Below are 130,401 nucleotides of genomic sequence, written 5' to 3'. Positions count from 1 at the left end.
AAGCCAGCTGCCTCAGTGGATAACGGGAAGTTAATCCCATTGGAAAACCCTGGGAGACAGTGCCCAGTACATGCCTTAGAATCAGTCCACTTGAAGGGCAAGGGATTAGGACACTCATACTCCCACTCCTATGAGTTACAGACTGTTCCCAGGGACATGTTAATTTCCCGGCACATTAAGGCAACCACACTCTTGGGCATGCGGATGCAGGCACAGGACATGGAGAGTCCACCTGGAATGGTTGAAGACACAGGGGGGTTCTGACAGCATCTGCTCTGCTGGGGCTAGGAATTGGGTGTTGTGTGAAAAGAGCTACTGGACCCATTCTTCTGTCTCCAGGGAGAGTCCACAGTCCCCAGCCCATACTCCAGCCTCCCTGAAAGTGATCACTTCTGGCTTCTTTTATGAGAGACAGTGGAGTGGGGAGGGGCCGTCATTGTAGGGCAGAAAGTTCCCTAGGTGGGGCTAAGCACAGAGGATCAAAGATCAGGGGGGAAAAGTCAGTTTCAGGAAAGCAATTTTATTGTTGGGATCTGGAAGCAGAGGCAGCAGGCAGGGAGGGGAGGCAGCTATGGGGGCGGTGCTTTGGACTCCTGGCTGGGTCCAGCTCAGTAGGAACAGATGAAGGAGAGGCACCCGCAGCAATGAGATCGACACCAGTGGCCTCCTGTGAAGGCAGAACAGAAAGAGACCTTCAGCCTCTAGTGCCCCCTGACTCAGCCCCAGACAGGCCTTTCCTCCCCTCTGCTCCACGTCTCCATGGCCACGGAGTCTCAAGACCCAGAAGGCCCTGCCCAGCATCTCCTCCGGGAGGCCCTCCTACTCCCCTAGGCCCTCCCATCTGTCATCCCCACTCCCCCGGCACCTCAGGTACACATGAACACACATCCGCCACCACAGGCCCACAGCCCGGTATGTAAAGTTCCAGCAACTGCCCGTCAACCCTGTGAAAGCGTTTGCGGCAATCCTAGAGGAGGCAGGAGGAGAAGATGTGGGCGGGGGGGGGGGGGGGGGGCTTGCCCTTGATCGCTGGACCATGACGGACACTGTCCTGGTCAACTGAAATGCTGATCTGCAGTGATCACCATCATCACATTCTATGCATCGCAGTGATACGCTCATCCTCTGGCCCCAGCGAGAGGTAAGCAGGAGTTGCAAACCCATCACAGAGAGGAGGAACCAGGCTCACAGTCTCGCCCACATCCTACATGCAGACCGTGGCCCCAAACCTCCTTGCTCTGAATTCTTGGCCTTTCCCAGGACCTAGGCAGCCTCCTCGGTGTCCCACCCAAGTCGTCTATCTGTCCCCAGTTCTTTAGAGGATTGGAGGGGAAGCACAGACAGATCTGCAGCATTGTGAGGCACTGGCTGGGGTCAGGAGTGCACCCCACTTAGAGCTGGGACCCCGCTTACCCTGTCTACGACCTTGCCTCCGATCCAGACCTGGCGCTGGTTGAGCCCGCTGACTGAGCACTGGATCTCATCATTGAAGCTGAAGCTGAGGACAGAGGTGAGGTTGTCCTGGCAGCACCTCTGGCAAACTGACTGTAGCACAGGATAAAAGAGGAAGAGTGGAGTGCCCCCCACCCCGCCAAGGAATTCATGTCACCTTAGTCTTGGGTCTCTAAATCTCCAAAATTCATCTTCCTCACCTCCATGCTCGCCTCCACAGCCATCTGAAGGTTGGAGATCAAACTGCAGTTTCTGTTTCCACACGACCCTCACCTCTCACCCTGGCACCTCAGCAGGCCCCAGCCCCTGCTGACACCCCCAGGGTCTTCAATGAGGAAAATAATTAACGATGCAGAGGCTGCAGACATCTATCCCCATCCCCCACTCCAGGTCTCAGTCTCAGCTCCAGGCCACTCACCCGAGCTTGGTTCAATTTCCTGGTCTTCCTTACCGGCCAGAGGCGGGGGCAGGTCTTGCATCCAGGAATGCCCTCCAGTTTCACTGTGTCCTCTTCCTTAGGGCACTGAAAGCCCTTGTCCACCTCATCCAGGGCAGAGGCCAACTCTACAGCACCCTCCTCCTCAGGGGCATCTTCACCTCCAGACCACCCCTCCTCTTCCTCCAGCAGTGTCAGCTGCCCCATAGGGGCCTCCACGGCCTCATTTTCTGGTATCTCCCCAAGCCTAGGCAGGGTCTCACCTCCATAAAGCTCTCGGAGTCAGACATTACAGTCCCTGGCAGGGAGAAAGGCCAAGGGCCCCCTTCTTCACATCTACGCCTGCTCCTTCCCAGCACCATGGACAGCGCCCACCACGCCCCAGGCATCCGAGAGGGTTCAGTCCTGGAAAGAAAGGTACCTGGAACCAAATCAACACAAGGAGAACCCAACCTCCTATAAGAGGTCGTAGTGTTAAGAGTGAGGACTTAGATTCAGGCAGTTGTGGGTTTGGGTACTGGTGCCATCACCAGCTTGGGTACTGGTGCCACTACCAGCTTTATTTTCTTGTTTGTGATATGGGTACGCAATACTATGTACCTTGTGGGGATGCTCTGATGTTTAAAAGAGATAGTGCAGGGGCACCTGGGTGGCTCAGTCGGTTAAGCATCTGACTCTTGATTTCAGCTCAGGTCATGGTCTCACGGTTGGTGAGTTACAGCCCCACGTTGGGCTCTGTGCTGACAGCACAGAGCCTGCTTGGGGTCCTCTCTCTCCTTCTCTCTCTGCCCCTCCCCTGCTCGTGCTCTCTCTCTCTCTCTCTCTCTCTCTCTCACACACACACACACACACACACACACACCCCTTGGGAGTGGGGTGGAGAAAGAGAAGGCATGACAGTAAGTCCCTGAGGCTCCAAGAAGCTGGGGCCTTTTCTGAATAGAAGTGAAAACCATGACAGGCAGCCGAGGCTGGCTCTCCTGTGGGGCTGCAAGTGAAAAAGGGAACATTACCAGTATTGGTTTATACTTAATGGGCCCCTCAGAGTCTGTGGAATGAGAGAGAACTGAGAATCAATGATTGCTGGCCTTCCCAGGAATGCACAGCACTTAGGTAGTGGGGTCTCTCCTCAAAGCTCTGGAAACCACACACACACACCCAGGTCCTCCAGGCTCTGCCTCCCCCAGCCAAGGAGAGCCTTCACATGCCTCAGGAGCATGAAAGGCAGGAATGAGAAGTCTCGCCCCTACTGACCCCTGAAAGACACCCACGGTCCCAGCCAGCCCTCAGAACCTCCCAGCCTGGGTCAGACACCTCCCCAGAGATTGAACATTTACCTGAAATCCACTCCACCATGACAGGCAAAGCGCTTACCTGCCCAGAAGTCTTCCTGGGTCCTGAGGAATTCACAAAGCTCAGGTTCTCCTTCGCTCCATCCCGCAACAACGCTTTACAGTGGGGTCTTGGAGGAAGTGCCCCAGAGAAAGGAGGATCTGCCCCAACCTGAGGGACATGGGAGGGCTGATAAAAACCATTTTCTCAGGGTGCATAGGTGGCTCAGTGGGTTGAGTATCTGACTTCAGTTGGTGAGTTTGAGCTCCACGTCGGGCTCTCTGCTGTCAGCACAGAGCCTGCTTCGGATCCTCTGTCCCCCTTTCTCTGTCCCTCCCCTGCTTGCTCTCTCTCTCTCTCTCTCTCTCTCTCTCAAAAGTAAACATTAAAAAAAAAGTTTCCTCACTTCCCTGGGGAGCCCAGTCATTGCTTCCAGATTTGTCTCCTGACACCCCTTTCAGGAACCTAGGGGCCATTCTGGGACTGCCCTGAACCAGTGGTTCCTCTCCCGGGCTGCACTTTAGAATCTCCCAGGGAGTCTTTCCAAAATACACAGCTCTCTGCTTCTCTAGTGGGAATGTAAACCGCCACACATATTTTGGAAACAAATCTGTCAATATCTATTAAGGTTAAAGGTGCACATAGCGCTTGATCAATTTCACTCTTTGGAGACTATCCTTTGGAAATAAAAGCACCTATAAGCAAGAACACTTTTACAAAGTTGTGTATCGCTTTACGGTGTGTAAAACGAAATTCTCCATGAAAACAAGGAGCTGACTGTCCTGTGGATGGATAGGTGGTGAACAGAAGGAAAAGGAACAGGGCGTTCCAGGCATGAGCAAACGTGTGGTGGTGACGTGACCTTGGCATAAGCACAGGACATACAGTGTCTTTTCTTGCAAAACTAAAGTTAAGAGTGTACACATCGGAGGGGCGCCTGGGTGGGTGAGTTGGTTGAGCGTCTGACTCTTGATTTCGGCTCAGGTCATGATCTCACGGTTGGTGAGTTCGAGCCCCACATCGGAGTCTGCACTGACAGCGCGGAGCCCGCTTGGGAGTCTCTGTCTCCCTCTCTCTCCCCCCCACCCCCACTCTCAAAATAAGTAAATAAACTTTAAAATAAAACAGCACACACATTGGAAAGGGGTGGAGAAAACAAGGAAGAGTACATCCCATCCTGAGTCAAGGAATGGAGACAGCCTTCCCTGGCATCCACTGATTTAAGGAGACAGAACGCAGGAATCAAAGAAATGACTCCAAACCAGCCTGCACAAGAAGCAGAATGCAGCTCGTCTCCACCCCCAGCCCCCCTGCAGGGCCACTTTGCATGTTCCACGAAACTGTCACAGCCAGACAGTGACACGATAGAGCCATTTCTTGAAGGTCTGTTGCTGCTCAGGGACCCCAACCCCCAAGGGAAGGCTCTCCTTTAGGCCACACAATCCAGGGTCTGAAATCCACAGCTTAAAGACCCTAGAAATTCCATCCAGGGTCACCTCACAGCTGTGTGACCCTGGACCACGTTCTTTAACCTCTCTGTACTTCATTATCATTGTTTAAAAAGTGGGGATAATTATACAGACCTCCCTGGGTGATCAAAAGGAACAAATGAGATGACGTGTGTGAGCTGCCCAGCCCCCTGGCTGCCTTCGGGTTTTCAGAATTCCACTTCCCGTGGACCTTGGGAGAGGTCAGGCCTCTCATTCTTGACAAGAGAGTGCCAAATAGATTCTCAGCCTCTCTTGCAGCTAAAGCATGTGACTAGGCTCTCTCAAATGGGAGCATCCAGGCAAGACTTTGAATCTGGAGCTAGGGACCAAGAAGTGGGGGCCACGAAGTCCTCTCCCTGGCAGTGCAATGGTGACATCCAGTTCCTGGGGCAGAAGTGTCCACAGCGCTAGAGAAGGGATCCAGGGCCCAGGTCCCACACTGCTGGCCACAGGGTCTGAATCACAGCAGCAGCAGCAACTGGGCCCCCCCACACACACGCGCGCCCCTTCTGTGGCCTGGTTTTGGCTCCCTGGTTCTCTAGTCCTTCCTGCAATTTTACAAGCTACCTCATTTCCTTTTAATAAATTCGTTTTCCTACTCAGATCCGCCAGGGAGAGGTTCATCTGCCTGGTGCTAAGAGCCCTGACTGATGCAGCATTTAGCACAGGAACTGGCATTTAGTTACTGCTCAATAAATGACAGCTTCTCGTGTTAATAGGCCTAGAAGTGATCAAGGTCTTGGGGACTGACCCACATTAATCAAACTCTCAAGAGACTGATGTCTACATCTGGTGCCAATGACATACTTTAGGTTGACCTGTACCCACATAGGGCCCACTTAGGGCCTTCAGACCAGCACATTCCCTCCCTGCATCACAAGCTACAAATGTTGCTAAATTTGTGTCAATTTGTCACACAGCACAGAAGACTAATAAGATGTTACAGAGCTCCGAGGCCCATTCCTTCCCAGGACGAAGTTTATCGCAGGGGATTGGCACAGGGGAGTATCCGAAAGGAATGGTCTTGAGGACCTCCTGGAGAAGAATCCCGGGTCAGCAATCAGGAAATATGGACAGAGAAAGAGAGGAGCCAGAGGTCCCCCCACCCCACCCCTCAGACCATAGCAGGCTGGGGAAGTCCCTTCTGGTCTCAAGCTCTGCCCTCAGAGGAGTGATGTCCCCCCCGCCCCAGAAGCTAGACCTCTGGGACTGACCAACTGCCTGATAACTGGGCTTGGCCAACACTCCTGTGGGGCAGATAAAAGGTGGTGAAAGGGCTAACATCATCCCAGGGCTGAGCAACCGGGAGATGGGGCCCCAGGCCATTGCTCTGTGAAATCGGCCTCAACAGCAACTGCTGTGACACTTCCCTGTTTGGATGCCCTAGTGACTGACCTTGACCAAGAATGCAAGAGCTGAAAGTGACCTTGGAGATGACCCAGTCCAGTCTCCATGTCTCAGCCACGGAAAGCACCCCAGACGGGACTCAGAAGTCCCCATTCCCAGATCCATTGTTCTTTCTGCTCTCACTGTGAGATTACCCTTGGTCCCCTCCAGGCACCTCCCCTCCCGGACACTGTGGACTCACAGCAGAGTGAACAACATTAAGCCTCCACAGTCCGTGCCTCCCCTGCCCACATGCCGCCTTCACAATCTCCCTGGTCCATCTATTTCTGTCCATGTCTGCTGCCACCTCTCCAGCCCAGGCCACCATGTTTGATGATGTACATCAGAACCTGCCGTCCCCATGCTCCTCGTTCAGTGTCTTCCTTCTGCACTCACAACCAATCCAAACTCATTCCCACTGCCTACCACTGGTAGTCTGGCTCTTGTCTGCTTGTCCAACCTCATTGGTATGAGTGACCCTTGTCATACTGGTTTTAGCTCCGTTGGCCAAGCTGAAGCCTTCATGCTGGCTCCTTCAATCAGATCTTGGCTCAAAGGTCACCTCCCCAGAGAAGCCTTCTCAAGAGCTCTTTCTAAAGAAATCTCCTCCTGGGATGCCTGGGTGGCTCAGTCAGTTGAGCATCTGACTTCAGGTCAGGTCATGATCTCACAGTTTATGGGTTCGAGCCCCACATCAGGCTCTGGGCCGACAGCTCGAAGCCTGGAGCCTGCTTTGGATTCTGTGTATCCTTCTCTCTCTGCCCCTCCCCTGCTTGCACTCTCTCTCAAAATAAATAAATAAACATTTAAAAATTAAAAATAGGGAAAACTTCTCCCTTCCCATTCTGATATCAAGTTACTTTGTTTCACATTGTTCCATTTATTTCCATTTGAGCATTTACCAAAATCATACATCTTACTTATTTATTGGTTTCTTGTTTATGGTCTGTCTCCCCCAGTAGGAAGTAAGAACAAGGACTTTGCCTTTCTCATTTACTAGAACTCTACCCAGATCATAGAAGGAGTTTTCCAATTATATGATGAGTTAATTAATCAACTTGAACTCTGCACCTGGAGAAAGTCCAGCTGAGTTTAGATCAAGGTATAAATCCATCAATGTTCTGAGCTCTACCTACCACAGACACAATCCTGAGCCAGGCTCTGTGTTCTGCAACATTCATTCGTTCATTCATTCACTCATTCATTCATTCGCCTAAAATACTCATAGATAGTCTCTGGCTTGATATAGCTAAAACAGCAAGACAAAGAGAATGAACTTAGTAAAACAAGGAGGTTTTGCTTTAAATGGGCTTTCAAGGATTGAGGAGAGGAGAGGAGAGGAGAGGAGAGGCAGGGAAGAAGTGGGAGGCGCTTCCAGAGACCAAGCCACGGCGTGATGCTGCTGGAATTTGAGTCAGGATATGAACAATTTGGTGTTTCCTAGAGGTTAAGTCAAATCACCAGGGGCTTCTCTGCTCTGCCCTGAAGCCCAGGTCCTCCCACAAGCAGTGTAGATGGGGGGGGGGGGGCTGGTTCCTCAACCCCCTCTTACTCCTCACACCACAGTGTGAGGCTTCTGCCCGCCCACTGCTCCACAGAAACTATTCTTGCCAAACTCCCCACCCAACTGCCAACGTTGTAAACCTCAGCCCTTCTTCAGTTCTTAGCAGACTTGACCTCTGCATTGCATGACACCCCCTCACGTCCTCCTTCTTAAAAACTGTCTTAGCAACCTTTGTAATCATCCTTGCTGGTGGGCTCCTTTTCCTCCTCCAGAAAGTTAAACATTGGCAATCACCTGGCTTTCTGGTGCCTTCTTTCCTAACACTGCACACTTACCATGGATTATCTCATCTACGATCCCTGTCTCAAGCTACCAAATACGTGCCGAGCACTCCAGCCCCAGCCCTGCTCATCAGGTCTGGCTGCCACTGCAGACTCACATATACGGCCACCTAATAAGTTCCCGACTTGAATGTCCCACAAGCATTGAGAATTCAACACACGCCAGGCTGAATTCACCCTTACACACACACCTGCTCCTCTCCTCGTGGCCACTTTCTCAGGAGGAAGCATCCCCTTTCACCCTAACCCCTACGCCAGGACCCTGGGGCCATCTCTTTCTTGAGCATCTCGTCAACCCCCGGAGCCACTCCTTTGCTGCTCTCCCAATCAACTGCTGGCCATCTTCCACTTGGATCATTTCAATGGCTCCCAAATTTCTTTCCCTGCCCCCAGCCTTACCACCTCTCCCCGCCTCTGATACATTGTCCAGAGGCCGCCAAAATAAGCTGTCTAAAACCCTGCTGTTTCCCGGTCACACACGATCTCTCTAGCCTCATGCTTTTGCATCCAAGAACGCCCTTTTCCTCCCTAACCACTGTGCTACCCCTCCTCTTTGTCTACCTTTCAACCAAGGATTGCCTCCTCCAGGAAGCCTGCCCTGATTCTCCAAGGGAGCAGTAGAAAGGAGCCTAATCGGGGCTCATCTCTCTCTATCCCAGCCCCACCCCATCTCCTTGCCATGGGCTACCCGCATGTGCTACATGCTCCCTGTCACGTAATGTTCCAAACAACCCGGTGAGGCAGGCACCACTGTCGTCCATAAATTACAGACCAAAAGCCTGAGGCTCAGAATGGGTACTTGTCGGGTAAGCGTCAAAACTGGGACTTGAATCCAGAGCCTGCACTCTGCCCTCCATACCTCAGCCTCCCATGGAGGTCAACTGCTAACACAAAGCGCTCCCCACTTGTTTCCCAATATGCAAGGCATGCACAGCAACCCTGTAAATTCGTGCACGGGGCAGGTGACGCAGCGAGAAGCAGGAAATGTGCTCCCTGGAACTGAAGAGACCCTGGCCCACCTCAGCAGGTTCCTTATCCCCCAGTCTCCGTTTGCTCATCCCTGAGTTAGAGATGCCACCCTCACGGGGTTTGGGGACGCCTAACAGGAAGGTGGTTATGGAAGAATCCAGGAAGTGCCCGGCCCCTGCTAGGTCCCCGACAAACACCAAGCCCCATCTTAGGAATAGAGAGAGCGCGTCTCGGAAAGGTGACGTGACGGTCCGAATTTCACGTAGCAGCAACCGATGGCACTTGAAAAAGAACTGACTCTTCCGCCTTCCGCGAGGAGAGGTGCCCCAGCATCTTTCACGTACTCATCACTGCGTGGGACAAAGTCACAGCCCACCAGGAGGGGCCAAGTCCGGAGCACCTGGAGCCCTGAGCAGTCGCTGCGCTGTCCCCACCTGGGGGCTCAGAAGCGAGACAGAGATCACGATGGGAAGTTCAGTCGGTGGGAGATGCTGGGGGTGGGAGGCGGGTGCCTTCCCAGACACAGCAAGGGAGGGAGGTTTGTGTCCAGAGCGCCCACCCGGCAGGTGGACACTGAATGGCAAAGGCAGGCTGGCCGTGGTCACTGATGTGTCTTGTGGACTTTCAGGTTTGCTGGTCCCAGCCCCAGGCCGGCCACACACACACCTCCTCAGCAGCCAGCTCCTGTCCATCAACTCTCCTTCCCTCCCCCGACATGACAGCCCCAGAAACACCCCACCCTTCTCCAAGGCCTTCTGGCTCAAGTCACCCTGTGGCTTCTGCAAGCAAGTCCCTGCGAGCGGGGACAGAATCTCAGAGTGGTGGAAGATTGAAACTGCCCTTTCCATCCTTCCTCCCTCCCCTCCTTCCTTTCTTCTTGCTCTCCCTGTGTGTGAGTGTGTGCGTATGTGCGTGTGTGCCTTTCTATCTCTGTCTTGTGTGTATGTCTCTGTCTGTCTGACTTTCCCTGTCTGTCTCTCTCTGTCTCTCCATATCTGTCTCTCTTTGTCTCTCTCTCCATCTGCCTGTCTCTCTCGCTCGCTCTCTCATATATATCCAGTGTTTCTTGAGCCTCTGTCCTATGCCAGGCAGGGCGCAAAGCCCTGGAGATACCGTGAGTCGTACAAGATACAGTTACTGCCCACATGGAGCTCTCAGCCAGTGGAAGGCACACATTAATTTTTTTGTGACCGTATGTTACACTGCAGCTGTGACAGGCTCTGTGCAGCCGGGCGCCTGGTCCTCTGAAGCCCTGTCCCAGGTCACAGGCTGGAGAGGAAGGAAGGCAGAGCTGGACTGAGAGCTGACAGAGCTACCGTTAACTATGAAGATAACGATGGCTGGGTGGGACTTGTTCCAAACAAAGAAAACTAAACCGTTTCACTTTTAAATAGTGTACTTGGCTTTTAACATGACTTTGCATTTATACTAAAAATTAGTAGCTGCTGCCTGGGTGGCTCAGTCAGTTGAGCGTCCGACTTCGGCTCAGGTCATGGTCTCATGGGTCGTGAGTTCGAGCCCCCACATCGGGCTCTCTGCAGAACCTGTTTTGGATCTCCTGTCCCCCCTCTTTCTGACTCTGCCCTGCTTGCGCTCTCCCCAAAATATATAAACATTAAAACAAATTAATAGCTGCTGTTGAGAAAGACCTACTGTGTGCTGAGGCCAAGGACTTTTAATCTGCAGCCTCACTGGTCCTCACTGCTCTCTGGGGTAGGCACCAGACCCCTGTTTCCGGTGAGGACACAGGCACCGTGAGGCTGTGGCTGATTCAGGGGAGCCCAGCCTGAGAGCAGGTGGGAAGGAGCTGTCTGTCTGGGCTCCCCCCTGGCCCCGAGCACCGCCCCTGGTGGTTCACATTCTTGGGCTCCCCGGTCCCCCTCACGGACTGCTGGAGAAACAAAGAGGAGCACAAAAGGTGAACATGAAGACTAATATTTTTCATTGACTTTGGCTTAAGATTTAAGGTGATTAGAAAGTCACTGTTTTGTCTTTGAAGTTTTCCCATTCTACACAATACAAGGGAATCTGTGTTGCTTTGTTAGGCAGAAACAAGCCGGGGCAGACACTTGCAGGGTGTTTTCATCCCAAACCAAGGCAGTGACATGCAGACCCCACCGGGAATAAATTGTGGACACTCGTCATTCTGCCCTCCCCGCTCCCCACCCCCACCAGCAACCACAGGTGTTACTGATGACCCCCGAAGCCATCACCCCTGCAGCCAGCATGGCAACCTGCTGCATGCCAGGGGAGGGTTGCATTCATGAACTCACATAATCCTTACAACCCCAGGATGTATTCCTACTGTTACCCCATTTTTCAGAGGAAGAAACAAAGGCTTCATGAGTCTAAGTCCCAGAGCTTGTGTGGGGAGAAGCTGGAAGATGGTTGTGGACAGTCCAAACAGCAGAGCTCAAGCTGCCTTTGCTGTTTATTCCTTGTGCCCCCCCCAGATCCCCCCACAAGCCCCCCAGTACTTATCATCTCCACCACAGGTGAGGAACTGAGGGTACCCGTGATTTAGGGCCTCTTCAAGGTCACAGGGCTGGCCAGTGCCTGGAAGGCCCAGAGCCTTTCCCATATGCCTCCTACATGAGTCCACCTGGGACCCGGGAGGGCCCCTGGACCCAGGAAACAGATCGCTGAGGGGCCCAGGAGCACATGTTTGGAGTTAGGGAAAAAAATCTAAGCCAGGGAGATGGGCTGGTGTCACTAAAAGCTTCCATCCTGGGTTTAATCACCCTGCGCAGCCAGCCCTGCAGTGACTCCTGGTGGCCAGTGCGACTCAGGCAGCAGCGTGTCCAGGAGCAACCAGACGTGTCCCTCCCCTATGGAACTCCTCATCGCCCAACGAGGCCTGAAGCCTGTGCCTCGAAACCCAGATACAAGTGTCCTCCCACAGGTGTTTGAGGAAGGACTCTGTCTGTCCCCCGGTGTCACGCCCAGTGCATTTGGGAATCATCTCTCCCTTGGGGGCTGGCAGGAAAAGGCGCTCTGGGAATAACCGCTGGGCTCACCGCTCCAAGCTTCGAACTCAGAAGAGAGGGTCCCCCGGCGGCCAACGCCTTTAGCTGGGGAAGAGTTGGCACCGGGTCAAGGGACAATGATTAATGGACGCGATCTCACTCCTTAGAAAGTCCCAAGGTGGCTCTTTTGGTTCTATTATCACCTACTTCTCCATCTGCTGACCTAGGCTGCTATCATGGTTCACCATCATCTGGGATGCCCTTGCTCAGGCTGCAGAGGGGGACAGAAAGAGAGTGGGGTACAACATACCAAGATGTCCCCGAGGGGACACCCCAGAACAGGGTGGGGGGGGTAACTAAGGTGGGGCTGACATTTTTGACAATTTTGATGGCAAAGAAGAGCTTATTTTAGTGATGGCACATACACAGTCTCATGCCGGGGAGAAAACATGCCGGCAGGTTAACCGTGGCCATTTCCGAGGGGTGCGATTAACAAGGATACCCCTTTCTCACGCCCTTTGTACTCTGACCGGTTTCACAACCACCGTACGTTTCCTACGTAAGAGCGAATGCAAAGAAAAGGCAACGTCTAAAATGCACGTGACCTTAGGAGTCAGGTCTGGATTGAAATACCCACGCCACAACGTGCCGCGTGCCCGTCTGAATGAGCTGGGACATGACTCGCCACGCGGAGCCTGACGTACCTGGTTCTTCATTTGTCAGATGGGGCCGATGGAAGGGGACTGACATGGTCACACTCTTCCTGAGGCCATGGGCCGTTCCTTACACAGCGGGAGTTCTCTGCCCCAGGCACACGCGACCTGACCTAAGGGTGGTGAGGACAGATCTGCCCCCGCCCCTCTCCCCCGAGGCTGGAGGCCAGACAGGTTGCACTGGGAGCCTGTCGCTGAGCAAAATCAAAACTTGTGAAACCCCTGAGTTGCTCACTTTGTTTGAAAGAGCCGTTGGGTCCGTGTGAGGAGGAAGTTGCAGGAAGAGGGCCCTCGTGACAGAAATAGGAGTCTGCGCCCATGGGCTGCTTCTCTTAGCTTACTCATCGTCCCCAGAAATCATCTCTACTCTCTCCGGAAAGAAGTGTTCTCTCCACTTCCTGGCCATCCAGATACTTTTTTTTTTTTTTTTTTTTTAAATAACAGCTCTATTGAGATATAATGCACATACCATGTAATTCGCCCGTTTAAAGTGTATAATTCAGGGGCACCCGGGTGGCTCAGTCAGCTGAGCGTCCGACTTCGGCCCAGGTCACGGTCTCACGGTTCATGAGTTCGAGCCCAGCGTCGGGCTCTGTGCTGATAGCTTGGAGCCTGGAGCCTGCTTCGGATTCTGTGTCTCCCTCTCTCTCTGTCCCTTCCCAGCTCATGCTCGCACTCTGTCTCTGTCAAAAATAAGTAAACTTAAAAACAATTAAAAAAATGAAGTGTACAATTCAGTGGCATTTCGTATATTCTGAGGTGTATAATCATCACCGCTATCAATTTTAGAAAGCTGTCATCTCCCTAGAAAGAAAGCCTTCAGCCATTAGCAGTCACTACCTCTTGCCCCAGCCCTAGGCAATCACCAGTCCACTTCCTGCCTGTATAAATTTGCCTATTCTTGGACATGTCACATATGAATGGAGTCATGCTCTATTCAGTCTCCTGTGACTGACGTTTTCATTGCCACAATGTTTTCAAGGTTGCAGCATGCATTGGCTTCATTCTCTTTTATTGACAAGCAATATTCCATTGTATGCATATACCACATTAAAAAAAATTTTTTAATGTTTATTTATTTTTGAGAGAGAGAGAGAGAGAGAGCAGGGGAGGGGCAGAGAGAGAGGGAGACACAGAATCCAAAGCAGGGTCCAGGCTCTGAGCGGTCAGCACAGAGCCCGACACGGGGCTTAAACTCTTGAACCGTGAACTCATGACCTGAGCCAAAGGCAGATGCTTAACTGACTGAGCCACCCAGGTGCCCCACATATGCCACATCGTATTTGTCCATTCACCAGTGACGGACACCAGGCATCCTTTCTGAATTTAATATATTACCATTAATGATAGCCGTGATCATGGAGCACCTGCCATACGCAAGGCATTTGACCTAATTTCTAATCCTTGCAACTGCTCAGGGAGATGGGCTATTTCGCCCATCCTACAGATAAAGAAACGGAGATGTAGGGGTGAAGTGGCCCATCTGAGGTCCCACTAGTGACACAGCAAGAATCAAAGATGGGCTGACCCAGGCCCCCAGTCCATGCTCTTCCCATTGTCCCATGCTGTCCCCACCCCCATGTGCTCTGCTCTCGCCTTCCAGTTGGCTGTGAGGCCACAAAAAGAAAGAATCCTCTCATTCACCCTAACTGGGTGGCCAGCACGCATGAATCAGCGAGCCAGGTGACATCCAGAGGCCACCCCATGGGGGTCACTGCCCGGGTGATGAGACGTTGTCATGCAAGGAGACAGGTGCTGATCACCAGGAAGGGTACCGAGTGCTGGGAACTCATTGCTGCTAGATACCCCGAGCAAAGACTTTTAGAGGAGATGATGTTTTTAATATATTTTTTAATGTTTATTTATTTTTGAGAGAGAGACAGAGAGACAGAGAGCGTGCAAGCAGGGGAGGGGCAGAGAGAGAGGGAGACACAGAATCCAAAGCAGGCTCCAGACTCTGAGCTGTCAGCACAGAGCCCGACACGGGGCTCGAACTCACGAGCTGTGAGATCATAACCTGAGCCGAAGTCAGACGCCCAACTCACTGAGCCACCCAGGCACCCCCAGCGGAGAGGATATTTTGAGTAGAACCCGAGGGGACCAGGCAGATTGTCCAGGCAGCAGAGACAAGGCAAGCCTGTGCAGAGGAGCTGATGTGCTCCCAGGCCCAGAGACCAGGAAGCTTGGTCCACGGGGATGTGTTCTGTCCTCCTAAAGGTGGGAGGTGAAGAGTACGGGGAGAAGTCGGAATCACACTGGGGGAGCCTGCATGCCAGGCTGGAGTCTGAGCTGTGTCCTGTGGGCAGCAGGAAGCCACTGAAAGTTCTGAGCAAGATAACAAAGTAAAAGCCTTCCATTAGCTGTTTTCTCTGCTGTCTGTTTTCAGACCCAGGTTCCCAGGCCCCTGGAAATTCTCCTGCAGTTTCACAGAAGAGCTGGCTTCAGACTCTTGGGCATCTTCGTGCCTCCAGAACCTAGGACAGTGCCTGATGCACTGTAGCAGCTCAAAAAACAGTAGTTGAATGAATGAATGAATGAATGAACAAATCAGTCTGCCTGACAGCCTCTCCCCCTCACCATCCTCTCCTAGTGCCTCTGCTTGCGTGTTCCAAATTCTCCATCTCACCCACCTACCCTCTCTCCCTCCCAGCCCCTCACCTTCTCCCCCCTGGCTACCCCTCTCCTTTCTGGTCATGAGTAAATAAAGGAACAAAATGCTCATGTCCTCCTGCCGTGTGCTAGGCAGCAGCAATTACTTTACTTTTTATTCTTCTTCTTTTTTTTTTTTTTTAGCAGCAATTACTTTAAATTCTCACAACAGCTCTCGGGGATAGAAATGATTAACTACACTTTGCAGGTGAGGAAATTGTGATTCACGGTGGTTACGGGACCTTCCCGGCGGCTGAGTGCCGGAACTGAGACTCACAGGGACCTTCTGATTCCATCTAGGGCTCTCGGCTGGGGGTGTGGAGTGTTGGGGGAGGGTGGGGAGGAAGAGGAGGCAAAGGAAGGAAGCATCAGGCCCATGTCCCAGGACCAGGAGAGTGGGTCCCGGTCTGAGGTTCCACCTCTGGGTCCAGCTGCTACACTGGGGATGCTGCACCCAGGTTCCTCTGCCCCACTCCCGCGGCCACTCCCCAGGCTGGAGCACCCCCCCGGGGGAAGCACAAGCAAGCACACACATGCACACACACGTGCACACACCAGCCCAAAGCCGTGAGACCCACACCAGTAGTTGCCTCAGGCAGAGAGATTTTATTTTTCTATAAGATTACTCCCCAGAGAAATGTTTTCTGTTATGCCCAACGTAAATAATAGAGGGAGCCCCCTCCAAGGGCCGGGCCCTGTCGCCAAGGTCACGACAACCGTACTCTTCACCTGGAAGCTTACCTGGCACAAAGGGCTCGACACACAGAGGCCTCACAGCCAAAGAGGTCCGAACAAGTAGGTGACAAACCTCCTCCCCATCACATCACCTCCCCTTAGACCGGGTGTCTACCAAGGTCATGTGCTTCCTGCTCCGAAACTAAGAACTTCCATGGGCCTTTGCTCTGGGTCCGTCTGACAGCAATCAGCGTGGCAACGGGGCCTCTTCTCTTGTTAATCTGGGTGTCAGCTGGCCGTGAAACGTCTTTTATTTTTTTAAAGAAACAGCAATGGCCAATTAATACCAATAGCCTGGGCAGGCAGAGCGTGCCTGGACACGGGGTCCTCCAAGGTGGGGAAAGATTAGCAAAGCGTCCTCAGCGTGAAAAGCAAGAGCTTCAGAGCTAGGCAGTCGCAGGGGACTTCCGTTCCCGCCGGCACTCCCAGTACACCATAAAGGGGTGGACAAATGTCAAGACAGTGGCCAGCACCAGCATCACGTTCACCTGGCGGGGAGAGAGGGGAGGGGTGAGGTCAGAACTCTGAGCAGCACCAACAAAGGAACAGCCTCGACTTTCTCCTGAGACACTACGGTGCCCGGGGTTGGGGGGGGTGGGGGTGGGGGTGGGGAAGACTTCTTTTTCCTCTCTGCCCGGAAGAGCAGAGTTGGGGAGGGATATCGTGCCCATTTCACAGATGAAGAAACAGAGGTCTTGAGAGCCCTCAACGACCTGCTCAAGGTCACATGGGAAGTTGGGGACAGTGGCTGGAACACACGTCTTCTGAATACGGTCAGGCTCGTCGGACGTCACAATCGAGGCATTCTCCTCAGTTCTGAAGTTCAGTCCCTTTTTTTTTCTCCCAATGACTGACTTACGCTTCTGCTCTACACTTTGCTACCTTTTTTTTTTTTTTTAATTTTTATTTATTTCTGAGACAGAGAGAGACAGAGCATGAGTGAGAGAGGGGCAGAGAGAGAGGGAGACACAGAAGCAGAAGCAGGCTCCAGGCTCTGAGCTGTCAGCACAGAGCCCGATGCGGGGCTCGAACTCACGGACCGTGAGATCATGACGTGAGCTGAAGTCAGACGCTTAACGGACTGAGCCACCCAGGAGCCCCTTGCTACCCTTTTTTAAACGAGGCTAACAGAGCTGTGCGGTCGTCGGAATATGAAATTCAAAGTCAAACGATTTCTGCTCCTTGGCTTTGTGCTTCTGAATGTCTAAGTCACGGAACCCAAATCCCTGAACTGATGTCTTCAATCTGCAGAGAGGTGAACCACCACACCAGCAGGGCTGGGCCTATGAGTACCCCTCCAGTGTGGGGACGCAGGGGTGAGGGTACAGAGCTCCCAGCCCTCGGAATAACCGTGGAAGCTGATGCGTGTTGTAGTCCCAGGGCCGAGGCCAGGGCCCCGCAAGCAAGAGATGTCTTTCAAGTCGTCGGTTTTCATTTGAAATGTTGTGAGCATTTTACATTCTCTGCCAGAGTACGTCTGCTTGTTTCCACACACATGAAGACTACATTCTCCCCAAATCTCTTGGCAACCCCGCAGGTGAGTCTTGTAGTTTCAGGTACCCCTGCCTTGTGGCAGGGGTCCCCTGCTACCCCAGTTTGAGAAATAAGACCAAGGATGCCCCCATGTACAGAAACATTCCTAAAGGAACCATCTCAGCCAGATGTGGGGCGCCCCCTGCGGGGGCCCCGCTGAGGCACCCCAATCTAGATGTCCTTGCTGGCCTAAGGCCAGGGCCACGCCCCTCCCCACAGTACTCACGTAGAGAGGGTCGTTCTGAAGGGGGCCTTTGATGAAGGTGAAAATGGGGAACTGGAGCAGAGACACAATGGCTGACAAGGCCATCACCAGCCCAAAGAGCTTCCCGAAGTGCTCCGCAGGGAAACTGGGGAGAGAGACAAACAGGGTTCCGGTGAGCTCCAGAAGCCCTCTTTCCAAGGAGGGGCCTGGCCGTGGTGGGCCCGTGGCAGCCACTTCTCCCAAGTCCCCCAGTCCTAGGCCTGGCTTCACTCACCTACACCCAACACCCACACATCTCTTCCCCCCTCACCTTTGCTCAAACACAGAACATGGAGGAGGTATTGTGCGGGGCCCCGGGGAAACAGCAGGGACCCAGACACAGGCTGTGCCCACAGAGGTCTCAAGGAAAAGACAGACACATGAACAGGTCAGTATTTGCTAGGTGATGGGTGCACTCTCAGAGGAAGCAGGACCAGAGTGCCAAGGGCACAAAGAAGGAAGACACTCTCTTTCTGACTCTGGGACAGTTGAACCGGAAGCGGGCCTTGGAGGGTGTACAGGTAGATAAGAGAGGCAGAGAGGAGAGCTGATATGAAGGCTCCAGTTTGTGAATGTTCTATCCCTCCCACCAGCTTCTCCCGCTACCCCAACCTCTACACCTGCTCCCAGACCCTGCCTCCCTCACTGGACCAGCCCCAGGTCCATCCAGCACACTTCCCTTTGCGCCCGCAATCCCCGGTGGTGTTACGCACCCCAAGCCCACTTACGCGAGGGTGAGGAAGGCTGCGTTGCCCCCGTAGAGGAAGGAGCGGCTGATCACTTGCAGGATGAAAGTGACATACTGGAGGGGCAGGATGGGGACCGAGGCACAGAGGGCGAAGCCCAGGCACAGCAGAGACGTCAGAGCCAGAGAAGGCACCGCCGAGCGGAGGGCCACCGTCATGGCCGAGGACCCTGGTCCAAAGGAAAAAGAGGCTGCGCATGGAGGCGAGCACGTGGAGGATGGGGAAGGGACACAAAGATGCGAGAGGAAGTCGAGCCACCGTCCCCGCCCCGCCAGCCGTCCGGGCAGAAACCTCTTCCTCCCACATGCTCATCTCCAATCCATCCCCCAGTTGCCCTTCAAGTGCACCCACTGCTCTCTACCCCCACTGACTCCACCTGGTCCGTGGGTCACGTGCTCTGGCCCCTCCAAGCCACAGCCATCTATTCCGTGTAGCTCTCGGGCGATGGCAACATCAGTGCCGCAGCCACAGGACGGATGGGCAGCAGCTGACGGGGCCAGAGGAGGCCGTGTCCCGGAGCCCCCTCGGGAGGGAGAGAGCTACGGGCCACAGCGTGCAGTGGGCGCCTTCACCCAAGAGAGGGCGAAACAAAATATAATGTGGGTGTGCGTTACAATATCCTGTAATCATCTGCAACGGCACAATAATACTTCAGAGAATGCGGACTAGACATATATCTTCTGCATTTCTTTAAAAAGCCATAAAAATAATTACCTAAAGAAAGAGGGAATGAATGGGGGTCCAGGGAACAGGAAGGGAAACGAAACTTCTTCAAATATATTGTTTCACAGCTTGGAAAAATAGAATTGTTTGCTAGTAAATGACTAAAAATACAATTAGGCGTGCCTGGGTGGCTCAGTGGGTTAAGCCTGATTTCGGCTCAGGTCATGATCTCACAGTTTGTGAGTTCAGGCCCCGTGTCAGGCTCTGGGCTGACAGCCCGGAGCCTGCTTGAGATTCTCTCTCCCCCTCTCTCTCTGCCCTTTCCCTGCTTGCACTCTCTCCCAAAATAAATCAACTTAAAAATAAATTAAATTAAATTAAATTAAAAGAATAGGACGAGGGGTGCCTGGGTGGCTTGGTCGGTTAAGCATCTGACTTCGGCTCGGGTCATGATCTCGCAGTCCGTGAGTTCGAGCCCCGCATCGGGCTCTGTGCTGAGAGCTCAGAGCCTGGAGCCTGTTTCAGATTCTGTGTCTCCCTCTCTCTGTGACCCTCCCCCGTTCATGCTCTGTCTCTCTCTGTCTCAAAAATAAATAAACGCTAAAAAAAAAAAAAAAAAAAGAATAGGACGAAAACAAAGCAATCGCAAAAACTCAGAAACCAATGGACATGTATATATGTCAAGATGGTGACTCTTAAAACACAGTAATTTGACTGTACATCTCTTTGGGATATATCTTAAGGAGAAGGAAGGAAGGAAGGAAGGGAAGAAGGAAGGGCAACAGTACTCAGCAATCATTATTAATAGTACTGATACTGTGAAGCCAGGCATTATGTATAAGATATATTTCTAAAATACTATACATGTGTATATGTATACAGTGCACAGCATATAGAGAAAGTGTATGCAGTATACATAAATAGCATTATTTAGGAACTACGATTTTCAGAGGAAGAGAAAAGAGACACATATAAAATCAAGAAAGTAAACTTTGTTTTTTGGGTTTTTTTTTTTTAATGTTTACTCATTTATTTTGAGACAGAGACAGAGAGAGAGCACAAGAGGGCAAGTGGAGGAGAATCCCAAGGATTCTCCCAAGAATTTAGAAATTCTAATTTCTCCCAAGAAATTAGAAATCAGAACAGAGCCGGATGCAGGGTTCGATCTAACAAATGGTGAGATTGTGGCCTGAGCCGAAATCAAGAGTCAGACACTTAGCCGACTGAGCCACCCAGGTGCCCCAAGAAAGTAAACTTGGAATTAAAATGTTACCTCTCTCCAAGGCCTCAAAGCACAGACAACCCAGGAGAACTGGAAGTTCTAGCATCCAGACTGCAGTCTTTAAATACCATTTCCCACTTAAAGGGACCCAGGACTACTTGGGGAAATGACAGCTTCAGGTCCGGGGCAGGAAACTTACCCCGGGACACGGATCTGAACATGTCACTGTGTTAGGGAGTAACACAGTCTCTAAACCTACTGGCACTGTGTGAAAGGACACAGACTCTGACCTGGTGGTTCCCAGTGGCCAAAGAAGATGGACCGATTCGAGCATAAAGAAGAATCGTGACAGACATGGATGGAAACATGTCAAATATATTTAAATTGGTCTTTTTTTTTTAATGTTTATTTGTTTTTGAGAGAGGGAGAGAGGCGGAGTAGGAGCAGGGGAGGGGCAGGGAGAGAGGCAGACAGAGAATCCCAAGCAGGCTCCACAGTGTCAGCACAGAACCCGATGCGGGGCTCGAACTCAGGAGCTGTGAGATCATGACCTGAGCCAGAGTCGGACGCTTACCCGACTGAGCCACCCCGGCGCCCCTGTCAAATATATTTAAAATGAGACTTTAAAAGAGAAATGACGTTAAGAAATAAGGTAATGAATGAAACAACGGAGAAGTGACAGCTCATCACCTCTGGAGGTTGCTAGGGCACCAAGTCAGTACTCTGAAACTGGTAAACAGAGGAAAAGCCAAGCACTTATTTCAGGGTACAAAGCCACCAATGAGGGAAAGCTTTTCTTTCGGGAGGAACTCTAGCAAGTAAAAGCAGAAGGAAAGACAGAAATAGAAAATCTCCATTTTGCAACCCTAATAAGATAATGGATCCCGGCAGTGATGGCCAGGAGCGACTAAAATCATTAGCCAAAAGGCTGATGGGAAACTCGGTAATGGGTGCATCAGACTGGCAATGTCTGGACCCACTGATCAATCCTAACATCGTAAGAACAGACACAGCGAGTACCAGGGGCTGATAGGAACCAGAGGAAGCCCGAGGCTCCACCTCCGAAGCATGCTCCCAAAAAAACATTAAACTGCGTCTCCTCAAGCCTCCAATCTGCCTGTTTACAGGAAATACCCAATCAAAGAAACATTTTTAAATGATACCAAAGGATGCCAAATCCAATCTGGGGGAAATCTGACAGAGCAAATGACCCAGTTTCTTCAACAAATAAACAACAAGAAGAAACAAAAGGTGGGGGGAGGGGACGGGACATACAAATGCAAAAAGATACGGAAGGCTCATCAACCAAATACACAGCGCAGACCCCGTGTGCATCCTAATTTGAAGGAACCAACTGTAAAAAAAAAAAGGCATATCTGAGACAATTTGGGAAATCTGAACGGGACTGCATGTTAGATGGTATTAAGAAATTATTGGGTTTTGTACGTGACCATGACATGACGGTACCGTTTACATAAAAAGGGCCTTGTTTTTAGAGACCCAAACTGAAGTATTTACAGAGGAAAGGATCTGATGCCTGAGATCTATCTCAAAACACACCAGCAGGGGTAGGAGGCACAGTGCGGGGGAAGAGGGTACCTCAGCGGCCCCCTGTTCCTCTGGTCTCGGAATCCAAGGTCTTATCCACACTCCTTGGCTCAGCACCGCCTGCCCCTTGTTACCTCCCCCCCTTCAGCACCTTCTCTGTGCCCTGGGTCAGCCGGACATCCCCTCTGGGATTCCCCAGATTCCCCCACTATTTTGCTAGCTCCTACACCATCCTGACCTCAGCGTATTCCTGGGCTGCTCTCCCAGGGCCCTCCTCTTCCTCTCCTCACTTCTTGCTCATCCTTCAGGCCTCAGCTCAGAAGCCACTTCCTCCAGGAAGCCTTCCCTGACGTCATCCGCATCCTCACCCAGCACAGGCTTTGTGCCTGTGTGTCCCCATCACCCCCACCCCGGGAGCTGACTGCATGGATGGCAACGCCTGATCACCTGCCCTTCTCCATTCTCTACGCAGAGAACAGCTTGAGAACAAGGGCATCCCTGTCCCGTCCGCTGTGGAATCTAGAAGTATGGCTTGCACATAATTCACACTCCGTGACTAGTGGATGGATGAATACGGATGGATGCAAGCAGAGGATTAAGAACAAAAGAGAAGGGGACTCTGGCGGCACATGAAGATTCCTCCTCTTCCGGGTTCTCCAGGCCTCACCTGTGCTTTTCGCTTCCTTCTGGTACTTCTGCTTAAGCCGGTCCATGAGCAGGCCGTTCCAGGGGGCACACAGCACTCCGAAGAACTGAGTGATGGCGAAGGCGTTTGTGTAGGCGCTGACTGCAGAGGGCAGACAGGAGGTGGCTGGTAAGAAACTTCCAGCACTGCCTTACGGGAGAGGACTCTCCCCACCTGCCTTTGCCCTGCCTGTCCCTCCTCCCCACACCCCTGCTCAGACCTTCCTCCAGACCACATAGCCCCACTGAGCTCAGTACGCCCCCCCCCCCACCCCGCCTCAAGGTTCCAAGTCCCCGGCAGGGACACAGAGGCGGGCTGCACCACCACCCCACCCCCAGCCCTGCCACGTACCTAGCGCCCTGTCACCCTTGGCCAGGCTGGTGAGCAGAGAGTTGAGGGTGCCGATGAAGAGGTAATGCCACAGCTGTATCACAGACAGCCACACCAGGTGCCAGGCGAAGCGCTGAGAGAGAGCATAGCTCCAGAAAGAGCGGGGCTCCTGCTGCTTCCCTGGTCCCAGCGCCTCTGATGGAGAGGAAGGATCTGGGCATAAATTACAAGGTACGGGAGTGGGATGGGCAGGAGTGTAGGGGCCTCACAGGGCAGCCTAAGGAGTGAGCTCACCTTCTCTTGGCTTCCAGGCCTCATCTGGCATGTTCTCCGAGCTGCCAGTAAACAGCACGTCCCCACCCCTATACCTTTGTTATCCCGGCCCCACCACGTGAATGACCCACCCACGTCCCCCCTCCGTCTGCTGAAACCCCATCTGTCTTTCGCAGCTCGGATCCAATGACACTTCTTGCACCAACACTCTCCCAGCCAGGACGGGGAAGAGAAAGACAAGGAGAACAGAACGTTCGTTGGAGACGAGGTGAGGGTTAGTAGGCGGACAGCCACTGTCTCAGCAGCCCCTCGCGCCCCTTCCCGTGCTTTCAGTACCAGGATCCCAAGTCTGTTCTAGAAATCGTCCCCTGCCTGAGTCCTCGTGGTCCGGGCGGGGCTGTGAATGACGTGTCCTGTTCCTCACCCAGGGTTGACCAATTCGATCGCTCTCCCTGGCGAGGCCGACTGGCTGTGATTTTAGCCCGGGATCCCCAGGGGCATCCTGGTTCTCCTCTTCCCGGGGCCTGGCAAGTTCACGTTCCCCTTAATTTTGTGAGCTTTCCCAGAATCCTGTTCTTGCTTCTACCTTGTTGGCAGTGCTTTGGGATGTTTGTAACCGAAGCCCCAAAACAGAGGAAGGAAGGGAGGCGGCAAGGGGATGAGAGAGGTCGAAGGGGGAAGGGGGGGGTTGGGCGGGACATCTACAGGCAACGGGACAAAAACAAGGCAGACTCAGGGACTGAGGGGTGGGAGGAGGGGAAGGCAAATGACCTGGGGGTTGGGAGGACGTCTAATGAGACTAGGAGAGAGAAGAGGGGCAGAAAGAGAAAGCACAGAGGTCTACGCCCTTCCATGGACCCTCTTGTAAAAGGGAGGTGAGGTGGGGTGGAGAAGACCCCCCACATCCTCTTCTGGATGGACCGTTCCTTTTTTTTTTTTTTTAATTTTTTTAATGTTTATTTATTTTTTTTTTTTTTTGAATTTTTTTTTTTTTTTCAACGTTTTTTTTTATTTATTTTTGGGACAGAGAGAGACAGAGCATGAATGGGGGAGGGGCAGAGAGAGAGGGAGACACAGAATCGGAAACAGGCTCCAGGCTCCGAGCCATCAGCCCAGAGCCTGACGCGGGGCTCGAACTCACGGACCGCGAGATCGTGACCTGGCTGAAGTCGGACGCTTAACCGACTGCGCCACCCAGGCGCCCCAATGTTTATTTATTTTTGAGAGAGAGAGAGACTGAGCATGAACGGGGAGGGGCAAAAAGAGAGGGAGACACAGAATCTGAAGCAAGATCCAGGCTCTGAGCCGTCAGCACAGAGGCTGACTCAGGAGTCGAACTCCCGAATCGTGAGATCATGACCTGAGCCGAAGTCAGACGCATAACTGACTGAGCCACCCAGGTGCTCCTGGACGGACCTTCTGTGACTCTGAGTCCCCGGGGCAGCTCTGGAGGCAGAGCACCAGGTCAGCCGCGGGGCTGAACCCGCAGGACTCACCCTCCTTTGCTGGAAGGGACTCCTTGGACTGCAGCTCCAGCTTTTCGGACTCTGCCGTTTTCTTCTCTTCCTCCCTGGCGTCGTTCCCAGAGCACAGGCTATGGACACAGAAGCCCCCAGCCCAACCCCAGGACTGAGAGCTGAGCCTGAGATTCAGGCTGCAGGGACTCCCAAATTTCACTGCACAGGCCACAGCCCAGACCAGTCGCAGCAGAATGTCTGGGCACAGGAGCCAGACTTCCGTAACTTTTTTACATGTTTATTTTTTATTCATTTTTGAGAGAGAGCGCGAGTGGGGCAGGGGCAGACAGGGAGGGAGACAAAGTATCCTCAGCAGGCTCCCAGATGACAGCAGAGCCCAACACGGGGCTCGAACTCACGAACCGTGAGGTCATGACCTGAGCTGAAATCAAAAGTCGGACGCTTAACCGACAGAGCCACCCAGGCGCCCCAGGCTTCCTTTATCAAACCATATCATTGTCATTATCATTATCATTATCAAACCTTTATCATTATCAAACCATAATATGATTCTATTATGCAGCAAAGTTTGGGAACCACTGGAAGTGTGGGTAAAGCGGGCGAGGCCTGGGTTCAAATCCCAGTTCTGCCTCCTCCCAGCTATGGAAACTTGGCTCAGACTTAGCCCTCCTGAGCCTCATTTTCTCACTTGGAAAGCGGAGATAAGGATATCTATCTGAGAGGATTATCATTCAGTGAAATCAGAGGGCACAAGGGGTGTGGCAAATAGTAAATGAGCACCAATGAATGCCCCTCCCCCCACTACCTGTGGTGCTAACTAGAAAAATGGTCACATTTCTGCACCTGCTCTGTTCTCTAACCTTTGCAATGGGACTTTGCAGCTCTGTTTCCGCAGCCCCTGTATCGGGGCTGGCCTTGTGACCTGCTTCCGCCAAGGGAATGCAACAAAAGTGATATTGGGCCAATTCCAAGAAACCCTGTGCACGTCTACACTGTTTCTTGGAACCTCGGAACTAGCCTAATGGAGGATGAGAGCCACGTGACCCAGACATCTTTGTCACCTTGAATGACTGCCAGACAAACCCCATATGAGGGAGGCCATCTTCACTAGCCAGCCCCCAGCTAGCCCACCAGATGACCGGAGGCATAAGTGAGCCTGTCAACACCATCCAGGTCTGTCTCTGATTAGTAGAACTAGCCAGCGACCCACAGACTCATGAAAAATAAGAAATGCTTAATGTTACTGAGTTTTGGAATAGTTTGTTACACAGCAATAGCTAGCTGATACACCCCCAGTCTAGTCCTCCTGTCCTGTGACAGGAGGTCACATCTGTCCCACCCCTGGCTTCCTGCCGCAGGTCAGGTGAAAGGTTCTGGCCCACGATCACCAGATCACAGTCCTTACCCGTAGCTGTAGTTCGAGGGCACCGGATAGGGGATGTGCCCTCGGGGCATCAGGAGGAAAGTACGCCCGACATGCCAGGCACTGAAGACGGAAAGGAAGATGAAGGAGGCCTTGAGGCTGATGCCTTGTTCATAAAGGAGCTGCAGAAGGAGAAGGGGAAAAGTCAGCATAACACCCATATTCGTGGCAATCTTAGTTATAACATCCAAAAGGTCGAAGCAAACCATTTGCAGAGAAGTAGGTAAACGAGCTGTGGCACATACATACAACGGGACCTTATTCACCCTTAAAGAGGAGGGAGGTTCTGGCACGCACTACAACATGGGTGAACTTGAGAACGCTCTCCTACGTGAAATAAGCCAGGCACAAAGGATAAATACTGCATGATTCCACGTGCATGAGGTCCCTAGAGCAGTTCAATGCACAGAAACACAAACCAGAAGGGCGGTGGCCTGGGGCTGGGGCAGGAGGGGGGGACAGGAAGTCAGTGTTTAATGGGTACAGAGTTTCTGTTTTACAAAGTTGAAAGGAGCCCTGGAGAGGGACGGTGGTCACGGTTGCACAACAGTGTGAACGACCTGAATGCCACTAAACTGCACACTTAAAAATGGTAAAGGTGGTAAATTTTATGTGATGTGTATTTTAGCCCCACAAAAAAAGTCAGTGTAAGAAGCACGGGCTGTTGGGGCGCCTGGGTGGCTCAGTCGCTTGGGCGTCCGACTTCAGCTCAGGTCACGATCTCGCGGTCTGTGAGTTCGAGCCCCGCGTCAGGCTCTGGGCCGATGGCTCGGAGCCTGGAGCCTGCTTCCAATTCTGTGTCTCCCTCTCTCTCTGCCCCTCCCCCGTTCATGCTCTGTCTCTCTCTCTCTGTCTCAAAAATAAATAAACGTTAAAAAAAAAAAAAAATTAAAAAAAAAAAAAAAGAAGTACGGGCTGGAGCCCCAGCCTGTCACAGGCTCTTGCCTTCCACCCTGAACGCTGATCAAAGACGCCTGACCCACACACAGGCTCACCCTCACCCCATGGCTCAACCAGCAGGGGAGCCATCACGTCACCCGTCACCACGGCCTTGCAGAGTCTCCTAAAATGGCTTCTCAGAGACCTGCCAGCCTACTGCTTTTTTATCTTATTTAACAGCAGCCAAGTCCTTTCTCTCAAACAAAACTTTACACAAAAATTCAACTTATGAAACACACCGGCAGGAAGAACCCAGTCATCCTCCCCCTCGTTCTCCTTGGTGACCGACATAATATCAAAGAGAACCCCTCAGTGTTCCTCAACACCCAGTTTGAAAACCGTTGATGTAGCCCAACGTCCTCCTTTCACAGGGGGTGGAAGTGAGGTCCAGAGAGGTGCAGTGAACTGCTCTAGGTCAGAGGAAGCGGCAGCAAGGTCAGATCAAATGGAGAACTCAGCTCCTGCTCTGTCATTCTCTCTCCTTCCACCTCTAAGGAGGGAAGAGAGAAAGGAAGGCACACCCAGGGGAAGGAGGGAGAACCAGGAAAGTGACTCTTATACCAGGGGTAGAGAGGCCTGGGTAAGTGCCCCTGGGGCTCAGTCTCTGGGTGCCCCTGCAAGCCAAGGCGCTCATGGGACTAAGCTAGTCTCATGTCTAGTAGTGACTCCCAGAGCTCCTCTTCTCTTTCCCGATGGCCCATGGGCTGTGCCAGCTGCCTCTGGCCTAACACAAAGCCTGGAGGGAAGTCCCAGGTTAGGCAGCTTCGAGCGTCAAAGACCCACACTCTTTCATTCCTTCCACTCAGTCATCCTTAGTGTCCTCCAGCTGGTTGCCTCATAATCACAGCATAGCTGCCACAGCTCCAGCTATCACATCCTGCCATCACAACATTCAAAGAGAAAAAGTGGGAAGGGGGGCCAAGGAGAAAGGCTTTCTGTCTGCTCCGCTCTCACCTTCCATCAGGGAGGGGAAATGTCCCCTAAACTCTTCCAGGACATACACCCTTCATCTCATTAACAAGGACTGGATAATATGACCACCTCTACCCATCACTAGCAAGGGGGACAGGGATTGCCACAATTGGCTTAGATCAATGAGGGTTCATCCTCTGGGTTGGCACCTCACTGCCCAGATAGAATTGTTAGTAAGGAAGAAGGTGGAGTGGCTGCTGGGTGAGCCACTGATAACACTGGGAACGGCCTCTCCCCTACCCCCTGAGCCCCCAAATCAGCCTGTAGGAGAGCTGGAGAGGCCTCTGTGTCTGCCCCCGCTGCTCCCACCAGCTACCTCTCACCTTTTTTGTCCAAATCAGAAGCTCACAGGTTCAAACACCCCACTCTAAAGGGCTCCCAGCCTCAGCCTAGCACCAGCCGGGGCACATCATAGCCTCTCCCCAAAACTCCTAGGTAGGCATAAAGAGCCTAATCACTACCAGGTGAAGCTCTAGCAGCAGACAGGTCCAGGCTCAAGTTCAAGAGTCACGTTTACTGGCTGCAGGAGGGTCGAAGGAAAGAAATCATGCCAAGTTCACAAGACAAGTGCCTGGCACGTGTAAGTGTTCCGTAAATGTTGCTAACGGATATTTTTTACCTTAATGATGAGGAAGACAGCCGAGGAGGAGTCAAATGCTCCATTGTAGAGGGTGATGATGGTCGAGCGGTGTTTACCAAATAGGTTCCCAACCTAGAGAACACATGAATCACGTATTTGTCCGTGAAACAGTATTTCCTGTGCACCCAGCATGCACCAGGCCCTTACTCTACCCAGACCCATCTCCATCCCAGGAGCCGCTGCCCTGGCTTGAGCCAACCCCACAGGAGGTAGCCAATGCGGAACAGCGCTTGTCCCTCCCTCCACCCTCCCCAACCTCCCTCCAGGTGCCTGGCATTAGGGCAGGCTCACACCTGCAGGTTGGTGATCAAGAACAAGATTCCTCCGACAGTGAGCATGGGCATGGCCAGGAAGAGCAGGAAGGCCGAGTCTGGAACAGTCAAAGACAGAGGTGGGGGTCATGTCACAGTGCGACCCAAACATGGGGCCCCAGACTCTGGCTCCCACCTGCTCCAAATCCCCAACAATCCTGGGGTCAGGGCCCCAATGCCAGCCAGCCTTCTAGCATCCTCTGAGAATCTTAAGATGGTGGTCAGGGCTCCCCCAAATGTCCCTGCAGAGGGACCCTCTGGAGGTCTCCTGAGCCACTTCGTCCCCACAGAAGGTGGTCCTCGGTCTGTAGCAGAACTGCACGCCTACAGGCGGAGGCAAGACTCCAAGCGAAGCCACTGTTCCCTTCCCTCATTAAGCCACAACAGCCCCTCTCTTTATGGTTGATATTGCCGGGGAGAGAAGCCTGGATTCGGCCCCCAAGGCCAGCCTCTAATTTACTGCATGACTTTGAGCTGGATTCCGAATCTGTGACTCAGTCACCTTATCTGTTAAATGGGAATAACTGTCTTTGCTCTTCCTATCGCACGGGGTGCTGTGAAATCCGAGCATGAAATGGCCATGGACTGTGTTTCCCTGGTTCATTAAACTTGGAGCACTTCCCGTGTGCTTGGCCAGCACAACCAAGACACCAGGAAAGAGCACTTCCCCCTACAAGTCTTCGCAAGGCATCTCTCTCCAGCCTCAGTTTTCTCCTCTACACAATGGGAGAAGAGGAGAATGAACCCGACTGAAATTCCCAGACCGTGGAAATTTTCTATGTCCGTAAACTGGTAAAATTTGAAACAAAAACTTTTAACTACGATAGGGTTGTTGACTTTTGCCCTACTAAGTAAGGGTATTTTCAAAAAGAACTATCTTCCATAATATCCTTTTGTTTTAAAAAGAGTCTGGGTGGCTCAGTCGGTTAAGTGTCCGACTTCAGCTCAGGTCGTGATCTCAAGGTCTGTGAGTTCGAGCCCCTCATCAGGCTCTCGGCTGACAGCTCAGAGCCTGGAGCCTGCTTCGGATTCTGTGTCTCCCTCTGCCCCTCCCCCACCTGCACTCTGTCTCTCTCTCTATCTCAAAAGTAAACAAACATTTAAAAAAATAATAAAATAAAAAGAGAACACATTAACACGGATAAGATGAAGGACGGAATCTTTCAAATAAATTCTTCTGTCTGAAGCAATCCCTCCATTGTCCTTATTTTTTTGCATTCTCAGTAGACTAGACTGGTTTCATAGACTGGCAATCACTCCCTCAAAGATTCTTTCAAGCTCCAAGTCTGTGGATCTCTGATAATTGTGGGGGTCAGTGTTTCCTACCCATCAGCTTCCCATCTACCAAGTGCCCCTGACCTTGTGTCCCTCCCACCCATCTGATAGCACTCACCTGCAGAGATGAAGGCTATGGTGAGGGTGGCACTGGTATAGAGAAATCTGAAACATACAATGGGAGATGGAAAATGATGTCAAGAAAAGACAGAGAAGATAGAGCCAAGGTCCTCCCACTTGGGGTCCCAACAGCCAATCCCTTGGAGAAAGGGATTAGGGCCTGGTCTACAAAGCAAAACTTAGAGTTCTAATTCCTCCTTGCTGTGTGATCTTGGGTAAGGCACTGCCCTTCTCTGGGCCTCTGGAGCCTTTTCTATATAAGGAAATGAGTGGACTCTTCTAGAAATTCTAGGGCACTGTGATTTCAGGACCCACAATCCCAAGGTTATGGGGATCTCTTAGCAGTTTGGGGGTCTTGCAAGGCATGGGGTAAGAGAAGCCATGCCTAAGTGTGATGTTTTGATTTACAATAGGAAATGCACATTTGGTCCTTGTCCCCAGTGCCTGACACAGGGCTCCTAAAACACCTGTAAATTCTTCAGTGATAAGAGCATGAAAAGCATCTCTGTTCTAATCAGGTGACTCCAGGTCGGCTCCTGGATGGCTCCGGGTGGGGGGCTGGTCACCAGAAAGACCAAACCAGAATTAGAAACTTGGTATTTTTAGCCCTGCCCCCCACTTCTGCAAAAGGGGGAAAGGGTCTGGAAATGATGAATAGGGCTGGAAATGATTAATAATTGATCAAGCCTACGTGAGGAGACCTTCTGGGCTGGTATAGACAACCACAGGCTGAGGGGATGTCACAGCCCAGACTTCACCAGAACAAAAGTTCCCGTGCTCAGGACTGTCCCAGACCTCACCCTACATACCTATTCATCTGGCTGTTTATCTGTATCCTTTATCAAGTCCTTTAATAAACTGGTAAACATAAGTAAATGTTTCCTTGGGTTCTACGAGCTATTCTAGAAAATAATCCAGTCCCAGGGAAAGGCAGTCATGGGAACGTCTGATTTGTAGCCAAGTGAGACCAAAGTTGCGGGTGAGTTGGGGACCTACCACCTGTGATCGGCATCTGAAGTTGGGGGGCAGACTCATGGGACCCAGCCCTTAAACTGGGGGATCTGAGGCTCCAGGTAGATGGTGTCAGAGCTGAGTTACATTGTAGGGCACCCAGCTGGTGTCACAGAATTGCATGGTTTGGGAAACCCCACACACGTGTGGTGACCGGACGTGTCAGGAGGACAGTGTTCTGTTGAAAGTCAAGGAGAAATGCAGGAGGTGATATGTAGGATTTTCCAATACAGTTGGTGTCAGTGAAGCGGGAGTTGCTAGAACGGCCCAGGCTCAAAGAAACATGAGAAAGGACGAAAGCATGGGGGATGAAGAGCCCCTGGCTCCTGGGTGGCTCCCAGGTGGCCCCGTGGTGACCGGGGTGTGGAGCAGTGGCTGCAGTATAATCAGTCACTAAAGGGAAAAGTTACCAACCGAATTCAGAAATGGAGCCACCTCCTGGGGAGTGGGTTCACCAAAGTGCAAAGTAATAAGCAAAAGCTGAAACGTACAAGTTCTTGGTTACCGGGATCCGTGATAGCAAAGACGGAATTAAAAGAGTGCCGGCTCAGATCCTCATGCTAGACCGAGGTCAGATTTGGGGCACTCTGAGCTTCGGCCATTAGCCTCCAAGTCACCCCCAAGGGAAAAATTATGCAGGAGCAACAGAAAGTTCCTCTAAGACCTCTGGTCCCCAAGAAGGTAGTCCGTGTGGGAGGAGGCAAAGCCACGGACCTGGATGGTGGCTGGGAGGAGTGGCATGGTGCAAAGGAGTTGCTACATTTTGTGGGTGGGTACCCTCAGCTTCCTGGGGATCCTTTACCGAAATGGGCTGGGTCAGTGACTGACCTGGGGGCTGTGTCCTGGGTTTTGAGTGCAGCAGACTGGAAGTGCACGGGTCTGGGTTGATGCAGGACCCAGTAGCTTGTTACGGAACAATCCACACACACAGGAGGTTATTCCGGAGGGCACAGCCAGCCCGGTGGACTGGATAGAAACCACTGTAAGGTGGTGTCCCTCTACAAATGGAACAGTCCAGATGGGGCAGCTAATCCCCTTTGTGTGCAAGCTGTGTGGGAGTCGCTTGATGGTGACCTGTGCCCAGATCTCAGAGGTAAATGCTGTGGTGAAGGGGGCCCCTTTCACGTGGGCACCCCATGAAAACCTATTGCTGCAAAAGGACAAAAAACAGTTTGGAAAGGCTTACTGAATCGCTGGCTCAGCTTCCCCTCCTGGGTCTTATAGATGCTAATAAATATATCAGGCCAATTAACAGAAGAATGGGGAAAGGGGGAGGGGAGGATCAAGAGACTGGTCTTAGAAGAGTAGAAAATTTTTAACAGTTATTAAGGAATAAGGTGAAGAAAGCAAATCCCGATGGGGGTGGAACAGAGAGGAAACAGAGGAGAGTCATGAGGTCATCCCCGGAGGGTGGAAATCTTCAGAGGGTTATAGACATGTGCAATAAAGGAAATGGACATTTGATAAGGTTAAAAGGTGTTAATACAACACTGCCTAAGGCGGGGGGCAGGGAGCCAAAGGGACCCCTGATGGCTCCCAGCATTAAAGTGCCTGCACACACGTCCATTCTATTCATCCCCATTTACAAAAATGTTAAAAGCCAGAAGACAGGGGCACCTGGGTGGCTCAGTCGGTTAAGCGTCCAACTTTGGCTCAGGTCACGATCTCACGGTTCGTGGGTTCCAGCCCCGTGTCAGGGTCTGTGCTGATAGCTCAGAGCCTGGAGCCTGCTTCAGATTCTGTGTCTCCCTCTCTCTCTCTGCCCCTCCTCTGCTCTCCTCTCTCTCTCTCTCTCTCTCTCAAAAATAAACATTAAGGGGCATAAAAACGCTATGAAAGTTGGGCTGTTTAAACAAGCGTTCTGTAAAGAAGTTGTGTCTACCTCACCTGATGTCTTATGAGAATGCATACTCTGCCTGGCCGGGAACCCTTCCCCTATCTGATGTGGGAAAGCAGCTGCTGACAAAGTCCTAAGGAGGCTCCGGGTAGGAAGAGAAGGGTTGATGGAAGAAAGGGTAAACGTTCATAGGAGACCCAGCACGTTGGGACAGGCTTTGTGAGAATGCTGGTCTCTCCTTTACCTGAACTGTATTATGGGGGTGGCCGCTGTGTGTGTCCAGGCAGGGACACGTCTAGCCCTGTAGACGGGAAGGCATGTGAATCTGCCCTTCATGTTAACGGAGCATGTTAAATGGGAGCCAGTGAGACTGCCTGAGCCCAGACGGTGTGGAATAGAAGGTGGAGTACTGGTAGAAGACAAATGCTCTGTGCCATGACCTTATGGGGAGCGTAAACTGGGACTCATGGCAAAAGTCTGTGGTTACCTCCCAGCGACAATGACTGGCATCTCAGACGAGGGAATTTCCGTTTGAGGGGCATCTATTGTCTTGCTCTCAGACATTAACTGAATCCACACAGATAACCGAAGTACATCAAATGATCTTAAAACAGGAAATACCCACAATGTCTAGCATGATGTCGGAGAAATGCTCTAATGGGGACAGCAATGCCCAGAAGAATTCCATACTAAAAATAGCAATGGTTAAACAGGATCGTGTTGCCTGGGGACGGCACGGAGGAGACACCACGGACAGGGAGCCTCTTTTCCCCTAAGGCGGACTCTGGAACCATGTGGGGAACAAATGGAGTCTACCGTCCCCTTGGACGGTGCCCTCTAAAGAACTCTCGATTAACCAACAAAGTGCAACTTGGCTGTGTTCCAAGATGAATGGACAGCATCCTATTTGGAAGGCCCCACTCTGATCCAAAAAGGTACAGACAGATCAGCTCAGGGGGCTCAATGAACTGCATGCTGCTGTCCTAGCAGAGAGGAAAGACATCTACAATGGAAAAGGCCCCGACCTTCGGGTTCTTACTGACCCACTGGCCTGGCCATAGGGTCACGTAGGAGGACACTGGAAACCTGGCCATACAGGGCACAGCCCTATGGAAATCCCTACGGCATCTGAGGGGTGCACTAAGATAAGAGAACAGGCTTTATGTGAAGGGGTTGTCTCTCTTTCACCCGACTGTCTTTTTTTTTTTAATTTTTTTTAATGTTTTTATTTATTTTTGAGACAGAGAGAGACAGAGCATGAATGGGGGAGGGGCAGAGAGAGAGGGAGACACAGAATCGGAAACAGGCTCCAGGCTCTGAGCCATCAGCCCAGAGCCCGACGCGGGGCTCGAACTCACGGACCGCGAGATTGTGACCTGAGCTGAAGTCGGACGCTTAACCGACTGAGCCACCCAGGCGCCCCTCACCCGACTGTCTTAAGGGGGGTGGACTCTACGTCTGAACGGGGACCGTTTCCCCTAGCTAGCACAGTGGCTAGAGGAATTCTCCCTCCCTCACACAGTGGCCACAGGGCCAGGACTGCCACGACAGGGGCTGGACGCAGGGATGATTCCTAAGCAAGAAACTATGTTTTTCACCGTCATGTTAGAATTCCTAAGGGCCTGGTGGGGCAGACCTGCTGTCCCTCTATCTGCCAAATTTGGGACTGACGGTGAATGCCACCACACTGCCTGGTGGGAAAGACAGCCCGCTGGTTCTGTCCCTGTGTAACCTTGCCCTGTCTGAAAGGGGGTGGGGTGAGAGGGAGGCACTTGCTGGACGGGTGCTTCTGCCTGTGATCCAGATCTGCACGGTGGCGAAACCGAACACCCCTTCCAAAGGTGGAAGTGTTACAGTATGGACGGAGAAAGGGAAAGGTAGCCGGTAAGGGGATGAATAAGCGGGCTCTGTGGTGAGGGAAATCCAGTGTTACACGAACGCTTCGAAAGCGGCTCAGGGCAAGAGGGCATGTTGCCTTAGCTCAATGATACCAGACGCCTGAAGGGTAAAGGTATGTAATGCCGAGACCACGCCTGCTTTTGGAACCTGACAAGATCAAATGGAAGCCTGTGCATAAGTGGCCCTGGGAGACACTTTCAGATGCTGCAACAAGGGCCTGGGTAGTTATTCATGACTGAATGTGTTTCGGATAATGTGCCGGTATCTTTTGACCTTTATGATCGTTTCTGCCACAAGGGACCCACGTTCAAAGACCAGGAGTACACTGTGGCATTGTGGTTTATCATAAGAAATACATTATTTGGTCTTTGTCCCGGATCCCTGACACAGGGCTCCTAAAACCCTTGTAAACTCGATGACAAGGGCACTAGGAACATTTTTTCTTCCAATGGGGTGACTCCAGGAGGCTCCCGCACAGCTCCTAAATGGGCACTGGTCACTGGAAAGACTAAGCCATGATTGGAAGTTTGGGAGTCTTCAGCTGCCCTCACTCTACTTCTCTAGAGAGGGGAGGGGGCCTGGAAACGGTTAATACTCGATCAAGCCTACATGAAGAAACCTCCATAAAATCCCGTTAGGATGGGGCTCAGAGTGCTTCCGAACCTGTATCTTTCATCTGTATCCTTTATCTGATCCTTTAATAAACTGCTAGGACATAAGTGTTTCCCTGAGTCCTGTGCGCTGTTCTAGCAAATAATCCAGCCCAGGAGGGAGAAGGTCATGGGAACCTCCGATTTGGGGCCAAGTCGGACCAAAGCTGGGGGTAACCTGAGGGGCCTGCTCCTTGCAATCGGCATGTGAAATGGGGGGCAGTCTTGTGGGACCCGGCCCTGAACCTGCAGGATCTGACGCTTTCGCCAGGTGGATAGCGTCAGAGCCGGCCTAAATGGTAGGACACCAGCTGACGTCACAGAATTGCTTCGTGTGGGGGAAAAACCCCACATACTTGGTGACCTGATGTGTCCGAAGTAAGTGTTCTATGTGAAAGCAAAAGGGAAACGCAGGAAGGACAGAGTTTTTCCGAACATCCGAAGGCCAGAGGGGAGGGAGGGGACAAAGGAAAGGGTGGGAAGGAGACAGGGAGCCAAGGACCAAGACAGACTGAGATAAAGTCTTTCTATAGACAAAGTCTTAAAGAGCAGGAACTGGCTTTATCAGGCAGCCCTGCAGTCCCTCCATCTGATGGCTCATTTCCCATGCATGTGCCAGGAGGCACCTGCTCTGGGTCCTATCAAGGCCTCACCAGGCCACTGCTTATCGCTGAAGTTGGCCAGCTGCAGTGCCACCCTGTACGGGCGAGGCGAGGTCCCTTACCCTCCATGAAACCCCCACCGTCTCCCCTCCAATCAGGGGGCCGGGCACTCCCACCACTGGGGATACCCCAACCCTAACCCTAACCTTACTAAGTGTCTGGGGAGTGACAGGGGTAGATGGTGAGGAGGATGACAATGAAGCCTGGGGGGCCTGGATGTGAAGTCTTGTAGGACATATAGACAAGGATCCCTGGGGTGAAGGCAGAGTGACCATTTTAGGTTCCGTGATGTTAACCCAGGCACCAGGCCAGCCCTCACCGGAAGTGGGCCCGGGCTCCTGCTCAACTTGAATTTACATTCACATGGAACGGAGGAAGAACAGGGCAGAGGAAAGGGTAGTAGGGGTGCAGGGAAGAGGGTGGATCCACACAGAGTCCACATCCTGGGCTATTTCTGACAGCTGCCAGGACAGGGCCGGGCAGCGCAGCCCAATTGCCTGACCGGGTCTCCCTCCAAGCGAGGCCACTCCTGGAAGAATTCCTCTTGCCTATGTCTGCCCAGGCCGGGCCTTTGGCACTTACATGGCTATGAGGCGAGCCACGGTGGTCTTGAACCTGTCAAAGATGTAGCCGGCAGGGAATGTCATGAAGTTGTTCATGAAGGACCCCAGGGTGAAGATAAGTGAGAACCTCTCATCCTGGGCTTTGCAGTCTGGAGGAGAGAAAGGGGAGATCTCAGGGAGTTGACATGTGACAGCCCCTAATTACCCCTTGGGGGCTGGTACTTCCCTCCCCAGGTACCTCTTAGACCAAGGTCAGGGAGTTGGTGGGGAGGCGCACACTCCTTTCTGCTCGGCACAGAGAGGGTGGCGGTGTAGGCAGGGGGTGGGGTCCCTCCTGCCCCTTCCTACTGCCTGGAAACCAGACTCTACCTCCCTAGGGACGTCCCTTACCAGGCTGCGCCGTGAAGTTGCCCGTGGCCCCGGCATCTGGTTCACACAGCTCGTCAAAGTAATGCTCTGCTTTGAAGACGTACACCAGTGATGCCCAGCCGAAGAGGACGCCTGCAAAGCCGAGGCATTCCAGCAGCCCTGTCAGCAGGGTGGCCACTCGGAGACACAGACCCTGGCCTTGCATGGCCTGAGCTGAAGCCGGTCCCCAAATCTCACGGGGGGCCTCCCGCGCTGACCACAGGAGCTTCGAGGGCTGGCCTTCTGAGCACTTGGAAAATTCCTCTGGCAAGCCCTTCTGTTCAAGGAGGCTGTGGTTCTGGCTGTTTCGGGCCTGGGCAAAAAACCGGCAGTGGGAGACTGTCCGGATCCTGTAAAATAAGGCAGAGGCTGCTTGGCTCCGGGGGGGGGGGGGACTTGGGAGAAAGGTAGAGGTGGAAGGAGGGTTCCCCGGAGGGGTGGGGAGAGAGGCCAGCTGTTAGAAACAGCTGCAAAAAAGCCTCTCTGCCCCACATTGGCAGCACGTGGGGAAGGAGGAACTGAGCCCAGGTCTGGGGACCGTCCACAGAAATAGTAACAGCGGCAATTCCGGAGGGGGGTGGGGTGACACTTCGTATATGTCCTCACAAAGTCTCGAACAACCTGGCAAAGTTAGCGTTTTGTTTTCTTCAGTTTACTGACAAGGGAATAACAGGTCCAGGGGATGTTGTCAACTTGCCCAAGGTCATGTGGGCTAGTTAGTCACAGCACAAGCCAGTGGAAAGCCTAAAATATCGCACTCCAGCGGGACCTTCCCTGACCCGGGCTAGGACTCCTCCTGCCTCGCCGCGTGTCACCCTCTGCCGCGTGTCACCCTCTGCCCAAAGGGAGCCCCGGGGGACCCGCGACCCTTGCGCACCCGCACCCCCACCGGCACCCCCTCCGGCACCTGCACCTCCCTCCCAAGCTCCCCGAGAAGGTGCCGCAGGGGTCCGCGGCCTCCGCTTCCCCCCCCACCCCTTCCCCCCACCCCCCCCACCCCCCCCCCCCCGCCGCGTGGCCCCAGCGCCCTACCGGGCAGGCCGCCTCGCTGGGACTCCCCTGCCACCCCGCGCCCTTCGGCTTTTGGATTCGCGCCTCTCGCCGCCCCTCCCAGCCCCGCCCTCACCCCCACCCCCCACCCACGCCTTGCTCCAGTCCGGAAGGGCCCTGACCAGCGGGGGGCGGTGTCTGGGGAGGTCCACCCCCCCCCACCCCCCCCCCCCACCCCCGTCACTTCCTTTCTCCCTTGCTCACAGTTTTGGCCCTTGGATCTCCAGTCCGTTATCTCCCGCCAGCCCCAGCAGTGTGTGTTTTCCTCTCTCTATCCTCTTCAGCCGTCTGGCCCCTTTGCCCATCCGCCCTCCCCTAACCAAATTAGTTTCAAACTGTTGCTCGCGCAGGCAGACCCACGGAAAGGAGCACAAACACCCCGCGCACATGGAGGAGACAGCTACTGGCAGACACACGGACGCACACAGACCCCCTCTTCCAGGCCCTTTAGCTTGACCACTAGGGTGGGCACAGAACACATTTCCGCCCTTTTGCCCACCCGCTCAAACCTCTGTCCTGATCTCAGGCTCCCAGGGCTGCCGACAAATCCCCAGCACAGAGGCAGAGAGCCAAGGACCGGGGCTGAACTGTTTTCCAGAACCCATCTCACCCCACCCCCCACTCCCGTGGGGTGCCCTTGACTTTTCACCCCCAAGGACCCCTTTGATTACTTCCTGCCTCACCCCCAGCCCAGGTTCTGAAAGATTGTACTCGCCAGACTGCATTATTAAGTATTCATTCATTGCTCCATTTTTTATTAATCAAAGACATATATAATTGCCCATTGGAGCTTGTGATCAGCATGAGAAAGGCAGCTGAGCCAGCTGTGGGGCTATCATTCCGGCCCAGAGCAAGAGGGCTGACAGCTTCCTTGACCTGTGTGGTCAAGTAAAGTACAGTAAAAGCTGTATTTGCCGGGAGAGCATCTTGCGTATTCCATGCAGTCTGCAGACCCCCACGCCCAGCCTTCTGGATTCCCCCTGAGGCCAGGGACTCGAGCTATTCCAAGCCCACACTTCTTTTTGATGAGACAGAAATAAGAGATTAGAAGAGTGGACGGCCCGGACCAGAGAGTATTTTCCAGATCTCCACCAAAGCACAAAGAATAAAGAAAGTGTGCCCACCAAAGTGACTGCCTGCATGGGTCAGGGGCACTCACCCCAGGTCCTATACCCAGGTACTCACCACAGCGCCGGGGAAGCTCTTGGCTGCCCTACCTGGAAGGTAAGGACCACACTACCTTAATTACAATATTTGTCACCAAAGAAATATGAGATAAGTTTATGAAATCCTTGCAGGTATGGTAGGCCATCACCAGACTGCAGATGATCCTGGGTTCTCCAGTTTCCAGATCCATAAACGGCCAGAGAAGCAGCTTTGAGGGGGACTTCGAAGGAATTTGACCAAGGTCGGGTCACCCTACAAAGTCTCAGTGTCTGCCCGACCCCCAAACCTGTGCTCTTAACCCTCCCAGTCTTAACACCGGATATTCGGACATTAGAGAAAACAAATCTTGTCTTAAAAAATTCATTGATGGAAACAACCATAAGGAAATCTAGCCACCTGGGGACAAACAGGCCTTAAGATGTCAGATTTTTCTATCTTACTGCAAGACACAAAGACACTGAAATTAATTCAAGCCCTCTCTCCTGCTCTGGCTTACATTTTGGTCTCCTGAGGACCTGGGGGGATCAGTGAGTGTGGGAATAGCAAGGGAGGAACAGAAAAAAGTCAAAGCAAAGAGAGAGATTTTAAAATGTAAATCTGCAGGAGCAGGTCCGAAAGGCCCAGCTCATGGGCTGTCTATGCATCCAGGACTGGAGCTCGGGACTTGGCACAGGTCACTGGGGCTTCGTCCTCCTTATCGTGTTATCTCGGGGCGGGGGGAGGGGCTCCCCGTGTCCCCACCCTGCACTGCCTCAATGTCTGCAGGAGGCACTGCCTCTAGTCATGCGACAGACTTGCTGAAATTGTTGGGACAGAATATTAGAATGTTCTCTGAAGCGTTCCCATTTTATCTGGTTCGAGTTCCAGCAGCTAGCTGAGGCAGACGCCATTCCCATCACTTGCTGCCTCGCTCCGATGAGGATTGATGTGTAACATCAGAGAGAGGACTGATTATAACAAGGTCTGACGGGGCGCCCGACGTCTTCATTCCTTTGCTCTTTACTTCCTTCCTTCCCCTTCACCCTGCGTCTCTTTTTATTGATTGATTCCCTCAACCAATAGACAGGGTGCGCTAGGCTTCGTGGCCGGGCTGGGATTCAGAGAGAAGAGATTCAGCGCCTTCCCTCAAGGAACTCATTCTTTAGTTAGGGAGTCAGACCATGAAACCCAGGCAGAAGCCAGCCCAGCACATCCAAAGGCGTGGAGCCTTGACAGAGGGAGAACATTCAGGAACGAGCTAGAGCAGAGACTGGCCATGGTAGTGGCTCAAAGCCGGAGCGGCCAGCTAAGTGAAGGCATTTGGACTTGGGCCCATGTCAGTCACGTCCTATTGATCCTACCCCTTAATACGCCTCCTATCCATCCTTGACCGCTGTCCTGCTCAGACGCTCATCATCTCTCACCCGGACGTTACCTCCTTCCAGACCCACACCGTTCCGCTGCAGCAGTTGATTTCCACGGTCCCCAGTTGGTGACACTACTTAACTGCTCAAAACCGCTCAGAGGCTAGAGTTCCAGTCAGCCGACTGGTGAGGGCCAGTCCAGGCCCTGGGACACCAGCCATGGGACATTACTGCATCGGAGGGAAGAGGAAAGCACCGAACTGGATCTCTTGCCTCCCGTACAAGTACCGGTGCTGGGGGGCTTTTCCCTCCCATGATCATGTCTGGATATCCAGGGTCCACCCTGCGGATGTTTTTGTCGCAAGGGGGTGTGTGTATTTAGATCGGGGAAGAATGGTTTGGCAAACAAGGCAGTTCGGATGAGCTGCACCAAGCCATCCTTGGGCACGAGCAAGTGGCCGGTCTTCAGCAGGGCCACCTTCCAGTGCAGGCCCCCCACCCCTCGCCCCCCAAACTCCCCCCCCCCCCCACCCCTTACCCTACCTCCACCCCAGCACTGAGCTCTCTCCTCAAACCTTCTCCAGATAACCTCAGCCAGGACCCGCCATCCACACCCTGTCATCACTTTCCGGGCAAGGTGAACCCACTCTTTCCTGCCCCTCGTCCCCTCCTAAGTTTTGATATGTGGAGACACCGTGAGCCATTCGTGAGCCATTCGTATAAAGGGCTTTGCTTTCTGATCGGCCAAACGATCAAACAAACAAAACAAAACGCGAACTTCTTTGTCCTTTCAGGATCCGGTCTCCCGTAAATCAAAATGTTTGGTTTTCCCCGGCTGGGGTCTTGAATGAGCTTGTTTTGGAAGTCAAAAGATAAGCAAACATTTTCTCTTTCATTGCAACTGAGGAGAAGATGCGAATCATCTTGAGGCAATACCAAAACAAAACCAAATTCCCACGCTGATAATTGGGCCACTTAGTGATCTTACTGATTCCTCTGAGTTCAGTTTCCTCGTGTATGAAATTGGAAGCAGGCTGTTGGATGGATTCAAGATAACGTAAGGACATCACCCAACTCGTACACTAGCTAGCAAATAGCAGCTAGGGGCACCTGGCTGGCTCGGTTGGACGAGCACACGACGCTTGATTTCAAGGTCATGAGTTCGAGCCCCACGTTGGGTGTAGAGACCACTTAAAATAAACAAATAAAACATGATGAATAGCCGCTATTGTTGTGACCAAAAATGATTTAATTACTGAAGAGCAAAGAGGAAATCATGAAATCATTTTGAGGAGGATTGCAAAGTGTTCCTAACCTAAAAGAGAAATAAATAAGGAAGAAAAAAAAAAAACCCAAAATACTGTATAATGGGTGAGTTTGGCCATTTGTCCCAGAAGCCCTACCCCAGAGAACCGATCTCTAGGCAGCGTCCAGATAAATGCACATCAGTGTCAGCCGGGTGTCCTGCCCTGCTTGGCCGGGCTTGTCCAAGCAGGGGCTTGGTTGATTACACTCTGAGCTGCAGGAAGGAAGTCTATTCAGTGAATCAAAGTAAACAGGGAGGGGAAGGAGTCTTACTGGTGACCCTTCAGGGTAGCTCCCACTGCCTTCAGAACAGCTCCGACAAGGGTGGGGAGCCTCTTCGATGAAGCCCTGAATGAAGACGAGTCCTCCTTGCTCTGGGAAGACCTTTCTGTAACCGAGGGTGAATCCTAAAGCCACCCAAGAGGCACCCGGGAGAGGGGGCTGCCCCAGCCTGTCAGGTCAGCCCCTCATCCCTGGTGGATGCTGGAGTCAGAAGCCATTGCCACCAGATCAGCCTCCCTTCCACCATGCAGAGAACAGGGAGCTTCTGAGCCAGTCCCTGTGATAGAAACGGGAGCCCCGGGCCCCACTGCACTCAGCCCTGAAAGCCTCCGGATGCTCCACTCAGCTCTAATTCCACGCTCATGAAGCAATCGTATATTGGTAACTCGACTCTGGTATAGACTTTGGTAGAAACAGAGTGCCGTGGGTGCACTGACAACCTCTGCATCTCCGAGGCTGAGGACTGGGCTGGGGGATGCTGTTGATACCAAGGGCTGCCCCCCTCCCCCGAGAAGAGTAAATATCAATAGTACCCAATGTTCACTGAGCACTGACTACATATGAGGCACTATTCTAAGTGTCTCGTACTTATTCTCTCATTGAATCTCCTAACAACCCTATGAGAGCAGGCGTTGTGATTAGCATCCATTATCTGGGCCAACTGAGGCCCTGAGGGATTAAGCCATTCCCCCAACTTCACATCCGGAGTAAGTGGCAGGGCTGGGATAGAAATCAGAGCCCCGTGCTCTTAACCAGTATCCCACCCAGCCTCCCTGAGGGGGCTCCCCCAAGCTCTAGACAGAGCATGAGCTCTGGAATTGGGCTGCATTGAGTATCAACTATTAGTCATAGGAATGGGGGTGGGAACCTCGTTCAGAAGGCATCGTTGATTGAAACAAGAGAGAAGCATCGCTTTCCACTCTGCCACGGGCCTGTGTCTCCCAGCCCTACTCACCCAAACACCCCCACAGGCACGCTCACGAAAGCAACAGGATTTTCCGGATGTCCAGCTCCCCCATGAAAGAAGGAACAAGAAAGAGCTGGGGCCAATGGAACGCTCTATACTTTTGTTGTGGGGAAAGGCAAAGAGAAGCAGAGAGAATCTGGAACCGTTTCCTTGGTGCTACGGGGGTAGGGTGCAGGGATATCAGAAATTCACTGGGAGAAGCGAGGGGAAGGGAATTGGAGATAAGTGGGATCTCCACTTGGCAGGAGAGCACATGTATGATGGACTCACCCTTCCTCCCTGCACTGGCTAGAATCAAACCCGAGGGGAGACTAGAAAAGGCCCCTCAGGATCTGTAGACAGAACAGGCTGCCTCCTGACGCCGCCCTCCCCCTCCCCACACAGAGGAGGGCAGCAAAGGCCTAGAGGGTGCGCATGCCCTGGGAGTCTCTGCTTGGAAGCTGAAATGGCCTGACAGTGACTCAGAAACCACGGATGTTCTTGAGGCTGATGGGTTCTTATAGATTGTACAGGCAGCTCCCTTCGTGGGCTGCGAAACCACAGGATGGGCCGTGACCACTCTCAAGGAAGGAGCCTTACACGGCAAAGAGCCCTCTGAATCTTAAAGCAAACACAGACTCCGCTCCCTCCGAGACCAAAGCACCTCTGGGGATACAACAGGCCCCAACGGGGACCCTTGTCCTAGAATTCTCCTCAATGAAAACATCATTTGGGGTAGTAATACAGGCAACAACAATGACAGCCTTTTACCAAGTGTTGCTTGAGGGCCAGGCATTGTGTTCAGAGCTATATGTGTTATATATATAATTATTTCATCCTTAAAGCCACCCCAGAAGGTAGCTGCTCTCATTTTGCCCCCTTTCGAAATAAGGAATCTGAGGCCTAAGGGAGATAAAGTAACTTGGCCACATCGCACGGACAATAAGTGGGAGAGATAGACATTCAACTCCGGTCGGCGGTCTCCAGGGCCTGTGTTTTTAACTACATTTTTATGCTATAGTGTCCTTTGTCCTGTGCCAATGTCCTCCTCCTCCAGGAAGCCCTCCTTGATGCCCCCTTCCTCTACACAAAAGTCCTCTCTCCATCCTCTTGGGTCTCGCAGCATATCTTTTTATACCATTATTTGGACATCTCCCTTATACTACTTTGTAGTATTTGCCTCCCAGACTCTTCCTGGGAGTTTGGCCATTGTGATGAGGTGTGGGGGAAACGACCTACACTAAACAAACTCATACGAGACTGATTGATAAACCTGGAAGGCGGTTTATTAATTTACACTGAGAAATGAAACCAGCCGGCAGACAGGAATCCTGAGGTTGACTGGTCAGCACAATCTCTTTCAGGAAGGATAGACTTTTGGGAAAGGAAATCAATACCAGAAGGTTCTTTGTTCAGTACAAAGTCAGAGTGAAGGGAGTTGACAGACTGACACTTAGGTAAAGCTTGACACACCCCTATAAAGCCTCCTACCTGCCAAGGAGTCCGAATCCAAGGCAGGGATCCCTATGGGTGTCCTCTTCTCTGGATAGTGCTGGATTGTTCTGGATCCCAGGAAGATCCTGCCTTTCTGGCTGCCTGTATCATGACTGTGCCTAGCCTTTTTGTTAGCTTGTTTGTTTAGATTATTTCTGCATACCTGATAGAACTGAGAGGGAATTTACCATTGAGACCCAGTGAAGAAGAAGAATCAATACTGTGCTGCCCTTTGCAGAGCCTTGACTTCCACGTGGCCATTTCATCTCTGCGCTGCTTTGCAACAGAGGGATGGCAGATGGCAAAAAAAAAAACATGGAAGCCAGACTGCCTAGGTCTGAATCCCGGAGAGTCGGTTTCCCCATCTCTCTGTTGCAGATAATAATAGCACCCTCCTCATCATTTGTCGGGAGAGTGCAACGAGTTAGTACACATAAAGTGCTTAGAACAGTGTCTGGCATCTGGTAAGCACTCAATACTTGTTAGTGATGATTAATAATTCATTTTATAGATGGAAAAACTGAAGCCCAGAGAGATAAAAAGTCAACTAAGATCATGCAGCCAGTAAGTGGCGAAGCGATCATTCAAAAGCAAACTGGCTTCCTTCAGGTGCCAAGGGTTTCTCCCAAACCCAGTTTCTTAGCCTTCACCCTTCATGGCAATCCCAAGAGGAGCTTGTTTAAAAATGCAGATTCAGGGGCGCCTGGGTGGCTCAGTCGGTTAGGCGTCCAACTTCAGCTCAGGTGAACTCCGTGAGTTCAAGCCCCGCGTTGGGCTCTGTGCTGACAGCTCGGAGCCTGGAGCCTGCTTTGGATTCTGTTGACTCCTTCTCTCTCTGCCCCTCCACCTCTCACTCTGTCTCTCTTTCAAAAATAAATAAACATCAAAAAAATTTTTTTAATAAATAAATAAATAAAAATAAAAATGCACATTCACCACCCACCAGAAAGGGTAACCTTTAAAAGGATGAAACCATCGAGGTCTGGCGAGGACTCGGAACAACCAGAGGGAGTTAGGTAGGCACCGTCACTTGAGAAAGGTATTTGGCAGTTTCAAATGGAGCGAGAAAACACCTGGCTGGTGTCAGCCAGGGTCAACCAGGGGAGAGAACCACTCTTGGTGAGGTGCTCGGGAATTCAGCCCTACTCACTGTGGGAGCTGGTTAAGCACTCTTGGGAAACTCTGGTCTTTGCTTCTCAAGTTGGAGCTTCGATGCCACAGGTCAGACAGCCAGGAACAGAAGGCGGATCTGGGGGAGATCAAGGAACAGGCTGGACCCCATAAGCTCTAACCGGAACCACCCCCTCCCCCCCCACCAAAGGATGAATTTCTGAATCCCAGAAACCCCGTGTCAGTTTTGGCTGTGTCTGTCACCGACGATGTGGGTATTTTGCAGAAGCCAGTGTTTCGCCACCAGCTAAACACAGACACACGTGGCTCAGGAGGAGGAACCAGCTGCTTGTTCCTGTCAGCAAGGGGTGTCAGCGGAGCAGCCACAACATGTGTGAGCTACAGAAGGGCTGCTGATTCCCTTCCACTTTCCAAATCCCCTCAAGAATCCCCCCCTCGTGGCCCCACCCCAACCAGAAACATAAGGAAGAGAATCCTGTGTTAGCCACCACACCTACCCTACGATCAGGCAATTCCACTCTAGATATTTACCCAAGAGAAACAAGTGCATATGTTCACCAAAAGACATGTGCAAGAATGTTCATAGCAGCTTTATTCATAATAGCCAGAAGCTGGAAACGGCTCAAATGCCCATCGATAGGAATACGGCTAAACAAATTGTCCTATACTCACACAATGGAATACCGCTTTGCAATAAAAGGAACAAAAGTATTGGCACACACAACATAGATTAATTTTGCTGCCATGATGTTGAGCAGAAGAAGCCAGACACAAAAGCATGTATGATGTACAATTCTTTTTGCGTTAAGTTCAAGGACAGGCAAAACCAACTAGCAGTGACAAAAATCACAGTGGCTGATCACTGCCGGGGACAGGTGGGTTAATCACTTCGCCACTTGATGGAATCTTGGGGGCCCCTGGGAGTGTTCTCTGTCTTGATCTCGGTAGCAGCTGTACAGTTCTAGCCACATGTCAAAATCCACTGGGTTATACACTTAAGGCGTGTGCCCTTTACTGAATGTATGCTGTGCCTTCGTTTCAATTGGAATGCAGATTCCTGGCCCCGCCCCCAGAGATACCTACCAGCTCTGATGCCCTTGAGGGACCACCGTAGGGGAAAACGGCCCTGTGTGTGCCTCATTTCTTCAGTTTGCTCCCCACTCTGTATAGACAGTCATCTTTGAATTCATCTGAAAACCAGCCTTTTCGAGGAGAGAGAACATCCAATTTTAATCCTACTTCTCTGGGATTTGGAAAAGCAATTCCAGTTCAAAAAGCATCCCCCCCCACACCCCCCCCCCCCCCGCCCAAGGTGTGGGACTTAATCAAACAAAGCTCCTTCCTAGAAAGGACATCAGGAAGGTGTGCTAACAGTCTCTGAGAGTCGAATTGCTCTTGGTTTTAAGATGCCAGGTAGGTTTCACGGACCATTCCTTTGGGGACTTCTAGGAATGGAAGCTACTGTGTTTTCACAACACTTTCCCATATCCTGAACACCGCTCAGCCGCCCTCTCCTGGCAGGATTGGGCCCAGGACAGCTGCCTCTATCTTCAGAGGCTGAATCATTTAGGGACCGGAGGTCCCCGCTCCATGACAGGGAGGCACCCTCCCTGGGGAAGCTGTTGAAGGTCATGAGAGTCCCGGACACGATGGCCTGAGCTTCCGCACAGCTCAAAATGACGCTAATTCCCTTTCCTCCTGTTTGAAACCCAGCCGTACCTGTGGAGCAGGTGACGCCGATGTGCGTTCAAGTGCCTGTGTCCCCTCCGAGCCTCCGTTTCCATCCTTCACTGGTGCACGTGGGCTGTGTGATGCTGCATCCTGATGGAGGAAAGGCAAGAGACAGAACAGTCCCAAGTATTCACACAGTTCCCTGCAATTGGCCAAACAAAGCCAAATTCCTCAAGCCCTCCCTGAACACCTGCGTACCACCACGGCCTCTCCCCTGGCCCCCGCCCTCCAGCTGGAAAGGATGCAGAGTCTTCTGGGAAGGGTTTGGTTTCAGGGTCCCCAGTGAGAAGCCGATACCTCCCAGAGGCTGCTCATCAGTGCCAAGCGGATAGGTATCTGGGCTCGGGGGAAGTGACACCAAAGAGGTGCCATTGACAAATCAAGTGAATAGGCTCCAGCCCAGCACCCGAGCAAGTGAGAGAGGCAGCAGTAGCACAGAGACGCCCAGATTCCACTAGGCAGTCAGAGGCCTGAGGCTTCTGGAAGAGCAGATACAGGCTGAGTGTCCCTTCTGTGCGCTGTCACCCTGCCACCAGGTGACAAGTCAGCTGCTGAACCTCCCTTCCATCTACCAAAGCCAGGCAGCCAGGGCAGCCAGAGAGCAGCCTGCTACACTGTGACTTGAGCTACTTGAAGCTGGCCTGCCTCACCCTGCCACTTGCTGATGGGCCCAGTCCCCCCACCTCCTAACCCACCCCCCCACGTTCCCCCCCTCCCCCCACCACCTCCCCAGCCATATTAACAATGCAAAGGAGAGGCCCCAAGTGGACTCTGGAAACAAAGAGGTCCAAAGCAAGTCTTGGGATTGGAGGAACACTGACCAATCAGGCTCCAAGAAGCAGGGCTGGCAGATTGATCCAGAAAGGGCAGCAGGAACGAACTGATACCTGCTGAGCTCTGTGCATGGCTCGGTTTATACCTGGTCATGCTGATGGATTCCGTGTGTGGAGGGTCTGGATATCTCAGGGCTCAGGGGTGATGCATATAATCACCTATGCACCTATAGTTCCCTGGCTTGGGGACCAGAAGGGCCCAGAGCTGGAGTTACGCCAATCAAAAATGAGCCCTGGGACTGAGGGTGCCTCACGCCTGCAGAAAGTGCCCAGGGAAGCTGGAACCTGACCCTGAGGCAAGACTGGGGGTGCCTGAGACCAGTCCTGGGAGCACTGGCTTAACTGGCTTGGAGAAAGACGCATAGTCTGGACTATTTGGGGACCTAGTCCTGAGTCATTTGTCCGGATTCCTCAAGAGAGGAGATTCCAGGAAAATGGCAAGAACAAAACTGCCTGAGGACTTCCACTAAAGAGCTTCAGTATCACTGCGAAGAGAGCTGTTCCCCTCTCAGCTCTGACAGGAGATCTGCCCCCCTGGGAAGGGGCCATGAGCATCAGCAGGAGGCCGGAGAGCAAGCAACAACGGGCATGAGACAGGACAACCACTCAGCGGGACATCTGGGAGGCGTTGGCCCCCAACAAGTCTACAGGATTGAGGCCTGGGTGTCAAAGGTCACTGTGATCTCTGCCCAAGCCTATGTTGGCCATCCCTGGTCCACAAGCCTCCCTCCAGCTGTGACACACTCTCCCTGCGTGACTATGAATGAGCGCCTTCTCCTCTGAGCCCCCTCCTCAACCAGAAAAGAGGACGGAAATTGCACGGAGCTTTCTCCCAGAACAGCAGATCTGGAAGCCCTTGCTCTGAATCTGCATGGCACCGTCCCCCACCCCCGTGCCCTCCATCATCAACATGGTGGGCAGCAGGCCCAAGAACGCTGGCACTGAGTGAGGGCCTCTGGCTGGGGATGGCTTTGGTGCTGAGATGCTGGGGTGTGTGGAGGGCCAAAAGGTGGCCCAGTCAGGGAGAGAACTGCATGTCACCCCTCAGGCAGGCTGCCTGGGCTCCGACACCTCATGGCTGTCTGTCCCTCACAGGGAGGACCCGCCACTCTCCATTTACTAAAGTGATCTGAAACTTTGAACAGGCCACACAGTTCCCGGGCCTGGCTCCGCCTCACGGAGCCCTCTGTGCCACCTGGCTCCCGCAGGAAGCCCCCTGCTTTATCCTTTACTGCCTCATCCCCATCCAACTCCTACTCATCCTTCAGAGCTTTGCTCAAATACAACTTCCTGAAGAGCATGGTCACGGAGCCCCAGGGCGGACGCACTGTGGCCAGTACTCTTTCGTAGAATCGATCTTTGCTGGTAATTACACATTTGGGTTTGGGGTGACCTGGTTCCTGAGTCCTCCCCCTGCCCTTCAGGTGCATAAACACTCACCAGCACACAACGGGGGTGGCCAGTTTCTGTCATTCAACAACTATTCATTGAGCGATTGCTGGGGGCCAGGGGCTACAGAGGTATCGTGGGTACAAAGTCAAGTGGGTACAAAGTCAACCACCCTGCTCTGGTGGAGCTTACGTTCTAGTAAAAAGAGACACCCAATAAGCTGTCTATTTATTATAATAAATATAAAAATATAATAAATATCTATTTATTATAGAAACCTAATAAATAGATAACTTACATAGCACGTTGGCAGGTTATGAGTGCTTTGGGAAAGAGGAAAAGTAGAGCAGATGTGGGGGTGTGGGTGGAAGCATGAGGTGCCAGACTAGGTGGGGAGAGCTCATTGGAAAGGGGGGCACAGGCGAAACCTTGAAGGAAGCAAGGACTTGGCAGAAGGCCGCTGGTCACCGTCACATCTCCAGGCTGAGGCCCCGTACTTGGCACCCAGTAGTCATTTGAGAAGTTACTGAACAGAAGAATAGACGTGTGACTGGATGGACGGTCTCTGTGTAGCTATGTTTAATGTCCAGCCAAGTCACTGTTACCTGGACCTAGGGGACCAGCATGGTCATTATGGTTGGCCCCTCCCCCAAACATCTCTTTCCTCCGCCCACTGCTCAGCAGTCACGTGACTCAGCTCACCTGCTGGGCTGCCCTGATGAGTCCAAAGTCGTTAAGGTGGTATCACGTTCCTCACCCAGGAGACTGATTGGGGATCCTGATTTCAGTCAATCAGTGTATATTACCCTCCGGATGATGATTAGAGGGGATTGACCTAAGACACCCCAGGGAGAAGGGAAAGACTTTTAGCCCATGACTGGCGGAGGCCTGCTTTCTCCTGGATATGGATAAGGAGTTATGTGCTAGCAAATTTGGGTTGAGTTTTCCAAAAACTGAACAAATATGGGCCCTTCCTTCCACTTCCACATGTGCTGCCTTGATCCCTCACCAGGAAGCTTTTCCCAATTTGCCAAGGTCGTGGAGGGGTCTCCACACTGTCCTGTCCTCTCTCTGTGTACCACCCAGCATTGGCTCCTTGATTCTCACCACTACCCTGTGAAACACGTATTATCCCCATCTTAGAAGCAAGGAGATACAGTCCTACAGAAGTGAAGAAACTTGAGTTCGGTGAAGCTACTGAAATATACCTTGACCAAAAAGCTGCCTCTGAAGCCATGACCAGCTGCCGGTCACAGAAGGTAGAGGACAGAGGCTCCCGAGGTCCTGCACGTGCTGTGGAAGAGGCCAGGGGTCCAGCCGTCTCGGGGTCTCCCGCCTGGACCCACCAATGCTGGTCCCCTCCACTTGCAGCCTGGCTATCTCTCATTCCTTAGGTGGGTCTTGCCTCAGGCAAGAAATTCCTCTTTTTTTAATTTAAATTTTAAATTATTAAAGAGATAATATATGCCCCGGGTTTTAAGAAACAAACAGCACAAAAGGTTACGTAGTAAAAAGTAAGTCTGCCATGATCCAGGGCAGGGTGGCTGTGGTGGGCACGTAGCAGGGGGACACGTCTATTACTCACATCCACAGACCCCTCCAATGACCCTGAGAGGCGAGCACGGGCTCCTGGCTGGACAGACACCGCTGCAAACCCAGCACTTCCCTCTCAAGGACTCTCAAGCAGACTCCTTCCAAGACAAAATTCTGGGCAGCTTCTGTTACTTGTTTTGTTTATGTCCTTCCAGAGATAGCTGGTGCATGCATCAGTATGTGTGTGTGTAATTACATATATTTCATCCCGCAGGGTTTGAAACAGGTGATGATATACCACCGCATTGTTCTGCACCTTGCTGTAACTTCAAATCTCTGCTTTTGTTCCTTATAAGAACATAGAAACTTCCTTCATTTGTTTCTTCTTTTCTTTTTCTTCTTCTTTTTTTTTTTAAAGTAGGCTCCATGCCCAAAGTAGGGCTTGAACTCTCAACCCTGAGATCAAGAGTCCCATGCTCTACCGACTGAGCTGGCCAGGTGGCCCTTCATGCTTTTTGATGACTGTATATGGATGTACTAAAATGTATGTAGCCAATCCCTTTTGATGAATTTAGGTTATGTGTGTTACATCAGATGCTACCACAAACAAGGCAGCATTGACTATCAATCTACAGATGCCTTTGTGTTCATTTTAAGAATTACCGAAGGATAATGTCCTAAAGAGTCAATTTTGGGGTCAAAAAGGATATTCGTTTTCAACATAATAGCTGCTGTCAAACTGTCTTGCAAAGTGGTCAAATAATACTCCCTCCCATAACGAATGAATACCTCTTGCCCCTACCGTGGAAAGACAAGAAATTCATGGGCCCACTATGCAGGGCATGGAGGAGGGAGCGTCGGCCTGTCACATTACCCTCGTCATTAATAAGATCAAGGACCAGAATGGTAAAAGGAAGGACTTTGGGGTCAAACAGTACAAGACTTGAGTCTGGGCCCTGTTACTTACCTGCTATGTGCCTCAAGTAAATGTCTTAACCTGTGGACCACAGCTTCCCAACATGTAAAGTAGAAATTCAAAATCATATGCATTTCACAGGGTCATTATAAAGAGCCAGTAATAAAGTGGTAGTTATGCAAGGTAAATTAGTTCCGGAGATCTGTACAACACTGTGTTGTACAGATGTACAACATCTGTGCCTAGAGATAATAATACTTCGCTGCACCCTTAAAAATCCGTTAAGAAGGTAAATCTCATGTGAAACGCCCTTACCACAATAAAAGAAAAAGAACTGTTTGGGGCGCCTCCCGCTCAGTCAGTTGAGCATTTCAGCTCAGGTCATGATCTCATGATTCGTGAGTTCGAGCCCCACATTGGGCTCTCTACTGTCAGCGCAGAGCCTGCTTTGGATCCTCTGTTCCCCTCTCTGTCCCTCCCCCATTTGTGGTTTTTTTTTTTCTCTCTCTCTCTCTCCCTCAAAAATATATTAAAAAAAAAAAAAGAATTCGCTAATGGATATACTTTGACCCCAAGATGGGGAAAAAAAGAGCCAACAGAGATTATGTATACATAAAGCTTCTAGTATAGTGCCTGGCACACAGTGGGAGCTTAATATCTGAGAATTAATTTTTGTAGTCGGCAGCCTTCTGAATCTGAGTGTCCTCTTTGTCCGTTAATGGCTTTGATCTGGATTTGGCTCAAGCAAGCCCTGGGGAAGCACTGAGCACAGGAGCAGGGAGGGGGCACAGGGTGGCTCTCAGGGCCCCAGGCTGGGAGGGGCTGGTGGACTCCAGAGAGGTGATCTGGCTGGGACCGGTTCAGGCCATGGGAATGATGGTAGCCGATAGGGCAGATGGTGTGGAGGAAGTAAAATGGAACGGGAAGTCGAGTTAGACTGTGGCATAAGATAGTTCAGTTTTTCCTAAAGGGGGTTGTGTGTACAAGATGATCTTTAGTGATTTTTATATACTATTAATTTCTTTAAAATTTTTTATTGTACACTGAAAAATATAACCAACACATTTAACAGATGATTCCAAGGGGCTCTTACTTAGGATAATGCTAGAGTAGGCGTTTGAATGTTTAAAAAGTGAGTTGATTTAAATTTAAAGATTCAGTAAATCATAGTACATGATGTGTGAGCCACAGTTATCCCCCAAAGCATGATGGCAATACATTAATGACTGAAGTTCTTTAAACACTGATGCACAAAGCCAGCGATGGAATTTAGTGCAAGTTCTGGAAGCAGACAGCATGAAGATCAAGCCCAGCTCTGCAATTTACCCTGTGGGCACGTGGATCTCAGATTCCTGATCTGTAGAATGGGCATAATATTAGTTTTTGTTCACAGGGTTGTCATGCAGATTGAATGAAATCACATACGTGACTCACCTCCCTGTCTGGAATGGAGTAAGCCCCTAACAAACACGATCGCTATAATTATTAGAGTGAGTCTAGGCTAAAGAGTTTTGATTTTATTACCAATAATTGTGGTTTTGTTCGTATAGCATTCTGTCGTGAAAATAATATTTCTATTTTTCACATTTATTTTTGAGAAAGAGAGAGCATGAGTGGGGGTGGGGCAGAGAGAGAGAGGGAGACAGAGGCTCTGAAGCTCCAGGCTCGGCTGTCAGTGAAAAGCTAGACGTGGGGCTCAAACTCACAAACTGTGAGATCATGACCGGAGCCCAAGTCAGACCCTCAACCGACTGAGCCACTCAGGCCCCCCTGAAAATAATACTGCAACATTAACATAGAAGATTCTTTTTTTAGTGTTTATTTATTCACTTTTGAGAGAGAGTGTGTTGAGGCAGGGGAGAGGGGGAGGGGCAGAGAGAGAGAATCCCAAGCAGGCTCCACACCATCAGCTCAGAGCCCGACTCAGAGCTTGAACCCAGGAACCGCTGAGATCACGACCTGAATCTAAACCAAGAATCAGATACTTAACCCACTAGTCCACCCAGGCGCCCCGACAAAGAAGATTCTTAAACAAAAAGGAAAAGCACTCATTCTCCCAACCTTAAATAATTTTCAATTTTGCATATTCTCTTCCAGACTTTGTCAACATGAATACTTACTGTTCATAACTGCAATCACAGTGTTCATGCAAATTTCATATCCTGCCTTTTCTCAACAAACATGATGTTATAAACATTTTCCATGCTTCTGCATATTCTTTATAATTATCTGTTTGTGGCTGCCTAATATTGCATTGACTGGGTGAGCCTTGGTTTTCTTAACCATCTCGCTGCCTGGAAAAATGTAGAAGGATAATGCCAGTGGCATTCCATGACCTTTTTTCATCTACTGAATTATGTTCTTAAGATCAATTCCCCGAAGTGAGATTAATGGGTCAAAAGGTAATAATGTTTTTGAGGCTCCTGTTACATTTTACTAGATTGTTTTGCAGAGTTTTGCATGCTGCTTCCAGAGATGTAGGAACACAGACTTCATCCAACGTTGCCAGCGCTGGGTGATGGTGTTTATGAATTCTGCTAATTTAATAAGTAGGAAACGCTATCCTGAGACTGCCTTCATTTCCATCTCTTTGATCACAAACAGGTTGAACTATTTTCCAAGTATTTGTTTACTCTCTGCTTATCCTCTTGGGTGAAATCGTTGCCCATCTCCTTCACCTGTTTGTCTGTTGAAGTCTTAAGGTTTTCCTTATTAATTTGAGCGCTTTAGAGTTCATAGATATTAATCATTTGCCGGCCAGATTTGGCCATGGGAGGCTTCTGAGCAGGAGGTCATCAGATTACAACTACATTTTGGGGGATTAACCTTGAGATTAACTGAGGTAAGTGGGTTGAGAGACAGAGAAATCTGCCAGTGGCTACTGTGCTTGACGCCATAGCAGGAGCGTGAACTGCGCACGGGTGGTGGGAATGGGTAGGCGGGTCCGTGTCCCCCATACGAGAGCTTGTGGCTCTCTGCCCTGTCTGCCACAATGCCCTTCACACACATGCACTCTCTCGCAAATTCAGTGGCTTCAGCCCACAGAATTTAAGGGGAAAGGAATTATCCTGTCCTGTCCATTCACTACAGAAATGAGAAAAAGCCCACAGGGAATCACACAGGAAAGGGGTTCCATAAGCACCTTCCTTCTCCGGGGTCTCCTGGAGGTAGCGGAGGGGTTGGAGAATTGGTGCAATAGGAAGGGGGCATCATCAGAGTCTTTCAACACATAATGTGGGTTCCCGGTCTAACAGAATCTAAAGCAGCTCATCTAATAGCCCCCCGGCCCCCCAGGCAGGCCTTCCCAATACTTCCCAAAGCCCACTTTCCATCCCAGACTTGCCCCCTCTGCTGGACGTCAATGCAACCAGCAGCACCTTGCACCATGATTATTTACTAGACCATGGCGTCCAGGAGGTCAGCGCTGTTTGCCGAGTGCCTACTCTGTGCCAAGGCTGTGCCCAGCGCATGAAATAAAGTCAAAGAAAACATGGACCCTGTGCTTGGCAAGTTCACACTCTAGTAAGAAAGGGAGGCTCTCTTCAGCAGGAAGGGAACTCCAGCAGACACAATGGGACCCAAATTTCTAACCAACAGACCTTCAGGGAGCCAAAATTCTGACTTTTGGTCAAGACTGGCATGGAGCTTCATGAAACAAGGAAAGATTCACACAGACCTGGATTCAGAGCTTGGTTCCACAAATTCCTAGTCATGTCAGCTCTGATTAAGTCACATGACATCTCAGCATGGCTGCCCCTAACATTTGCAGGCTTAACACTGCAGATGGAAGGTAGGTACCATAGGCTGGGAGGTTTCTCCTCACCCCACCAGTCCATGCCAGGCAACCCCTGCCCACAAGTACCCCTGGCCTCTTACCCACACCAGCCTTGTTCCTTTGCATTCTTCAAGGGAATCTGACATTGGAAAACTAGGTTCAAACATAGAATGATCTAACTTCATGGCGTTCTACACACAAACTCAGCCACCTCCTCTTGTCTTCCCAAACATAGCTCCATCCCAAACAAGGACCTTACATACATCCTATGTAGGAATATCCTATCCACATGTCCAAGCTCCAGCTACTCCCCACAAACAGCTGCCCGATGGGAAAAGACACTCCCATAAGCCCTGGAAGTAGATTTGGGCCATTTGAGCAAAAGATTCCAGGATTCTGGATACCCACAGTATGGTCTAGAAGCGGAATACAGGCTCCCAGAGGGCATATCCCCTTGGTTGCAGGGACTTCACGCCCCATGAAGGGATGCTGGCTAGAGGAGGACCCAAACAAAACCCTTTAAAGCATGGGACCCAAGGCAAGAAGGATCTTTTGTTTTTTTAAGTTTATTTATTTACTTTGAGAGCAAGCACAAGCATGCGCAGGGGAGGGGCAGAAAAGAAGGAGAGACAGAATCTCAAGCAGGCTCCAGCTGTCAGTGCAGAGCCCCACATGGGGCTTGAACTGATGAACTGTGACATCATGACCTGAGCCGAGATCAAGAGTCAGACACTTAACCGACTGAGCCACCCAGGCGCCCCCTGGACAAGAGGGATCTAAGAGTAATACTACCTCTCTGAGGAATCTCTATCGGTAAACAGGGGATGTTAATAGACCCTGCCCCACAGAGCTGCTCTGAATGTTAAATGAGCCAGTGCACATAGTTCATGACATGAAGTGGTTAATAAATGCCAGTAACTGTTATAAATAATATAAACGGACAGAGACCCTAGAAACCAAACAGGGAAGGAGAAAACATGTTGTAACACCCTTGCCCTTTAAACTACTTCGGTTTATGTTTTTTTCCTGATTTTGGAAAGCAGCCCTGTCCCCATTAGGCAGGCAGAGTAGGACTTTGGGTGGGAGGGGAGAGGGTTCTGGGTGAAAAGTGCAGGCCCTGCCCCCGCCCCAGTATGCAGTCACTGAAAGGCTCAGGGGCCTTAGAGAGTCCCTAGAAGTTCTGACCTGCCCTTGGGTCCCTCATCACACCCCCAGAGCTGGGAAGGGAGGGTAGGGCAGCATGGAAAAGGATCTAGCTGGGAGGCTGCCTTCCAGTAGCTTCTGATTCCGGAGGGAGAAATGAGGATGTCACAAAGGCATGGCTCTGGGGACCCTTCCAGTGTCCACACTGCTCCTTTCAATGATGGGGAGCCTGACGCCCAGAGAGGAGAGAGGTCTGTCCCAGGATACACAGCCATTTGGAGGCTGGCTCCAGGCTAGAACCGGACTTGGAGCTCGGGCCTTGATTGTGTTCATCACACCAGGCAGTGCTGGTCCGTGCCAGAGGGAGGGAGAGATGTGGAGGCCAGACACACACACGGGGTAGGAGGTTCTAACTCAGTGGCGCCTGGGTGGCTCAGTTGGTTAAGTGTCCGACTCTTGATTTCGGCTCAGGTCATGATCTCACAGTTTGTGGGTTTGAGCCCCGTGTTAGGCTCTGTGCTGACGGCAGCTGGCATGGAGCCTGCCTGGGTTTCTCTGTCTCCCTCTTTCTGCCCCTTCCCCCTTCTCAAAAATAAATAAACTTAAAAAAAAAAACAAAACAGGTAACTCAACACCGACTCCCAGAATCAGCTGTGACCTCGGGTCCCCACCCTACCCTCTGCCACTAGACGGCAATATCTATTTCTGCCGGTTGTTGTGAGGCTGAAAAAGAAAATTAATAGTAATTTTATTAGAGTTTGTTGAGCACAGGGTCAGGTACTCTGTTAGGTTCTTTCATGTTTTATCTCATTTAATCCTCAGACAACCCCGTGCCCTGGGAACTAGTACTGCCCCCCTTCCATTTTCTGGCTGAGAAAACTGGGGCTAAGAACAGGTAAACACCCTGCCCAGAGTCCTGGAGCTAAGTCAGCAGCGGAGCTGCAGTAGGAACCTGCCCTGGACCCCAGAGCCACCCCCACTTTGGCCGCCGCCCGCCAAGTGTCCTACACAATGAAGTTGCCAAATCAGGTGTCAGAAAGAGCCAGGGACGTTCTGTGGACTCACGAGATGGGTTCCCCCAGGGGAAACAGGAGCCCTGGGGGTCACAGTGAGAGTAGGAGTGCTGTTAGTAAGTGGGCACTCGTAGAGGAAGTCGAGACTCACCTAATGTGTGCCAGTGTCTTGTTTCCTGTACCTGACCTCCTTTCCAAAGGAGGTTTCCACACGAGGGACCCTCCCCCTTCTCTGGGAAAATCCATCCATCCCATCAGTCCATTCCTGAAGATCCTTGGGTTTCCCTTGGGGCTGCAGATCCACATACAGCCACCAGAGGGCAGGCCAGCTCTGTGGCGAGTCCAGAGGACCCAGTACCCCCAGAGACTGGCCAAGTAAGTGTCCAGCCAGGCAGGGATGGACCCAGATGCCCTATGACACAACCATCCTTTGTATCTTGCCATCAGCTTACTCCCTCGGATGTCAAAACATCTAACTGTAGAAGCCAAACTCATGTTCACACGTGGTGCCTGATTCCACTGGGACAAAGATCTTAAGAACGACCACCAAAACAGTAAGGACAATTGGTTATCACCACGGACACGGGTCAGAACTTCATTTTACTAAGCACTTTCTCATATCTTGAGTGGTTGGAGATGTACTGAAGCCTTATGAGTATGTTCCCACTGTACAGATGAGGAAACTGAAGGACCAGAAAAAGAATTAACTTACTTAGGGTCATCTAGAGAACGCTGGTCTTCAGACTGGAGGGAGAGTGGTTTCCAATTCCCTGACCGTCTGGAGGTGGGATTGGGGGGGTGGGAGCGGGGGGGGGGGGGGGCATGGGGGATGCAGGTGTGGACAGGGAGAGAAACAAGGGGTCAGAACGCTCTACAGGGAAGGCCAAATGCACTGTGGTACTTCCTGTAAAGCAACCATCCACCCACCCAGCCACCCACCATCCATCCATCCATCAATCCATCCATCCAAAAGGGTTCATTGAGCATTTGCTGGGGACACAAAGACGGAGGAGAGGAGTTTCCTGCCCTCAAAAAGCTGGCAGTCTAATGCGGGAAAGTGGTGAGTCAGCAGATTATAAGAAACTGCACGGCTGTACAATGGGATGTGAGCAGAGGGTCTGCGACCCTCTGAGGGGCGGCCAAGTGGAAGGTGTCTCTGGGTCTCCCAAGCCCCGAAAGAGAGGCACGGAGCCAAGGATTATGGGCAGGAGCACCCCTTTCCAACTGCATCTCACCCCGGGATGGAGGCTCCCCTCCCAGCTTCGCGTGCTGGCCTGTGTTGGGGGCCAGGGGTCCTCCCACCCCTCTCAGAAGAGCGCGGGCCCAGGGAGCCGATGACAGCACACCTGAGTCAGCCCGCCGCCCACCCGCCCCTCAGCGTCTGTCTCCGCATCTTGTGATATTTCGCTCCCCGGGAGCCAGCCCCACTGCGCTCCGGAGGCAGCTCGGCAAACAAACCCAGCGACAGATTGTGCCGCGGCTCATTCCGGGGAAGGACGCCAAATCCCACCCTGCTACCCCCAACACTCCCTCCCCGCCGCCCCCTCCAGGCCCTCCTCCCAGGCGCGGGGCCTCGGCAGGGTGGGTCCCAGGAAACGCTGGGGCCTATTCCTGCCTTCTAGAGATGGGAGGGGGGTTGGAGCCCCAGAGACGCCCCTTTCCGCTCCTGCCTCTCCTGAACCAGAGAGGCGCGGCAGAGGACATTAGGTGAGCAGAGAGCCCAGGAAGGGCAGGCGACAAACCGGCAGGGGGCGCCCGAGCGTCCAGGTGCAAGACTGCCGAGAGCCTGCCAATGAAATGGGGGTGGGGAGACGGAGGCAGACACCGAGAAACAGACAAGAGACACAGAGATGTAGAGGCAGAGAGGCAGAGGGCCATGGGACAGAAGGGAGGCTACAGAGACACGGAGAGACGGTGAGAGAGATAGAGAAGTTAGTGATAGAGACAGATGCATAAAGATAGGAAATGACAGGGAGAGAGGCAGGAGGGAGAGAGGAAGGAATGGGGGGGGGGGGTGGAACAGAGAGACAGAGACTACAAAATATGAATAAGGGTGGGGGAAGAAAGTGAGAGAAGTCGAATGAGAGCCAGGGAAGAATGAGAGACTATGGGTGGAGCGGGGAATGAATGGGGAAAAGAAACCGGCATTTATAAAGCGCCGACTGTATGCCAGGGGCTGCGTTGGACTCTGGCACCGACAGGAGAGGAGGAGCCAGAGAGGAGGCAGCGGGGGCGAGGGGTTCTTTTTCTGTGCTCCCGGGAGCGGCTGCCCGGGGCTCTCGCGCTTCCTCGGGTGGGGCTGCGCGCAGATGGCCCTGGCCCGCGCGGCACGCGCCGCTCCCGCAGCGCCTACCCCGCGGGTGCCGCAAGGCCACCGTCCCCGAAGCGCCTTCCCCCATGGCCGCGCGCCTGTCCGGAGCCGGGGCGGCTCCGAGGGCCGGGTGCTGGGCGCCCGGGGCGGGGTCGCGGCCGGGGTCATTGTCCTCGCTGTCTTTGTAAGGAGACGCTTAGGTCACGGATCGGATGGTATAGCCTCGAACGCGGCCACACGAGGCGCGAGGGGCTCCGTCGGGATCAGAACGCAACCCTCTTTTAGAGGAAGAAGCAGCTCGTGTAAAATCAGTGGTCTCTTCCCCACGCAGGAGATGAGATATTCCCTTTAGGTCACATCACACTCACACTTAAAAATGCACACACTCGCACGCGCACCCAAACTTGCACCCCCTCGCAAACGCATTAAGGGCACACACACCCAGGCCCTATCCCCCTGCCAGCCATCCCAAGTTCACTGGCGCCAAACTCTAGCACTCCTCATGTTTCCCACCAGTGCAGCCCCGCACGCTGGTGGGCACTCTGCGGCTCACCCATCCGCACACTCACGTGCCCCCCTCTTCCCCGGGCCCGTTCAGAAGGTCGCGCGCAAACACTCCAGAGTCACACCTTCACAAGTGTCCTTGTGCGCGCGTGCACGCTCATATACACTCCATCTTGCACACGCAAACTCTTGCATATGCTATTCTTCTAATCGCACACACTCCGGGCCTGGGGTCTGCGAACGGAAGGGAAAGTGGAATCTAGGAGCTCTCCCAGGAAAGAGAAATGTGGAGGCCTGGACTTTGGCGCTGGGGACGCGGCAAGAAGGAGAGGTGACCCAGGAGCCCATCTCCTCCGGGAAAGTTGGGAGGGGGGACTGGACAAGTCCACAGGGTTCCCTCACACTACTGCACCGCCGCCGCCGCCCCCCTCCCCCAGGAAAGGATTTCTCTCGAAGCAAGGCTTCGCGAAGGCGATCGAACACCGTCCTCCGGGTTCCCCCAGCGGGGGAGGGGGTCGGGATGGAAGGGGCTGGAGAGCCGCGCCCGCCTCCTAGTGGCCAGGAGAGGGTTAAGTCGGCTGGCTAGGAAGCGAGGGAGGAGCCAGCGAGTGCGGGAAGGAGTGGGGGTGGTTGGGAAGTGCATCCTCGCTGTCCCCACTCTCCCTCGGCGAGCAGCCGGGGCGCACGGACCGACGGACTGACGGACTCGCGCGCCGCTCGCGCTGCTGGGGGGCGCTGGCACCGGGCGTCGACGGCCAGCTCCAGCCCTCCCAGCCCCGTCGCGCCCCGCCCCGTCCCGTCGGGGCCGATGGCTCCTCCCGAGGCCCGCAACCCGGGGGGCGCAGGGTAGAGCCTCGCGGCCCGGCCACACAGCCCGGGGACTCCCGGGCCCTCCCGGAGCCCCGCGGAGTCCCCGCCGTCCGTCCGGCGGGCTCAGGGAGCGAGTGGGAGCGCCCTCCCCCCGCCGCCCCCTCCCCCGAGCGTCGAGACAAGATGCTGCCCGGGCTCGGGCGCCTGCTGCAAGGTAGGGACCTCAGCCCGCCGGCCGGCGGAGGGCAACCCGGGGAGGGGAGCCGGGTGCCCCCTCCCCCCCGGGCGTGAGGGTGGGGCAGTCGTGGGGGTGGGAAGGAGCCTGGGGATGGGGGGTAGAGCTTAGCTGGGGGCCCCGCCCCCGCGCCCAGGGTGGCCGGCTGGAGGAGCTCACCCGGCTCGAGCCTGCTGGGAGGTGCGGGTAGCTCGTGACCGAGGGGGGACGCAGGGGCAGGCGGACCCGGCCCGGGCTCCACCTGCTCCGGGGGACGCTGAGGACTCTGGCCGGCTGGGGAAGCGCCGACTCAGCAACTCCTCGTGCCCCGTGCCTCAGCACTTTCCAGTCACCTGGGAAGACTGGGGGTGTGGGTAGGGGGCTGTCTGGGAGGATGGGAGGCTCGGAGGGAAACCCAAAAGGCCCTGCCTGGTAAGACAGATGGAGGGCGCTAGAAGGGGGGGGTAGCTTCACGGACTGAGTGACAAACTAGGGTGTGGACCGGAGATTGGGGGTGGGGTGGGGAAGGGGTCAGAGAGAGGGGGAGAGCAAGAGGCAGTCGGTGATGGAGAAAGTGGTTTAGGGGAGAGACGGAGAGAGAGGAGGAGGAATAAAGGTTAGACGGGAAAAACCTGGAGGGAAGTGGGACCCAGGTGAGGCCCGAGGAAGAGAGAAGGAAAGGGGAGACCAGGTTGGGAGAGAGATGGAGAGAAAGCGAGGGAATGGGACCCAGAATCGGGAAAGGAGGATGCGTAATGGGAAAGAGGGAGGTAGGCTGGGACCCTAGGGACCAGGAAGGAAAGGGGAGTGGGAAGACGGGGAACCTAGAAACCAGAAAGAGGTGGTGGATGGAGATGGGGTGTCAGGAGCCGGGAAGAGGATCCAGGATGAACACCAGGATCACGGATAGCGAATCATAAATGGGAGAGGGGCTGGGCCTGGGGCTGGGGCTGGGAAGGAAGGAGGGAAGGAAGAGGAGGAAGGGGACTAGAAGGGAGAGAGGTACCAGAGGGGGCTGCCTAGGGATGAGACAAAGAGGCTTCTGGTAACCACTTCCACGTGGGAAGCCCTCCATTCCCAAAGCGCCCGCCTGGCACGTCCCTTCTCCCAGGCAGTGGTCGGTGGGCCAGCCTGGGGAGCTCTGAGCTCAGGGCCTTGGGGGCGGCTGTGAGGGGGCAAGGGTGAGGACACTCGAGTGGGGTGGCAGCCTCCAAAGGTGGGCACCTTGGCTGGCTGCGTGCTGCCATTTATATCTCTGGGCCCTGCCGTCGGATCCTGCCACCGCCACCCTGGCGGCTGCTTATTTTGGGGTGTCACATTCTGGCAGAGTGAGAAGCTGTTTGCAGCAGCTCTAACCCTCTGTCACCCGCATCAGTGCTTCCCCAGGCCCCTGCGTCACAGGCATCACTGCCACCTCCATCCTTCTCTGCGCCCCCACCTCCTCAGCCCCTACCCCCCTCAGCATCTGCCTGCCAGGCCGCAGCCCTTTCCCAGCCTTCTGGGTCTGGAACCGTTTGTTGTTCATCTGGGACCCTGTGCCCTTCCCGCAGAGCCAGAGCCCTGGATGCCCCTTCCAGGGGGCATCTTTTTCCGGGGCCACTCTGCCCGCTGGGTTAGCACCCTGGCATCTGCCCCCCAACCCAGAGTCCATCCACCTCCTCCTCCTCAAGCTCCTTCTCTCACCAGAGCCTCGGGACTAAAAGGTGGCTCTTGGGGTGAGAACCTTGTTTCTGAGCCTTGGTACTCCAGGGTGATAGCCCAGAGTCCTTGACAATGGTCTCTCGGTGAATGGATACGTTTTGGCTCCAGGCCCCTCAGCCTTCCGGGATCGATACCATGTACTGGCCTCTCTCCGCTCCCCGGGCAGGTCAATCCTCACCCTATCTCCTGGACACTAGTCATTCCTTTTTGACTCCAAAATGGGCCGTCCCTTAAAGTAGCCACAAGCTGGAGCCCAGAAGAGGAAATCTGCAGAGAGCCTGGGTCCCTTCTTTGCTCTCACCCGGAAGGGCATCATGGCTGGCCCAGCCCCGTGCACCTGGGTGCAGTTTCTGTCTCCCTTTACCTTAAGGGCAGTGACTGTCACACTCAGGTGTGGGTTCTGTGGATGATATGGGGTCTCCAGCTGCAGAACCTGGGGCAACTCATTTTCTGTGCCTGAGCCTCCCTCCCCTCGCCTGAAAATTGGGGGCAAAAATATTGACCTCACGGGGTTATGTTACATTATACTCTATGCGTAAAGACACTATTTCTCTACGTAGAAATACCGTGCCTGGAGCACAGTAGGTGCTTAATGACAGATGGCTTCTGCCCACCCCTGCTCTGCGCTCCCCTGCGGCTCTAGCCATCACCTGCTGACTTTAGAAAAAAGGAAGAGGAGGAAAGAGAGAGGACGGGGTGAGCCAAGAGGGTGGGGGAGGCTGTCACCACCAGCTTTCCTCCGTCCCTTATAAGTAGTGAGGGCTTCAGTGAACTGAAGGCTTCAAGAAAGATATTGAAGGCAGACTGTCAGACATTCATGTCAGGAGGCCTGAGCTGCTCACTCAGAAACTGACCCTTCCCCTTTCTGGCCCTCAGTGGCACTGCCTGTGAAATAAGCGATTTGGCCACTGACGTACCCACTCCCCCTTCCAGCTCCGACGCTCTGTATCTTGCCCTGGCCTTTGCTAGGGAGTCACAAAATGGGAGCTGGGAGCAGACATGTGGTCCTCAGGGAGGGAAAGGAGACAAGGCCTGGAGGGAAGGAGTAATGGTGAGGAGCCGTGGGAAGCAGGGGGTGGGGAAGGGACCGTGTGGCGAGAAGAAAAAGGGCTCACACCACGGGGCACAGACCGAGGGCGGAGGAGGGAGAGAGGTGCGGCCCGCCAGCCCCCACTGCCTCTGCCCAGGAGCGCTCCAGCAAGGGCCGGGGGTGGGGGGCAGAGAAACCCAGCGCCCCCCACCTTCCCCTCCTCCTTGCCTCCAGTGAGAGCCGCAGCCTGAATTATGGATGAGGCTCCTTGGGTTACAGCTGCTTTGCACGGCAGAGAGGGCCAGAAATGGTAACAGAGTCACTGTTACGCAGCAGCTGTCACAGAGGGGCCCCCTGCTCAGGGCCCCTCCTCAAAGACGCTGCAGGGAACACCAGCTCCAACTTGGGGCAGTGGGCCGTGATGGAGGGGCGGATACAGGGGCAGGTGGAGGGGGCGTGGGGAAAGAAGAGAGGAGCCCCCTGATGTGGGCAAGCAGGGGGCCAGGGAGTTGTGAGTCAGCCCCGGCACCCTTGGCCTCTAGGCTGGAGGAGACCCTGGGGCCAGTGAGTGGCCCCTGACTCTGGAGAGCGGTAGGATTGCACATCCTTCCCCTGCCTCTCCTGGGGCACCGGGCAGCCCTGGAGGCTGAGGGAAGAGCTCCCTAATCCTCTGGAGGGCTGTGGCCTTCAGAGCTCACACTCTCTTGTGAGCTTGTGGATAAGGGGTGGGATTAAGGATCAGAAAAAGGATTTGACTTCCCCTGGTGTCAAGTCCTTGGGGAAGCAAGCTCAGAGGGGGACTGCTAAGAAGAGAAGTGTCCTGGCCAGGCATCAGGAGATTCCTTTTTGGTCCCTGCCCCATCAACCACTTTGCTGTGTGACCTTGGGCAAGTTCCTTGCCCTCTCTGAGCCCCAATGTGCCCTCCATAGAATAAGAACTTGAACCCGATGAGCCTGGAGGACCTTTCCAGCTCTGAGATCTCCTGTTCTTAGCCCCAAACCTCAGTCCTCGTGAAACCCACCCAGGGTTCCCTGCTGCGCTCCCTGCCCCCCCCCTTCCCGCCCCCTCCCCCCCCCCCCCCCCCCCCCCCCCCGCCTGGTTCAGATGAGGGGTGAGAGACACGCCCCTCCACCCCACGTGGCTCTGAAAAACTCAGGAGGAGAAAGTAATCGTGAAACGCCGCACGGGGGAGGGGTGAGAAGGGCCGAGAAACGCGGAGGTGGTGTGAAGGAACGGAACAGCAGCCGCTGTGTCACTGAGTATTACATCACACCCAGCCTACACACGCACGGGGCCGCACTCACACACACGCGGAGTGCAGCCGGCACACGCTCGCACGCTCGCACCGCACAGCGCCAGGAGGGGCCCGGTCAGAGTTGGGGTGGCGCCCGAGGTGGGGGAACAGGAACACCGCACACATCAGGCATGGGGTCTCCCGCCCCCGCACCCGTGTGTCCCCCCAGGCGAGGAGGCGTGGCAGAGGGTCCACGATACCCACGCCACACCCCTTGCCTACCATCACACACACACACACACACACACACACACACACACACACACACGCCACACGGCAACCTCCAGAGCACAAGGCACCACTTAAAGTCACAGACCCTCGGTCTCTCCCCTGGAGTCTCTGAAGCCCAGAAAGCCCAGAAAACCTCGGGTCCTGGGTCCAAGCACCCATCTTCCTCCCCTCGGCCTTCATGGGCCTAATACATTGCTTGAAGCAGAAGGCTCTCAGTCTATGTGTGCCCAGGGAATCAGTGTCCGGGTTGTGGGGTGGAGGCTCCCCTTCACCCCAGGCCAACGTGCCAGCAGAAAATCCCAGGAGTCATCTAGAAGTCATGGTAAAGGGCAGAGGTCAAGCTAGGTCCAGTCCACAAGCTTACGAGCTGCAGGGAAGGCAAGAAGACCAGGGGACAGGGATGGACGAGGGGGTCCTGCACAGGGATACAGGGGCCTAGACTCGGCTCTTTAGCCCCAGGCCCTTAGGCCTGCTTCTCCATCCGTATCATAAGAAGGCTGAGCTATTTCCAGTATTCAAGTTGCTTGAAAATATATATACGTATATACATCTTTAAGTGACTTCGAATGAGAACAGCGTGTGGTATAAAAATGCAGATTCCCAGGCTGCCCCCCAGGAATTCCGATTCTGTAATCTTTCCAGGACCACCCGGCTGATTCTGTTGCAGGCGGCCGCTGGCCCCAGATAGAAACGCACTTGCCCCTGGTCCCTAAGGGCCCTTCCAGCTTGGAGAGGCCCTGGTTCTTCCAAGGTGAAAGGTGAAAGCTGCCGGCAGGTGAGGGAGGGGGCTGCAGGCAGCAGTGGATTCTGCAGGGCCAGACCCCAGGTCAGCCAGAGAGGGCCACCATGCACGGGCCTTAGATTCACCAAGGCTCTCAATTTAGTTCCAGCCGATCTCAAATGGGGGCGACTCACTCCCCAAGGGACATCTGGCAATGTCTGGAGACATTTTGGTTATCATAACCAGGGGGCAGGTGTGACTGGCATCTAGCGGGTAGAGGAATACCCGAAATAGGACATCATATAGGACTGCCCCTGGCAGCAAAGAACCATCAGGCGCACCACACCGAGGCGGGGCGGGGGGAGGGAGCCCTGGCAGTCCACATGGCCAAACCTACCACAGTGGAACCAGTTGAGAAAAGACCACCACTCGTCAAACAACGTTAAACCTCGCTGTCTACAGTGCCCTCTTGGCATCTCTTTATTTTTTAACACACCAGGAGCCTCAAAAATCAGAGGTGGCTGGGGCTTCTCGCGACTCTAGGGATGCACCCAGAAACCCTCCCCGAGAAGCCCTGCGGTGAGGTGTCCCCCGCACCCCACCCTGGCCCGCAGCCCACCCAGACCCGCCTCCCTCTCCCCACAGGTCCCGCCTCGGCCGGCCTCCTGCTGATGCTCCTGGCCCTGCCCCCAGCGGCCCCCAGCTGCCCCATGCTCTGCACCTGCTACTCGTCCCCGCCCACCGTGAGCTGCCAGGCCAACAACTTCTCCTCGGTGCCGCTGTCCCTGCCGCCCAGCACGCAGCGACTCTTCCTGCAGAACAACCTCATCCGCACGCTGCGGCCCGGCACCTTCGGGCCCAGCCTGCTCACCCTGTGGCTCTTCTCCAACAACCTCTCCACCATCTACCCGGGCACCTTCCGCCACCTGCAGGCCCTGGAGGAGCTGGACCTCGGCGACAACCGGCACCTGCGTTCTCTGGAGCCCGACACCTTCCAGGGCCTGGAGCGGCTGCAGTCGCTGCATCTGTACCGCTGCCAGCTCAGCAGCCTGCCCGGCAACATCTTCCGCGGCCTGGTCAGCCTGCAGTACCTCTACCTCCAGGAGAACAGCCTGCTCCACCTACAGGTGAGCCGGCCCCGCCCGGGGCGCGCGCGCATGCGCAGAGCTCTCCCAGGACCCCGGGCTGCTCCGTCCAGGTGCCCATGGGGACACCCGTCCTGCCAAAGCATCTCTATTTCCCTGCCCCTTCTCTAAGTTTCTGTGTCCCTCTCACTCTCTCCAGGCGGGGTTCTCTTTTGTTTTCTCTCCTCTGTCTTCCTGTCTGTGCCTGTTTGGGTCCCTTGCTGCCTCTCTCACTAACTCTCCAACCCCCCATCTGTCTCCCTCTGCCCGGCTGTCTGTCTGTCTATCCTTTTCTGTCCCTCTCTGCCTCTCTCACCAACTTGCCTCCCCCATCTGTCTTCTTCTGCCTCTTCTGTCTGTCTCCCTTCACACGCCCACCCCACACACTCCCCCATGTCTGTCTGGGTGTATGTGTGTGTCTCTTTCTGTGATCCCTCCTTTCCCCCTTGGCTGCCTTCGAGGGGCTCTGCCTTTCACCGGGCACCCAGCCCGAAGGCCTTTGTGGCTGATTTTCTCACCTGCCCCCACACCCTCCCACATCCCGGGGAGGAACAGCAAGAGGGCAGAGCCCCTACCATTATGCCCCATGGGAGGCTCTGCCTCTCTCCAGCTCACTGGGTAATGGGACGAGGGCAAGTCCTCCCCTTTCTGGATTCCTGTCCCCCAGACCTGGCATCCCAGTGCAAGGGAAGAAGGAGAACAAAAGGGTAAAGGGCTGTTAAGTAGCTGGAAAATGGATGCTCTGGAAACGGAAGGAATAACAGTAATTGCTATTTATTGTTATTGTCATTGATCTAAATATTGTTTATTGTTGTTGTTATGCTGACTGTTTGACAGCCAGATCCTCCCGTTCTATTTCCCCAGGAAGCAATCACACACCCTCCAAACCACTCTGGAAGAAATTCCTCCCTTGGCTACATAGCCTCTGGCTGGAAAGGGGGCAAGGACATCCAAATTCTCCCCTCTCCCCACATAAGCCTGGAAGGCTCTTGCTCCTCCCCAGGTCGGTGCCTGCCTGGTCTCACCAGTGTGCCAATTTGAACATCAGGTCAGTGTTGACATGGACAGTGTTAATGACAATACCCTAACAAACCTGCGTCCAGCACCCATTATGGGCTGGGTGCCAAGGACTCAGCAGGGAACAAAACAGACCAAGCTCCCTGCCTTCAGAGATAGCATTCTAGTGGGGGGAGACAGACAAGAAGAAAAATGCAGAGGATGCTGGAAATCTTGTCATGGCTATCATCACTGCAAAAATAATGATAACAGTAGCATCCACTACTGCTCAGTGGGCACACTGTGCGTCTGGCACAGGCATCGACAGGCATCGACTCTGGTGTCGTTTACAGGCGTGTGACAAATTTTGACCATCCTGAACCCCAGTTTGCCCATCTGTAAAACGGGGGCAGCAACAGCCCCCATCTCCCAGGGATTTTATAAGCGTTCAGTGCATGAATAATTTGTAAGGCACTTAGAATAGTGCTTGGCATACGGTAAGCACTATATAAATGCTTGTTAAAACACTATTTTAAAAAGAGAAACAAACCTCATTTAACATTGGTCTTGGTGAAATGGCCCATCTTGGACCCAATCCTGGAGATTTGGGTCAACCTCTTGGATTATCCTGAGGCCATGAGTGGGTCCCAGAATACTCCCTCCCTTTTCCTGCCTGCCTAAATTCGCCCCGGATCTCAGGGTGTATGAAGTCTATTCGGCCACCTCACCTCATTTCCGTAGCCCCGTTGGAGGCTGTTTCCTCCACAGATGAGGAAGTGGAGGCCGAGAGTCCCAAAGACTTTGTAGATAGAAGGCCTCTTCCCGCGAAGTCTCTTAAACCACTGCACAGAGGCCACGTGACAGGGGGCTAGCGTGTCCCACCATCTCGCTGAGCCTCACGGGAACCTGGCAATAGGGACACGGGATAGAAGCTCCCGAGGCCACTCAACCAGGAAGGGCGGGTGGCATCTGAGCCTGCGTCCACTCAGACTTCTCCACCGGGCTCTGTCCGGGCACAGGAAGTACAGCAGTGTGGGCTCCCCTTTGAGAGCACACGCCTTGGAGTCTGCTAAACCGAGGTTCAAATCCTGGCTCCCGTAGGACTTAGGACAAATTACTCAACCTCCCGGCCTTCCATTTCCTCGTCTCTAAAATGGCAATCGTGATGGCACTTAACATTTATCTGGGACATTTTGTAAGGTGGAACACTTAGCCCCTAGCCACACTCAATGCGGGTGCTATCATCATTATCCTATTACAGCCAGTAGTTCAACAACTACTCCTACGGAGCCCCTGACCTCCTTAGCAATATAGATCAGTTGGTTCAGAATGACGACTTTGGGGCCCGAGGACCCGAGTTTGAATCCCCCTGCTCTATTTTCCGACTTACTGAACTTTAGGCAAGGTTCCCCCCCCACTCTGAACCTCAGTTTCCTCATCTTTAAAAGGGGGGGGGGCGGATAAAAGTAGTACCTGCCACAAAGAACGGCTGTAAAAAGCAAATGCATTTGTGTATATAAAGCACATAGTTCAGTGCAGAATAAATCATGTCATGATGCCATGACCCTCCATCGACCCTCAGGCCAGGAATGGCAGCCAGAGCCTGGGGTCAGGAAAGGCCTAGGCAAAGGGGGCCTTGAGTGGACACGGTGAGGGCAGGGGGTCCCCTGAAACGGGCCATGTGTGTCAGGCACCCCTTGGTGTGAACGGTGCTGGGGATCATGGGAAGGAAGTGTCTTCGCACCTGGCCCTTCATAGAGGAGAAAGAGCCAGCCTCTGCCTGGGAGATGCCATAGGCAGGTGAGGAGACACGTGGGCTGGGGTGAGACCCACAGAGTGCAGGTGTGACCCAAGATGGCGCCTGCCCAGAGAGGGGAGCTTCGGAGGCGGTGAGAGGGCCACAGCTTTTCAGGAAGAGGAAGGTGGAGGTGGGATGGGGTGGAGTTTCTCATGGACCGTCTGTTGTAGGCCAGGCACTGCACCAGGGGGGGTTCGCTCATCACTGGATATTTACAGAGCACCTGCCATATGCGAGGGATTCTGGCGGTGAACAGAAACAGTGTCCCTGCTCTCCTGGAGCTGACGTCCTACTTGAGGAGAACCAGATGATAGAGACACCAGGTCTCTCCTCTAATCGTTACAGCCTGCACGGTACGCAAGGGCAGTCTCTGCACTCTGGCAGATCCGAATTGGAATCCCAGGTCCGCTTCTGATTTGCTGTGTGGCTCTGGGCAAGTTACTTAACCACTCTGAGCCTCACCGGGCCCATCTGTAAGGTGGAGAACATGACCTGCGCCTCAGAGGTTTGTTGTGGGGGCGGAAGCACATGCTGCTTGCAAAAGGCTCCACACGAGGGGCGGCTCAGGGTAAGCGTCATTCCCCCCATTTAGCAGCTGAGGACGCTGACCCTCAGCAAATCTCAGGCACCAGTCCAAGGTCACCCAACTGCTGAGGAGCGTAGCCTAGCATTGGCCCCCGTCCGCCTGACCCCAGAGTCCACATCCACATTCTACCATACACAGCTGGCGGACCCTAGCCAAGTGGCTTGCCTTCGGGGAGCCCCACTCTCCTGTTCTCTGGAAGGGACATAATAATGTTATCGGCCTCGTGGGGTCGCGATGATGGAGTTGCTACATGGGACTGGGCAGCACAGAGCTTGGCACACGGTGAGAGCTCAGCAAGTCAGCTGCTTGACGATGCTGACGCAGACGATGACGGTGACACCTGGCACAGACTGGTGAGCATTGTGAGTGGGGGTGCCTGGCACAGAGTAGACACTCAATACAGTTTTGTTGAATGAATGAGGTACATTCCAGGACTCACTTACTCATAAATATCAGATGAGGTTGGATCTTAATGATCAACCATCTCCAGTCCCTTGTTTCACAGATGAAAACACCTGAGGCCCAGAGAGGTTCGTGGAGCTGCCCAAGGTCACACAGCCCAGCTAGCAAGCCAGAGACTGGAGCTGGGAGGGTGGAAGGCAAAGTGAAGAGCAGGATGCTGTGGGGGAGGGGTGGGGGGACAGGGCAGGGATGCTGCCTTGCGATTCCAAATGGATGCAGGGAGCTGTGAACTGACCTGGGGGGAGGTGAGGGAAATGTGGTTTTCCGAGATGGATGTGGATGACTTTAGCAACCGCTGTCAGCCCTGAGGGAGGGGGTGATGTGGGGGGGTGGGGGGGTGGTGAGGGTGAGGGCTGTGAAAGTCAAGAGCTCATTAATGCACAGAGAACGTCTGAACAGGGAGAGAGGAAGGCCGGGACTTGAGAGCTGCAGCCCAGGAAGTGGCTGTGGGATTGCTGTGGGATTTGGCAACAGCTTGGATGAGGGGAGGGGTGTGGACCCCCAGACGGAGGCTCAGCAAGGGGAAGGCCAGGACTTTTACAAGAGGGAAAAGGGGGCAAGGAGAAGAGGTGGGAATTAAGGCATTCTGTAGCCCCCAAGTTGGGACTGTGGGTCAAAGGCGCCTGAATTTCTGGGTTGTCTGAATCTCTGGTGCTCCCTTCCTGACCTCTGGAAGTCCCCAAAGTGCCGATTACCTCTGCTTCTACTCCCGCCCCATACTGATCCTGACCAGGGATCTCTGGGTGGGGCCCACTATTGCTAACACTCCATAAAAAAACCAGAAACCCTAACTAGGTGTCTCAGTGGAAGGGTTTCAGAGCCCACTCCCTGGCGGGGGGGGGCCAGGAAGACAAGGACAAGGAAGGCCAGACTGGGACAGGCTGAGGCCACGGCTGTGCAGAGAGCCCACTGGAGACCTGAGCTGGACACACGGGGTGGTGGCAGCAGGGGGCAGAGAACGCTGGTGTCAGAGACAGCCAAGAAGGTTGAGGGGACGGATCTCAATGTGGCCAAGAGGAGGGTTCTTGGCAGGCTCAGTTCCTGTAGCAGAGAGGGCGGAAGGCAGATGGGAGGGGGCGAGCAAATGCGGGAGCTCAGGAAGGTGGAGGCTGTGGGTGTGGGCTAGGAGTCAATGCCCTCCCCCCACCTGAGAGCCAGCGACCAGGCTCCTGAGTGGGATGGGCGGGATCATCCCCCCTGGCAGGAACCGGTGGGAACCACAGCCTGGAAACAGGACCCAGGGGTGAGCTGCCTTGAGCACAGCGTATGCTCTTATCGCTGGGAACTAGACTTCCTGGGCCTGCTGACCACAGCGATGTCCCGCACAGAGGGGTGGATCTCAGTGCTGGGGTCCTGGGCCCTTCATCTCTCTGGGTCTTTGTGCTTTCCTCCATAAAGAGTGGCTGGGCCGGTGGACCCCAAAGCACTGACTCCCAAGTCTGGCTGGCCATCACCAAGCTGGTAAGCTGGATAAAATGCAGAATCCACCCCCCTGCCTCCTACCCACCCTCCCCTGTGCAGCATACCTAGACCTATTCCCTCACCCCCATTAATTCTAAACCAGAGCTCAAGATCCTTCCAGCACTAACTTGGCCTGATTCTGGGACCCCCCCACCCCCAGCCCCAGGCAGGCAGGCGGGGCAGCCCCTCTAAGGGGACCAGTGATGCAGGGCATCAGACAGCAGGTTTCCTTCCCCTTCCCTGCTGCCTCCGGGGGTGGGGGGAGGGGGGCTGATGCTTGGTGCCATTAATTTCCCAGCCAAGTAGAATAGCAGAATTTTTGAGCCCCAGGAAGCTCCTCTCTGTTAGAGGAAAAGGGATGGACCTAATTGTAACTGAGACCCTACTGTCGTAATAACCACCGTTTATTGGTGGTGGTCTGTGTGCCCAGCGGGTACTGTATCCTTCCAGCATGATCTCACCTAACCCTCAGGTTGTTCTCTGGGTTATACATGCTGAGGAAACTGAGGCTAGATGAGGCTAAAGAACGTGCCCGATGTAACGCAGCTGGAAAGAGGGCAAGCTGGATCTGAAGCCCTGGGCTGTCACTCCAGAGCCTGTGGGCTTCGCTGGACCGAATCCCAATGTGCCAGGCACTGTGCCCAGCACTTCACCCATCTGCTCTTTGTGTGGATCGTCTTCTTTAATCCTCAGAACAAACCCGGGAGGAGGTACACTCATCCCCATTTTATAGATGCGGAAACAGGCTTAGAGAGATTACTGGCACGGCCAAATCAGCAATCTTGGCCAACCCACAGAATGCCTCCCCTGTGGAAATCCTGTTCTAAGGAACTGAGTGTATGTTGCTTATCTAATCTCCACATCTCACAGGTGAAGAAACTGAGTCAGAGATCCTGAGACTCGCCCCAAGTGGCACAGTCAGGACTGCTGGATCCAGGGCTTGAAGTCAGGCAGTCTGGCTGCCCCGTCTGCATACTTAAGCAAACCCGGGGTTCTCCTCCTCCAAGTGTGGTCCTCGGACCAGCAGCATCAGCCCCACCCGGGAACAGAGCCTCAGGCCGCACCCCAGACCTGCTGAATCAGGAACCCAGGGGGCAGCACGCAGGCCCCTGCAGGAGATTCAAAGCACTAGCGGTCTAAGAACCACTGCCCTCAACCATATCGCGTTCCCCCACCTTACCCTCTCCGCGGGTGAGGGGAGGCAGGATTCAAACCCAGGACTCCGAATCAAAAGGTCAAACCCTTTCCGGTCTACCGCAGCGCTCCCCCTCACCTCCCTCCTCTCCACCCGCCTCTAAGGACCGCTCTCTTCTCTCCCTCCTCCCCGTCCCCCCCCCCCCCCCCCCCCAGGATGACCTGTTCGCGGACCTGGCCAACCTGAGCCACCTCTTCCTGCACGGGAACCGCCTGCGGCTGCTCACGGAGCACGTGTTCCGCGGCCTGGGCAGCCTGGACCGGCTGCTGCTGCACGGGAACCGGCTGCAGGGCGTGCACCGCGCGGCCTTCCGCGGCCTCAGCCGCCTCACCATCCTCTACCTGTTCAACAACAGCCTGGCCTCGCTGCCCGGCGAGGCGCTCGCCGACCTGCCCGCGCTCGAGTTCCTGCGGCTCAACGCCAACCCCTGGGCGTGCGACTGCCGCGCGCGGCCGCTCTGGGCCTGGTTCCAGCGCGCGCGCGTGTCCAGCTCCGACGTGACCTGCGCCACCCCCCCGGAGCGCCAGGGCCGCGACCTGCGCGCCCTCCGCGACGCCGACTTCCAGGCCTGCCCGCCCGCCGCGCCCACGCGGCCCGGCAGCCGCGCCCGCGGCAACAGCTCGTCCAACCACCTGTACGGGGTGGCCGAGGCCGGGGCGCCCCCCGCCGACCCCTCCACCCTCTACCGAGACCTGCCCGCCGAAGACCCGCGGGGGCGCCAGGGCGGGGACGCGCCCACGGAGGACGACTACTGGGGGGGCTACGGGGGCGAGGACCAGCGGGGGGAGCAGACGTGCCCGGGCGCTGCCTGCCAGGCGCCCCCGGACTCCCGCGGCCCCGCGCTCTCGGCCGGGCTGCCCACCCCTCTGCTTTGCCTCCTGCTCCTGGCGCCCCACCACCTCTGACTGCGGTGCTGAGACTGAAGAGGCCATCGTCACCCCCCGCCCAGCCCCGCCCGGCTGAGGCCGGCCGGGCCCTGTCCCCGCCCCCCGGCCTTGCTGCCTTCCTGTCCCCTCCCCTCTCCTCTCTTCCCAGGGGACCCGGCCTGGCCAGGCCTCTCCCTGCCTCCTGGGCTGTTGGCTCAGGGCAGCCCCCGGAAGTCTGGACGCGTCTGGTGGCTCAGCCCTGTTCTCCCCAACTCCGGCCATTAACTCTTTCCCACCCCAAGGCTGGGGTGGGACACCCCAGGCAGCCGCTGTCCCCTTCTCCCAGTGCCCACCGTGGACGAGAGGGGCTTTCGTCCGCAGAGCATCTTCCACCAGCAGAGCCTTCGGAAGCTCCCGGGAAGGGAGCCCCACCCAGGAGCCCTTTGGAGGGATGCCTCACTTGGGGCCAGGCTAACCTGAGGCCCCTGCTTATCCTAGCCCCCCTCAACCTCCCGACACCGGAGGAATACTTTTCTCCTAAGTCTACCCGGGACATTTTTTAGGGTGCCCGGAGAGAACTTTCCTCTCCACCGTGGCCCCCGTGTGGTGAAGATCAACATAAGTTGTTTGGGGAAAAAAAAAATTTATTAAAAAATTCTATTATTTTACCTTCTTCTGTAAGATTTGTTGGCTCAGGACCTCAAAAGAGGGAAGAGGGCTTAGAACCATAGGGAGTTCAGGGCCAGGAGGGTTAGAGAGAGGAGATCCATCCCATGCCATCAAAGCGCTTCTTGCTGGCTGGAGCCCGTGTGTATGCTGCTCCCCGACGATGAGAAGCTCAAGACTGAGGAAGAGGGGTGTTTGCGGAGCCCCAGGCAGGCCAGGTGAAATCTGACAGTCAAGAGTAGGGGCTGACATCACCTCACCTCCCCATCTGTCCCAGAGAGGCAGCTGCAGCCCACCCTGGGTTGTCTGGCCCCTGAGGAGCTAACCCTGGGGAAGGCCTGCAGCCTGGTTAACAGCTCCCTCGCAGGCCCTGTTCCTTCAGGAGGGAAGAGCATTTCTCACCTCACCCTGCAAGGAGAAATAACAGACATCCACGGTCACAGCCAGCCCAAACATGGCTTTGGGCAAATCTGAAAAAGGCACCTCTTCCTCAGGGGAACCCAGCCCCACAGCACAGCAAACACCTTAGCAAGCGGAGCCTAAGGCTGAATTTCAGCTCACACTGGCCCCGTTGGCTGAGTGCCTTTGTGCAGTGTACAGCCTAACCCTACAGATCAATGTTCTCTTTCCCTTGGCTCCTGCAAGGTGGGATGGACCAGGTCAGAGAAGCAGTCCTGCAAGCAGGTTAGAAGAGAGACTGAGGTCCTAGGGTGACCAGAGGGACAAGAGTCCCAAGTTGGGGTGTCCTGCTGGCTTGAGGTATGACCAGAAGCTTCATCTTTCCAGTGTGTGAAGGGGAGACTGAGGGAAAGGAAAAAGCTTGACTAAGAAGGACTTGGGATGGAGCCTAGGAGTGAGTCTCACCAGAGCAACCTGGGGAGAAGGTGGATGGTTTACATTTAGGATTAAGAAGCTACCTTGGGGGGGTGGGAGTGGCAAGAGAGGGGACCCGGATGCCAGCGCTCAGACGGGAGGGGTGCTGAGGTTCTGTGACTCTGGCCGGGCAAGTCAGAAGGCTGGCCAGGAGAGGAGGCAGAAACAGGATGGAGTGGACACTGAAGGCCTGAGGCAGGCCGACTTTGGATAGGCGTGTGGGGTGGGTGGGGAGATAGTGAAAACGGCTAGCTAGTCAGGAACCTGGGGAGCTCTGGATCGGGGGTCTCCCAGGTGCCTGTGTCAGGCTGACTTTGAGGAGGCTAGCTACTGGGACCAGGGGGCCAAGAGCTCTGATGGAGGACGAGCTGCTGGGGGCTGGGCAGGGCAAGGGAGGGTGCTGGGAAATCAGATGCAGGCCGTCCAGGTCACAGAATTATCGTTGTGAAATATTCATAGGCCTTCGGTCCAGATTCTATTTCAGAACAGTGAAAGCAAGAGGAGTGTGTGAGCCTCAGGAAGAAGCCTACAGCAAAGCCTCTTTCCGCCACCCCACCCCCACCAGCCCAGACAGACCCACGGACGCCCATCACGTGCACACCCACGCTCACACGCTCTCTCACACACACTCACACAACACAGAGCTACGGAGCACGTGCAGGCAGGCTGACACCCACGGGTCCCACAGACGGGCAGATGTACCCCAAATACCGGCGTGCACGCATAGCCGCACGGCCACCGAAACAGGACTCCGTGCACCGACCACCTCCAGAGATCTCACTTGGCACAGACCCCCAGCGTCTCCAACTCAGAGTCACAGCCTTGAACCCCACACCCTGAAACAGGAGGGGCTGTTAAGACCGTCCAGTCCAACCGCCGGTGCTCTGATGGGGAAACTGAGGCCCAGAGAGGGGAAGGGATTTGTCCAAGACTCCCCACCCTGGAAGGAAACAAAGCATCATTCACCTCTACCCACATTCTGCATTGTCTGCCAGGCCCCCCCGGCTGGCTGTGCTTAACTCCTCTCTCTAATGTCCTGTGTCTGCTCACTTACCCAGTTCTGTCTCAACCCACCCCTTCCTTTCCATCCCCCCACCACCTCCCTGCTTCATCTCCTCATTACCTCATGCCTAGAATACAGAAGAAAATAGCAATAACCTCCTCTCTGGTTTTCCTACATCCAGTCTCTCCCTCCCACCCAGCCAGCCCATGGTGGCCAGATTCATCTGACCAAAATTTGCATTATGTCCTTATGTCACTCAGAAACCTACAATGCGTCGTTACTGCCTACAGGTTACAGATAAAATGCCTTAGCAGAGCATCAAAGACCCTTCAGAGTCTGGTGCCAACTGCCTTTCTAGCCTTTTCTCTCATGGCCTCACCCCCAAATCCTCACTCTAAAAAAGCTAGAATGATTGGATCATGCACTTGAAACCCACAAAGCTCAAAGTTCCTCAATCTCCCCCAAAGTAGGACGCTTCTCCCCCGCTCCTCAGATTCCAGACTCCAGACCCCTTCTCCAAGGCCCAGTCTGCACCTCTCTGACCTTCTCAGTGGGAGTTCTTTGACTGTCCTTCAAAGCTGCAGCAGAGAGGCTCGGGCTCAGGCTACCTCGAAGCAGACGGCTGCCCCCCCACTGGCCACCTTGGGAATCACAGACAGGCGTCTGTCAACGTGAACTGAACGTGAGCAGCCAGCCGCCCGGGGAGAGGAACAGGAGAAGGACGCCAGATGACGGCCTTTATAAGCCCTTAAGCCTCTAAGGTTCTTACACTCAGTAGGGGGAAGGGTTCTCAGCCCTGCTCTCTGAGCTGCTGGCTCCTGACTTTAGATCCCTGATCCACGAGAGAACCCCTCTCCTCTGAAATACAAAGGCTTGCAGGACACTGCTGAAGGGAAGTTTGCCCACCAGCCTCTGAGAGGCCACAAGGCCGGGTACAGTCCAGGTGGCAGACCCAAGGTCCGGCTGGGGTCAGGTTTCTACATGAATTTTTAACACGTCCAGCCAGACCTGTCAGATGTTCCGAAACCTGAGCATCTCTTTTCGTTTCTGTACATGATGCCCTTCCCCATCCCCGTTGCCCCTGGGGCGGGGGGCAGGGAGGACAGGCCAGGGACGTGCACCAGTGGCGTCTGCAGAAATGATTCGGGGGAAGTGGAAGGCGAATGACCTAGTTATTCTCCCACTTACTGTGTGACCTGCAACAACTTACTTAACCTCTCTGAATGTCCATTGTGTTTTTTGTCTTTCATTTGTGATCTGGGGGCAATACCGCCTGCTTAAATTGAGCTGTTGTGGGGAATAAGTACAATACCCCCCTCGAAAGGTGACCTACATGGTTGCTGTTGTCCCCTTTCCTCAAGTCCGGCTTCCCTCCTCCGTTTCCTTCCAACACCAGAGGTGCCTCTTGCCCCTTTCTTTTGGAGGTGGGGACTCTGGCTGGGCCTGCCACTGTCCCCCAGTGACCCTTCGGCCTTCCTAGAAACTTCAGATGAAGTGGCAAAAAGGAAAGGAAGTGAGAAGGAGAGGCCAGGCTGGTGGAGTAAGAGAGGAAGATGGTCCAGCTGAGGGGAAGGGGCAGACAGGAAGCAGAAGACCCTACTCAGAGAGAGAAGAGCCAGGTGCAGGTTCCTTTCTTTCTTTCTTTCTCTCCCTTTCTCCTTCCTTCCTTCCTTCCTTCCCTCCTTCTGGCACCTTCTCCAAGGCTGGTCGGGTCACGCCAGAAGCCAGAATGGCCATTCTGAGCAGAGGTGAGGTCAGGAGCATGGAGACAGGGTTGGAAATGGGGGGCTGTTGAAGGAAGCTGGCCCAGTCTTTCCAGCACACCAAATCCCTGCCAGTGTTTCTGCCAGTGTTCCCTGCCAGTGCCAGGGTCTTTTCCATCTGATTTAGGTGGGAAGTTGCTAAAATGCAGATTCCGGAGCCCCCCAGACCTGCTGAATCGGATTACTGGGGGGGGGAACCCTAGAACTGTGTGTGTGTATGGGGGGGTCACCAAGCATCCTAAGGGTTGAGAAACACCTGAAAGGTGGGGGGAGGGGCAGGGGAGAGCCGCAGACAGGGGAAAGGAAGCAAAGGGAGAAAAGTTAGATACCCACCCCCCCACCCCAGACACACTTGTTGGAAATAGCAGACAACACTCCAGAGGGGAAGAGGCTGTTGCCAGGGATGGGGAATAAAGGGTGGAGGAGTCAGAGGGAGGTCGCGGAGACCCACAGGGGTGGGGACACTGCAGCAGTGAGACCCAAGGTAAGCAGCCACAAGCGGAAACAGACACTTGCAAGGTGTTCCCCACCCTCGTGGGGATTTGAGACCCCAGACCTCTGGACGTGGGATGTGGACACGCCGGAAGAGTCTTCTCGGTTTCTGGGGTGGGGGCTCAGGCAGCAAGCCTCGCCTGCAGGGACGCGCGGCCCTCCCGGGAGGCCACAACACAGACGTGAGGATACTCACCCATCAGTCCCGAGCCAGAGCCCTCCCCTCCCCTCCCCTCGGAACTGGGCTCGGGTCCCGCACCCGCCTGACCTTCTCCCTCCCTCCACCCCCCCAGCCCCCGGTCTCAGCTCATCTGCATAAAGTTCCAATTAACACGTTTTCCCTCAGCTATTTACGATCCCTGAACTCGCTCCCAGCTCGGGAGCTGGCTTCCCGCCGCCCCCTCGCCCCTCGGAGTGCGGCCCCCGTAACCCTAGAGCCCCGGGCGGCTCGAGGCGGCCTTGACCCCGCCGGCCGGGCGCGCGCCAGAGGAGGGCCAGGGATAAGGGGCGCGCCCTGGGGCGGCGGGCGGTGCAGCCGGGGGCCGCCGCAGGCCAGAGGCCAGGCTCTCCGGGAAAAGGCCGGCGCTACCCCCCTCTTCCTGGGAAGAGATGGGGAGGGGGGCTTCTCCTGGGAGACTCAGGGCGTCGAAATTCCTCGTTCCTCATCCTCCGGCCCCCGCACCCCTCCTTCCCCCCCCCCCCCAACCCGCCACGTACCCTCTCCCCTCCCCAGCCATCTGTTCCACTCGGCAGCGCCGCGACAAACACGGCTCCAGCTCGCTTCCGCCCCTGCCCAGCCCCCTCCCCAAGCTCTCCACCCCTCCCCCGGGAGGCCGGGATTTCTGCCGGCAACGCCCACCCCGTCCGAAGCCCCAGCTGGGCTTCGGCCGACGTCTGGACCCACTCCTTCCGTCTGGGCATCTGTGGGGGTGCAGATAACGCTTGCAAGGGTGGGGGTCGGGAAGGCATGAGATCTCAAAGGAGGGCAGTGCAAGCCAGGGTAGGAGTCTGGGGGTCGAAGCCCGGGAAGGACCCACCCGTGGGGAGGCTGTGTGTGGGGAGGGGTGTGGGGGGCTCCCTTCCAGGCTCGCCGCCCCCTCCCACCCCTTCCATCGCATCCCGGACACAGCCCCGCAGCGCCGCCTGCTGGGCACACCCAGCCCCCGGCCCACATACCTTGCTTCCTCTTCCAGCCAGCACCCGGGTTGGGTGGGATCTATCTCTCGCGATCGCTTGCGATCGCCCTCCACCAGATTACTTGGAAAGTCAAGGCGCGGGATGGTGAGCAGTGAGACCCAGGTAGGCCCTCCGGGAACCCGCCCAACCCGTTGGTGGGTGCTGTCCAATTCTGGTTTAGAATGTTGCAAAAAGGGAACTGTGTTAGAAGCCAGGAGTCTGGGCTACAGTAGCCAGGGATCTGCTATGTGACTTTGTCAAGTCTCCAGACCCCTCTGGACGTGTTTTCTCATCTATGAAATGGGTGGATTAGTCTGTTCCATTAACCTCTAAAGATAATTTAGGACAAAGAGGCAGTTCATCTGTGATACTGTCTTCAGCACTAACATTTGAGGGTTCTCCAAAGTTACACACACACACACACACACACACACACACACACACACCCGCGGGTGTATTGGGGTGGGGGAGATGAGCAACGCTTTTGAGGTCACTCTCAGCCCTGTGAGGACAGCTGAGCTGGGCTGAGAAGCTTGGGACCTCCTTTCTGTCCCTAACCGCCCTGGCAGGCCTGTGGTTAGGACTCAGCAGTCAGAGTGTCCAAGTTTCAAGCTCAGTTCCACACCTACCAACCGTGTGCCCTTGGTCTTGTGCTTTAACCTGTCTGGGCTTTCCTCAACCTACAAAAACAGTGTGAAGACAGTAACCTCTTGGGCTATAGTTAGGACGAAATGAGATAACCTGTGAAGTACAGGCAGATTCTCAACAAATGTCAGCGCCCCTCCCTGCAACACCCCCCCCCCCCCCCCCCCGCCCCCGCTCCATTCTGTGACTTGCTCTAGCCTCTAAGGCTGCTGTCCCAGGGACATAAAGAGGTGTCGGCCTGGAATAAAAAAGGTGGAAGTTCCTGGAGGGTCCCTCATTCTCAAAGATGGTGTCTTTACCTTTGTGATTTTAAAGCCTCATTTCGATGTTAAAAATAAGTATAAATATAGTAGAAAGTGGAGCTCAAAATTTGCATAAGTTTTAAGATAAAACAGGAGACTATAAAAAAGTGTAAATTTCAACAAACCTCCAGCATTCTAAGGGATTATTTCTAAAGCATCCTGCCCCGATCCCCCTGTACAGACAAAAGCAACCTGCTGGCTGTACCTCAAACCATGGGAAATGGGGGAGCAGGAGCAGAGGGCAGGATGTGGGCTCCCTCCAGACACTAAGGGCAGGGATGGTTAAGCAGAGGGAGGTGAGGCAGACAGCCAGAGGTGGACAGGCTGGCACTTCAGGTGTCCTACTTAATGCCCAGCCAAGCCTGGGTGGGGGAGAGGGATGGGAGTGTGGGAAAACACCCCCCCCCCCCCCAACAAAGATACAGGCACACACCAGCCAGTCTCTCACTTCCCTTTTTATTTCCTCTAAGACCTACAAAAGGCAGTACCAGGGAGGGAACCTGCCCTCCGGCCCTGAAGGGGCTTACCCACCCCCCCCCCCCCAATACCCCATCCAGGACACAGCCACCACCTCAGGCCCCTTTCCTCGAGGGGAAGGTTGTTTCGTCCACACACACACATTCACACGCACGTGCACACAAACACGTACATGTGCATGTGTACGCATGCCCGGTCTCTGGGCGTCGCATAGCTGGAACCCTAGGGGTAACCTGTTTGTTGATCCCACAAGCCGCCAGGAAGCACCAGGAGGTGGGCCCCTAGGATGAAGGCCCAGAGGCAAGACAGCCCGCATCCTGGTCTCCTCCAGTCTGAGGAGAAAGAAGGCCCAATCCTTCTAGCACAGGGCTGTCTTCAGTCAGTGGAGCATTATTGCTTTGGGGAAAATTTTTTTTAGTTCTTTTTTTTTTTTTCCTTTTAGCAAGTCCCTACAAAAATAGAACTTCTCTTGGTATTTATAAATCCACGGCCCAGCTCTGTGCGTATGTCACAGGTAGAAAAGCCATATGAGGCATTGCTGGAAGCCGAGCTACCCAGCCTGAGTGGCGGGGCCCAGGCTGTGGACAGACTGGTGACTGCAGGGCGGCCCGCCGACAGTGAAGCTTCTTGTCCTCCCGCTTTTAGGTAATTTGGCCTTAATAAAGTACCTGGGGTATAGTCTGTTGGGGAATTGCCCTCGACAGGCCCTCTGGGAAAAGAACCATTAGGGAAGAAAATAAGGTTCTGCAAGAAATTGAGCAGCTTTGGGGCGCCTGGGTGGCTCAGTCGGCTAAGCGTCCGACTTCGGCTCAGGTCACCATCTCACTGTCCGTGGGTTCCAGCCCCGCGTCGGGCTCTGTGCTGACGGCTCAGAGCCTGGAGCCTGTTTCAGATTCTGTGTCTCCCTCTCTCTGACCCTCCCCCATTCATGCTCTGTCTCTCTCTGTCTCAAAAATAAATAAACGTTAAAAAAAATTAAAAAAAAAAAAAAAGAAACTGAGCGGCTTTACGTTTAGCCCTTGCCGTCCCCTATGGAGACTCCTCCACTTGCAGGAAGGATGGCCTCATGCATTTGCCAGCAAAGAGGGCCTGTAAAGGAGAGACATATGGATTTGAGACATATGGATATGGATTTGCCCCACTCGGGCAACTAAGGAGTGTATCTCTGGGCACAGGTGACTTCAACCCCTAGGCCCACCTGGCCCCCCGGAGGCATTCCAGATGGTGACTGAACCTAGTCAGTTAAGGTACAGAATGGTTCCTTAGTTCCTAGGTGCCTTGTCTCTCTGAGAATGTGTGAGGCATGGGTTTCTAAGGCCCTATCGGCCCCTTCCTGGCACCTCGGACTGAGGGAAACACATTGTTCTTCTGGCCTCTTGTGGTTAGGAGGTCATGTCCCCGTAACTGTTCCACTTGAGGCGTCGAGAAATGGAGGGCCTTTCACGAGAACAGCAAAGCAAATGCTTTGTAGATTATAGATAAACGCAGATGCATAATGGAATACGGTAAGAAATTAATCAATAATCAAAGGGTATGCGGGAACTTTATGAGAAAATCGCCACGTTATTTCTTAAAGGTTGACTACACGTAGGAACATTTTTAAAATTAGGCGATGTTAGAAAAACATAGATGACGAATGCTCCAAGGAAATCACTAGCACATATCGTGCCACGTCTGCTACAATAAATCGGCCAGTTCAACACACTGCTGTTGTCTGTGTCCGTTTTTATTTTAGTTTTTTATTCTAGTTTTGTTTTATTTTCACTTTTTCGCCAACGCCGTTCATCCTTCGGGAACCCCTGGACCTGCTGGAGCCGGACTCCGGCAAGGCATTCCCTTTGGTAGCTCAGGCCTTGGCCTGTCATCCGGGTCCCTTGGCTGCAGGGGTCTAGGCAGTCACCTCGGAGCTTCCAAGCACCTTCTTTGGGCCCTCCCAGTCGGTGGCGTACTCCCTCTGGAGCTGGGCACGGTAGTAGAAGAGGTAAGAAGGCAGCAGGAATCCCAGGAGTGAGAATAACAGGAGGCCCAGATTCACCTTTAGGGCAAGGAGAAAGACAAGAGTCAAACAGGTACCCGCTTCCCCCCATCACCCTCAAGGGCCCTCCCATTTAACCTTCAGCAGAGAGGAGAAGGCAGCCATTTGTACTCAGGTCGTGGGCCACAATGATAAATATAGCTAGCGCTTCCAATGTTCAGTCACTGTTCCACCAATATCTCATTTAATGTTCAACGACCTCGTAAAGTTTCTTAGCCTAGTTGGAACCCTGGCTGAGGCTGGTGCCCACACCAGCTGGCGCCCTCTGGGGAGCTACTGAGGCAGTCTGGTCTACTTTCTGACATGGAAGCTTCTGGGCTGGGAACCATGACCTCTGAGGATGCTGACAAGGGGATCCCATTGCGGGTGCTGAGAAGAGACTCGAAGGCAGTTAAAGGAGCCAAGGCACGCAGCCGGAGGACAGGAGGCCCAGGGCAGTGGCCCTCACGTGCACTGGGCCACGGTCCACACCCGGCTCTGCCTTTCTCGCTGTGTGACTTTGGGCAAATCGCCATGACTCTAAGTCCCTCCTCAGGGCTGTCAGTACCTGGTGAGCATTCACTAAAGGGTGGCTACGCTTTCTCCATCATTGTTGTGGGAGAAAGGTTATGGGACAGGTGGCCCCACAGGGCAGACAGAAGGTCAGCTTTAGGGAGGCAGATGTCAGTTCTGGGTAAGGAAAAGCCCTTCTGACCATACCAATGGCTGCTGCCCCATCACTGAGGGTGTTGAGAGGGTTTGTTGGAACCCCTTTCCAGAGGTGCTGGAGAAAGGATCCATGCACTGGGTGAAACTGGACTGCATCAGAGCTAGGCCACTTCACAAGGCACCCGGAGGCTTAGCACAAAGATACTCCTGGGCCCAGGGTGAGGGATGCTGATGCGGCTGGCTGGGGAATCTGTATTTTTAACGTGCTGTGACGGGTTGTGAGGGACAGCCAGCTGGGGAGACCCCAGATCAGAGACCTTCAGTCTGAGAGATGAGTGAGGGATTCTGTCACCTCGAAGCCCCTCCCCCTCAGCCCCCTGGAAAGGGGCTCCTGCTCTCCACCCCCACGCCACCCGCAGTTCTCACCCAGAAGGGCTCTCCTTTCAAGGGTCCCACCATGGCCATGAAAAGCGGCTGCTGGAGCAGGGCAAACACAGCACTGATGAGGGACTGCAGACCCGTCAGCGTCCCAAAGTGGTTGGACGGGAACCTGTCAAGAAGAGGTAGGCCAGTTAGGACGGGCACGTGGCCCTCTCCAGTCCAGCCCCCTGTGCCAGACTCCCCCCCACCCCCAGGTTAGGCGGGCAGGGTGGAACTTAAGAGCCTCTTTGCAGGGCACCTGGGTGGCTCAGTCAGTTAAGCATCCGACTCCTGATTTTGGCTCAGGTCTCGATCTCACGGTTTGTGAGTTCGAGCCCCACATCGGGCTCTGTGCAGACAGTGTGGAGCCTACTTGGGATTCTCTCTCTCTCTCACTTGCTCTCTGCCCCTCCCCGACTTGTGCGCGCACACGCACGCTCTCTCTCCCTCCCTGTCTCCAAATAAATAAATAAATAAATAAACTTTAATTAATTAAAAAAAAAAGCCTCTTTGCCTGTGCTTTCTAGACTCTGCCTCAAAGCTGTGTGCTGCGGCTTCGGGGCCACTAAGCTGGCTTCTGCCAAGTACTATCTGTGTGATAACAGCAAGTTATGCATTCTCTCGGAGACCCACTTCCTCCACTAATAACCGAGATAGCACTGACCTCGCTGGGCGGTTCATTTATTCTTTTGACAAGGATTCACTGAGTTCCCACGTGCCAGGTGCCATTCTAAGGTGCATGCACATTCAGCACTGAACCGAACCCTTGTAGAGGTGGCTTTCTGGTGGGGCCGGTGTCAGTCAGACAACGAGCAAGATACACACATAGATTGTTGGCTGGTGAAGGGAGCCAAGGAGAGATGTAGGGTGGAGAAAGCAGGTGGGGGCGTCCAGGGGGCTGCCACCGTGGACAGGATGGCCAGCAGAGGCCTCACTGACAAGGGGACCCTGGGTACGGACCTGGAGAAGGTGAGGTAACTGTGGGCCTTGCAGCTATCTGGAGGGAGACTGTTCTAGAAAGAGGGAACAGGAAGTGCAAATGGCCTAAGTAGGGGACACACTTGGGGTTTCTGAGAAATGAAGAGGCCGCAGCAGAGTGAGAGAAGGGGGAAGGGGGGTGAAGAGAGCAGACAGGGCCCGGGGTTGGGGAGTGGGGGAGCTAGAACTTGTAGGGCCTGTTAAGCCATAACAAAGCCTCTGGCTTTTTCTCAGAAACAAGGCAGGAAGCCATGGAGTGACAGAAAAAGACTTATGTCCCAGCAGGTGTCTCCAGCCCCTGTGTTAAAAATAGACCAAGGGAGGGGGCACCTGGGTGGCTCTGTCAGTTAAGCATCAGACTCTTGGTTTCAGCTCAGGTCATGACTTCATGGTTTGTGAGTTTGAGCCCTGCATCAGGCCCCATGCTCACAGCACAGAGCCTGCTTGGGATTCTCTCTCTCCCACTCTCTCTGCCCCTCCCCTGCCCGCTCTATCTCTCTCAAAATAAATAAATAAACTTAAATAGACCGAGGGAGGCGAGAGCAGATGCAGGGACCCGGCCAGGAGCTGCTGCGCCCAGCCAGGGCAGGGGGGTGGCGGTGGAGACAAGGAGAGGGTCGCATTCGGGGTCTGTGGACAGCGGGACCGCGGAGGCTAGACATGGAGTGTGAGGAAGGGAAGAGCCAAGGCTCACTCCAAGTCTCCAGCCTGAGCAGGTGAAGGAGACGGGCTGCCCTCTGCTGACCCTGGTCAGGTGTCCTGCACCACGCCTGCCATTGAAGAAGCCCCTGGTAACGGTGACAACTGTCACTGCCGTTGCTCATTACACACCCCGGGGAGTCCCTCAGCAGCACTGGCAGTGGAAACCAGAAGGGTGAGGGGAGAGGGAACCGGGGACTGCTCCAGATGGAGCAGGAGAGTCATAAGGCAGGCTGCAATCTGGAAATTTCTACAGGGCTGACGGGGGAGAGAGGAGAGCAGACGTAGGACCAAGGCACGTGGGTTGGGCGGGGGGGGGGGCTCAGTTGGTTAAGCGTCCAACTTCGGCTCAGGTCATGATCTCACGGTTCCTGAGATCGAGCGCTGCGTTGGGCTCTCTGCTGTCAGCACGGAGCTGGTTTCGGATCCTCTGTCTCCTTCTCTTTCTGCCCCTCCCCAGCTTGTTCTCTCTTTCTCTCTTTCTCAAAATAAATAAACTTTAAAAAAAAAAAGAAGAAGAAGAAGGAGAAGGAGAAGAAGGAGAAGGAGAAGGAGAAGGAGAAGGAGAAGGAGAAGGAGAAGGAGAAGGAGAAGAAGAATCCTGGCTTCCTCTAAGGGAGGACCCCCTGGTGGCAGGCTACCTTTGAAGAGGCAGGGACCCCACCACCCAAGATGAGATGCCGGGAGAGGGCAGCCCCACCACCAGCCCACCAGGTGGCCTCCCAGCTCCCCACCGACTCCAAGAGGTCAGCACTCCTGGGAGGCAGCGGAGAGGGGCATGACGGGGTGGGCGGGGCCATTTCGACTGTGCTCGGGGATTCTTCGGGTTTTGGGGGAGGAAGCGGCTGACTCACACTGCAGCGTAGAGGCTCCCACAGGCTGAGTGGAAGAAACCTCGAACCACGGTGTGCAGGATAAAGGTCACGTACTGAAACCAAGAAGAGAGAGGGAAGAGGTGAGAGCAGGTGTGGAGGCCGGAGGCAGGATGGGGAGGGTGGCCGGCGACCGAAGCCGCGCGGAGCCCTTACCCACCCGATCCCTGGAATACCCCCCCGGGGGGCCCCAGAGACCCAGAAGACAGACCCAGAGGACAAGAACCTGGCTTCCTGGAAGGCAGGCATGGGGCGAAATGGCCCTTCGGAGGGGTCCTGGGAGGCAGGGAGACGGGGGAGGACAGAGGTGGGTACCTGGAGGTGTAAGCTATTGACGAGGCAGGTGACACCAAACCCCACCAACAGAAAGTTGGTCAGGGTGAAGGCGTTGATGGCATTGGTGATCTTCTGGATCTTGCGGTAGCGCGGTCTGGCCGACCTGGTGGCGACCCCATCCCTGAGGAGAACAGGATGTCACCGGCTGCTGCCTCCACGTCCCCAGCAGCTGCCTGGTTCCCCGCCTGGCCTTCCCCTCTTCTCCTGGGCCTCTGCCGTGGGGGCGACAAAGGCAGCAAACCACTCCCCCAACCCTGTGTTCCTCAAAGCGTGGCTCCCCCACCTTTTACCCCAGCATCACCTCAGGGCTTTCTTTAAAATGCAGATTCCAGGCTCCCACCCCAGAATCTCAGAGGCTGGGCCCAGGAAGCTGCATTCTGACAAACAGCCCAGGCACGTCTCACGCACACTGAAGCCTGAGAATCAAGGATAGGAAGGAAGGTGGCGAACCGGAAGCTCTCACACTGTCTCCAATCGGACGCCTCTATGGAAGCATCTCTGCCCATCAGCCTGGACAAAAGTAGATGCCACTCCGGGGACAGCAGATTGGCCCCGGACTACCCAGCAGGCCCCTCTCTGGCACACTCCAGGGGAGAGGCCAGCAGGCCGAGATGCTCATCTATCCTAGACAGACGACCCTGCCATCAGGGGCCATGGGCAGGGTGCCCGGGCTGGAGTACCGATGCTGGGGAGGGAAGCCACGAGATTGTTCCTTAGCTGCCTTCTCTCCTGTCCTCTCAGGACAAACAGGAACTATTTGGATTAACACAGAAAGAACCCAGAAGACCCGGGCTCAAGACCCAATTGTGGTCTCCAGCCAACAAGATGGGCCTCATTGGCCCCACCTCCTGCTACCCATGTCCTGTGTAGTCCCGTCCTACACTGTACCAGTTACTCTGGACGACCCACAGAATATGACAGAAACAATGGAATGTCACTTGTGAGATTTCGCTGTGAAGGACACAGAAGCTTCTGTCTTTGTCTCCCTCCCTTAGACCCCTTGCTGGGGGAAGCTGTTCTGTGGTGAGCAGCCCTCGGGACAGACCCAGGTGGAGAGGGGCCAAACCTCCTGCCAAGAGCCACCTGAGTGAGCTCAGGAACAGATTCTCTGACCTCGGTCAATATCTCAGATATCTGTAGGCCTGGCTGACAGCTGGAGAGCCTGCGGTGGTCTGAATGACTGTGTCCCCCCGAAATTCACATGCTAAAATCCTCATGCCCAACCTGGCAGTATTAGGAGGTGGGGGTCTTGGCGGGTGATTAAATCACGAGGGGAAAGCCCTCATCATGGGATTCGTGCCTTTATAAAGGAGGCCCCACCGAGCTCCCTATTCCTTAGGCCATGTGAGGACACAGCAAGAAGATAGCCGCCCAGAAAAAGGTCCTCGGTCAACCACTGGCTCCCTGATCTGAGGCTTCCAGGCTCCAGAACGGTAATAAGTAAGTGTCTATTGTTTTTAAGCCACCCAGTGTGTGGTATTTTGTCACACCAGCCCAAACAGACTCAGACAGACAGACCCTGAGCCAGAACGCCCAGCTAAGTCATTCCCAGATTCCTGACTCAGAAACTATACCAGACAAGAAACGTTAGCTGTTTAAAGATGCCCAGCTTTGGGGCTAATCTGTGATACAGCAATAGATGCCTGATATTCCAACTCTCTCTCTTTCTAGCCATAAGAAGGCTTTTGAGTATACCCTTTACAACATAGGTTCCGGAACATGCTACTACTGCGATCTTGGGTAAGTTGCTTAACCTTTCTGCGTGTCAGCTTTGTGAAGTGAGGATAACATACCTCCCTCAGAGAGCTGTTGTAGGACTCCGTAAGACAATGCAAGGTGCCTAGTGCACGGTCAGCACTCGACCTCAGCTATCCTTATGATCAAGTGAGCTATGCCCACCTTAGCCTTAGTTTCCTCATCTGTAAAATGGGGAGATATTCCTGCTCTCCCAGGGCTCTCGGGAGAAGGAAATGAGAAGCCGGGTGTGAAAGCACATGAAAAACAAAAAGCTGTCACCATCCCTATACAGGTCACCTGGCGTTTCCGAGGGCACTGCCCTCAGTGGGGGCGTCCACACAGTCCTTGATCCGCCAGTCCATGATGTAGCCAATGAGGGGGCAGGTGAGAAGGCACAACAGCTGCATGGCCCCAAAGATGGAGGAGTAGAACCCAACTGGGCAGGACGGGAAGAGAAGTGGAGTCAGGAGCTGGCACGAGCAAGGCCAGCAGCCCGGTGGGCACTGTCACCCACTTCCAGTGTAGGAGAAGCAGTGCCAGAATAGCCCCCCTCTGACCCCCAGATTCTCAGATGCCCCAAATGCCCAGAGTTACAAGGCTGGGCCCAGGCTCCCTGTGGAGTGGGCACCAGTGGGGCGGGTGTGGGCCAGGCCCCCAACTTCTATCCCCCTACCTGTCTCTGCCGCCCTTTTTCTCAGGATGTCCGTCTCTGTTGGGGGGTGGGGGGAGAAGCCAGAGTGAGAGGAGCCCGCCAAGGTGACCCTCCTGTGCCCCCAGCCCCCAGTGGGCTCAGCAGCACCTCACCATGCTCCTGACCACCAGTCACGAGGTACTCCAGCATCTTGTTCATGGCGGCCATGTAGAAGATGACCCTCAGCTGGGTCATGCCCATGGTGAGAAGGCTCCACAGGAAAATGGGGGAACAGAGGCTCTGGCGGAAGGGGACAGACTCTGGAGAGACAGCAGAGGGCGCCCCTGAGCCCCAGATCTTCCATTTCCCTCCAACTGTCCCAGCTGATGCAGTTCTAGAGGGGCTCAGCCACTCACTGAGTGACTCTCAGGGGATTGGTTCCTTCAGAAACGAGGGCTCAGATTCACTGGCCTCCAAGTTCTTGCCCAGTTTAATACTGATCTCAACAGAACGTTTTCAGCTGCCCGCTGGGTGTATACCTTGGTGTGGTAATAACTCTAGCTACTATTTATTAAGCACCTTCCCATTTACCAAAAGTGAACAACAACCCTGTCCTCGGCACGTTCTGCAGATGAGGAAATTGACCCAGTGACTTGCTCAAGCTCACAGGGCTGGAAGCTGCAGGTCGGCTGGACTCAGCTCATGGCTGCCACCACTCTGCCACGGGAGGCTCCGCGGGGGTGGGGGTGGGGGGTCATACCCTCACGACTGCACAGCCTTGTGCCATTTACAGAGCTGCCATATCCACGGCTCCGTTTAAGCCTCACAGCTAACTTCCCCCTCCAGTGCGCATGATGACTGCTAGTTTCAGAGATAAGGAAAGCCAGAACAGGCTTAAGTGATCTGCCCAAGTCACACAGCCTGCAACTGGGGAGCCGGACTCCCCATCTCCTGACTCCAGGGCAGGTGCACCTGCCGATCATCTGGGAGCTGACACCTTGGGAAGCGGCTCAGGCAGGTGGCTGCAGATCCTCTTCCAGCCAGCAGGGGGAGCCAGCCAGCCAGCCGGGCGCTGGAGGGCCTCGCAGCTGGCTCAACCTGGCGGCACCTGATGCAAGGGGCTCAGAGGCTGTAGCCCTGATGAAACCAACCGTCCCACAGGCCTGGAGATCCTGCCCCATTCTGGAAGCTCCTCCCCCCCTCCTTCACGCAGGAATCCAACAGAGTACCCCCGAGTCTGAACTTGTAGAGTTCTCTGAGCTCTGATTTCCCCTCATTCTGTAAATGGGGATCAAACCTCACCTATTTACATCATGGGGTGTTGGGTATAGAGCACAAGGGGAGAGAACGAGTGCTCACTAATAAGCATGAGGACCCACCCCACCTGTCACCCAAGGCTGGCCCCTTGACCAGACACTCACTCTCAGGAGGGCTTTCTGAGATGCCACGAACATCCTGGGATGAGATGAAGACTTCAGCCCCGTCCTCCAGGCTGGGGGCCTTCTGGCTCAGCCGCTGGCCCACAATGGTCACATGGGTGTAGAAGCGGTCACCTGTCACCTTGTGATCGAGGGCCAGTCCGCTGAGCTTGATCTTCTTCCTGCCAGCAGCCGGGCCAGGGAATGTGGGAACCAGCCACGCAGAGCCCACCCTCGACAGCCTGCCCAAGGGGTCCATCCCAGTCTGCCCTAGGGGTGCCGTGCAACCCTTTACCTGGCGCTGGCTGACATGCCCACTGACAAGCTGCCTAGTGCAGGCTCGCATCTGTCACTCGGAACCTGGGCCAGGGGCCGGCTTAGCACCCAGTAAGTGAAGGGTGGGCGAGTCCTTTTTCACTTGGGCTGTTGCCATGGAGGCAGCATTAAGAATTCAGACTCTGGAGGGGCACCTGGGTAGCTCAGTTGGTTAAGCGTTCCACTTCGGCTGAGGTCACGATCTCACCGTTGGTGAGTTGGAGCCCCATGTCGGGCTTTGTGCTGACAGCTCGGAGCCTGGAGCCTGCTTTGGATTCTCTGTCTCCCTCTCTCTGCCCCACCCCTGCTTGCACTCTGTCTGGGTCTCTCAAAATTGAATAAATGTTAAAAAATTAAAAAAAAAAAAAAAAAAGAATTCAGACTCTGGAGGGGCGCCTGGATGGCTCTGTTGGTTAAGCTTTCAACTTCGGCTCAGGTCATGATCTCACGGCTTTTTGAGTTTGAGCCCCACGTTGAGCTGTGTGCTGACAGCTCAGATTCTGTGTCTCCCTCTCTCCCTGCCCCTCCCCCACTCCGTCCCTCCCTCTCTCTCTCAAAAATAAATAAACATTAATAAAAAAAAGTTTTTTTAATGCTTATTTATTTTTGAGAGACAGAGAGAGACAGAGTGTGAGCGGGGGAGGGGCAGAGAGAGAGAGAAAGACACAGAATCTGAAGAGGCTCCAGGCTCTGAGCCCTCAGCACAGAGCCCAACGCGGGGCTCGAACTCAAGCCGTGAGATCATGACCTGAGCTGAAGTCAGACGCTCAACTGACTGAGCCACCCAGGCGCCCCCAAAAAACTTTTTTAATAAAAACAAACAGGGGCGCCTGGGTGGCGCAGTCGGTTGAGCTTCCGACTTCAGCCAGGTCACGATCTCACGGTCCGTGAGTTCGAGCCCCGCGTCGGGCTCTGGGCTGATGGCTCAGAGCCTGGAGCCTATTTCCGATTCTGTGTCTCCCTCTTTCTCTGTCCCTCCCCCGTTCATGCTCTGTCTCTCTCTGTCCCAAAAATAAATAAACGTTGAAAAAAAAAATAAAAACAAACAAACAAAAAACCAAAGAATTCAGACTCTGGAGTCAGAGAGCCTGGTTCCAATCTTTAATTTGCCCCCTTCAGTGGTTGGACTTGAGGAAAGTCACTTTGTTCCCTGAACTTCTGTTATGAATGGAGTTAATAAAAGAACCCACTAACAGGACTGTGGAGGGTGGTAGGACTGCTAAGCACAGGGCCTGGCCCGAAGCAGACACTCAAATATCAGCTTTTTGACAGGCACCCCATGTGCTTCCTTGTGGAACATCTCCCCTGACCCCACTGAACTGATAGGGGGTGGGGAAAAGTCAGCATTCAGGCTGTCCTACAAAGGGTGGGGTATTTGAGTCTTTGTATCCCCCTCCTGGGACCGTATGACACATGGCACTGTTGCTGGGGTCCCTCCTACTCTGTTCCCGTCCTCCAAACTCAGAAAGAGTAACAGTGGCGGTGTTTTGACCGCCCGTTATGTGCCACGTCTACTCAAACGCTTGTCGGTGGGGAGGATCACGCCCATTGTACAGATGAGAAAGCAGAGGCCAAAGCTGATTCTGTCCATTGTATTACCGCCCCCCACTCCCCACCCACCCCTCCCTCCACAGGGAGGGGAGTCCCCCTCATCACACAGCCCTCCACAGCCACTCACGTGTAGTTGACTTCCTCAGGAGCAGGAAAGGCTTCGCTGGGCCAGTTGAGGGCACAGTTCAGAAAGATGAGGCAGGCCAGGCCCGACCACGTGAACATGATGACCACGAAGGACACGCCAGCGTCATAGATCAGCTGTGGAAGGAGGGGCAGGCCCATGGGCCACCTGGCCTCACCTCTCCCAGCCCAAGGCAGAGCCCAGGCCTCAGGGACCCTAGACAAGGTCTCTTCTACCCCATTCCTTGCGCCTGATTTGCAGATGGGAAGTGGAGGCCGGAAGTTAAGAGACCCAGGAGACCACCATCCTCTCCCCTTTTCACCCCGGCCCCCTAACGAGACGTGAAGTAATACCCCCCCCGCCCCCCCCCCCGCCCCGGGTGCTGAAGGTCTTTGGAATGTCAATTATTATCGGAAAAGGGCACACAAGCCTGCCTGTGACTCCACGCACATGTTGGCTTCCACACAAACATGCCGTTGCATTTTATGTACAAAAGAGAAAAAGTAATGCTCTAGGTTTACCAGGCCTGTGTGTATCTTGCCCCTTCCTGGCACCTTCCCTGAGGGAAAGACAAACCCAACCGAGAAGCCTTATCTCACCTTTCACAGGTGTTCCCAGAGAGGACAACTGGGAGCGTGGGCGTGTGCGCATGTCCAAGAGCACTGCCCAAGGCCTTCCAACCCAAGTGGGCTGGGAACTGATTGGGATTCTGTGCCAATGCGTCAGCCCTCTACTGGGGAAGCCAGGTACCTAGAGATGGTGTCCCTGCTCTTGTCCTCCCTGCCTGGGACGACTGACATCTGCCCCCTCCTCAGGCTCCTGCCCAGAGCTCCAGTGCTGCCTGGGAAAATTTCTGCTCCTCCTCAGCCTTGGGCCTTGAGGCTCTCTTCTTCTCTGGGGGACAGGACAGAGCTTCAAAGAACCACATCTCCAAGTGAGTGGGTGTTAAGATCTGCCTCCTCAAACCCCTCCCACCCCCCATGCCTGCTGCTACCTGAACAACTGACGGCCACTTCCACCCATGCACTCTCAAACTCCTTTGGGGGCACCCAGTAAGTGCCTCCTAAACTAACAAACTTCACTGCCCATGGTGGAATCTGAAGGGCATCCTATGGCCCAGTTGAAAGCACGCTTTGCTATCATTTGATATCAGAGGAAGGCGTGAGGCCCCAAGCTTGCCCCCAAGCTAGAACTCAGGCCTTCCGGCTCTAATTCTGCCAGGCTGATTTGTTCAGGCTGTAGCCTGATATGGACTAACTTCATGACCTTGGACCAAGGCAACAAGCCTCTCCAGGGCAGGTGAAGGAAATGTGGCTGGAAAAGTGGTTGAGGCCAGAGAGATCAAGCGCACTGAATGTCTGTAAAGAGGACGGAGGGACTTGATTCTGTCAGTGAAGCAGGGCAGGTGTGTGAGCCAGGCCTCCAACTAAAATCATTCTGGAAGTCACGTGAAGGACAGACCAGAGAGGGGAAAGGTCCGAGGCAGGGAGACCAGCTGGGAAGGCTTGAGCTAGCCCAGAAGAGAGGACGAAGGCCTGGCCTAGGATGGCAGGAAAGGAAAGGAGGCAAGCAGGGAGACCCATTGGCCAGCGGCAATGCCTGGGCCCCTCCCATGACACTTCAGTGCTTGCCCCACGGTGGTGGGGCCTGACCTCTGCCTGGCAGGAACAACGGTTCCCAGGCATGCCAGCCACTCACCCAACGCCACCTAGTTTCTCTAGGCAAAAAGAAAACCCAGGTGACCTCACTGGTCCCCCGCCCCAAACAGGTCCAATACCTTGATTCCTGGGAACGTGATGGCAGAAGAGGCATAGGAGCCGATCATGAGGGCCATGAACGTAGACCGCAGGTTCCCAAACATGTTGGGCAGCTGAGGGCGGGAAGCAGTACCGGTAAGCTGAAGGACCCTGACACTGCCCAGGGTACCCCTGGCCCAGTCAATGGGACTAAGCCTCGATGCACCCCACCCCGCAGCCCTCAAAGTGAGCTCCAGGAACACCAGCCTCAGGAGAGGCAACAGAAAAGCTCAAAGGCAAAATCACGGGAAATTGGCTAACACCCTCCCTCCCACAGACTCCCAATGCACTTGAGCATCTCAACGGTTCCCAGAAGTGCCCTCAAAGAACACTTTTGTCAATTCCGCTCGAGCCCAGGGTTTCCCAAGTTAGTTGTTCGTGGAGCCCTTCTGTTTTGTGACGCCTCTTAATAACCCACGGAATGGGTGTTTAAGAAACACTGATCTAGCGCAACTCATTTGACAGATAAGAAAACTGAGGCCCAGTGAGGGAAAGAAATGTACTCAAGTTCACAGAGCTCCTTAATGACTTTCTCCCCTGTTCTGGCAACCCCGGCTCTATCCCGGACCCCAAGGCTGTGACCATGGCTGGCTCTGTAATGAGCCCTCCTGGGTGGCCCCAAAGGCACAAGTCACAGGAGGTGCCAGGGAGGGAAGGGGAGATGTAAAGGAGGGGGCAGGGGCAGGCCAGGTGACCAGGAGAAGTGGCTCTGACGTGCACAGCAGGCCAAGAATCGCCACCAGGAGAGAACTGATCATATGTTCTGCTCTCTGGCCTGAGCCAGGCCCTCCGGGGAGGAGAAAGCAAAGTCATGCTGCCCTTTGTGTACATCCCCCTCTGGCCCCACCATCCCCCCCCCCCCCCAGGTCAACAGAGCCCATAGCTGGGAAAGGCCTTAGATGCCACGCAACACTTCAACCCTCTCCACAGAGGAGAAAACCCGCAGAGAGCGGAGTCCTCCACCAACTTCCAAGCGGCTGTGAAAAGGGGGTGGGACCAGGCTGACCCCCGCTGGGGTAGAGGTTTCCCAGGCACCTGGTATCTGCAAGGCACGCTGCCAAGGACACCAGGGAAAGTGCCAGGGAGAGCTGCCCGGACCCCTGGCGCCCCCGCCCCAGGGTCTCGGGGGCGCTTGTCTCGGCCCAGCAGGGCGGCGCCGGGGTGGGGGGGGAGGGCGCGAGGCCGGGCTAACGGGGGCGAGGGGCTGGGCAGCACTGGAGGTCCTGGCGGTCCTGGCTCGGGTCTGTCTTGGCGGGCGAGGGCAGAGGCCCGGGGCGGGGGCGGGGCAGGCGCCGGGCCCTGCCATTGGCTGGAGATTATTGGCGGCGGGGCAGGGGGAGGAGCGGCGGGCGGGCGGCGGGCGCAGAGCCTAGGCAGGCAGGGGCAGGGTCCGAGGTTGCGCACCGCGCAGCGCGGGGCAGGGCAGGGCACAGAGAGGAGAAGGGATCTAGGGCCCCAGCCAAGCTGCACAGCGTGGAGAAGGGGCTTGGGGGGGGGGGGGGGCGGGGAGGAAGGGATCCGCTTCCTTGGAGAGTTGTGAAACGTCCCGGGCTGGAATTAAAGGCGGCTGCTGGGTGAGGTGAAATTCAGCCAAAAACACCCAGTTTGGCGGTCAGGACGGGTCAGGGCGGCCCTCATCCGAGATAAACAGCCCCGAGGCTGGCCCAGCCAGGAACCCCTCCCCCACCACACACTCATCAGCCTTTAACCCTTACACTCACATACAGAGACACACACACTTAGAGCAACACACACACAAAGCCACACACATTTGCAGGAGGCGGAGTCATGTGGAAAAAGCTGTTTCTGTAGGTCCAGCACGGTCAAGTGTCGGCAATTTGACGTGGCTTAACCTAATACCCCCACGAACACATTCACCTGCGCACGCCCTTGCCCATCTAGAGCATCACACACACACACGCACACACACACGCACACGCTGCTCCTACCGTGTCACTATCTGCCACACTGCCCAGCTTTCTTTTCTTTCCAGCACTTCCGACTACTGACAGAATTTATTAGTTTACTTGTTGGGAGAAGGCTGCCTCTTCGCCCAACCCCGGAACGGAAGTTCCAGAAAGGTGAGGAAGTCAGCAGTTCTGTTTGTGCTGTCCCCCCAGCGCCTAGAACCGAGGCCAGCAGACATTGTGTGCTGGGGACACACGCACCCCCCAACACCCACACTCTCACACAGCGTCACATCCCCACGGACACAGCCTCACGTCCACCCTCAGTGGCAGCCCGCACACGCCTCTGCTCTGGGTCCACTGGCTCCTCCCTCACCCGCTGTCCCCCTCACTCTCCTCTACTCCCACCCCCACGCCAGGGTGCCCCCTGCCAAGCGGGGCCTGTCACACTCACCGTGAGTGAAGAGAACGTTAAGCAGATGCCACCAAAGCCATTCAGGGACAGCGCCAGGAATATCAACGGAGACAGAACTGGGAAGGGGAGAGCGATGGGTCAGGGCATTTGGGGGGCTGTGGGAGGTCAAGGGCAGGAGCCGGGATGGCAGGCGATCTGCCTTCATCCCACCCATTCTTTTCCTGTGGGCGGCGAGAGGTCAAACGACTCACCTCTGGTGTCCCGAGAGGCCAGGGCCATGAGGGCGCAGGACGCGGCGAAGCTGGCACTGTGGAGACCCAGGGAAGGAGAAGGGGTTGCCCGCGAACACCCTGAGCCTCCCCTCCCCCCTGCAGCACCAGCCTTGCCTTCCTGCCCCCCCCTCACCTGCCAACCAGCCGCGTGGGCCGGGGGCCAAAGCGGTCCATGAGGATCCCCAGCGGCAGGGTCGTGGCGCTGAGCACGAAGGAGCCGATGGTGAAGCCCAGGTTGAGCATCTCTTCCTGGCGGTCACAGCTCAGCCACTCCCGCTGCTCATCCTGGGTGGTGTTGGTGGCGTTCTCAGCTGGGGAGGCAAGGGAAGGCTCAGCACGTGACAGCCGGGAGCAGCCGGGCGCAGGAGACAAGGGCCCGGGGTCCGGGGACCTGAGCTCAAGTACCACGCTTAGGGCTCACTGCCAACCAGGCGACTTTGAGGGTGGCCTAGAGCCACATCTACTCTGGTGAGGACTCGTCCTCAAGGTAAACTGCCCACTTGGAGTCGTGACAAGTTAATAAAAATGGTTAATGGTGAGGGAAGGAAAGTGATTCACTTCACTCAGTGCTCACTGAATCACGAGGTGGTTGCTCCCCTGCCCCCTCTCTGTTACCTAAGCATCACTGCCAAGGGCACACTCAGGGCGCACCAGAGGCAGACAGACCAGGGTCGAAATTGCCACCACCCGTACCAACTGGGCAACCTTGGACAAGTAACTCCCTCTCTCTGAGCCACAGGCCCTTAGCCTGTAAAAGGGAGCAGAAGATGCCTAAGCCAGAAGTTCCTTAGAAGATTCCGCGGGGGGGGGGGGGGGGGGGGGGTAGGCTCTGAGATGGCTCAGCCGTTAAGCTTTCAACTTCAGCTCAGGTCATGATCTCATGGTTCATGAGTTCAAGCCCCACATCGGGCTCTCTGATGTCCATGCAGAGTCTGTGTCTGCCTCTCTCTCTCTCTCTCTCTCTCTCTCTCTCTCTCTCTTTCTGCAACTCCCCTGCACTCTCGTTCTCTCTCAAAAATAAATAAATGTTAAAAAAAAAAAAAAGAGTCAAGACTCTTGATCTCAGGCTCATGAGTTCAAACCCCACATTGGGCAGTGCTTCCGTTAAAAAAAAAAAGTGAAAAGTGACAGGTGCGATGAAGAGAACAAAACAGGAGGATGTGACGGTGCCTGAGTGCTAGGAGAGGAAGCACCCACCCTCCATGGTGACAATGACTCCTGACTTCAGATATCAGGAGCACACTCAGGCAGCAGAGGGGTGACGTGACCTGTGTGTTAACATAAGGAAGAACACGAGGAAGAAGTCTCAGATCCTGAGTGCTGGCCAACCAGGGCAGGAAACACCTTGGGCGACGGGGAGCTGCCAGGGAAGCTGGGGAGAGTGTCCAGCCCCGTGGAAGAAGCCTGTAGGGTTCAGGCTAGCCCCATCATTCAGTGATTGTCACCAGCACGGTTCAGTTCTCCACCAGGTCTGCCTGCACCGGATATCTGCTGTGTGCCAGGCACTGTGTTGGGACAGTGGGCAAAGTGGGAAGGAATGCAAAGATCATTTAGGCCACAGGCTGCAAACAGGCGACTGGCAGTGGCCCGCACCTGTGTTTTGCTTGGCGTGCAAATTTTAATTGGGTGCGGTTCAAAATCGGAAGTTATCCCATAAACGCGGCACCTGGGTGGCTCAGTTAACCAACTGATCAGACTGTTGATTTCGGCTCAGGTCATGATCTCGTGGTTCGTGAGTTCAAGCCCCGCGTTGGGCTCTGTGCTCACAGTGCAGAGCCTGCTTGGGATTCTCTCTCCCGCTCTCTCTGCCCCTCCCCACTCATGTGCTCTCATCCTTTCTCTCTCTCTCTCAAAAGAAATAAACATTAAAAAAAGGAGTTATCCCATAAAAATCTGGCTTCTCTTTAAGAAGTCGGAAAATCTGGCCATTGCTGGAGCTGAGTGGAGGTCACCCCTTTCTGCCAGGTCTTGCCTTAAAGGGTTTAAGCCACCCAAGTCGTCACCTCTCTTTTACCCCCTCAGACATTTGCCACCTTACACCTGCCTTACTTTATTATTATTATTATTAATTGATTATTATGAACTGCCTGGCCCAGTTGGCATCTGAGTTTGCAGCTCCTGAATTAGACACTGATTCTACCCCTCAGTCTTTCACCATCAAACGGCACCTTCTCTCACACAAGTCCTACTAGCTCTCGATTAATTAACACCTACTTTGTGCCAGGCTTTTTCATATGGTATCTGTTTCGATCCTCACAGCCTCCCTACCAAGTGAGTCCAATGACCCCCATGGTATAGATGGCGAGGCTCTGAGAAGCACAGCAATTCTTACAGGAGGGCTTCTGACAGCTTCACACAGCTTCACACAGCTTCTTACAGGAGGGCTTACACTCAAACTCAAGACCGTCTCCAAGGGCCAGCCCAGTCCCGTCCACCCCAGGGCCCCTCTGTCCTGAACACGGCGGCTCAGGACGCTTCCCGTGCCTGTGCTGGTGCTGGCGAGGAGACGTGTTCCTCCACTCATGGAGCAGGACAGCCCAGGGGCCTGCTAGCAGCTCAAAGTCAGTCAACGCATCTGTTGGTCTGGTTTATCCATCAGCCTCTTGTGAGTTTGACCAACACGAGCTGGCTCCTGAGGCCCCACCACTCTGCATGGTTGGATAAAGCCGGACTCCTTGGATAAAGCCAGCCCAACATGCACTTAGAACTCTATCCACGCCAATCACAACAGAAGAGGTCTTTGAAATCCAACTGCCCCGCTTTTATAGGCAAGTAACATGACGGGGTGGGACAGGGAAAATGTACTGAGTTACTGATAGAGCTGAAGCCTTAGAAAAAAACCATGTTTCCCTAATTGTGGTATGCATAACTGGGGCACTCCGGATGAGTTAGGAGATGCAGGGAATGGAGTTTGATGTTTCAGTTATTAGTCATTTCAATGTGTATCTGAAACACATACACATATACATACATATGCGAGTGTATTGGAAAAACACGCATACATATGTATGTATGTTGGAGACATGTATGTGTGTGTGTGTGTGTGTGTGTGTGTGTGTGTGTATTAGACACATATGTATGATGTATGTGTAAGTACAATCAAACCCAACATTCCGAGGATATTACGCTTTAAACTCAGGCCAATTTTTTTAAGTGGGTTGATGTAAAAGGAAGCATTAAGTCAATAGTTCCTAGGACAGAGGAAAGGTAAAATCATGAGGGTGAACTACAAGTGACAAGATCTGTGAAGCCCTGGAAAGCAGGACCACGGGCAAGCATTCACCCCTGGAGCCACACAGAGCACATTCAAACCCCGGCTTCACTAGCCGTGCTGCTGAAACTCCGAGACTCTGTTATCCCATCTGTGAAATGGGATGGTGGTCGGCTGCAACCCCGAGAGGCTGGCTGGCTCCGAGGACTGCCGCGCGCGTGCACACACACACACACACACACTCACAAAATGATCCCATTCTCTGAGTCTCTAGGGATGGGGAGCCCCTCCTCAAGGCCTGAGGTTTCACTTTCCTGCAGCTGACAGTCAGGTTCACCAAAACATCTGTGGGATTGGGCTCTAGCTGGTTGTCCTGCCTATGGCAGGACTGCTCCAGGAGAACTCTAAGCTGAAGGAGGTTGGAAGTGGCTACACTGTTCCTACGAGGACTAGGAGACAGGTCCTGGAGTCAGATCTGGGGTTGAATCCTTGCTCTGCTCATTAGCTGTGTGACCTCAGGCAAGTGGCTTAATTTCTCTGAGCGTCAGCTGTCTCTTCTACAAAACATGGTTAATAGTCATACCTATATCACAGACCTGTTAGGAGGACTGAAGATCTATCTAGCAAACAGCAAAGGCTTGATGAGCTTTAGCCATTGTTTTATTGTTTGGGCACTTTTGCTGGATAAAGAGAAGTTATGTGTTAAGTTGATTTGCCCCTGTCTAAATTCTGAACAACAGAGCCCTCTTCAACCGTGACACCCCTACAGGTGGTTCAACCACTCACCCCAGGGTGTCCCTCCAGAGAGAACAAAAAACACTGAGAAGACAGAGGGTGTGGCCAGGGAGCCCAAAGCCGACCCTAGTGAACACCTTGACCATGAACTCCACATTTGTTAAATGACAGCATTTGGTGCTCACATCGTTGCTCTGTGGCAAGGAGGACGAGGGGGATCCACTCCGTTTTACAGACTTAGAAGTGGAGATCCAGAGAGGATGGGTGACTGGCTTAAGGTCACACAGCAAATGACAGCAAAGCTGGGTCCGGCACATAATTATGACCCCCACCTGTAGTCCACGTGTTTGCTCTCATTTCATTTTCACAGCGGTCCCAGGGGGTAAGGAGTATTGGTCCCATTTTACAGATGGGATAACGGAGACATTAAGAAAGTGAAGTAAATATCTGAAATAGGTCTAGCAACACACAGAATTGGAAGCCATGCTGCCTGGTTCTTTCCACACACCGTGAGGACACACATTCCTGGTTTGATTGTTCTTGCAACCCTGAGGAGGGAGGCTGGGTCCACAATGAATGAGACTTCAAGAAGCGGAAAGCAAGCACTTTCGATAGGGCAGCGTGACTGAGGCCAAGAGGGTACAGCACCCTCCCCCCATCAGCCCAATGGCTGACGATTTAGATTTAGGCTGGAGTCACCTGAGGGGGAGGAGGGACACCTTGTGCCTTGCTTTCCAACAACAGACAAATGAGTTCAGAGAAAGTAGGAGGGTTCGCTTTGGTCACCTCTAGGTATCCCAGACAACTGGGGTCAGACACATATTCAGCCTCTGGTCAACTCAAAACACCAAGTGGAAACTTCATACCACAGACAGAAATTACCCGCAAAGGGACCCAAGATCTCATGTTGATTTATTTTTGAGAAAAAGACAGAGTGTGAGAAGGGGAGGGGCAGAGGGAGACAAAGACACAGAATCCGAAGCAGGCTCCAGGCTCTGAGCCGTCAGCGCAGAGCCCGACGCGGGGCTCGAACTCACAAGCCACAAGATCATGACCTGAGCCAAAGTCGGACGCCTAACCAACCGAGCCACCCAGGCGCCCCAAAGGGACCCTAGATCTAAATGTAACAGCTGTAAGTATAAAAACTCTTAGAAGAAAACCTAGGCATAAATCTTTGTGATCCTAGACTAAGCAATGATTTCTTGAACATGAAGCAAGACACAAATGGCAAAGGAAAAGATAGACTGGACTTCCTCAATATTAAAAAACCTTTCATGCTCCAAAGGACACCATGAAGAAGGTGAAAAGACAACCCACAGGGAGGAGAAAAATCTTGCAAATCATGTCTCTCATAAGGGACTTGCACTTAGAATATAAAGAACTCTTTTTTTTTTTTAATTTTTTTTTAACGTTTATTTCTTTTTGAGACAGAGACAGAGCATGAACGGGGGAGGGTGAGAGAGAGAGGGAGACACACAATCTGAAGCAGGCTCCCGGCTCTGAGCTGTCAGCACAGAGCCTGATTCGGGGCTCAAACTCACGGACCGCGAGATCATGACCTGAGCCGACGTCGGCCGCTTAACTGACTGAGCCATCCAGGCGCCCCAGAATATAAAGAACTCTTACAACTCCATAATAAAAAAGCAAATAACCCGCCTTAAAAATGGCCAAAGCATCTGAAAAGACATTTTTCCAAAGAAGATATACCAAGGGCCAAGCAGCACATGAAAAGATGCTAATCATCATCAGCCATTAGGGAATTGCAAATCAAAACCACAAAAAGAGAATATTGTATCCACTAGAATGGCTATAGTAAAAAAGACGAGCAATCATTAGTGTTGGTGAGGATATGGAGAAACTGGAACTCCATACACCGCTGGTGGGAATGTAAAATGGGGCAGCCACAGTGCACCTGGGTGGCTCAGTCCGTTAAGCATCTGAATTCCGCTCAGGTCATGATCTCACAGTTCATGAGTTCAAGCCCCGCGTCGGGCTCTGTGCTGACAGCTCGGAGCCTAGAGTCTGCTTCAGCTTCTGTGTCTCCCTCTCTCTGCCCCTTCCCCACTTGCTCTCCATCTCTCTCTCTCTCTCTCTCTCTCTCAAAAATAAATAGATACTAAAAAAAAAAAAAAAAAAAAAAAAAGGTGCAGCCACCGTGGAAAACAGTCTGGCGTTTTCTCAAAGTGTTAACCATAGTTACTATATGACCTAGCAATTCCATTCCTCGATAAATACCTAAGAGGAAGAAAAGCATATGTCCACACAAAAACTTGTACCTAAGTATTCACGGGAGTATCCATAATAGCCAAAGAGTGGAAACAAATGCCTATCAACTGATGCATGCATAAATACAATGTGGTAGATCCATACCGTGGAGTCTTACTCAGCAATGGGAAGACACCAAGTCCTGACACCTGCTACTGAAACACCAGACGTGGACTAGAAGCAAGGCAAGATTTTATTCACGGCCGGGCCAAACCTGATCTCCTGATCTTAAGGAGAAAAGTGCAGAGAATGGCCCCGCACAAAGGTAGCAGGAGCTTACATGGATTTTAGCAAGTCAGAGTACGTCATTATTTAGTTAACCAATGACAATTTACAGCATTTCACGGTAGCCAATTATATTGTGACACACAGACCGTTAGTTTTGGCGGGAACCTATCAATTTAAAGTTCTTTGTTCTAAGAGGGTTTAAAATCACCAATCATAGTTAGACACCTAAGATACCGTGGGGCAGTGAGTTCGTGACTTTTTACATGTTGGTCTTGCCTAGGCCAGATCTTGGTAGAAGGGGTGGGGGAGCGTTTTGCAACCTAAATTACCTACTTAGCAAGCAGGCAAACTTACAGAAGCGAGATAGGGTGGTTAGTAATTTCCAAAAACCCTAATAGGGAACTGCATAAGCTTTTATCTCAATTATTCATGGAAGGTGAGTTTAAGCCGAACTTATATACAGTAAGCTTTCTGATATCTTATAAGTCGACCTATTACATTTCCCACTCCTGTCTGTCAGTTATTCAAACCTTTGAATAACCTTATTCTGGCATCTGGGCTAGTGGGACCTATGGGCTACGTAATACCATAAGCTTTATAGATCCTATTTTTCGATTTATGAACTGGAGTAGTTTTATCAAACAAGGTCCTATAGTTATAGCTAGAAAGAGAAAGATAGGGGGTCCCGCAAGGGCACTTAGGAGAGTTGTTAGCCAAGGGGACCAGGAAAATATAGACTCATACCAATTTTGATTAGTTTGTCTTTGTTTTTCTCTTTCCTCTAGTCGTTGTCTGACCTGACTCAAGCTCTGCTTGAGGATTCCTGAATTATTGACATAAAAAGAGCACTGTTTCCCAAGGGCCATAAAAGCCCTCCTTGTTATAAAAATAACAGGTCTAAGCCCCTCCGATTCTGAAGTACCACCCCCGCTAAAGAGTTTACAGATTCAGATGGTTTATTGATATTCCTTTCTAATTCTGATATATCCTGATCAATGTGTTTGCTTAGTAATTTGAAGTTCTGATCCCCTGTGATGAAAGCGGCAGTACTTACGCCAAAGGATCCTGCAACCCCCAGTCCTACAAAGAGGGGCACTAGGATAGTAGAAATGGGTTCCCTCGTAAATCGAGACTGGGGAATGAAACCTAGGGGTTCACTTCCTCCTTCACCTGAAAAGTAGAAGACCTGGGGTAGGAGGTGGACTAGAATGCAGAAATCAGACCTCTTGATTATAAGGTGGAGGTTTAAACAAGGGGTTAAACCCAAGGAGCAAGCGAACCAAGTCCCAGAGGGTGGTACAAGGAAGTAAAGGGTACCCCCCACATAAGTATTATTTGGCAAGTAGATGGTGCTGTTACAATAAGTCAAATACCTGGACTGTTTCATCTGGTAATTTCCAGCACAGAAACAAGTCCCCACTCCTTCTAGATCTCCTAAGGTGAGACTTGGGTTCTGCCCCGGGTACAATGACCCTCTATCTGGCCATGGCTCAAATTCCTGACTTGGTCTTCTCTCGTTCCCAAAGGGACTGGAGCACCTATTCCTGTGTAGTAGGGGGACCTAGGATCCAAACACAGCCAACAATCCCAAGTGATGTTAGGGTTGGTGGCATTTAAAAACTTAAAGGTATAGTACAAGGCTTTAAAGGTATCGGTCTCTCTTACTTCAGGTTTGTTCCTAGCGGGGGGAGGAGTCAACACAAGGGCAGCAGTGGTGGGCGAACGGGCCGTAAACTTAGCTGATGACTGGGCTAGAGGCCTGGGGGGCAGTTTTTCAGGGTCAGGGAGAGGATTAATTACAGGATTGGGCCCAATGGGCGCTCTAGGGGTGACTCTAACTTTAAACCTCTGAATGGTGAACGCAGTGCCGGGATCAAGACCAGAAACGTATAATCTCAATCCCCATGTTTCCCCTGTATTCCATCAGGGATCTAAACCATTTTTGATGATGATGGTGACTAGGTGTTGACTCTCGGTCGGAGACACTGCTCTTACAGACCGTATAAACTGATCCTTTTCAGTAACCCAGTCAGCTATGGTTCCACAACCCCATGAGGCACAGTGAAACTGGCCTCGTCCTTGACAGCCGGCGGGCCCATCAGAGGGACAAGCATAAAGCCGTACTCCTTTGAAACTTGGGCAGTCTGGGGTTCTCTGGTAAGGCAAAACTCCGGTAGCACCTTGATATCATGGTTGTTGTTTCCACTCAATGGGGAACAGAAGACACAGATTAAAGGTCAAGGCAGGGGAAGCGTAAGAGGTAGAATTTGCTAAAACCTGTCCCATAGTGGTTTTGCTAACTATCCAACGGTACTGGACAGGGGCGTGGTCAGAACATGTTTCTCCGACCAAGGAAATTATTAAGAACAAAATTACCCAGCGGATTCTTTTACCAGCCGGACCTTCAAAGGATTTTCGGTCCGTTTGACAGTCCACTGTAGAGGAATGTGGTCGGGGTGTGCCGCTTTAATTTGAGAGCGATGGACCCAGTGGCTCCGGCCGGCAACTTTCACAGCGGATGGGGTGGACAGGATGATCGGATAAGGCCCAACCCAGCGTGCCTCTAAATTTGGGGAGGTGTGACGTTGCATCCAGATCCAATCTCCAGGTCCGAGTCCTTGGTCTGATGGTTCGACTGCAGAGGGAGGTTCCTTCCGGCTTTCTTTTACTAGGTTACGGATGGCTGGAAATGTACTTTGTAGAGCCTGCAAGGACTTAAGGAGATGTTGGTTTGAGATTTCCGCCCATTGTTCATCTCCCAGTTTTGGAAGCAAGAGAGGTGGTCTTCCAAATAGGATTTCAAAGGGGGGAATGCCTCTTACGTAAGGTATACAGCATACTCTGAGGAGGGCAAAAGGAAGGAGGCCTACCCAGTTTTCGCCAGTTTCTGGAATTAATTTAGTCAAGGTTTCTTTTAGAGTTCTATTCATTCTTTCTACCTGCCCTGGACTTTGGGGGTGGTAGGCACAATGTAATTTCCAATTAATTTGTCAGCTTTTGGCCAACATTTTAGATATCTGGGCTATGAAAGCCGGGCCATTATCTGACCCCAAACCAACAGGGACGCCAAATCGGGGAACCAATTCATTGAAGTAATTTCTTAGCCACTATCTGAGCGGACTCTGTTTTAGTGGGGAAAGCCTCTAACCATCCAGAGAAGGTGTCCACCAGTACGAGGAGATAATGATAGCCATAGGGTCCATGTTTCATCTCAGTGAAGTCAAGTTCCCATATTTCTCTGGGTATCTGTCTGCGTAGTCGCCGTCCTGAAAAATTAAACTTGGGAGAGGGGTTAGTCTGAGCACAGGCTTTGCATCAGTCTCCTAGGCTTGGTACAACTTTATTAAGGTTTGGAATAAAATAGTCTCTTTGGGCTAGTTCAGACAACTTGGTTGCCCCTAGATGCGTGGAGCTGTGGACTTGCGGGAGCCAGGTCCGTCCTATAGCTTCTGGTATGAAGATGCGTCCGTCCTCGAGGTGATACCAATGCTGGTCATCTCTTTCTGCCCTCAAGGTTTTTATCAGGCGTAGCTCCTCTTTGGTCTAAAACGGTTCCGTGGAGAGAAAGCGTGGAGGCAGCAGAGGCAAAATTTTAATCGGGAGAACATCTCTTTCTGCTGTGGCCTCTGCCGTTGCGTCAGCAAAGGCGTTTCCTTTCGCTCGGGGCGAGTCTGCCTTTTGGTGGCTCTTGCAGTGTATAATGGCCACCTTTTTAGGAAGCCATAAGGCTTCCTTCCAGTAGGGCCAGGATTTCTTTTTTAATTTCCTTCCCTCCTGATGTTAACGGTCCTCTTTCCTCATATAGAGTTCCATGAACATGGGCGGTGGCGAATGCATACCTGCTATTCGTGAAAATGTTCACCGTTTTTTCCCTTTGCCCATCTGAGGGCCTGGGCTAGCGCCATCAGCTCTGCTCTTTGGGCAGAAGTGTCGTGCTCAAGGGCTTGGGCCCAGATAACCTGGTCCTGAGTCACTACAGCTGCACCTGCATATCTGATCCCATCTTTGACAAAACTGCTGCCATCAGAGAACAGCTCGAAATCCACCTTTGACAGAGGTTGATCTCTTAAGTCCCCCCCTCAGTCCCGTAAGAGTACTCACAGTTTCCAAGCAATCGTGGCGTGGGGCCTCTGAGTCGTCATCAGGTAGCAACGTGGCTGGATTTAAAGCCTCTGCCTTCAGCAAAGTGATGCGTGGAGGGTCTAATAGCAATACCTGATCCTGGATGATTCGTGCGTTGATCCATTGGTCTGGTGGGGAGTGCAGCAGGGATGCTACTGCGTGAGGTCCTATGATCTGAAGGTCTTGCCCAACCGTTAGTTTGGAAGCTTCTTTAACCAGTGGCGGCAACAGCTCTGAGGCAACTGGGCCACCCGGTGGCAACAGAGTCCAGCCGCTTGGACAAGTAGGCTACAGGTCGTTTCCAGGGGCCCAAAGTTTGAGTAAGGACCCCTTTAGCAATTCCCCGGATCTCATGCACAAATAGTTGGAAGGGTCTGGTAATACCAGGTAAAGCTAGGGCTGGGGCTTGGGTGAGGGCGCTCGTGATCTGCTCAAAAGCCCTGTCTTCTTGTTCTCCCCAGACCATCTCAGTTCCTTCACCCCCAGTGGCGGAGTACAGGGGTTTTGCCATTTCAGCGAAACCTGGTATCCAGAGGCGGCAATACCCAGCAGCTCCTAGGAACTCCCTGATCTGCCTTTTAGTTGTGGGTTTAGGAATGTTGAGGATAGCTTGGATTCTTTCTGGCCCCAGCGATCGCTTGCCTGCATGCAGTTGGTAGCCCAAATATATGACAGAGTCCAAGCAAATTTGCGCCTTCTTTGCAGAAACTTTATATCCCAGGACATCTAATTCCCTTAGCAGATCCTCTGTAGCCTTCGTGCAGTTCTCTAAGGAGTCAGCGGCTAGGAGCAAGTCATCTACATATTGCAACAGCGCAACATCTGGGTGGCTCTCTCGGTAGGGGACCAAATCCCTTCGGAGAGCCTCATCAAAAAGAGTGGGGGGAGTTCTTAAACCCTTGGGGCAGTCGAGTCCAGGTTAACTGTCCATTGTAAGTTCCACCTGGGTCTGTCCATTCAAAGGCAAAAATAGGCTGACTGACCTTTGCAATCGGCAAAGCAAAGAATGCATCCTTTCAGTCCAGGACGGAGTAAAGGCAGTAATTTGGTGAGAGTTCACTCAGGAGAGTGTAGGGGTTGGGGACTGTAGGATGAATTGTCTCCACCCTTTTGTTAACTTCTCTGAGGTCTTGTACCGGCCTATATTCTGAAGTCCCAGGTTTGGGGACAGGAAGCAAGGGAGTATTCCAGGGGGAATGGCATGGCATTAGGATCCCAGCTTCTCGCAAGCGGTTGATGTGTTTGGCAATTCCCTCCCTCGCTTGCTGGCTGATGGGATATTGCCTCACCCGGATGGGGGTGGCTGTGGCAGCTAACTGGATCACTAGCGGCACTTGTCGAATGGCTAGTCCAGGGGGCTTAGTTTCAGCCCAAACTGTAGGAATTGTCTCTTTCCACTTTTCTATTAATGGAGACGCTTTCTGCTCTGGTTTTTCTAAGAGTCGATATTCCTCTGATATAGGGCAGGGAACTAGAATGGCAGGTGGCGGTAGGTTCAAGTCTATAGAATTTCCGGTAAAGGAAATTTGGGCCTTAAGCTTGTGCAACAGATCTCTCCCCAGAAGGGAATATGGGCAATCAGGTATGAGCACAAAGGAATGAGTAATAGTCCCTTCAGCTAGGTCAGTGATTCGGGCACGAGTCCGCGGGTAGCCTTGCGTTTGTCCTGTGGCTCCCGGAATGTATACCTTTTCTTTAATCACAGGTCCTAAGGGTTCTTTAAGACCCAGTGTCAACCAGGAATCTGGTTTCTTTCCCTTCTATGTTGAGGGTAACCACAGGCTCCTGGGGATTCAGGGAAAGAGGGGAGCTGTGGTGGTGTCATTGTTCCTGGGCGACCAGGATGGGAGGCTTTTTGTTGGGGCATTTATCTTTCCAATGTCCTTCTTTCTTACAATAAGCACATTGATTTTTTCCCAATGTTGCTCAGGGTCTTTTCTGGCCTCAGGGTTGAGGCCTTCCCTGTCCTTTGCTGTTGCCTGGGGGTTTTCCCCAGGCTGCTACAAGGACTTTCCCTATTTCCTTCCCTTGCATAACGGCAGAGCTGTCCCTGCTCTGAAAAACTCGCTGGGCTATTTCTACCAACTCTGAAATTAGCTTTCCTTCGAATCCTTCTAATTTTTGGAGCTTTTTATGGAGGTCTGGGGCCGACTGAGAAACGAAAGCCATATTAATGGTTTTTTGGTTCTCTATTGCCTCGGGGTCAATAGGAGAATATAAGCGGTAAGCCTGGTAAAGCCTTTCTAGGAAGGCTGCAGGCGACTCTTTCGGTCCCTGGACCGTGTCATGAATTTTTGTCAGATCGGTGGGCTTTCGTGCCGCTGCGCGAAGCCCCTGTAACAGAATCTGGCGATACTGGAGTAGACGCTCCCTACCATTATCCGCGTTAGGGTCCCAATGGGGCGGCGCGGAATGGAAAACGTGCTCAATTCTGTGAAGGTCTGTGGTAGGCATTCTGTCTGGGCCGAGGACTGCTCTCGTGGCTTCCCGGGGCACTCGGGCCCTTTCCTTGAAGTCAGTAAAACCTGCAAGAGTTGGTGACAATCTTCCCAAGTAGGTAAGTGGGTGGTGAAAATAGAGCTCAATAAGTCAATTAGGCCCTGGGGGTTTTCAGAGAAAGGCAGGTTCTGAGTTTTCCAGTTGTAGAGGTCCGTGGTGGAGAAAGGAGTGTAGAAAAGCGTTGGGCGTGTTGGCTGCCCATCTGGACCGGGAGCCGGAGCCATTTGCCTAAGAAGAAGGATGGGAACTGGGGCATCAGAGGACTGGTGTTCTCCTCTATAGAGGGCTCCTGATCTGGTATGTGGGGGACTAGTCAAAGGGTCTCCTGCGGCTTTGGGTTCCTGGGGAGCTACTGGAGTCTGGGGAGAAGGAGGTGGTCTCTGAGGATCGGATAACAAGTCCGTCCCTTCGGGTTATCTCCTGAAGCACTGGGTAAAGCCTCTTTGAAGGCTGAGTGACGGGAAGCAAGGGTTTGGAGTTTGGAGGAGAAGAGGAAGGGGAGTGGGAAAGGGAGATGCCAGATGACAGCTTTTGGCCCTGTTTCTGGCACTCTCTCAGCCAGGAAGGTGGGTCTTCTAGGTCGACCCAAGTCACAACATATGGCTCCTGTGGGGATGAACATCATAACAAATCCCGCGGACAGCATAAGCAAGGTTAAGATTATAGGAGCCCTCTGTGGGGGGCCAGTCAACCCCAGAGAATGTCGGCCAGTCCAGTTGGCAATATGTCCGCAGCCAGGATGGCTTTAGGTTAAAGCCATAGTTCTTTCCTCTTTTTCTGAAACCAGAGAAGTTATTTAGGATCCATTTAAGGGGGGGGAGGGGGGGGGGGCAAGGCTTGGACGAAGACTGACCCATGGCGGAGGTTAAACAGTGGGTCACACCAGAGATAATGATAGGTTAACAGGAAACGTTTAACAGGGCACACAGAGCACTGAACATAGAACAAATGGTTGGGGTGATCAAGCCCGACCCAGAGGATCTGAAGACCCAGAGGGTCCGGAGACCCAGAGGTTCCGGAGACCCAGATGGTGCTGGGGACGTCTCCACCAGATACCAGCTAGGGGGAAGTTAAGCCGCGTCCAGCCTTCCCTCCTAGAATCAGATCTGTCCAGTAACAGAAAACAGAGAACAGAAAATAGAAAATAGGTGCCGCCTCGCATACCTTGCTTAAGCCAGGTCTGAGAACGGAAGGCCGGGGCCGAGGAACGTCTCTCGGGAGCTCTCCCCTAGCTGTTCCGCTTCGGCCTCCGAATTTCGGGTGGTCATAGAATCTCGGTGGGACCTCCAAATGAAACACCAGACGCCGAATAGAAGCGAGGCAAGATTTTATTCACGGCCGGGCCAAACCTGATCTCCTGATCTTAAGGAGAAAAGTGCAGAGAATGGCCCCGCACAAAGGTAGCAGGAGCTTACATGGATTTTAGCAAGTCAGAGTACGTCATTATTTAGTTAACCAATGACAATTTACAGCATTTCACGGTAGCCAATTATATTGTGACACACAGACCGTTAGTTTTGGCGGGAACCTATCAATTTAAAGTTCTTTGTTCTAAGAGGGTTTAAAATCACCAATCATAGTTAGACACCTAAGATACCGTGGGGCAGTGAGTTCGTGACTTTTTACATGTTGGTCTTGCCTAGGCCAGATCTTGGTAGAAGGGGTGGGGAGCGTTTTGCAACCTAAGTTATCTACTTAACAAGCAGGCGAAGTTACGGAAGCGAGATAGGGTGGTTAGTAATTTCCGATAACCCTAATAGGGAACTGCATAAGCTTTTATCTTAATTATTCATGAAAGGTGAGTTTAAGACGAACTTATATACAGTAAGCTTTCTGATATCTTATAAGTCGACCTATTACACTACAACCCTGAAAACATCATGCTAAGTGAAAAAAGCCTGTAACGAAAGCCCAAATATTAGAAGACACCATTTATTTGAAATATACAGAACAGCTCCTATCAGTGATGTGGTACCATCAGGCTATTACAAAGTATTGGACAGGAGAGGGCTCCCCCAAGCAGCCTGTCATTGTGAAGGCCAAATTCTTCAACAGAAGAGCTGAAGAGAAGATCAAGGGGTAGGAATGGCTGTGTCCTGGCAGCTTGAAGCCCCATGGAGGGAGGTCTACTAAAAGGTAACAAGTGCTTTTCCAAAAAAAAAAAAAAAAAATCTATTTTTGTCCCACATAAACCTAGGATTCTGCTAATGGGTACAGGGTTACTTTTTGGGGTAAAGGAAATGTTCTAAAATTGATTATGCTGACGGTTGCACAACTTATTGAATTGTATACTTTAAATGGGTGAGTCATAAGGTATGTGACTTATATCTTAATAAAGCTCTCACATGTATTTTTAAAAAGCACGGGTAGAGGGGTGGGCAACAAAAGGGAAGCAGGAGTCTGGGGGTGATGGAAATATTCTAAATACCGATTATGGTGGTGGTGGTTCCCGGGGTATACATTTGTCAAGCCTGATCAAAATGTGTGACGTAGGGGAGCCTGGGGGGTTCAGTCGGTTGAGCGGCCGACTTCGGCTCAGGTCATGATCTCGAGTTCATGGGTTCAAGTTCCACATCGGGCTCTGTGCTGACAGCTCACAGCCTGGAGCCTGCTTCAGATTCTATGTCTCCCTCTCTCTCTGCCCCTCCCCTGCTCTTGCTCTGTCTCTCTCTCTCAAAAGATAAAATAAAACGTTAGAAAAAAATTTTTTTTACAAAAAAATTGTTTTAATGTGATGTAAATTAATTTTCAATAAAGTTGATTTAAAAAACAAACAAACAGGTGGAGAAGGCCGGAAGGAGCAGTGCAGGAATCAAGACCATTACATGACAAAGGGCAGGTCCTCTCCAGTTGCCAGGGAAAACAATTCAGAGGGGACCTGGACTCCTCCCCTCCCCTCAGGAGCATTAGAATTCCTACTTCCTCATTAGACACCACAAGGGAAGCCAAAGGAATTGAAATGGAAAGCAGGGTCCCTCCACAGTGCCTGGCCTGGAGGAAATGAGGCTTCTAGACTTTGTGCAGATGGTGATTTGAAGACCCTGGGCTCAAAGTCTTGGAAAAGGAGGGGCACCGGCCTGTTAACATTCAAGTGCACTTTGTAGGCTCTCCTTTGTCTTACTTAGCCTTATAGGAGTCCTGGTAAAACATGCCTCACCCAGCTGGGTGCCTGTTCTCCTTCTAGGGGTCTCCATCTTGATCTAGACCTGAAGCTGCCAAAGGGTCTGAATGCCCAGCACGATACCTGGCATTCAGCGAAGCCTAGATTAGATACACGAGGTAGAGGGGGCAAAACCCACCTACTCTCTAGAAGAAGTTTGAATTGGTCAAGAAGTGGGGCTGTCCCAACGCCTGCGCAGTGCTTGTCTTAGGCAGCCCCGCGTCCCGTCCGCTCAGCCTCGCGTTCTTTTCCAGCTTCCACCTTCCCATTCTGCTGCCCCTGCCCCAGCCCGACGTGCCCTTCCTCGGGCGTACCTGAGCACAGGATGGAGTAGAAGCCCTCCTTCTGGAGCATGATCAGCAGGGAGCCCCAACCGAGGAGTACGGCAGAGAAGAAGAGGTTCTCCAGCATCGCGGTGCACGCCATCCACCAGCGCCTCCGGTACGCCTGCTGCAGCGTGGGGGCCATGCTGGCCGCGAGCCTGCACAGGAACACCGCGCTGAGCAAACGGACCCCCGGCGGCCCCGGGGAAGGGTCTCGCATCCCGGCGGCTCCTGAGACCCCTCGAGCCTGCCCGCGAAGGTCCCAGGGCCCTGGGCTTCCCGGCGGGTGCCGCCGACCTGGCTCTGGGCGCACTGGCAGTGCCAGGGGCTCACGCGGCGCTGCGCTCCCGCCGGGCCACTATCGGAAACAAGGAAGGTCCTGTCTGAGCGCAACAGATTCCTGGCGCGCTGCCGGGCTCTTCCAGCCAGGCCAGAACGCGCAGAGCCCGGCTCCCCGGGCCCAAACCCGCACTTCCCCAAGTCCCCAAAGGTCAGCAAGGGGCAGGGCGCGCTCTGAAGCCACCGCTGGCCAGCATCCGGCCGCCCGCGCCAGGAAGGACCCCCAGAAGCAAGCAGGAGGAGGAAGGGGAAGTCTGGGACTAGCCTGAGACACCCCCCGCCCCCATTCCTGCTGCCCCAGTAAGACCACTCCTCTCCTCTGGGGCCCGGCCCCCGCTGGCCCTCCGCCCTCCGCCTCTCCGCACCAGGCGCCCGGTGTCCCCACCGTCCCTCGATCCAGGCAGACAGCTGCCACGTGGAAGGAGACCCGGGGCGGGCCCTCCGGCGGCCCCGGCGCCCCTCACTCACTCGGCAGGGCGCGGGCCACCACGCGGCGCTCATCCGAGCCAGCCCGCGCTCTCGGGTCGGGGAAGGGTGCTCGCGCTCCGGCAGGAAGTCCCGCGGCCGCTGACTTTATAAGGGCCGAGCTCCCCGCGGGCGGGCGGCGGGCGGGTGTGTTTACCAGAGGGAGGGAAGGAGCCAGAGCTCCCCCCGCCGCGGCCGCGGCCGCCGCCACCACCGTGGGAGGAGACGGGACACGGGCGGCGCGGGGGTGGGGAGCGGCAGGGGGGAGACGGATGCCGCGGAGAGGAGAGGGACTGGGAAGGGCAAAGGGGGGAAGGGCGCGAGGGAGGGGCGGAAGGCACCAGCCGCGGCTCCCGGGGCCTCAGTACCCTCATCTGTGAAATGGGGCTCTGGGTTCCGGCGCGCCCGCAGGTCGGTTCAAACTCCCACAAGAGTGTTGCTCCAAACTGAGGAAGTGCAGCCGAAGGGGCCGAGAGGAAGAGGAGTACCCGAGGGGCCGGAGGAAAGGGAGGGAGGGACGCGCTTGGAGAAACGCGACAGCGAGCCGCGGGACCCTACGGGCTCGGGGGAGCGAGCAGGTTTTTTTCTTGGGGAGCCTGGGAGTGTCGGTGGGAGCCGGCCCGTGGGGCTCCCAGCGGACCCGCAGCCGGGGACCCCCTTAACCACACCCGCCGCTCACCTCTGGTGGGGGGAAGCGCGCCTCCCGCGGCCGCGGACGCCTCCGGGAGCGCAGCGCCTTCGCGGCGCGTCCACGCTCTGCGGCCGTGGTCGCGCGGGCCCAGCTGCGAACCGCACGGGCTATCGGACTTCTCTGCGCGCCGGGGCCGGGCCGCCTCGGGGACTCAGCGCCGCAGTCTGGTGTTCTTGCCTTCTCTGCCCCCTCGGAAGAAGTCGGGGAGCGGGGAACCCGCCGGGTACCCCCGATCCGCGAGACGGGGCATAGGCGGAGCGGATCCACGGAGTTAATTCTTGTATTTACACCCGTCCCGGGCTGCGCCCCGAGGTGGGGGCGGGGGCTCCCTTCCCTTCCCCTCCCCCTAGGTCTAGTTTCACGCGCACGTGACTCGCCCTCTGGTCCCCAGATACTCCCCCGCAGCACACGCCCCAGCACAAAGAATTCCCACCCCCACCCCCGCCCTCTCCCTCGGGCCCCCCAGACGAGTTGGGCAGCGCCCTCTGTATCCTTGGTCAAAACAGAGAACGACTGAGCTGGAGCCGACTGGCCCCGATGCAGGGCCGGCTTGGGTGGGGTTTTGAACTGTGCAGTTGGGAGTAGTGTTTTCTGAGAAGCAGAATGACATGGGTTTCCTTAGAGTTAGTCAGCTGGAGGTCTGCATCTGGACTTTGAAAGTGACTGGCCTGGCTTAACTTGGGCAAGTTGTTTAAACTCCCTGAGCCTCGGTTTCCTTCTTTGTAAATTAGGATAAGGGGGGCGGGGGGCGGTGAAGGACGGAGTTAAGGGTTATGATGCAGGTCAAATGCTGAGCCCGGCGCTCAGCGTGGGGTACGTGCAACAAATGTTGATTGTTGTTACTGCTATTGCTATTATTATTTCAGAAGACCTGGAAATAGGATGCTTCCAGACACTGATTCCTGGTAAATCTCCCCACCTCCCTGGGCCTCAGTTTCCTCATCTGTGAAATAGAGGGGAGGTGTGGGTTAATGAGGTGAAGCAAAGGCCAGTCAATACTGATGTGAACTTAATACAGCGTGTTGAGAGTGGTAGTGGTGATATCCACAAAGCTCTGGAGCCATGTGAGCGGCTGGCCATGAAGACCTCAAGACCAGGGGATCCCTTAATGGCCAAGCCACCAAGCCAAGAGAGGGAACTCACATTTGCTGAGTGGCTACTAAACTCTGGGCGCTTTCCAAACAAAAACCATTAAACCCTCAAAACATCATGGTCTCATTTCAACCCCACAGGGGTTGGGAGAAGGCTGGCGGCTGGCGGCTGGAACATGGTAGGTGGAGGCAAGACGTGAAGTCAGATCTTCGGGCTTTTAAGTGTGGCCCTTTCCATCCCTCTAGGCCAGAAGCAACAGCAAGAGCAAAGGCTTAGCAGTGAAAAGGGCACAAGGAGTTCTCTCTGGCGGGAGCGGGGTGTCAGGCTCTGATGGTTTCACCTTTTAAAATTCATTAGTGACTCGCAGAACTTCCCGATCAAGGTCAAACACCTTAGCTTAGCCTAGAATAAGGGTTCTAACCTGAGACAGTCACAGATCCTTTTGAGAATGCAATATGCAATGTTTTGAGCGCACTCCCTGTGAAAATGCATGTGTGACCAGGAACACATACACACATTCAAATTTCAGGGCTTTATGGACCCCTTCCGTGGGCGTTAGGGGTCCACGGGCCCCCACAACTTTAAACCTTGCCCCTTCTTGATCCCTGACACCGGTCCATGTTTTCCCCTCATGGACTCTCAGCTCCGGGAGGGGGAGGGCCTGGACAGCTGTGCTCACTGCTGTATCCCCAGCACCTAGAACAGCACCTGCACCTAAGAGGCACTCAGCAAGCACCTGTGGAGGGAAGTGTGAGGCCAGCTGGTTTCATACCTCCCTGCCTTTGCACCTGCTTCTCCTTCTGGTGGGCATGACAGCTTCCCTTCTTCATTTCCAACGTACTCATCCTTCACAACTCACCTCACGTTTTACCCTTTTCTGGAAACTGTCTGGTCTGCTCGGCCGGGGGGGCGGGCGGCTGCCCATGTATTCCCCCAAAACACTAGTCTAACCTCTGCTGAAGCCCTCACACTGACCTAGACTCATTGGTGTAGCTGTCTGCCTCCTCCCCCCACAAGCTGTAAATTTCTTGAGGGCAGGTGCCACGTGGTAGGTATGTGCCTGCCACCTATCCCAGCACCCGGCCGGTAACGAGCCCCTGGCTAAATGTGCTGGATAAACGAAAGGGGGGTGGGTGGGAAATGAAGCTGAAAAAGTAAGCTGGGGTCAGTCTGGAATGACCTCTGTGAGGCCAAGGACTTTCAGTGTCGGGAGATGGGCAACAGGAACTCCGGGATTGCATTTTCTTGTCTTCTTTTCTTTTCTCTTTTCTTTTCTTTCTTTTCTTTAAGGATGGCGATTAGATGTGGTCGAGTTTGTGTGCCTAAGGAATGGAGGATATACTGGAAAGGAGAGAGAACCTAGAACAGTTGAGAGACCTTAAAGCGACTCTAATAGTTTAGATTTTTTTTTAAATAGAAGGGAACAGATCTAAGACACACTTCCATATCAGAATTGATAGGATTTATCAGCCCCCTTCCTGTCCCCCAAAAGGAATCCCTTCCTAGACTCCGTTTCCCTGACACTACCCATGTCACATGGGCTCTCCTGCTGGCTGCCAGCTGCAGCCTGCTTCACAGCTGAGCGGACCAGAGTACCAGCTTCGCAGGCACACAGGCTGGGGTCCTGATCCTGGCTTTGCAGCAGATGAGCTGAGCAATTTTGCTCAAGGCACGCACGCTCCTGAGCCCCCCTCTCCTAGTCCGGTAAGTGCTGGAAATGACAGTATCCAGTTCAGTATGTAAGACATGATTTCTTCTAATAAGTAGTTATTATAAACTTTTGCACGAGGAATGTAAATAAAATGGTGCAGCTGCTTTGGAAAAACAGTTTGGCAGCTTCTGGCATCATTAACATGGAGCTACCACGTGACCAGCAACTCCACTTTTAGGAATATACCCGAGAGAACCGAGAACATCCACGGACACAGAAATCTGGACACAAATGTTCATAGCAGCATCATTCGGGATCGCCAGAAAGTGCAAACAACTCAGTGGTCCGTCAACTGATGGATAAAACAAAATGTGTGTATACTAATATGCAGTGTGGTCGTATTTGGTCACAAGGAATGAAGTACCAGTTGGTGCTGCTGCCACAGGGAAGAACCTTGTAAGCATGCTGGGTGAAAGAAGCCAGACACAGAAGGCCACATACTGTATGACTGCACTTATATGAAATGCCCAGATTAGGCAGAACCGCTGAGACAGAAGTAGATTTGTGTGGTTGCCAGGAGCTGGGGGAGAGAAAGGTGGGAAGTGATTGCTAACGAGTATGAGTCTTCTTCTTGGGGCAATGAAAATGTGCAATTAGATAGTAGAGACGGTTGTACAACTTTGTCAGTGTACTAGGCTCCGCCGAATTTTATGCTTTAAAATAACTTATTTTTAAGATTACTTTAAAAACTTTTGGGAGGCGCCTGGGTGGCTCAGTCAGTTAAGCGTCCGACTTCGGTTCAAGTCATGATCTCGCGGTTCATGAGTTCCAGCCCCGCACCGGGCTCTGTGTTGGCAGCCCGGAGCCTGGAGCCTGCTTCGGATTCTGTGTCTCCCTCTCTCTCTGCTCCTCCCCCACTCGTGCTCTGTCTCTGTCTCTCAAAAATGAATGAACATTAAAAAAAAAAAAAAAAAAAATGGAAACAAAATTTTTTTAATCTTAAAATAAAAAGGGCGCCTGGCTGGCTCAGTTGGTGGAGCATGTGACTCTTGATCTTGAGATTTTAAGTTCGAGCCCCATTGGGTGTAGAGATTACTTAAAGAATAAAATAATAAGTGCTCAATAATGACCATAAATGACCTTCCTCTTCCCTGACTTGCTCCTGCTCCGTTGCTGCCTATGTGGGTAAAAGCACTACCCTCAACCTGGTTGCTTAAGCCACAGAACTGGAGTTACCCGACTTTGCTTCCAGCCTCATCTTCCGCATCCACCCCGTCTAGAGAGCCTGTGGGTCCTATCTCTAAAGACCTCTGGTCTCCATCCACTGCCATCCCAAAGCCCAGGTCATCAGCAGCTGCCACCAGCAGGTCCTTTCAACCTGGGCTTTCTTTCTCTCTCTTCTTTAAGATTTTAAGTAATCTCTACACCCAAGGTGGGGCTCAAACTCACAGCGCCCAGATGGAGAGTTGCAGGCCCCACCGACTGAGCCAGCCAGGCGCCCCTCTCAACCTGGCCTTTCTGAGTCCACCTGTGCACATGACCCCACCATCCAATCAGAACGATCTACTGGAAACAGATTTGGGAGCACTGGGTGGCTCAGTTAAGTGTCCAACTTTGTGTCAGGAACTCACGGCTCCTGAGTTCAAGTCCCGCGTTGGGCTCTGTGCTGACAGCTCCGGAGCCTGGAACCTCCTTTGGATTCTGTGTCTCTGTCTCTTTGTCCCCTTCCCCCCCCCCCCATCAAAAGTAAATAAACATTAAAAAAAACAAAAACATTTGATCAGACCTCTCCCCTTGCCAAGTTTCCCATGACCCCTGGACAAATACACAAACTCCCATCAACACCCTCAAGTCCATCTGGGCCCCAACCTCCCTCTGGCCTCTCTCTTCTTATGCTTTCACCATGGTGACCTCTTCATGCCCATGAGTACCCCCATGTTCTCCCACCTCCAGTTCCTCCTGGGCCTGGAACATTCCCCTGCTCTGGCCTATCTAATTCTTCAGATTATGATTTCATGGTCACTTCCTTGGGGATGGCACCCCTTGCATGATTCCAACGATAAATTCCCTTGCTATGTGATCTATGTGATAACTGAGCTTCCTTTTGACGAAACTCATCAAGTTGTGTCTGTTTTGTCTGATGGACTGTATGTGCCAGAGGGCAGGGATCCGTGCCCACCTTCCTCACCACTACCCTCCTGCCACTTAGCACGGAACCCACTGCGTACACGCTCCCTGCCTGGCAATTTCCTACTCATCCTTCAGATCTCACTTACCCACCATGTTCTGGGAGACAGCCTTCTCTGAGCACCCAGACTTGGGGGCACATTCCTTTACATAGGCCCACAGCCTCGCACTTATCACAACTGCAAAAGCAACTGGTCTTACTACGCCTCCCCATTAAATTTTTTGTCTTTCTCTTTGCCCCAGCAGTTAAAACAGTACTCGTCACAACACTCCCTTCAGGTCAGCCCACAAAAATTATGATGATCCCTAAAATTGTATGCAAAATTCTATGTACATGTACATTTTTCTAAAGAATAATGGCTTGTGTTAGAGTTTCATGGGGGTCCAAAACCTGAAAGAAGTTAAAAACCTTCCCCTGGGAGGGGTGCTTATGTGGCTCAGTCGGTTAAGCGTCCAACTCTTGATTTCAGCTCAGGTCATGAGCTCAGGGTTTGAGAGATCATGCCCTACATTGGGCTCTGCATTGACAGCGTGAAGCCTGCTTGGGATTCTCTCTCCCTCTCTCTCTGCCCCTCCTTGGCTCTATCAAAACATAAACATAAAAAAAGAAAAAAAGAACTGTCCCCAGGAGCTGAAGACTCTCCTCCAAAACAGCACTGCCAACCCAGACTTCTACTATGCAAAGCCGTCTCCACTCAGATACAGGTTCCAAGAGGGCAAGGATCTTTCTGTTTGGTTCACTGATGTGTCCCAAATGCCTGGAATGTTGCCTGGCCCATGCCAGGTATAGGTGTAGAAAGACCATAGTCTCAGACAAATTGTCAATAGTTGTGAGAACCGTACATGTATTGGTTAGCTACTGCTACATAACAAATTACCCCAAAACTTAATGGCTTAAAACATTTAGTATCTTGTTTTCTCCAGGTCAGGAGTCAGGGTGCAGCTTAGAGGGGTCCTCTGCTTCAGAGTCTCCCACAAAGCTGTGAAGGATCAGCCAGGGCTGTGGTCATCTGAAAGCTCGACTGGAGGAACGTCTGCTTCTGAGCTCACACGTGTGGTTGTCGGCAGGATTCAGTTCCTCTCCAGCCGGAGGGTGCCCTCTGTTCCTTACCACATGGGTCTCCCAGGGGGCAGTTACGAGATGAAGCTTGCTTCACCACAGTAAGCAAGAGGAGAGAGAGAGAGAATAAGAACCCACTACAATCTTTTGTACCTTGACCTCTGAAATGGCATCCTGTCACCTCTGCTGTGCTCTGTTTGTTAGAAGCAAGTATGTAGGTCTGGTGCACACTCAAGGGAAGCAGACTGTACCAGGAATGAGTAGCAACAGGCAAGACCATCGGCCTGCCTGCCTATTCCAGGACATTTCCGTGTTTTCTAGCATCCGGCTCATCTGAAAACCCAGAAGAAGGCACAGACCAACGCCTATGGGTCAAGCAGATGATGAGAAGGGAAGAAATTAGTGGGAATTTTGCTGCCCATCTTCCAGCAGATTGCCACCAAGCATGGATGTAGGCTGACTTGTGAGAGCTTCTAAACTTTCAAAAGAAGGCAAAGCCCAGACTTTCATGAGACGTTTCCTGATTGTAAAACTGTGATAATCTAGCAAAAATACATGAGGATTAGGAGTTCCTGACTTTTCTCTATGGCAGAAAGAGCCTAACCCATCCCCCCACCCTTTGTATGTTTGTTACCTCTCTCCTGTCCCCACCCTCCTGCCCCCATCCCACCTCCCCCACCATTCACAAGGGCAGGGTCCAAGCAAATTCACTTTGGACCCTTTCTATAGCTCTTTGCATGTCGCAGCAACAGTCAATATTGCTGAATGAAATTAGAAATTGCTGACCTGTATCTCTTTAAGGAGTGTCCCCCCCCCCCACCACCCCAATCCTAGAGGGGTGGTTAAAAGTGGGCTCTGTTATCTAAATAAGCTGGGATCCTGGCTCTGTCACTGGCTTGTTTTATGGCCTTCAGCAAGTTACTAACTCTTCAGACTTCAACTTCTTCATCTAGAAAGTGAGAATAACTGGGGGTTACCTGGGTGGCTCAGTCAGTTGAGCGTTGGACTTCAGCTCAGGTCATGCTCTCACAGCTCATGGGTTCAAGCCCCATCTTGGGCTCTGTGCTGACAGCTCAGAGCCTGGAGCCTACTTCTGATTCTCTCTCTCTCAATCTGCCCCTCTCCTGCTCATGCCCTCTCTCTCAAAAACAAACATTCTAAAAAAGAAAAGCAATAAAGTGAGAACTGTACCTGCTTCTGAGTTGTTATAATGATTAACTGAAAGAGTAGACTTATTAATACACCACTGCCACTCACGAGCTATCCTTACTGGCTCCCTGGCACCTCTCCCCTTAATCCATTATCTACCATCATCTTCCACTTCCCACCCAGCTGGCAGCTGGAGAGAGCCTCTGAAATGCCAATCTGTCACTTTCACTGCCAGGGTTTACATCTTTCAACAGTTTGCTGATGCCCTTAGTAGGAGAAAATCCAAAGTCCTTAACACAGCTTCTCAGGCTCTTACAGTGCTGTGCCTGCCCAGCACCCCCGTCTCATCTCTCACCACTACCTCCCTTCACACTCAGCGTCGCAGGCCTGCTGAAGCAGTCTCTGGAACGCTCCGCACTTTCTGCCACTGCAAAGCCTTTGTAAGTACCATTCCCTCCAGCTGGAACCTCTTCTCTCCACTCCTACCACCTCTTTGTGATGTTCCCGCTATGCACTATCGGAATTTGCGATGTTCCTTGCTAAACCTGAGGGCAAGCACAAGATCTTTCTCCCGGCTCCCCTCTCCCTAGCACAACGCGAGCACAGAAGAGGTTAAGAATAGGCATTTGTGGAATTGTCCACGGCCGTGCTGATCCTGCGGGCAGACAGCGCCACCTGTTGGCCCAAGCTTGCACTTCAGTACCTAGGGAGAAGCCTTCACCTTCCGTTCGCCACTAAGGTCAAGGGACATGGTTTTGAGGTTTTCCCGGGGTCTATCCGCAACAGACAAACAAAAAAGCTAACGTCGAGTCCTTAATGTGACAGAGGCAGACACTTTCCTAAGTGTTTTAGTTATTAACATGATTCATTTTCATAACACTCAGTGAGGTAGGTACCATTAGCATTTTATGGAGGGAATAATTGAGGCACACAGCAGGTACACGCAGCTAGAAAATTTCACCCCAGACGGCCTGCACTTTTAAGCCCCAAACTCACTGCTTCTATCGCTTCCTTTGCTCGATGCCTAGAGATCCGGTGAGGTTCCATCCCAGGTACCCACCTTCTACCATGAAGGCACTCCTTCCGGTGGCATTGGTGTCAACCAAAACCCCACCTGGAGTGACCCACACGTTCTGCAAGCTGCAGCTCTCTGAGGCACTCAGGACAAGAAGGACAGGAAGTCGAGGCACTGGTCTCCTCAGTGAGGCGGCAAAGTGTAGCAGTCAGTCCTGGCTTCGATGTGATCGCTCCTCTCATGAGACCTCCGGCCAGCAACCACCTCTCTGGGCCCCCACTCCCCTATAGGACCCCTTAGCCCAGGTGAGTGGATTAGGTCAGATGTTTTGTTACCATCGAGACATTTTATTTGCATGCACATATTCCATCCCTAGGAAGAGAATCCCAGGATTTTCCCTTCTGTGTGTTTTTGTCTTGCTTCTTCATGGTCCCCATGACGCCGGCTGAGACGGTCAGTGCAACGACACCAAACTGGTGGGACAGGAGCAGGTTATTCTGCCACTTTTCTGGATCTCTGAGTTGTATCTCAGATCACTCCACACGTGTTTAACCTGCCCGCGAGGCTCACAAGCAATTTTCCAGCTCTGTGATCATCAACGATTTCAACTTTGCCAAAGTGACTATGCTTCATCACAATGAGGAACCGGACGATGACCCTGGAGCATGACCTAGTAAGAACCTGACGCCTGCCTCTTTCAGCGTTGTTAATGCTCTCGAGGGTATCGGCCAGGACATTCACGTGCACCATTATGGCGGCACAGAAAGATGGTGGAAAGAGCTACCTCGGACATCATGTGAAGAGTGAGGAGTGCAGTTTCTGATTCAGGTGAGCAGCGAATGGCAGTGGGTTTCACTCAGTCCCCTCCCTGATCACTCACATCACACCCGAGTTTGGGCCCTTCACATGTTTCGATATTGCCATTTGGAACCAAGGGGTTGGCTGCTTCCTTCTCAAATCCCATCTCCTGTTCACTCGCTCCTCTAAGTATTTCCTTGAGATCTGGAAAAATGCCTGCCTGACTCCACTTAAATTTTAAGCTTTTATTTCAACACATGTATATGGTTAATACTTACTGGGCACTGCCTGTGCCCTAGTCATTATTCTAAAAGCTGTGCACATGGTACATCATTTAATCTTCCCAACAGCCCTACGACTGTCCCCATTTGACAGATGAGGAAGCTACAGCACAGGGAAGGGACAAGTTCAGGGTCACAGGGCAAGTGGCCGACCTGTGGCAGGAACCTAAACCTTCGGACCAGTCTGTGCTTTCAAACACCACGCTGGACCCCCTCTGCTGGTAGAGCCTGTGTCTGCTGCCTCTACCCCAAGTGCCGGCCACACTGCTCTGCATATGGTAAGTGTCGACAAATCCGTTTTAATATATATGTATATATACACACACACATACACGTACATGCACAGTCACATCCCAGGGGGACAAACACCCCTTCTTCAACCGGGAGACAGCTCTATCATACTCTGGGCTCCTGGAGCCTCTCCACAAGGAGCCTAGGCCTGGCCGTCTTCACAGATGACACCCAATGGGGGCACTTTTGTTAGACAAGTGGGAAGAGACAGGGCGCACCTCGGGATGTATACCGGCTGGGGCCTCACACGGGCCCAGAGCTCTGCTGCACCCTCTTTATCACCTCTTCATCCTGCATAGACAACTCTGTCAACTTTTTGCCCATCCGCTCATGGATGTCCAGGTACTTGGAGACACAGCGGTCCAGGCACACAGACTCGCCCTTGGACAATTCTGCTTCCTTGTAGTGGGGAGGCACGCACTTCCGGTGGCAGGCACTGGTCATTCTGGGGAGAAGCAAGGGCAAGGTCAGGTTGGCAGCATCCTGAGGCATACCAGGAACTCTCCATCATTCCTGCCCCGTTACACTGATTTCACCTCCCAAGAAGGCGGTCTAAATCCTCAGTTTGCATCTCAACCATCTCGGAATGTCCTTGACAGTCCTCACGTCATCTGAGCCCACGTTTATGACTGATTATATAGGAACCGTTAGTTGAGCACTGGCTAGGTTCCAGGCATTATGCTAAGTGCTTGACACAGACTGTCATGCAGTCCCCACAATAATCCTCTGAGGTAGAGGCGCTATCACTATCCCCATTTTACAGATAAGGAAATTAAGGCATGGAGAGCCTCAGGATCCCATAAAGCTTGGCTATGAACCCACGGACCCTGACCTCACAGCCTACATTTTAAAATTATTTAAAACATTTGAAAAGTATTCTAACATACAGCTTCCCAGATAAACCACCAAGAGAAAATACCAGGAAGCTTAAGCCGATAAAAACAGCAAACACGTGTGGATTGCCTTCTACGTCTTGGGCTCGATACTTAGAGCTTGTCATACATTTCTTCGTTTAACATTAACAATGTCTCCAGGAGGTAGGTACTGTTATTATCTCCATTTTACGGGAGAAACACCAGTCCAACAATCCAAGTGATTTGCCCAAGGCCATAAGAGCGGTGATTGATGGAGTCAATTTGTTCCCAAATTTGCCATATGGCTGTGGCCACTAGTCTGGAGTCAGACTGATGTACTAGTCCTGACATTGCTATTCACCAACTGTGAACCCCGAGAAAGTTCTTGAACCTCCAGAAGCCTCCATGTCTTCACTGTACAATGGGACAACTAAAGTTAGCCCAGTGGGTCCATTTTGAAGATTTTTTTAAAAGATTAAGGTGTGTAAAATGCTCAGCAGGTGCCTGAGGTGGAGTACAAGTTTAAGAAGCGTCCACTGCTAAGTGGGCTACGTACTGTTTGTCAAAAGGCAGATGCTCAACTGCTCCTGGAACCTAATCAGAGCTTTAACTGCCCTTCCTGCTCAGCTCCTTCCTCGCCATCAGCATCCCGATCTAAATGTCCAACTCATTCTAGTGACCCCATACTGCCTTTGCATTAGCCCTCCACCATGAGGTTCGCAGGTGGGGGTGGGTACCCTCAGAAAGGTACTCTGAGAAAGGGTGACCTAGGCTCATTCTCGAAGACAAGGTAACGCGCGGTTGGCTCTTACCTGTTGTACATATCAGCCATCATCTCCACCTCCAGCTCTGCAGCCAGCTGCTGGGCCCTGAGCGGATCCATCTCAGCCCTGCACCGTGGAAGGGATCTCCTTCTGGCCTCCTCGACCTGGGAGCAGGCATCACCGTCAGCATCAACCCCTCCCATTCAGTTTCCCATCCCAGGGGATGGGGGATGTGGAGGAATCATAGGACACCGGGCGGGCAGGAGCCACTGACCTCAGTGAGTTTAACCACCCCATCTCACAGACGGGGAAACTGAGGCCCAGAAAAGGAACACTGCCTAGCCCAAGGTCACACAGCGCATCAATGGAGGGCCTAGAAATCGAGCCCGGGAGCCCTGACGCTCAGTCCCTCGTGGCCACTTCTATCCAGGAGAAGATGGGGAGCCCGGAAAGAAACACTAAACCGCGGGCCTGAACCTCTAGGGCGCTGGGAATTCGATCACACGCGGAGCGAGGGCGCCCAGGTCCCGGTCCAGAGGCTGCACCTCTGAAATGGCGGCGCCATTATCAGGGTCACCTTGAGTCGAGAGTTCACTTACCACGGCCTGGAGCCAGTCTCAACGCCCGCAGTGACCCCAGCTCAGGGCAGATACCAGGAACTCACCGTAAAACCAGGTAGGCTAAGGCGGAAGCACGTGGGTCACTTCCGGGAGGGAACTCCCGCCTCTTTGGTCGGACCCGCTTCCGGAATGAAGTACCAATGAGGTGCGCTGGGAAATCCGCTACCATAGAGAGGGAGCCGCCGGCCGCGGCTGGAGGCGAAGACGCCTTGCAAATGCTAGAGAGGACACCAAAACACCATAGAGGCTTGGGCGGAGTGCAGAGCGCCTGCAGCCTGGCTGTCAAGTCCCTTGGGTGATCGCGGGGAGGTCTGAATTTAACTGTTCCGGAGGAAGGGTCGCGGGGCCGAGCCCGGTGAGCCTCGCCCGCACCCCCCGGAGAGTTGACGCCACGGCAGCAAAGTAGGCGCAGGGAAGGAAAGCCGCCCCCAAAAGCAGTTCTGTTTGTGCTGCACATTAAGGTTACCTGGAACGCTTTAAAAGACCCCGAAGCCCATGCCTCACTTCATACCAATCAAATCAGAACTCCTGGGAATAGGCTGTAGGCATCGGTAAATGTTTCAAATCCTCCATTGCTTTCTTTGTGCAGCCAAAGTTAAGAACCAACGCTCCAAGACACTGTGGGAATACCGCTGCGTGTAGGTCCTAAGATTTCTCTGGGATTGCACAGAGAAGCGAGGCGCGGTTCCTGCTCACAGAAAGATGAGACATGTGTACGGTCTGTTTTATGCAACTTCTGTTAGACGCCCTGGGCCATGAAGAGGTGAATAGGAGCAATTTTGGCTGCCACCAGAGCTAACCTAGTGTATTTGAGCGAGGGAGGAGGAAGGTACTTGTGAACTCATCTTTCCAGGTTCCGTGTGTTCCTCGATCTGCACCCCGGCACAACAAAACCCCACCCTAATCCTTTGATTTTTCAAGGGATTTCCCAGTAAACGAAATTTAGAAGATGCAAATGAATGGTGCAAGCATACACTGCCCGTTGGAGAAGATGGGCTAGACACTATATGATTGGTCACTGTTTGCTTCCCTAGTTCCCTGGGAGAGTCAAGATTTTTAAACACTGGCCCTCCTTTCTGCTGTAAGGACTCATCTTTCTCAAACCCTGTGCCCCCATACTTTAAAATTAAGGTATGGCCCCGGGTTGGTTCAGTTAGTAGAGCATGCAACTCCTTACATCTCCACCCCGTGGTGAATTCGAGCTCCATGTTGGGTGTAGCTCTTACTTAAAAAAATTTTTTTAATAAAACTAAGGTATAACATTTATACAGTAAAATGACAAATATATG

General features: G+C 53.4%; 4 protein-coding genes across 16 annotated transcripts; 1 reads left to right on the top strand and 3 right to left on the bottom strand.

Moving 5' to 3' along the window:
- Positions 1 to 15,821: 15,821 nt before the first annotated feature.
- SLC43A3 (solute carrier family 43 member 3) lies at positions 15,822 to 37,755 on the bottom strand. 2 transcript variants are annotated; one of them, XM_078433487.2, is made up of 12 exons: positions 37,388 to 37,755; positions 37,017 to 37,146; positions 30,374 to 30,420; positions 28,963 to 29,039; positions 28,649 to 28,741; positions 26,101 to 26,240; positions 24,714 to 24,811; positions 22,966 to 23,157; positions 22,597 to 22,716; positions 18,479 to 18,665; positions 17,733 to 17,856; positions 15,822 to 16,461 (listed from the first exon to the last, which is right to left on the bottom strand). In XM_078433487.2, the coding sequence occupies exons 1-12, from the start codon at positions 37,569 to 37,571 to the stop codon at positions 16,360 to 16,362; spliced, it is 1,494 nt and encodes a 497-aa protein (XP_078289613.1). In that variant the 5' UTR covers positions 37,572 to 37,755; the 3' UTR covers positions 15,822 to 16,359. The 2 variants fall into 2 exon arrangements, with proteins under 2 accessions (XP_078289613.1, XP_078289611.1); XM_078433485.2 differs by having other exon boundaries at positions 22,966 to 23,139.
- A 24,122-nt stretch (positions 37,756 to 61,877) lies between these two features.
- RTN4RL2 (reticulon 4 receptor like 2) lies at positions 61,878 to 76,429 on the top strand. Its single transcript, XM_060606693.3, has 3 exons — positions 61,878 to 62,295; positions 67,919 to 68,400; positions 75,051 to 76,429. The coding sequence occupies exons 1-3, from the start codon at positions 62,265 to 62,267 to the stop codon at positions 75,798 to 75,800; spliced, it is 1,263 nt and encodes a 420-aa protein (XP_060462676.1). The 5' UTR covers positions 61,878 to 62,264; the 3' UTR covers positions 75,801 to 76,429.
- Positions 76,430 to 84,866: 8,437 nt separating this feature from the next.
- Positions 84,867 to 117,731, bottom strand: SLC43A1 (solute carrier family 43 member 1). 10 transcript variants are annotated; one of them, XM_078433492.2, is made up of 16 exons: positions 115,847 to 115,961; positions 113,537 to 113,734; positions 108,128 to 108,465; positions 99,446 to 99,623; positions 99,292 to 99,347; positions 99,080 to 99,156; positions 96,700 to 96,792; positions 94,926 to 95,059; positions 92,936 to 93,114; positions 91,688 to 91,834; positions 91,557 to 91,592; positions 91,181 to 91,319; positions 89,126 to 89,267; positions 88,793 to 88,866; positions 86,268 to 86,391; positions 84,867 to 85,193 (listed from the first exon to the last, which is right to left on the bottom strand). In XM_078433492.2, exons 4-16 carry the CDS (start codon positions 99,553 to 99,555, stop codon positions 85,047 to 85,049), a joined length of 1,458 nt encoding a protein of 485 aa, XP_078289618.1. In that variant the 5' UTR covers positions 99,556 to 99,623; positions 108,128 to 108,465; positions 113,537 to 113,734; positions 115,847 to 115,961; the 3' UTR covers positions 84,867 to 85,046. The 10 variants fall into 10 exon arrangements, with proteins under 10 accessions (XP_078289618.1, XP_078289619.1, XP_081646384.1 ...); XM_078433493.2 differs by having other exon boundaries at positions 108,128 to 112,600; positions 113,537 to 113,729; positions 115,847 to 115,960; XM_081790258.1 differs by having other exon boundaries at positions 108,128 to 112,398; positions 113,537 to 113,729; positions 115,847 to 115,960.
- A 9,131-nt stretch (positions 117,732 to 126,862) lies between these two features.
- On the bottom strand, positions 126,863 to 129,232 carry TIMM10 (translocase of inner mitochondrial membrane 10). 3 transcript variants are annotated; one of them, XM_060606697.3, is made up of 3 exons: positions 129,157 to 129,232; positions 128,541 to 128,656; positions 126,863 to 127,319 (listed from the first exon to the last, which is right to left on the bottom strand). In XM_060606697.3, the coding sequence occupies exons 2-3, from the start codon at positions 128,609 to 128,611 to the stop codon at positions 127,118 to 127,120; spliced, it is 273 nt and encodes a 90-aa protein (XP_060462680.1). In that variant the 5' UTR covers positions 128,612 to 128,656; positions 129,157 to 129,232; the 3' UTR covers positions 126,863 to 127,117. The 3 variants fall into 3 exon arrangements, with proteins under 3 accessions (XP_060462680.1, XP_060462678.1, XP_060462679.1); XM_060606695.3 differs by having other exon boundaries at positions 129,088 to 129,219; XM_060606696.3 differs by having other exon boundaries at positions 129,092 to 129,192.
- Between the last annotated feature and the right edge of the window lie 1,169 nt (positions 129,233 to 130,401).

The sequence above is a fragment of the Panthera onca genome, chromosome D1 (genome assembly GCF_046562875.1).
Source record: "Panthera onca isolate mPanOnc1 chromosome D1, mPanOnc1 haplotype 2, whole genome shotgun sequence".
In the NCBI taxonomy this organism is placed as follows: Eukaryota; Metazoa; Chordata; class Mammalia; order Carnivora; family Felidae; genus Panthera; species Panthera onca.
This window is presented reverse-complemented; position numbering and strand designations above follow the sequence as displayed.

What these genes read in the sequence shown, in the direction of transcription:
- SLC43A3 (XM_078433487.2), bottom strand. Translation starts at nt 37,571, where the DNA reads ATGCAAGGCCAGGGTCTGTGTCTCCGAGTGGCCACCCTGCTGACAGGG. An exon ending in TCTTGATCACCAACCTGCAG is followed by an intron (nt 28,742 to 28,962) that starts GTGTGAGCCTGC and finishes TGTGTTCTCTAG; the next exon opens with GTTGGGAACCTATTTGGTAA. An exon ending in CCCTCGAACTACAGCTACGG is followed by an intron (nt 24,812 to 26,100) that starts GTAAGGACTGTG and finishes CTGTGTCCATAG; the next exon opens with CCTGTGCTCTGGGAACGACG.
- TIMM10 (XM_060606697.3), bottom strand. Translation starts at nt 128,611, where the DNA reads ATGGATCCGCTCAGGGCCCAGCAGCTGGCTGCAGAGCTGGAGGTGGAG. An exon ending in ATGGCTGATATGTACAACAG is followed by an intron (nt 127,320 to 128,540) that starts GTAAGAGCCAAC and finishes GCTTCTCCCCAG; the next exon opens with AATGACCAGTGCCTGCCACC.
- SLC43A1 (XM_078433489.2), bottom strand. Translation starts at nt 116,000, where the DNA reads ATGGCCCCCACGCTGCAGCAGGCGTACCGGAGGCGCTGGTGGATGGCG. An exon ending in GGCCTCTCGGGACACCAGAG is followed by an intron (nt 99,157 to 99,291) that starts GTGAGTCGTTTG and finishes TCCCCTTCCCAG; the next exon opens with TTCTGTCTCCGTTGATATTC. An exon ending in AGTGCCCTCGGAAACGCCAG is followed by an intron (nt 89,268 to 91,180) that starts GTGACCTGTATA and finishes TGTTCTCCTCAG; the next exon opens with GGATGGGGTCGCCACCAGGT.
- RTN4RL2 (XM_060606693.3), top strand. Translation starts at nt 62,265, where the DNA reads ATGCTGCCCGGGCTCGGGCGCCTGCTGCAAG. An exon ending in GCTCGGGCGCCTGCTGCAAG is followed by an intron (nt 62,296 to 67,918) that starts GTAGGGACCTCA and finishes CTCTCCCCACAG; the next exon opens with GTCCCGCCTCGGCCGGCCTC. An exon ending in ACAGCCTGCTCCACCTACAG is followed by an intron (nt 68,401 to 75,050) that starts GTGAGCCGGCCC and finishes CCCCCCCCCCAG; the next exon opens with GATGACCTGTTCGCGGACCT.